This window comes from Sphaeramia orbicularis, chromosome 14 (genome assembly GCF_902148855.1).
Source record: "Sphaeramia orbicularis chromosome 14, fSphaOr1.1, whole genome shotgun sequence".
Taxonomy (NCBI): Eukaryota; Metazoa; Chordata; class Actinopteri; order Kurtiformes; family Apogonidae; genus Sphaeramia; species Sphaeramia orbicularis.
In genome coordinates this window covers 3,300,529-3,423,456 of record NC_043970.1, presented here as the reverse complement: position 1 = coordinate 3,423,456, position 122,928 = coordinate 3,300,529, and the positions used below count along the sequence as shown (strand labels likewise).

At 39.7% G+C, this 122,928-nt stretch overlaps 1 protein-coding gene across 1 annotated transcript; it reads right to left on the bottom strand.

Moving 5' to 3' along the window:
• Positions 1–2,961: 2,961 nt before the first annotated feature.
• Positions 2,962–121,482, bottom strand: capn5b (calpain 5b). Its single transcript, XM_030154597.1, has 14 exons — positions 121,333–121,482; positions 84,647–84,820; positions 51,194–51,325; positions 38,003–38,211; positions 35,301–35,493; positions 27,864–28,057; positions 22,522–22,599; positions 21,942–22,137; positions 21,740–21,862; positions 21,466–21,662; positions 16,018–16,139; positions 15,842–15,892; positions 15,403–15,539; positions 2,962–9,856 (listed from the first exon to the last, which is right to left on the bottom strand). The coding sequence occupies exons 2-14, from the start codon at positions 84,809–84,811 to the stop codon at positions 9,674–9,676; spliced, it is 1,980 nt and encodes a 659-aa protein (XP_030010457.1). The 5' UTR covers positions 84,812–84,820; positions 121,333–121,482; the 3' UTR covers positions 2,962–9,673.
• Between the last annotated feature and the right edge of the window lie 1,446 nt (positions 121,483–122,928).

Sequence of the window (122,928 nt, the reverse complement as noted above, 5' to 3'; positions counted from 1 at the left end):
CACATGTCTGGAACAAACTTCCAGAAAACCTCAGATCAGCTGAAACACTCAGTTTACTTAAATCCAGGTTAAAGACCCACCTGTTCTCAGCTGCATTTGAATAAAGTTTGTATTCATCAGTTCAGATCTGCACTGTTCCTTTTAAGCTAAAAGTTTTTATCTGTTTTATCTGCTTGTCTGTTTTATCTGTTGATGTGAGAATGTGAGAGCGAATGAATAATGGATCAATAATGTAAAGCGCTTTGGGTGTCTAGAAAAGCACTATATAAAATCCAATCCATTACTATTATTATTATTAATATTATTATTATTATTATCTGATTTGTTTGTTTGTTTTTCTCATGCCTATACTTTTCTATTGCTTCTGCTGTAATGCTTTTAATGTTTTATGTAAAGCACTTTGAATTGTCTTGTACATGAAATGTGCTATAGAACTAAACCTGCCTTATATTTTGCTGAAAATGTCATGTTTTCTTCAATTTACTCTCTGTTTTGATATAATAACTTAAAGGGGTCATATTTATCTAAACCCACTTTTATTAGTCTTTGGTTCATTTATTTGTGTATTTAGACGCTAATAGTTTAAAAAGTTTGAATTTGAACCCTCCAGCTGCTGCAAAACTATCTTTATAATAATAATACATTAGATTTATACAGCGCTTTTCTATGACCGCATACTCAAAGTGCGCACAGTGGATCCATTATTCATTCACTCTCACATCCTCCCTCTGGTGGTGGTAAACTACATCTGTAGCCACAGTTGCCCTGGGTGTCATGTCGGCTTTTGGACTTTGTCTGGATTTGTCTGTCTTTTCTGTTTTGTTTGTCATTTCCTGTTTTATTTTGTTAAGTTTCCATGTGTCTTGTCTGTTGTCTTTACTTCCTCTCCCTGATCGTGTTCACCTTTTCCCTGATTACCTGACTCCTCCCTGATTATCTCCACCTGTGTCCAATTGTCTTCCCGCCCTCCTGTGTATTTAAACCCTCAGTCTTCCCCTGTTTAGTTGCCAGTTTGTGTTCTACAACTTGTTGTGCTCACTTACCAGCGGTTTTTGATCCTGTTCGTTTGTCTGCCGTGTTTGACCCGTTTTCGTCCTTCGACCACTGATTCAGCCTGTTCCTATCCTGCCTGCTCGTCATCGACCTGGTTCGTGTACCCGACTCTGTCTCTGCCTTCTCCCTTTAATACCTCAGCCTCCACCAATTACCTTTGCTTTGACCTTCGCCTGGATTACTACCGTGAGTCTACCTGTCCCCCATGTACCGTTGTTCGTTTGATTGCTTCTCCGTGTATGACCTGGCTTGTTTTTTTGACCACCCTCTGTTTGTCCCTAGTGGGGATTCCGTTGGGGTTTTCCCGGCTCGGCCAAGCCGGTCGTCAGCCATATTCACCTGCAGCCCAGACGTTTACCCCCGGATCCGGTGGCTTCACAGAAGTTACATTATCTCTGTGTTGTATATTTTCACCTGTGAAAGTGTTTAATAAAAACACTCAACCTTACTGGTTTTTTGTGGTCTTGCTTTTGGGTTCAGCCTTTGTACTTAGCCTTTCACACTGGGGCAGACTGACGGAAGCGTGGCTGCCAATCTGCACCTACGGCCCCTCCGACCACCACCAAACATTCACATGCATTCATACACCAGTGTGAGTAGCAGCACTGTAGGCAAGGGGGGTGAAGTGTCTTGCCCAAGGACACAACAGCCCAAGGACAGAGCGGGATTCAAACCGCCAACCCTTCAGTTATTGGATGACCCGCTCTACCAACTGAGCCGTGGCTGCCCCTTTATCTCTATATTCATCTGGGCAAAAATCCAGTGGATTTCTACAACCTGTTTGAATTCCTTCTTAATTTGTTACGTTTTATAACTAGTTACGTCACGACATTTGCACATATAAGGTCCAGACTTCTGATGAACACTTCTTCGAGCACAGAAAAATGAGATGGAGCAGCACAGCCAACAGCCTGGAGGAGGCGGGGCCTGAAGTGGCTCTTGTGCATTTAAAGGGCCAGCGCTCCAAACCACCTTTCTGGTGTCATTACTCAGAAATAGGGTTGAAGATGGACCTGTGGAGTTGAAGGAATGAAGAATTCAGACCCAAGCAGAGCATTTACAGTTTATGGAGACCACAGGGAGATGTTGGAAAATTAAGAATTCCATTTAAAAAAACAAAATATGACCCCTTTAAAAAACACCAGTCAGAGACTTTTTTCACCATGGCAACCCAAAAGTTGATTGTGGGATACCAAGCGATGAAGCACTAATAAGACTGAAGTGAACCCTCCAGGTGCTGTAAAGCTATCTTTATATTCATTTGGGCAAAAATGGAGTGGATTTTCTACAACCCGTTTTAATTCCTTCTTAATTTTTTACGTTTTGTAACTAGTTATGTCATGACATTTGCACATATAAGGTCAAGACTTCCAATGACCATTTCTCCAAGTACGACATAATTGTCAGCAGCAGCGGTTGTAGTCCATACTGAAAATATGTCCAAACTTGGAGCCGAACTGAACCTAAAATTTTCAGTTGTTGGTTGAACAGGACAGAGCAGCGCAGCCAACAGCCTGGAGGGGGCGGGGCCTGAAGTGGCTCATGTGCATTTAAAGGGCTAGCGCTCTAAACCACCCTTCTGGTGTCATTACTCAGAAATAGGGTTGAAGATGGACCTGTGGAGTTGAAGGAATGAAGAATTCAGACCCAAGCAGAGCATTTACAGTTTATGGAGACCACAGGGAAATGTTGGAAAATTAAGAATTCCATTTAAAAAAACAAAATACGACCCCTTTAAAAAACACTCACCAGTCAGAAACTTTTTTCACCATGGCAACCCAAAAGTTGATTGTGGGATACCAAGCGATTGAAGCACTAATAAGGCTGAAGTTTATGAACGCAAAATTGGTGCCAACCTCTAAATTGGGAGCTTCAAGGTATTTTCTGCACAATGACCACAAAAACTCATGAAGTTTTCCGGTTTTATTTCAAAGTCATGCCACAAGTTGACATTAAATACAAAAGAAAAAATAATAATTTCAGATTGTAGCTATAAAATAACCACAGTGTAACCGAGAAACCAAATTCAATGAACACGCATAGATAAAAAGAAGGAAAAGCTCACGCTGAAAAGAACACAAAGACAAGCACACAATACAGAACATACAGCACAACTCTCCGATACCTAGCTATCAGTAAACATACCAGGTTGGAACGCAGGATCAAGTAGATATATAAAATTAAGAAGGTTATAAAATACTGATAAAAGATACTTGTTATAAAGACCATAGCATCTTCTAGAAGTGTCACCATGCAGTATGTATCCCAGTCTTCAGATAATAAACATCAGCAGAAAAGTACAAGAATCACAAGCTCATTCCTTGAGTGGACAAGACTCCATCTTTGAGAAAAATGTCAATGATGAGAACGCAGACAGTATCTGGTGACCTGGTACAAATGAGTTTCAATGACATACAGTCTCCATACTGTAATGCTGTCGTTAAGAGAACATAATACCTGGTGCGCTACTTCTGGACATGACAAATGATTTGTCATTAAGCCACATGCAGCAGTATGTAAGTTGGTAAGGCTAAAAAATCTGCAGGCAAGCCAACCTCAACTGCAACCATGTCACTGTTTTAATAAATACTGAAAGATACCGCCACTGCACAGACTTTCACGCAATTGATTTGGAAACTAAAAGAAATGCCAAAAAAAGAAACACCTTAAACACTCTAAACCCATTTCCAGTTGGTCTGAAACTGAATGGGTTCCTCCATCTTGCTGACCACTAGAGGTAGTGAGCAAGAATGTACCTTACTTCAAATAAATACACACAATTTACTCTATAACATCCATCAAAACATGGATCCCATAATAACTAAGAAGTCAAAGTGCTGCTACTTTTATATACATACTGTATACTGCAGGTTACTGAATACAAAACATTACAAAAGTGGATATAGTTTCAGTGCATGCAAGTGTGCAACATAAGCCTTGTACTTCACACAGTATGTTTATCAAAGTAGCAACAGTGCACTGTTTGCAACACTTCAAGAACCAAGACTATAGAAACTGAACTGTAATGGTACGAGCAGAGTCAAAGCAGTTTTGCTACATGCACTGGCATTTTTGGATTCATACAAAAAGTCACCACTGGTACGTCAGCTTTACTGAAATGTTTGAGTTCTTTAAAATCTGCTTTGGCTTCTCCATGCGGAAACTCTGTACAGAACATAGAACTATTACAGAAAACCAAACCAGGTCCTTACAGTCTAACTGACCATGTTTAGTCTACAAGCTGGAGGGTGTGTGTTGGTACATGTAAGTCCGTATGTGCTTGTGTTAACAGTGAAAGCCGTACAGTAACACTTACGTGAAGGAATCGCAATATGCAATGATTACAACAGGTAACAAAGAGCAATGGAATGAGATTATGACGCAAATCAAATTATGGCGGACGAACACAACAGAAGACAAGTAATAAAAACAAAAAAAAAAAGCATTTGAACTATCTCACTTGTCCAGTACATAGCACACATCTATACAGAATATTCTGAACACTCAGACATCTCTCTTTTTGGCACAGTTGTGGCACATAAGCATGAAGATGAACACCTTGATCCGTTGTCATTTAATGAGTTTCAATAAGATTCCGGTAACGCGGTACGTCTCTAACCCAAATACTCCAACATATTAATCTCCAGTTCAGTCCAGTCGGATTTAGGAGGCCTTTGGAGTGACAGTTCATCATTTGGAAGGACCTTGAATTGTAACAGGAACATGTACATTCATGAATGCTACTTCACGCTGATTGCTTCAGGTATTCGATATGCAGTGTTACTGAACTGTATTTGCTTAAATTTGCATCAGCAAAACTGACTGAAAAGCTGCATGAGCTGAAACGATGGGAAAAGAAAAACTCCAACTCTTGAAAATACATACTTTCCAAACTCATGGGATCTGGTCACTCTGACTTCCAATGACTTCTTTCTGAAATGGAGGTTTTAATACATTCTGAAGTTTTAGCACATATAAAACCCCCCTTATAACCCCACTTATCTGCACTTGTAGATATCCTGTAGTCTTACAATTGCAGTACACGAGGAAAGTGCATTTAAAATTATATTTAATTAAAAGGGTCATTCTTCGGCTTTAATGATGAGTGAAAAATGACTTTACTGATAACCTATTACTATGTAAAATAAACAAATAAGTCTCTATGCATGTAGAAATCAGATGTTAACATTGCAAGTGTGTGTACTGTTATGCATTGCGCTTAGTCAAAAAAAAATGCTTCTGGCTAACTAAGCTTACTAGCTAATACATGACTAGCTATGTTTAAATTCATTTCAGTTAAATACACAGTCTACTGTTGTCTATTTTGTAAAGGCACTGTTTAAACGGTTCATAACACCTACATTTAAATAAAAATATGCTAACTTCATGCATGTTATGTATTTGGTTACTAAATAATATCTGTTATATTTTTCTCTGTATGAAAAGAAAATAAAGCTAAGAATTTACAGAAATGTACAATGACACTAGGTGGTTTGTTTCCATTAATACATTAGTGTTTGCATTCTGTCATTGCGATCACATTGAACTAGCATTCATCAATGTACCATATAGCACTTTTGGGTCACATATGTTTGACCTAAACCTCAGTCCATGTCGGAAATGCCCTGTCTGACCTGATTGCCTCCAACTGCATCTCCATGTGTGATATCTTGAAAGATCTTTGAATCTTTAACATGTAGGTTACACAGGACAGTCCTGTGCAATTTTGACGAGAATATCCAAAATGCCAGCCTGACACAGATTAGCTCGGGGGTAGGGAATGAATGGATACATGTTTAGTTTCATCTTTCTAGCGTCACCCCTTGGTTTGTGTGCTTTCAATTTGCCAAAATCCATGTAGCACCCTATGGCTTTGGCACCGAAATCCCTCACCACTGACCCTTCGTTAAACTCTCAGTTAGCTTGGACTGGCTAATTTAGAACATATTCACAGTATTTACCTAGGGAGGAATTGAAGTGGCAGAGTTACACCGATATGTACAGTTTCACCTGGAAGCTGCCCTGTACAATAGCTGGCCATGCAAAGGCTCCACCGGAGCACTTAGGATTTTAGTGCCTTGCATAAGGACACTTCAGCGGTGCTTAGTGAGGAATGAAGAAGGGCTTCTCTCCAGGCACATACTCGCATGGCTAACCTTACAAGTGCTTGGCACTACAGTTTTTAACACTGGCTGCCAAGTTAACGAGACATTTTTCAACTTGAGTTGTGTCTAAACTGCCATTTTTCTGTCCATTTGTCAAACAACATAAAAGAGCACAGAGAAGATAAATAGCACCTAAATAGTCAACAACTGCTGCTAACTATGTTTGCCAATGCTACAGGCATTATGAATGCATCACTTTACAAGACATAACTGTTTCAAACTGTTGATATGATCAGACTGACATGAAGTGCATTAGTGTAGACATGCTGATTGCTTCAACTAGCATTTCCAAGACTGAGATAGAAAGAATAAGGATATATAGTAACAATTTAACAGTACAATACAAGGCCATGAACATATCGGAAAAGAACTCATGCAAGACACATTTATAAAGATGCTGTACACAAAAGTATGTGATCAATTAAATACCATGAATGACAGTTCAAGTAATGGAAAAAGGCGCTGAAAAATTAGGATGAGTAAATTTGACTTAACAGTTTGACTGAGAGATTAGTTTACCATTTGTCTTACATTCAAAGGAAATGTCTTGATGATACATTTGTACCTCTTATTAAACACAGGACAGAACAAGACTTAAAACATAGAAAAAAAAACCCACAAAGTTGGAACAGAAAGTCTCTGCAATAATATTGCACTTTTCCAATGAGAAAAAAAAGAGATTTTCTGTCACAAAATGCACAGGTGCTAGAGGGTCAGATTCATTACAGAGATTTCACTGTACCGTTGATGGTTCAATGTGCAAAAGCAACTAGAAATCCATCCCTTTGCAAGTGCAGTTGGATCCATGTTATTACCTTGCTGTGGAGGAAAAGTCAGGACCAAGGTGATGACAGGATATTTGGCAGGGCTTTTCTCATCCATCAGGGTCTTCCTCTAAAGGTGTGAGCTTCCTCTGTTGTTTAGCTCACACCTTCACTCATAAATCTTTTCTTTCAGGTATAATATGGATAAATAGATATATGTACATTCACTCAACCACTCCCAGATAACCCCATTCAAAGCAGCGCTGAAACTAGCCCACACACACAATCACACACACACCCACACACACACACACAGACACACACAGACACACTAATAACTTCTTTGTGCCAACAGCAGAAGCAAAGCTCCTGCCTCTCTGGGTCACGTGGCATGAGTCTTTGGCCCAGGCCAAGAAACTCAGGTCAGAGGAAGCGTTAGGCAGTGGTGTTGCCATTAAGAGATGATGTGGCACAGGGGGTGGTGGTTTGTAGCTAGGCTTGGGCCAGGCCAGGCCAGGCCGGTCCGAAAGGGACTAAAGAGGGGAGGGCCTGGCTCATCTTTGGTCCCATAAAGCACTTGATTATGTCAGGGTGAATCTTTGCACTCCATTGTACTGGTAAAGGTGTATACATGAGGGGTCAAAAGGGGAAAGCACTATCAAAAACACCGGCTGCTAAGCTACGACTGAAGAAGTGTGCAGCACAGGCAAACAGTTTGTCCTTTTGAAGCCATGCAGTTTAGGGATCGTCCATAGCAACCGGCAGAAAGCATCTTAGGGAGTTTTGTATGGTACAAGTGACGATGGAAAACAGGAGGCAAGACTTCACACGGGCGTGCTCACAGAACAACACAGAAAAGCTCTGAGGGGAAAGAATAGCTGCTGTTGGCTTTGGAAAAGTCCACAGTAAAAAGTGACAGACAGTGCTGCATGCTCTCTGAAGCACTGTTAGTGTTGAGGTGTCTGGGTGGGGTGGATCCATGGGGTGGGGGGGTGTTCCACAGATATAAAAGAGTAGCGAATATGTCTGTATATAGAGATAGAAACTATGACAATGTTTAGCATGGTGTCTGTGGGTTTGGAGGAACTGAAACAGAGGCTAACATTTAAGTTTTAACATAACCCCGCCTGCCTCCTCAAGGTGGAGACAGACTCAGCCTTAAGGCAATGCATAGCCCTTGGAGACGTTGGCACATGCATGGAGAGTGCAGAAATGTCTGCATATAAATTGTATATCCATGTCTGTGTGTGTAATACATGTACATATTATAATAGGAGATTAGGCTATCCAAAAGATTTATAGATTATGGTTATAGAGTATAAATTAAGTGGTGGCATCCGCTGCTATGCAACTTACTGTATGACAAATGTCGAACTGAAAATAAAATTCATTTTTCCTCAAAAAATAACTTTTTCAACTGACTTCTTTATCTGGGTTGTTTGTCATGTCCTCAAGTGGAATGAAACATCGTAACACTAACCTCCCTCTCTTTTGTGTAATTTAGGATAAAATAGATTGGCTTACAAATTAGCAAGTGAGAAGACACTACCCGAAAGGGAACCGTGGCGTGACAAAGTTAGTTTGTCTGGCTAGCTTCTACTTCAAATTCACAACACATTAGCCCTCACATGGAACAACAAAGAGAATCACAGAAAACTAAGTAAGTTTAAGTATAAGTCTCCCTCTCTTCTCAGCAAATGTGAGGAAAATCTTAATTGCTAATAACTCAGGGGATAGAAAAACATTAACAATGGAAAGGAACTCAAAGTTAGCAAGATACTTAAGCTAGTCTGACAAAGTAATTCTGCCTTGCTAGCTTACCCTTAGTGGAACTCAAATTAACACAATTGCCTTTACATGGACCAAACAAAGCAAGACACCTAGCATTTGGTAACCTCCTTCTCTTTTGCGTAATGTGGGATGAACAGAGTGGCTGACCACCTGGCAGTTGAAAACACATTACCCAAAAGCAAACTATTTAAGCTAGCCTGACAAAGTGTCTTGCCAGCTTCCATAATTCTTGGAAAACTCAAATACATTAGCGCTTGCGTGGACCGACGATGGAGATACTTAACACTAATGAGCTTCCCTCTCACTGTAATTTGCAATTTTAGATGAACATAGAACAGCTAACGACTCAGGTGGAAAAAAAACAGACAAAAAAAACCCCAGAAGGAACTTGAAATTAGCAAGTTATTAACAAGCTAGCCTGACAAAGTGGTCTCTCTCAAATCTTTTGACTAATATGAGGTGTAACTTTAACACACAATCTTAACTGAGGTATTTTCTGGTTTAAGTTTCAGTCAAAAAAAAAACAAACATCTGAATTCAAATTTCAGTTCGACTTTGAGAACAAATTTCTGAACACACTAGTACTCAATTTTATCAACAATGTGTTCAAAACTTGTGCAGATACTCTAAAGGAATGTCAGCATCCATTCAGGTATCTGTGTTTTTCCAGACCTCCAGATCAGAGGTCAGGAAAAACACTTGCTAAGTCTATTTTGTATGCTGACAGAAAAGAAGATGGGGAAACGACGAAAGACACAGAGAGTGCAAGCAGCAGAAAATACACTCTTGCGATGGTTGGAGGACAATTTTAGCAAGGACTGCTCAGCTGACTGACGACATGAGCGGCACGACACAAGCGAATGCCACCTTGAGCGCTGATTGTTAACTGTATCTATCGCATCAGATGTTGGTGAGTGTTGTAGAGGTGATGAGGCGCACAGTGAGCGTGCCCGGGAGGTCGTTGTCTTGGCGACTCCCCTTGTCGCGCAGGTGAAGCGTGTGCTGCTCCTGTCGCTCGTTGGGGTCGCTGAACAAAATCACTTGACCCAGGAAGGAGTCCACAATCATGTTCTTGTTGTAGATCTGTTGGCCGCTCACAGGAAGAAGATGCGAGACGGAAAAGAAGTGGGGGAAAAAAAAAAGGGGGGGGCGGGGGGGGGGGGCAGACAAAGAAAAAAGGCAATAAGCAGTCACAGAAGAGCAAGTACAGGAATGGAAAACTGACAGTAGAAGAGTGCAAATAGAAACAAGTGCTGACGTACAGGAATTTATCTGGCACTTACTGACACAAGTGAAAAAGTAGGTGGAGCTTACGAATACCCCCACCCGGTCATGTGGCACTTTGCCCCTCCTGCTCACTGATACTCTGCTTACCCAGGCATTCATTTTGAGGTTTTTTACCTCAGCCGAGGAGGTTACGTTTTTGCCAGCGTTGGTTTGTCTGCCTGTTTGTCTGTCTCAAGGTTCTAATAGTTTTGGATTTTTACCTCCGCCAAGGAGGTTATGTTTTTGCCAGGGTTTGTTTGTTTGTCTGTTTGTTTGTTTGTTTGTCTGTCCGTTAGTGTGCAACATAACTCAAAAAGTTATGGACAGATTTGGATGAAATTTTCAGGGTTTGTTGGAAATGGGATAAGGAAGAAATGATTAAATTTTGGTGGTGATCGGGGGTGGGGGGGCCCACGGGGGGGGCCACTGATCAGCCTTGGCGGAGGTCTGCGCTCTCCGAGTGCTTCTAGTTCATTATAGTTTAGTTTTATTTAGTTTTGACTTTTTTTTCCTCTAATTCAGTTAGTTTTAATTAGTTTTTAGAGCAAGTTTGCTAGTTTTTATTAGTTTTTGTTATTTTCCAAATGCTTAGTTTTAGTTTAGTTTTAGTTTCGTTATATCTTTTATCCTCTCAGCCGTCAAATTCAAATAAATCCCAGACAGGACTCTGCTGCTTTCTCCCAACTTTAGTCTCCATGTTTCCAGGTAGAGTGGGGACCAGAAGATGACTGGAAACCACAAGTGATGGACCGTTACATATCATATGGTGCCAGCAGCTAAAATTGCTTGAGGGAAATTAATCTATTTTATATCAATCCGACAAAGACAAAGACGAAAACGAAGGGAATTTTATCCAGAATTTTTATACGTTTTGTTTAGTTTTATAAACACACAATACAGTTTCAGTTAGTTATCGTTTTTTTTCTTTTAATTATAGTTTTTATTTATTTCAGTTAACGAAAATGTTTTTACAATTCTAGTTTTCATCATCTTGTTAGTTTTTTGTTAACGATAATAAGGCTGAGAACAGTCTATGGAGGCTCAGACAGACTTTATATGACTAGGGAGAGAAGTCTGGTAAATTACTGGCCTTGCAAATTAAAAGACTAGATTCAGAAAGAGCCATAAATACTATAGAAAATAAAAATGGAAATTTAACTACAAGCCCAAAAGAAATTAGTCAGGTATTTGTTACTTTTTTATAAAACTATTTATCACTCTGAACACTCAGGAAATGTAGTGGATCAAAATATTTTCTTAGACAAACTGGAGATCCCTTGTATCCCGGAGGGCATCAAACTAGAACTAGATCGGAAACTGAGCTCAGAAGACATCACATGTGCTATTTCTAGTATGAGGAGTGGTCAAGCAGCAGGACCAGATTCTATTTCAATTGATGTTTATACAATTTTCAAAGAAACACTGATAAAACCCCTGGCAGACATATACATAGAATCCTTTGAAGAGGGATACCTACCTGCCTTCATGTGCCGCCCTTATCACACTCACACCAAAACCTGGAAAACCTCTACCAGAGTATAGCACTTACAGGCCAATCTCACTGTTGAATTCAGATGCAAAGATTATTGCTAAGGCCTTAACTATAAAATTAGAGAAATCTACCTGTATGTGTGTATGTGTATCTGTATGGGTATCTGTATGAGTGTATGTGTATCTGTATATCTGTATGGGTATCTGTATGTGTATCTATATCTGTATGTGTTTCTGTATGGGTGTATGTGTATTTGTATGGGTATAGGCATCTATAACTATATGGTTGTCTGTAAGTGATATCTGTATGGGTATGAGTATTGTTATCTATATCTGTAGTGTTATCTATACAGATGTATCGGTGTTGATATGGGTATATGGTTATCTGTTAGGGCAGGGATGTTAAACTCATTTTAGTTCAGGGGCCACATCCAGCCTAATATGATATAAAGTGGACCAGACCAGTAACACAATATAAATAATAGGATAAGAGCTTTTAGTGAAAAAAGCAAATTCCGTAATGAAAATGTTTGCATCTACGAATTGTACTTGAACATAACATGAACAAATATGAACAACCTGAAAATTCTTTAGTAAAATAAGTGCAATGTTAACAATATTACGCCTTAGTTTATCATTTATACATGTGAATCGCAACTTAGAGATTACAGTGGATCTACAAATACACCAAACATTAAATAACAGGACAAATATTATTAAAATTCCACATACCTCTCTTAAGACATTTCAGATATTCACAATGTTTTTAAAAAGCTAGACTGTAAATGTAAACATTTTTGTGTAATTTTACTTTTTTTACACTAAAACAAAGAGATAAATTTACAGTTCTCATTATTTATAGGTTATTATGATAGTATTTTATTGGTCTGATCCACTTTAGACTAAAACGACCTAAAATGATTTTAACATCCTTGACTGTTCACATCTTCAGTGTAAATTTTGCATTTTACAAATTCATCCCAGGGGCCGGATTGAACCCTTTGGTGGGCTGAATTTGGCCCCCGGGCCGCACGTTTGACACCTGTGTGTTAGGGTGTTGGTATCTGTGAGGTCATGTGTACAGTACAGGCCAAAAGTTTGGACACACCTTCTCATTCTTCGCATTTTCTTTATTTTCATGACTATTTACATTGTAGATTCTCACTGAAGGCATCAAAACTATGAATGAACACATGTGGAATTATGTACTTAACAAAAAAGTGTGAAATAACTGAAAACATCTCTTATATTCTAGTTTCTTCAAAGTAGCCACCCTTAGCTCTGATGACTGCCTTGCACACCCTTGGCATTCTCTTGATGAGCTTCCAGAGGTAGTCACCTGAAATGGTTTCCACTTCATAGCTGTGCCTTGTCAGGGTTACTTAGTGGAATTTCTTGCCTTATTGATGGGGTTGGGACCATCAGTTGTGTTGTGCAGAAGTCAGGTTGATGCACAGCTGACAGCCCTATTGGACAACTGTTAGAATACATATTATGGCGAGAACCAATCAGCTAAGTAAAGACAAACGAGTGGCCATCATTACTTTAAGAAATGAAGGTCAGTCAGTCTAGAAAATTTCAAAAACTTTGAATGTGTCCCCAAGTGCAGTCGCAAAAACCATCAAGCGCTCCAACGAAACTGGCTCACATGAGGACCGCCCCAGGAAAGGAAGACCAAGAGTCACCTCTGATGCTGAAGATAAGTTCATCTGAGTCACCAGCCTCAGAAATCGCAAATTAACAGCAGCTCAGATTAGAGACCAGATGAATACCACACAGAGCTCTAGCAGCAGACACATCTCTACAACAACTGTTAAGAGGAGACTGTGTGAATCAGGCCTTCATGGTCAAATAGCTGCTAGGAAACCACTGCTCAGGAGAGGCAACAAACAGAAGAGATTTATTTGGGCCAAGAAACCCAAGGAATGGACATTAGACCAGTGGAAATCTGTGCTTTGGTCTGATGAGTCCAAATTTCAGATCTTTGGATCCAACCGCCGTGTCTTTGTGCGACGCAGAAAAGGTGAATGGATGCTACATGCCTGGTTCCCACCGTGAAGCATGGAGGGGGAGGTGTGATGGTGTGGGGGTGCTTTGCTGGTGACGCTGTTGGGGATTTATTCAAGATTGAAGGCAACCTGAATCAGCATGGCTACCACAGCATCCTGAAGTGACATGCCATTCCATCCGGTTTGCGTTTAGTTGGACCATCATTTATGTTTCAACAGGACAATGACCCCAAACACACCTCCAGGCTGTGTGAGGGATATTTGACCAAGAAGGAGAGTGATGGAGTGCTGCGCCAGATGACCTGGCCTCCACAGTCACCGGACCTGAACCCAATCGAGATGGTTTGGGGTGAGCTGGACCGCAGAGTGAAGGCAAAAGGACCAACAAGTGCTAAGCATCTGTGGGAACTTCTTCAAGACTGTTAGGAAACCATTTCAGGTGACTACCTCTGGAAGCTCATCAAGAGAATGGCAAGAGTGTGCAAAGCAGTCATCAGAGCTAAGGGTGGCTACTTTGAAGAAACTAGAATATAAGAGATGTTTTCAGTTATTTCACACTTTTTTGTTAAGTACATAATTCCACATGTGTTCATTCATAGTTTTGATGCCTTCAGTGAGAATCTACAATGAAAATAGTCATGAAAATAAAGAAAATGCAAAGAATGAGAAGGTGTGTCCAAACTTTTGGCCTGTACTGCATCTGTATCAGCATAGGTATGGCTATCAAATTATTCTGAACAATAATGAGCCCTACTGCTGCATTCACTTGCCCTGGCCCATGTTCACACTTTCAACCACAAGGTCTGTGGTTGAAAAAGACCAAATCTAAAACAGATGTGAAAATCTGGTGCCTTGTTTTAATTTTTCAAATTGATTTTAATTTAATATACAAAATTTAAAAACTAGACAAGGGTTAAACAAGAGGAGAGCATACATGAAACAGAAACCAGTGTGGCTCAAAGTGATCAGAATTACATGGGTCAGTGAACACAGCGCACACACATTCAGTCTCCTTTCACCGTAAAACTAATAATGGACAATCTCACAGGTCTGATTGAATGAATCCAACATTATATTACCACCAAGAGCTCCCTAACAAATACACTGGCTGCTATACTGCCCAATTGATGAGCCTGTAATCTGTTGGTTATGGATGTAGGTTTCCTTGGTAACCCCACTCTGATGAGATTTGGACACATATTCCCAGAGAAACAGGATGTAAAGGGCAGATGACAAATATGGTCAAGAGGGGATTTAGACACTAATAAAAGAAGGAATTGGTTTCATAAGCAGTACCATTGACGGGTGAGCATTACGTGATGGGGTAGAATAAAAACAAACCTTATACATGGAAGTGCTGGGATGCACAATTAAGATGAAGTTGTTGCAAAACAGACTCTATGTTATTTCAGTCATCTTAAATCTTTGTGTCGGTTGGTTGTAAAATAAACAAGTGGTTCCAGGTACAACAAACCCCGCCCCTCGCACTTATTGTAGCTTATTTTGGAATTGATCCAGATGATGTCATATGCGTGTGCTGATGTCAGCATTTCAATTGTCTCTATATATGTGCCAAGTTTGAAGTAAATTGAAACAAAATTGATGTTTTAATAGACATGTGAAATTTTACCCATTACAAGTAAAACATTAAAAAAATTCAAGTTAAAAATTTGAACTTTGACCTACTTTTCCCAAAATGTAATGAGACCTATTCTGGGTCCCTGGGAATCTATAAACCTTGTGCTACTAAAGTGGTGAAGAAACAAAGAAACAAACCGAACCAAAACAATACCCCTTGCCTCCCCTTTGGGGGGCGGGGTAATAAAAGTACTGATATGTCTTTGGGAGTGTAGTATGGCTCACCTCGATGTGGATCCCATCCTTGGGTTTCTTGCGGTAGAAGAGGCCTTTGATATCAAAGTTTGGGCACCGCGTGTCCTTTTGAACTGGTGAACGAACCCTCTCTCCTTCACAGGTGATGATCACATAAGGATCAACCGCTGGGAGAAAAGAAGCCCATAAGTCACTGCAAATGAATGCAGCACAATAACAAACACTATTTCTGATGTCTGATTTGCTAATGAATCCGATCTCCTCTACTGCATACTGTGCCCACTGTATAAGACCTAGAGTCGTTGAAGAATGGCTAAAGTGTTAAGTGTGTGACCTGCAAATGCACTAATTCCACTGTGAATACAAACACGCTCAAGCACACACACTGCAGCCACATAGTGCTGCATTGTGCAGGCTAATGCTCAGTAAGTCAGTATGCACTTAGTTTCAGCAGATGGTGCTGTAGTACCTGGTGCTCTGCTCAGAAGTCTTTTCCTACTGGCATTGAGGCAGTGCAGCTCTGTAGGTGAGTTTACAGTGCTTTACAGGGCAGAACATGAGAATCAACATGCAAATACAACACATGTGAACACAGATGTCTGAAATGCTGTCTGCTGTTCTTCCTGTCTGTGTCTGTGCCATTACCTCCATTGGAGTCCTGTCCCTGCAGTCCCTCTGCATTCAGTACGTGGACCTGAGTGACCAGCTGAGGGTAGCCACACATCCCTGTCCAACATGTCTGAGGAGGCTCGTCCAGAGTCAGCTCTCTGAAACAGGCAGGGCACACATTCTAAAAAGAACAGTTCCACCATAGGGTGAAGCTGAAACGGTTCATTAGTACGTTGATCTTAAGTAACATGTCATCCTAGTGCTCTGTTTGAAAGCATAGTATGTCAGTGTCATCTAGACCAGCGATTCTCAACTGGTGGGTCACGACCCAAAAGTGGGTCTCAAACCTGTGTTCAGTGGGTCATGGGCCTTTGGGCAAAAAATAATGTTAATAAACCAATCCTGTGCTTTATTTTTAATGGAGCTGAGCCCTGTCCATTCACACTCCCCAACAGTAGGGGGCGGTAATGCACTGTAATGATAATTAACACCAGACATTTACAGCATAAAAAAAGAACCAAAAGTTTCTATTCAAATCATGGAGAAACTCAGGTCTGACAACGACTCCGTCAGATCTGGGTTTACCTCCATTAGACAAAAATCTCGGTGGGTTTAATTCTTCGATAAGTGACTGAATGAACTTTTAATTTTTAACTGAGTTCACTTTTGAGTTTTGGTTCAAATGGACCTAATTTAGTGTTAAAGGGAATATTTCCATATTTATCATCGCCACCTGCTGGTCAGTTTAGTTTATCATCAAATTTGTTTTCTGTGTTTTCTTACTGTTATATTCTGTATTATCTCAGGTTCAAAACACACCATCTTTATATTAAATACATTTGAAAAGTTTAACTGTTTATCATTTAGGGGTGATGGTGGGTCCTGAAGCTGGACCAGTTGAGAACCGCTGGTCTAGACTGTACTTCATAGACAAATAAAGACAGCAGCCACTCACAGCAAGTAGGTTTAGTGCTGTATTTATGGAGCATTTATGCATTTCTAACATTCCAACTTCATACTATGTGACAGGTGTCATGTCACAAATGCACTAATGTGTTTTGTAGCATGCTAAAACTGGTAACAGGCCTCTTAGTCTAATGACAGAGAGGCCTACAGGGGATAATCTGGTCTCTATGTCAAAAGGCAACAGCAAGAAAAAGAAGGGAATAAGGGTAAAACTGAAACTGAAGCAAAGCAAGGAAAAGAAATCTGAAAAAGCAGTGACAAGAACCGAGAATGATAAAGAAACAGAGAAATGAGGACATCACTATAGCTTTGACTGTAAGTTTTACTTGTCTTTTACATTCATTTTTCAAGTTGTAATTAAAGTTTCACTGTGTGAAACGTGTACATACTCTGACTGAGGTTTGAGCTCAGGACTTGTCATTGGTTAACATCAGTCATTTCCATCCACCAGCTAATGACGTAAGATGTATGACTTAACCACCAAGGATTCTGTTACACAAATGTTTCATTGCATTAACAGACCTGTTATCAGGCAACATTAGCTACTGTTCCTCTGCTCATGTGCCAGCTAACCTGTTAATTACTTACACTTTACACAAATTTATTATTACTGTAATCAAAGTAAAAGTATATGTGTTAATATTTGGCAGTAGCTGAAATTACTTGACAGCGTTAGTGTTGGTGTTTTCAGTAGATCGTTGCTAAATCAGTGGTAAATTTCATCCCTTACTCTTTCATATTCCAGATTAAGGAAACAGATTTGCAACAGGTCCAGAATGTTTCATAATACACAATGAATTTAGCTGACTTTAAAAGCCGTATAAAGTTCATTTTAACACTAAAAGACAGTGGGAATTCTAGGCATAGGTGAGTGTTTTTTTAACAGCCAGACCATCAAAAAGATATAATTATACAAGCAATGTTGGATTTCTTGGGTCTCTCACCAATACCAATATGAATTTATCCAGTAATATCCTGAAACAATGGTTTGCTGAATATCTCAGCATAGAAAGAGGATTGTCTTATTAAAAGAGAGACCGCTTCCACAGCTTCAATTAAATAAAATGAATACTAGATTAACCCATATGGACCCAAACCGTCTACTGATCTAAAATGTTTAATACGTGTTGATCCAATAATCCCATCAATAGATGTAAATAATTGGTGTAAAATGCAGTTTGCCATTTTTTCGTGGTCATGGTCATTAAATATAGTAAAATATCTGATTTTCTCTGGAAAAAAAAAAAGTGAAATATAGAGGATAATATTAAAATAAATGGTGATAAATCACTTAAGAAAGGCTGAAATAGAAAAATACATTTGGGTACTGCCACAAAGGTAGCACTGGGTCTTCATGGGTTAAGACTTTAATTCTAGTTTTAAGAAATATAGCCCAATCAAATGCAAGGCTGTATATCATTTGATTTGATGATTTGTAATGTGATTTGCATTTTTATTGTTTTTACTTCCATCCATCCATCCATTCTCTTCCGCTTATCCGGGGCCGGGTCGCGGGGGTAACAGTCTAAGCAGGGATGCCCAGACTTCCCTCTCCCCAGACACCTCCTCCAGCTCTTCCGGGGGGATCCCGAGGCGTTCCCAGGCCAGCCGAGAGACATAGTCTCTCCAACGTGTCCTGGGTCTTCCCCGAGGTCTCCTCCCGGTGGGACATGCCCGGAACACCTCCCCAGGGAGGCGTCCAGGAGGCATCCGAAACAGATGCCCGAGCCACCTCAGCTGGCCCCTCTCGACGCGGAGGAGCAGCGGCTCTACTCCGAGCTCCTCCCTGGTGACTGAGCTCCTCACCCTATCCCTAAGGGTGCGCCCAGCCACCCGACGGAGGAAACTCATTTCGACCGCTTGTATCCGGGATCTTGTCCTTTCGGTCATGACCCAAAGCTCATGACCATAGGTGAGGGTAGGAACGTAGATTGACCGGTAAATCGAGAGCTTCGCCTCTCGGCTCAGCTCCTTCTTTACCACAACCGACCGGTACAGCGACTGCATCACTGCAGACGCTGCACCAATCCGTCTGTCAATCTCACGCTCCATCCTTCCCTCACTCGTGAACAAGACCCCGAGATACTTAAACTCCTCCACTTGGGGCAAAGACTCCCCACCGACCCGGAGAGGGCAAACCACCTTTTTCCGGTCGAGAACCATGGCCTCGGATTTGGAGGTGCTGATCCTCATCCCGCTCGCTTCACACTCGGCTGCAAACCGCCCCAGTGCACGCTGAAGGTCCAGGTTCGATGAGGCCAACAGGACAACATCATCTGCAAAAAGCAGAGATGAAATCCTGTGGTCCCCAAACCGGACCCCCTCCGGCCCTTGGCTGCGCCTAGAAATTCTGTCCATAAAAATTATGAACAGAACCGGTGACAAAGGGCAGCCCTGCCGGAGTCCAACATGCACCTGGAACAGGTCTGACTTACTGCCGGCAATGCGAACCAGGCTCCTGCTTCGGTCATACAAGGACCGGACTGCCCTTAGCAAAGGGCCCCGGACCCCATACTCCCGAAGCACCCCCCACAAGATACCACGAGGGACACGGTCGAACGCCTTCTCCAGATCCACAAAACACATGTGGACTGGTTGGGCGAACTCCCATGAACCCTCGAGCACCCGATGGAGAGTATAGAGCTGGTCCAGCGTTCCACGACCAGGACGAAAACCGCATTGTTCCTCCTGGATCCGAGGTTCGACTATCGGTCGGATCCTCCTCTCCAGTACCCTGGAATAGACTTTCCCCGGGAGGCTGAGGAGTGTGATCCCCCTATAGTTGGAGCACATCCTCCGGTCCCCTTTCTTAAAAAGGGGAACCACCACCCCGGTCTGCCAATCCAGAGGTACTGTCCCCGACCGCCACGCAATGTTACAGAGACGTGTCAACCAAGACAGTCCCTGCACATCCAGAGACTTAAGGTACTCAGGGCGAATCTCATCCACCCCCGGTGCCCTGCCACCGAGGAGCTTGCCAACCACCTCGGTGACTTCAGCTTGGGTGATGGACGAGTCCACCTCTGAGACCTCAGCCTCTACTTCTTCTATGGAAGACGTGGCAGTGGGATTGAGGAGATCCTCGAAGTATTCCTTCCACCGCCCGACAACATCCCCAGTCGAGGTCAGCAGCTCCCCACTTCCACTGTAAACAGTGTTGGTGGCGCACTGCTTTCCCCTCCTGAGGCGCCGGATGGTTTGCCAGAATTTCCTCGAGGCCGACCGATAGTCCTCCTCCATGGCCTCCCCAAACTCCACCCAGACCCGAGTTTTTGCCTCCACAACCGCCTGGGCTGCAGCACGCTTGGCCTTCCGGTACCCATCAGCTGCCTCGGGAGTCCCACGGGCCAACAAGGCCCGATAAGACTCCTTCTTCAGCTTGACGGCATCCCTTACTTCCGGGGTCCACCACCGGGTTCGGGGATTGCCGCCACGACAGGCACCGGAGACCTTGCGACCACAGCTCCGAGCAGCCGCTTCGACAATGGAGGTGGAGAACATGGTCCACTCGGACTCAATGTCCCCAACCTCCCCCGGGATCTGGGAGAAGCTCTCCCGGAGGTGGGAGTTGAAGACCACACTGACATCGGGTTCCGCCAGACGTTCCCAACAGACCCTCACAACACGTTTGGGCCTGCCGAGTCGGTCCGGTTTCCTCCTTCGCCAGCGGATCCAACTCACCACCAGGTGGTGATCGGTTGACAGCTCTGCCCCTCTCTTCACCCGAGTGTCCAAAACACGCGGCCGGAGGTCTGATGATACGACAATGAAGTCGATCATCGACCTCCGGCCTAGGGTGTCCTGGTGCCAAGTGCACTTATGGACATCCCTGTGTTGGAACATGGTGTTTGTTATGGACAAACTGTGACTAGCACAGAAGTCCAGTAACAGAACACCACTCGGGTTCAGATCAGGGAGGCCGTTCCTCCCCATCACCCCCCTCCAGGTCTCACTGTCGTTGCCCACGTGGGCATTGAAGTCGCCCAGGAGAACAATGGAGTCCCCAGTCGGAGCACCATCCAGCACCCCTCCCAGAGACTCCAAGAAGGCCGGGTACTCTGCACTGCTGTTCGGCCCGTAGGCCGAAACAACAGTGAGGCACCTGTCCCCAACCCGAAGGCGTAGGGACGCGACCCTCTCGTTCACCGGGGTGAACTCCAACACATGGCGGCTGAGCTGAGGGGCTATGAGTAAGCCCACACCAGCCCGCCGCCTCTCACCGCGGGCAACGCCAGAGAAGTGGAGAGTCCAGCCCCTTTCAGCCCCTTTTTGTTTTTACTTTAGTTCATTAATTCAGTTATGCTTTATTTTTAATTCTTTTTTCTTTGTTTTTCTCTGTGTATTGTTCATTTCCAGGGAGGTATTCACATAAGCCTTTTTTGGCTTCTATCCTCTCCTGCACAATGATGTTACTTGTTTGAATGTTGTTGTTGTTTTTTTTCATTTTCTCTTGATGTTTCATGATGTGCAAAATAAATAAATAAATAAATGTGCTGAGGGAGCAGACCCAGGACTTACTTGCAGTCTGAAGGCACATCAGTGAAGACCCGGAGCAGAAAGTCACCCTGCTGCCCGGGGTCAAAGGTTGTGGGAATGATGACGTAACGGCCCTCCTTCAGTTCCTTCCTGAGGAAGACGCAGCGTGAGTTGATGTAGATGGAGCCCGCTACTTTCTGCTGGGCCGAGTGCATACGGTACTTCCGGTTCAGCTCCACCTGCAGCAGGAGAACATGTCAGTGTGGGAACGTGTCTCTGGATGCTCTTCTGTTTTCTTTGTGGATGTGGGCTTTACCCGGTGAATATCGAAGCCTATGGCCAGGTTTTCCCCTTTGCCCTCTTTGGGTGTGGCTCTTTTTTCTTTCTGCTGTAAACAGATCAGCACCTCATCCTCCACCTTCTTCACATCAAACACATACTGCAAGAAGACACACCGTGACATCAGTGTCTGGTTGAAACCACACATCTTTCTCTCACACACCTGGACCTGGACTCACCTGGGGGTTCTGCAGGAAGGTGGCCTTGTGATTGATGCAGCCTCCGGACCTGTTTCGGAGGGGGTCCTGGCGGTGGATCCAGGAGCCCCTCATCACCTCCTCCTCCCAGGTTTTGTGAATGCTCAGGTAGGAGGTGTTGATGAGGCGGCACAGGATCAGGTCTGTGAAGTACTGGCAGAAGTCGTCGAAGGTCATCCTGCAGCAGGGCAGGGAAAGTAGAGGAGAGGAGAGAGTGGATACCGACTAGAAAGGACAGCTTGAAAACAGAAGAGCTTCACCAGGTGGAAATAAACAGAGGAGACGAGACCAGGAGCAAGGACAAGGTTACACATTACAGGCAGACCAGGATTCATGGCTCTGACACAGCATTAGACTGGAGTTTCACCCATAACTGTCCATTTTTCCATCACTTTGACAAATCACAAACATTTTTGCTCATAATTTGGCCAGAAATTCGCATTAGCAACCATTTAGGTTTTCCCAGGGTGGTACTGACAAGAATGACAGTTTTTTTTATCATATTAGCATAAAATACATCAGATAAATGGAAGGGGAGTTTGAATGGACGAAAGAGTCTCACCAGAACTCGCCGTCATCCTGCACAGTGACGCCCAGCTTTTCTCTCTCACTCTTGCTTACTTTGTTCCACTCCTCTGAACTGCAGGGAATACAGAGAGCGAAGGACAACATGTAAATCCAATCTCATGGAAGGAATCAGTTCCTGGTTGTACAGTGTGCTATACTCACAGAATTTATAAAAACACTTCATGTGTATTATACTGCTATGTGAACCCATAACTGTCTAAGAAGTTTTCCTTAGACATCAATTAGAATTTGAGAGAATGTAAAATGTACTAATGAGACCTTCATGGGGTGAGGCAGTGGCGTAATGGTTACGCCTCACAGCAAGAAGGTTCTGGGTTCTGGGCTCAGTCGGACCGGAGCCTTTCTGTGTTGAGTTTACCCGTTGAATCCTTTGCCATATAAGAGAGGTCACCAACCTTTTCTCTTCTGTGAGCTACTTTTACATAATGAAGTTGCCGGAGGGCTACTCTAATTTCACAACATTTATTTACATACCTAATATTCATACATCTGTGTATTTTGTATAATACATTTGTAACATTGTGCTCTTCATTTATTATTTTATTTATTTATATTTCTTTTTTTTTAACATTTACAACACTTAAAAAGTGTTAATATTAAACTGTTATTTTACTTTTATTAAGAAAATCAAAGGTAGAAAAAAACAGATGCAAGCATTTGCATGCTGTATTCCTAAATATTAAAAAATATATATGAAATGGAACAATCCTGCACATTTTTATAGAATTATTAAAAACAAATACTACACACCTGTATGTGCATTTTTAATTCTTTGAAATTGTGAAAAGGAACATTGTCACTCACACAATAAAACTTCACCAACATGTGCTTATGTATTTCTGAATGATTTGACCTTTTCTAAATTCACATATGCTGTCAAAACATACCAGTTAAAAACAGAACAACTTTGTGCACATAAATCCACCATCCTCCTGTCACTTCTACAGAGTCATCACACTGGAGTCAAACGCAGAGGCACCTGTTCAGGTCTGACTGCAGCTGTATGAGCACGTGCACACACAGTGTACATATGTTTGTGCTTGTCCAGGATGTGAACCACTTTACTGATGCCTCTGTTGAAGCGCTGGTCTTGGTCAGTTTAGTGAACATGGACTGTTGTTTTTGGACTTTAGTTTTCAGCTCTTGTTCCTTCTCTGTACGGAGGCTGATTCCCACTGGAGAATCTCCAGAATAGTTGCTGTGAACTTTGGTGAAATTCCGCGCCATGTTGCATCTTTTACCGACTGCCAGGCTCCGCCCACAGATCAGACACACACACTTGTCTTTCATATTAGTCAAACAGAAGTCCGTGTCTCATTGTTCATGAAAATAACTCCCTGACTACACTCGGCCCACATCTTTGCGGGGCTAAACCCACTACCTGCCTGGCATCTGGCTCACCCTGCTCCTCCTGGGCCCCGCCCCTCTCCAATGACAGACAGAAAACCAGCGCTGAAGTTTGATTGACAGCTAGCTGACTGATTCATCTCGGAAGAGGGCACTCGTAGGACAGGACACTTGTAATTTTGATTGGGTGGAAATTTAGACCTGTTCAACCAAATGACGAATCAACGTTGTGTTCTTAAATTATTGAGCCTTGGCGAGCTACCGGTAGATCGTGAGCAACATGTTGGAGACATCTGGACTAGTTCCATTTTTAGAACAGGCGTGTGGGCGACTCACATGGTCCTTGTGGGTGACCTGGCGCCTGCGGGCACCAGGTTGATGACCTCTGCTGTACAAGTTTCCTCTAGGTTCTCTGGTTTCCTCTGACATTAACAGGTACATATGGGTTCATTCTCCTGAAGATCTGGAGCTGGTCCCACAATGCCTTCAATGGCAGCTCACACCTCCTAATGTGTGTGCTAATGCTAATGCTAGTACATATGTCTGTATTGGGATGGGTAAAATGCAAACACCGAATGTCCCTACAGGGACAATAAAGCTAGTTAACTTTTTAACCATTTTTTTCTGACAGTGTTCATAAATTATTGCAAATTCTCTCCAATGACTATCTAAAAAACATTAGGTAGGGTGTTTTTAAATCTGTTTGCATACAGGGTTGATGATGTCTGTCCCTACATAAAGATTTGTTGTATCCAAGCCATTTTGGGCATCACCTTAGCCAAATAAAGAAAATCTACATTTTTAATGTTTTCATCAGCTCCAGATTTTGTTAGGTTCCACTGACAAGACTGCAAAATGACTGCTACACAGTTCTCAATCAAATTTACTGTTTTACTGGGTCAGTGAGCTGGTGCTTAGCATTAATAAGGCTCTGACCAGTTCCTCTCCCTTTGTCCAAATATGGTACCTGCTCTAAAAGTGATGTCGTGGTTCCTCTTTCCACTAATTACATGCAGTTTATGCATCCTGATCCAGTATGAACCCACCAGACCCCTCAGGTCATCTGGATCTGGTCTGTTGTCAGTTCCCAGAGTCAGAACCAGACACGGAGAAGCTGCGTTCAGCTTCTATGCTCCACATGTCTGGAACAAACTTCCAGAAAACCTCAGATCAGCTGAAACACTCAGTTTATTTAAATCCAGGTTAAAGATCCACCTGTTCTCAGCTGCATTTGAATAGAGTTTTTATTCACCAGTTCAGATCTGCACTGTTCCTTTTAGGCTAAAAGTTTTTATCTGTTTAATCTGCTTGTCTGTTTTATCTATTTATCTGATTTTTTTTGTTTGTTTTTCTCATCCCTATACTTTTTATTGCTTCCATGCTGTAATGCATTTAATGTTTTATGTAAAGCACTTTGAATTGTCTTGTACATGAATGTGCTATATAAATAAACCTGCCTTGCCTCGCCTTATGCATGTGCCTAAATCTCCCACAAACCTACTGTAAAGGCTGGAATCCAGACAGCACATTTACTCTACTATACCGGTGTCATCCAAACTTTAATAACAACTGAACTTTTGATTACCATGTTTGCAGACAAACTGTGTTCAGACACAGATATAAGGCATCTGTTTACCTCTCACAGGAGCTTTTATGTTTAAGAGAGAAATGTGTTAATGTGAATCCTACGGAAACATCAAGGTCCTGTCTGTGTTCGGTGCTTAGTGGAAACAAAGGAAGTCACTGATGCATTAGCTGTGTTTTTATGTCTCTGTTTATGAGTCTCTGATAAACGTCTACATCTCACCAGTCTGTCAGCCTCCATTTACAGTAACAGGTTTTTGTTTTTTTTCAAAACCAGCTATAAATTATTCACAGTCAGAGGATGATTGAGAAAGTGTAGAGACATTGCGCGTCACTTTAATAATGTCTCATCAATAATTCAAACAGCATTATGATGGTTTTTACCACTTCTGTTTGTTTCAGAGTGATCGCTTCAAAGAGGGAGTGGCGTTATGGCAGCCATACATACTCGATGAGAAGACCAAAGCCTAAGTGGAAAGGAACCCTGTGCTGGGCTTTGTCCCACTGATTGAATGGACTCTGGAGTGAAGCACTCATTTTGATTCGTTCAGACGTCTGAAGTGAAGGCTCTGCCTGTTTGGGACACTCAAGGGAATAATGATAGCTGAACTTCAGCACATCAACTCATATTGTTCCCTTCAGAATAAACATGGCAGCAGCACTGGATTCACTCATTCATGTTCACTCAGGGGTCCATTAGCTCGATTGCGTCTCCATTTTTCACTGTCTAAATGACATTTCCCATTAAATGCCTTTCTAGTCTGTGTTGTGTACCTTATATACGAATCGCTCTTTGTTAAATGGATGCTGTTTTCTCATTCATCATATGCAGTCTGACACCACTAGGCCAGATTTTGATAAACCATGAAACCCAGCACAATGTGGAATTTCAGAAAATAAATTAGATACATCACTTTAACTGATACAGGTGTATACAACTACTTTGCATGGTGTTTTGGAAATGTTCCCTACCTGACTCACTCAAATGTCTGTGATACTGGAACAGATGGACAAAAATAAATGCTATGTGTAGGCCATGCCAGGGTTTCCATTGCTGGGATTTGTCTGATAAATGGGATTTCAAAAAGACAGAAACTAAAAAGTTTCTGGTAATGGAACCAGCACACTTTGGCCTTGAACTGACAAATGCTTCAATAGCACCTCTCATTAGCCATGGTTTAAACCAGCAACTGGAATATGGACTCCACGAATCTTAGAACCCCTTAGAACAGGTGTGAAACATACAGTCCACATGCCAAAACTGGCCCTCCAAAGGGTTCAATCTGGCCCACAAGATGTATTTGCTAAATCTAAAACTTACAGAGAAGACATAGAAAGCCAAGGGTGTCACTAAGTCGTATTGATCATAAACTTTAATGCCATATTTTTCAGTTCAAGATCACATTATTTGTAAAAGGACAGTTTGTAAATGTAAACATTTTCATACTGTTGACTTTTTTAGCACTAAAATGAAGAGAAAAAATTGGAGTTGTCATTCTTTATAAGTTATTATGCTATAATTTTACTGGTCTACGCCACTTGAGATCAAATTGGGCAAATCAAATTGGGTAGGTTGCAGTGGCTTAACCTCCTCAGACCCAGCTATAGGTTTTCTGTCCACATTTATGGACAAGAGTTTCACAACTTTATACAAAAAAAAGAAAACTGTCCACCACAAAGGACATTCCATACATTTTTTAAAACTGCATCTGAAAAAACTGTTGCATCATGATGTTTCCAAAAGAGACACTTATTTAATAAAAAAACAACAAAAAAAGCTTGTACTTTGCTGACATTTCCTGGGTGTCAGGAGGATAAAGCAGCCACTGAATGCCACTGACCTGGAGAGCAGAGGAGACTGTTCTCTGAAGTGATGAATCATACCTCTCTGTCTGGCAATTTGATAGACAAGTCTAAGTTTGGCTTGGGTTCCAAAAACGGTACTTGCCTGACTGCAATGTATCACCTGTAAAGTTTGGTGAAGGGGGATTAGGGTGTGGGGTTATTTTTCAGGGATTGGCTCGGCCCCTTAGTTCCAGTGAATGGAACTCTGAATGCTTCAGTATACCAAGACATTTTGGACAATTTTATGCTCTCAGCTTTGTAGGAACAGTTTGGGGATGGCCTCTACCTGTTCAACCTGACTGACACCAGTGCACAAAACAACACCCATAAAGACCTGGATGAGTGAGTTTAGTATAGAGGAACTTGACTGGTCCAGAGTGGAGATGGTAAACCAGACCTTCTCATCCAATATCAGTACTTGAAATCACAAATGTGCTTCTGATGGAATGGTCAAAAATTATGCAAACAATTCAGAATAACTTCAAGTGGGACTTGTATATAATAATATATAAATGCATTACAAGGTTATTTTGTGCTGACCTGTCGCTCCAAGGGCCACTCCACTCCTTCTCTCCCCAGGGGTTCCGCATGCGGATCATGTGCAGCTTCTCGGACTTAAAGAAAGCCAGTAGCCCGTGACCAAGCCGCACCTTCCGAACATCTGTCACAGCGTAGGCATGGCCTTTGACTAAACCGCAGTCCAGCCGGGCCTCCATGTCCTCGATTGTGGTAGCCTAGGAAACACCACAAACCGTGAGAGAAGCTTTGAAAAACTGGGACATATTATAGAGGAGTTTCATCCTACAATGATAGTCCACTTTTTGTTTTCATTGTTTTAGTCTTCATTTCCATCAGTTGTAATAAAGCTACATTACAGAATAAAAACCTTAAGAAAAATACAGTTTACGCCATTGTACTATATGTTACAAATTATTAGTGTTATGTGAGATCACATAACATGGGGTCTCCTCCCAGTTGGACATGGCTGAACGCCTCACCTGGGAGCCAGCCATCTAGGAGGCATCCTGACCAGATGCCTGGACCACCTCAGCTGGCTTCTCTAGATGTGGAGAGGCAGTGGCTCTACTCTGAGCGTAGGAACATAGACTGACCGGTAAATTGAGAGCTTCACCTTTTAGCTCTGTTCCTTTACCACAACAGACCGGTACAGCGTCCACATTACTACTGACACTGCCCCAATCTGCCTGTTGATCTCTTGTTCCATCCTTCCCTCACTCATGAACAAGACCCCGAGATACCTAAACTCCTCCACTTGGGGCAGCAACTCTTCTCCAACCCAGAGAGGGCACTCCACCCTTTTGTCCATCTAGGAGCCTGTAGAGGGTCTAAAGCTGGTCCAGTGTTCTACATCCAGGTTGAGAACAGCATTGTTCCTCCAGAATTCGGGTTCAACTATCTGTTGGACTCTCCTCTCCAACACTTTGGCATAGGCCTTCCCAGAGAGGCTGAGGAATGTGATCCCTCTATAATTGGAACACACCCTCTTGAAAAGGGAAACCACCACCCCCAAATGCCAATCCAGAGGTACTTTCCCTGTCCTCCATGCAATGTTGAAGAGGTGTATCAACCAAGACAGCCCCACAGCATCCAAAGCTTTAAGGATCCCAGGACAGATTTCATCCACCCCCGGCCTGGCTACCAAGGACTTGTCCAACTACCTTGGAGACCTCAGCCTGGGTGGTGGGTGAGCCCACCCCTGAGCCCCAGGGCTCTGCTTCTGCCACAGAATGCTTGACGGCAGGGTTTAGGACAGGGGGGCCAAATGCGGCCTGCGAGAGGATATCTTGTGGCCCCCTACTTGACATCAAAGTTTAGTGTTAGTGCAGCCCACACAAAGTTCTACCTTTCAGCCATGCTTTTATTTTATTTATTTTTATCGTTTATGTGGTACCATAGACAGCTCCCGACGGCATTTTTTTTCAACAGTTGTCAAGCTAGCCAACCGCGAAGTACTTGGGGAAGTATGAACATTAGTCACTTAGTTGAAATATATTCTGGAGTGACACGAAGTGGACAGAAAACATATGCCTTCACCCAGTTCCAGTTATGTCTTTCTCAAAATGTGCCGTGAAGAGAAAGGTTGACAACAAGCACAGGCAATTTCAGGAAAAGTGGGCAACGGAATATTTTTTTGTCGAGCACAGGGATACCCCTACATGTCTCATATGCACAGAGAAAGTTGCAATTTATAAGGAATACAACGTCTGACGTCATTACTCAACTAGACATGCTGAGGAGTATACAAAATACCAGGGAGATGAGAGAAAGAACTGGATCGCCAATCTTAAAAAATGTCTATTGAGGCAACAAGATTTATTCATGAAAACAAACAAAGAGAACAAAGCAGCAGTCAAAGCAGCTGCGTGGTGATTGAGGTGATTGCTAGGGCCGGAAAGCCATTCAAAGAAGGCGAGTTCATCAAAAAGTGCATGTTAGTAGCTGCGAGTAAAGTAAAGAAATCCTTTTTAGTGGAATAGTTAATGCGGCCCAGCCTGACCCAGACTCTACCTCCAGCGGCCCCCAGGTAAGTTGAGTTTGAGACCCCTGGTTTAGGAGATCCTCAAAGTAGTCCTTCCACTGCCTGACGATATCCCCAGTTGAGGTCAGCAGGACTCCACTGTAAACAGTGTTCGTGGAGCCCCACTTCCTCCTCCCAAGTCGCCTTGCTGTGGGTCTTCTCTGACAAGTCTTTACACACACTGGTCCAGGTCTTGCAGGAACTGGTGGGGATCAATATTCCTTCTCAAAGCTCCTTTTTGGACAAACCAGCATTTTAGAATTCCATTAAGGAGTACATCTACTTGTCTTGTCTTTCTGTTCAGCTGCTCGTGTGTTATATTAATCAGGCTTTTAGTTGTAGGAAAACTATACTGCAGTGTAATGTGCCACATAAGACTCAAGTGCACTCAACACGTAATTATCGGAGACTAATGACTCTCTTCTTTCCCACTTATCATTGAAAGTTTCACATTCACAAATGGCTCACTGTTGAAATTGGAAAATATCACATAACGTTTATCTGCTTTATCAAATATATGAAAATCTCATCTGTGTGGACTTTGGGGAATCACAAAAAAATATGGCTGGGTTGCAAAATGGAGTGGTTGACTTGTCCATTAGTGTTTTTAATTATGGTAAGGGTACACTTGTAATTTATTTGAAGCTACTGATACAGATAAGATAAAAATAGATGAAACAATTAAAGTTACAGACATGATAAATTATTAGCCTATTTGTTAGAGAGGTGATTTACATTACTTGTTTATATAGAATATTTTGTAGACAGGGAAATAGAGGGACAGCTCTCTCCACTATGTGCCAACTTCAACAAAGAACATGAAATGAAACAAAAAAGACTTAGAAAGACTGAAATGTAAAGTTTGACTGTATATGATAAATGGACATGCTAGGACTTTCCAAACAGTTTTTCACACATTAGCTCATCGGCCAATAGAACATGAGCTAATGTGAAGGCGTTGTGTCTGGCTTTGTCTTCGTTAACAATTTCTTCTCTGATGAAACTACTGGTTAGATTCATTTCAAATTTTATGTGTAGCTTCCTTGAGACAATTTACTTTATTTTATTTTACCTTTATTTAACCAGGAAGTCCTATTGAGATTAGGAATCTCTTTTGCAAGGGAGACCTGGCCAAGGTAGCCGCCATACAAAGTCCAAACAACATAAAACACATATATGATACACAATTAACAATGAAATACAATAACAATTATTCAACCATAATGGCATCAAGAAAAACAGTGACATTCCTCCTTCACTGTATTCTCCATGATACTTTTAAAATCATTAATAGAAATGAATGTATGTAGTTTTACAGTTTTTTGAAGATTATTCCATGACCAGGGTGCATGGTAGGAAAATGCTGTTTTTCCAAAGTCTGTCAGAACTCGGGGAACAGTCAAAAGCAACCACTTGGAGGAACATAAAAGGAAACTACTAGAGCTAACAGAAAGAAGATCACTGAGGTATTTTGGGAGTTATGTCACAATGTCACAGTTTTGAGACATTTAGATTTTTGATGAATTTTCAAAAAATTAAAAATGTGCCTTTCCTTCTTGGTCCATATTTTGATGGTTTATAACATATAAATGGGTACAGATATCAATATAATTCCTATTGATCACTGATAGGAAGTCAAACATGGACTTTGATTGAATTAGTTGAGTTCTCCTCCAGTGAAAGTACCACCCACTTCTATCAGGAGATTGATCTCCTACATCAAGACCACAAGACTCTAACACAGAGACACAACCTGACAACCTCACACATTCAACTAGGTATTGATTCTTGATAGAACATGACACAGACATACAGGGACATTGGTGCTATTTTATTTATTTTTTTGCTATGGAATGAAGTTTGATGATTAATGGATGAACTTAAACTACTGTAATCTTCAGAAATATTTTTATCTGTGATATGACTTAAATCGTTCTGCTTCAACCTAAACACATACTGTAAAATAATGTTCCCATTCAACTATATAAACAACCGGATGAAGAGAAATGTCACATTTAATGACTATTTCACATACTTTCCCAAAGTTCGAGATTTGATGTTCTCTGTGTGTTCTACAGCTTCAACTCCTACTGGTACTAGTCATTATCAGCCATTTATTTCCTTTGTGCGAAATCTACAGTAAGCAGTTTTTGTTTACAAAGCTTACAACAAAACAGAAACAGAAATGTAATTTAATTTTTGTGTTTAATACCAATACATGGCTTTTCTTTGTTAGGTGAACTGAATGTGTAATGTAAAAGGAAACACTTTCACACGTTAGGAGAAAACTGTATTTGTGTACAGTTCATAGGTGCATTTTGATCCAGCTGCTTTCATTTACATTGTACTCTCCTTTGTAGATATACTACATCTGGATGAAACCTGAGTGCATGATGCCAGCAGAAAACAACTCCGGTCTCTATTATCACAATAACAAGGATGATCTTGGTGTCAAATTCAATACATCTGGTATAAGATAGGATCTGTAGTAGCCTGTCAAATCGCAGCTCTTGGATGCAACACAAAAATCCTCTCATTGCCTCAACAACATTTTTTATTTATTTATGTGACTTTCATTTTAAGTCCTTTGAGATCCGATCCCTTTTATGAGAGAGACCTGACCAAGAGGCATGACATCACATGAACACAACCATTATTTTATTAACAAGCATGAGCAGTTAAACATTGAGTTTGAAGACTTCGTCTTTTGCCCATCAGCACTAAGGAGATGTAGAAAAGCAGCCCAGCTAATGGCTTTAACAGTCCAGGAACCTTATATCAACAGAAAATAATAAATGCTGGTTCAAACAGTCATCCATCCATCCAGTGACACAGGTATTAAGAACAAGCTGTGCCAGTAATAACAACTACAGGGTCAGTGGCAAATGTAGTTTTCTACTGTTTTGTTCTGTTGTCTCAAATCTCATTCTTGCTGTTGAATAATGGACCCTTCAAAGTAAAAACTCATGCTTATATAAAATGTAAACTACATCTGATCTGGAACCACAATGAATTGGTTCCAGCAGGAGCTCAGCAAATGGATTAGTATGAGTCAGGAGACCAGAGGTCAAACCCCTTCACCACAGTAAAAGTTTAACAAGCAAGCACATTGGTGAATTAATAAAGAGCAGAAAATAAAGAGACTGGACAAATACAAGGTCAGTCTGAAGTGTTAATACTGACGTATAATGGAGGCTTACATCAAAAAAGATAAATATTCATTTACAACATTCATTCATTCATTATCTGAACCCGCTTTATCCTCACTAGGGTCACGGGGGTCGCTTGGCGCCTATCCCAGCTACTTACGGGCGAAGGCGGGGTTCACCCTGGACATGTCGCCTATTCATCGCAGGGCTGAACATATAGAGACAAACAATCATTCTCACATTCACACCTATGGGCAATTTAGATTAACCAGTTAACCTATCAGTGGATGTCTTTGGATGGTGGGAGGATGTCGGAGTACCCGGAGAGAACCCACGCAGACACGGGGAGAACATGCAAACTCCACACAGAAAGGTCCCATCGACTGGTGTTGGAATCGAACCCAGGACCTTCTTGCTGTGAGGCACGAGTGCAAACCACTGCACCACCGTGTCGCCCTAATTTACAACAGTTCAGAAATTTTCATTCTTTTATCAAACACCACAGTCTGTTTTGGACACTCAGGTGAAGAGAGGTGCAGAGCTGTCAGCTGATCACCATCTGGTGGGGAGTTGGATCCGATGGTAGGGCCGACGCCTGGCAGACCCAAACGTACAGTGAGGGTGTGCTGGGAATGCCTGGAAGAACCCTTCATCCAGGAGATCTTCAACTTCCACCTCCAACACAGCTTTCAGCACATCCTGAGGGAGGCTGGGACATGGAGTCTGAATGGGCCATGTTCAGCACCTCCATTCCATGAACCCTGTTTACAGTAGTGACACAGTTCTGCTGACCTCAGCTGGGGACATCGTCAGACAGTGGAAGGACCACTTCAAGGATCTGCTAAACTCTGCCTTCACACCTTCTGTAGTAGAAGCAGAGCCCTGTGACAGGGACAGGCCTGCCCATCACCCGAGCTGAGGTCTCCAACACTGGACCAGCTCTTTACCCTCTACAGTTGTCAGTTTATATAAATATATATATATATATATATATATATATATACACATATATATATATACACACACACACACACAATAGAAACTATTTTTTTTATGTCTGACTGATCCCTTTTTAATCATGAAAAAACTAGGGGTGGGCAAGTTAACGCATTATTACCGCGTTAACACATTCATTAAATAACGCCGACAATTTTTTTATCTCACGTTAACGCCGTTTTATTATTGTTCTGCCTTTCAAGCAAGTCTGAGTTGATTTATACAGACGGACTCTTATTTTGAAACTCATGCTTTTATTTTGCCGGTCCACACACCGGTGCTGTGTGTATGTGCAGCTGAGAGGAGAAAACCGGCAAACTTTACAAGTAATGCTGATGTTTAAGCTAATTTGTTTATGCAAGCAGTCGCAGATGGGTTACTAATTCTTTATGCAGGCTCATGCTAAGTTTATGTAAATTCATTGGTTGTGTTTAGGTCTAATATGCCAGCCTTTGAACTAACCATTACTTATTTACGATGTGAATGTTGTATTAGCAGTCATTTTATCTAAATGCTAACTTGAATGGGAAAATCCATAGACACGCTAACGATTAGCATTTACAGGTTAGTTAAAGATTTAATACGTCTTTTTATTCAGCAACAAAGGTTCACATCAGAGATATTTGATACTATTCATTCTGACAACAACTGAACATAAAATACTCACAGGCAAACGTTTTTGGGGCCATACAAACAGAGTGAAAGAAACGTGTTCTTATGTCCGAACTGACTACGGTAACACCAAAAGGACAAAACATACGTTAGTGCAGCTTATTCTGACCACTTCAGGGCCCCTTTTGCTTGCTTTAAACAACTGAACATCACATATTATTGGGCTTATTAGTATTAGTACTTATTAGTGGGCTTAAGACTCCTGTCAGTCACTCACAACTGTAAATACACTGGTGGGGACATAAACGTGTAAAAGTAGTGGTCTTTTACATGGACATTTTCATTTTAAATGTCTTCAGATGGTGGGGGTGAGAAGGACACAGTTGTTTGGAAGCACTGACGTGCAATTATTTTTATCACCGGAGTACTTCCAGTCTGGAATATCACTGAAAGGCAATACATGCTGTTGATGTGTCCCCCCCAACAACTATGCGATTAATCGGGATTAATCGCAGAAAGCCATGTGATTAATCGCGATTAAAAATTTTAATCGCTGCCCACCACTAGAAAAAACACTTTGAATTTCAAATTTTGATTCTTACATTTTAAAACCCTTGTTAACTTATAACCTCTTCTTTTTTTTTTTTTTTTGTAACCAATAGTCATATCAGAAAACCTTACCCTGATAGAACAGCTGATGAGGCCGTCTCTGTTGTGGACCTTCAGAACTCTTTCAAACAGTTGGTTCCGTGCTGCCTCGTCCGTTGCCATCTGACCCTCCAGCAGGTCCACAGGCTCCGAAACCCCACCTGTGAAGTCCACCAGGGCATCTGCTGTGTTACCCCCATCCAAAGCCTCGTAGCAGCCATACACCCTGCAGGAGGATGAAAAAAGTCCAGACTGGTTTCACTGGTGTAATGGAGAGTGGTTAAATAACTGGGCATTTAATATCTCACTTCAGTTGGAATTTCCAAGGGGTGTTATGCAAATAGATGGTCCTACAAGCAATTGGCAACAACAAAACCAGACAGCTGGACCATTTGTAAATTAAATATATCAAATCTGCCAATGTATGTACACTGAACAAAAATATAAATATGTAAATATTAGAAACCAAACAATTTTTATTTTAGTCTTGCCTTAATATTCAAGCAACAGAAACATGATTAACACTGAGGCTGTTTACATGATCATAAAAGTCCGATAACTGGGAGTAATCAGATAATTGTAATAATCAGATCTGATGCATTTACATGCACTTAGGAAAAACAGATAATTAAAGACCCTGGTTAAGACCCTTCAGTCCATTATCAGATTTCTTTTGGAGTTTGTACGTACATAGTGATGGTAGAATCAAACCTCCTGTTATTGTCTTCTGCTCACATTTGACTATGTCACTTCCATTTTCTATGATTTTCACAGTTTTACACATGCATAGATGTAAAAAAAATAAATACATCAGATTAACCTGTATACATGCAGGAAGACAGAGTATTGGGGAGTAATCCAGGTGTGTTAATCTGATTTATTATAATCAGATTACTGCTGTTATCTGATAAAACAGATCAGATTATACTGTTTACATGATCACTTAAATAATTTGATAACTCCAGAAATCAGTTACTGATTGGAGTATTAGTGTGCATGTAAACAGGCTCAATTTGAGTTCACAGGACTCAGTACCGAGTGTGTCCACCATTGGCATTTTGTAAAGCAGTTCATCTCCAGAGCACAGAATTCACAAGATCGTCAATAGTGTCCTGTGGAATGTTGTCCCATTCATGCGCAGCTTGGAGTTGGTGCATGTTTTCTGGAACCGGAACATGTCTGACCTGCTGATCCAGAATATCCCAAAGGTATTCACGACTTGTGACATATATGGTATTGTGACTTGGAACAAAGGTGCATATTTTGAGGTGGCCTTTCATTGACCCTGGTCCAAGAAGTGCCTGTGTTTTGGTCACTCTGACTGACCAACTCAGTCCTTTGCTCTGTGCAGCTCAGGGGTGAGAAAAGGTCAATGAGAACTGGGCAAAATGAAGTACCACCATAACTGAGCAAAAATAAACCATACTGTACACCGATAAACATTATTTTTGGGCATATTTCATTATAGGTCACTAACTCATAAAGACCTAGTGCTAATTTGTGCCAGTTCCAAAATATTTTTTTTTCACTACATTTAACTTTTCTTAGGTGATTTATCACCATTTATTATGACATTATCCTCTATATTTTGCATTTTTTTGTGAACATCAGGTATTTTCCTATAATTAATTTTCTGTTCGTGTGGATGTTCATAAAAGCTCAGATTAAAGTTGAGGGTTATTATATCAAAAACAGAGAAAACTGAAGAAAAAAGTGACTTTATTTCAGCAAATATTTCATTAACTGAACATAAACCCAGTGTGTCCATCCCAAGGTTATTATCGTTAACGAAAACTAACGAAATGATGAAAACTAGAATAGAAAAAACACTTTTGTTAACTGAAATAAATAAAAACTATAATTAAAAGAAAAAATGATAACTAACTGAAACCGTATTGTGTGTTTACAAAACTAACTAAAACATCTAAAAAAATTATGGATAAAATTCCCTTCGTTTTTGTCTTTCTCAGTGTCGGACTGATTCGAAATTTATTTATTTTGCTCTAGCAATTTTAGCTAGCGGCACCATACGGTACTTCACGGTCCATCACTTGTCCTATAGAGTCGTTTCTGGTCCCCACTCTACCTGGAAACACGCAGACTAAAGTTGGAAGAAATCAGCAGAGTCCTGTCTGGGATTTATTTGAATACGACAGAGAAGAAAAGATATGAAAAAAACTAAAACTAAACTAAAACTAAGCATTTAGAAGAAAATGAAAACTAATAAAAACTAGTAAACCTGCTCTAAAAAGTAATCAAAACTAACTGAATTAGAGGAAAAAAAAGTCTAAACTAAATAAAACTAAACTATAATGAAAAATCCAAAACTATTATAACCTTGGTCCATCCACTGTCATTGATCCGACTCCATGGGTTTTACTGGCGAATCAATGTTGTAGAAGATGACAGTGTTTCCATGGTAACTATGGAGCCTCTGAACATCAAAATGGGTCATATCTGATGACCATGAAAAGATGAATAAATGTATTTTCACCAGTTATTAACATGTACTGATAGGATTAGTGGATCAACAGGTACAGTTTAGATCAGTAGATACTTTTGGGTCTTTATGGGTTAACTTAGCATGTTTGGTTTGTGCGTTTACATTTTTGTTCAGTGTGCATTTGTTATAAACTTTCTTTATATAAAGGTTAAAAAGTCAGCTTGACAGAAGATAAAAGAACTGTAATTCAATACAAGTTTGTGTTTGTAGAATGCCTGTGGTAGATACTGACTTGGCGTAGGCCTTCTCCACCAGGGCGCTCCAGAACTCGTTGCTGTCATTGGAGTGGCAGTAGACCAGCTGGTTGTCCACTGTCGGTAGCCTGTCATCAATCACCACATCCACCCACTCACCAAAACGCCAAAATCGGAAGTGGAAAATTCCAGCGTATGAGTCTGGCTTCTCCGGGTCCCACTCCTGCTCCTTCCAGTCTGGAATGACCTGGGAGGAAGAGGAGCCAAACAAACCGCCATCAGTGCATGGAGCGTAAATAACATCACAGTGGACTACCTGGGACAGACAAGCCCCTATGTCTGCTGATGCATTTAGGATTAGAGGACACATTTATCACCTGGACTCCCTCCCTCCCTCCCTCCCTCCCTCCCTCATAAATCCAGGTGTAATAGGACATGGGTGAGAGGTAATAACCGTTTGACTGCACTGTGCGTTTCAGCTGCCTGAATCTGCTCCACTCCTACAACCTCCATAACCCTGCCTCCATTTTGTGAGTTGTCGTTATATTAGAGGAGTAGAATTACAACACATTCACAGGTCGCATAAAAACACAACAAACAGCCACTGAAAACCACCTTATGAGATTAGAACAATTACAAACACAAAATGACACAGCAGTGTGCAAAAAAGCAGACGTCTAGTAGATTTAATGGCATTAATCAGGATAAATAGAAAGCACACTCATACTAACTTTATTCCTTTTTTAATTTAAGAAGCTTGGACTTCTTCTAACTTCGTCAACTCAAAATATGTCTTTAGGGGTATATTACCATGATGGAACAGAAAAATCATTGTTATCTCATAAGAACATCAGCATGATAGCTATGCTTAATTGGATACTGATAATCCAAGGTAACCCACAACAGCACTTTCCAATCACTGTGGTACTTCAGCCAGCAAACAGTGGACTTGTAAGACAGGTTTAGAGTAAAAGGTGAAAGTGTCCAGTGTTACAGGAAACAAAAAACAAAAAAACAGCACAAGTCAAAGGACAAAACAAAGTTTATAACTGTGCATTAAAACATTCATAAAACAAATGACAAGAAATGCAACTTACAAATAAATCAATGGGGATCAACAAAAAGAGGAAGGGAAAAAAAATGGAATGAGGATCCACAGATAACATGAAGTAATGAAGGAAGGAATTCAACAAGTATGACCTGACCATGAACTAAGGGCAGGGGTGTGGGAAATGTGGGGAAACAGGTGAGTATGGGCAGAAACAGGAGCAAAAGATCTAAACTGCAGGAGAGAGTGGAAAACTACTGATGAGAGACGTGACAACACACAGAGAAAACAAAGACACACACACACACAAAAAATACAGGGGGCGACATCCTGGGACTTCTGTTTATTCACATTTTCAATTCATACATTAAACATCTAAGTGCTTAAGGGACAGATCTTCATAACATGCTGAGAAAATGGCTGGACTATAAACAAAGCAATGCATAATTACTACTGTTGGCGATTTAAATATTTTGTGTTCAACCAGTGAACCCTAGTTTCAGTGTTGTATTGTCTGCTGATAAAACAAATAAAAATAAAGTGTTAAAAAAAACATCTAAGTCAGTGTTTTTCAACCTTGGGGTTGGGACCCCACATGGGGTTGCCTGGAATTCAAATGGGGTCGCCTGAAATTTCTAGTAATTGATAAAAATAAAAAACATACTAATAAAAAATATATGGTGAGTTAAGAGAGACAAACATAATACATAAAAGACATGACAAACTCTGAAGCTGAAAATGAAGCACTGTGGTTCTGTTTATCTGTCAAATGTTCATTGTGGTCAGTTTCAGATGCTGCAGCTCTTTCATAATTCATAGTTTCAGTTCTAGTTTGTTCAGTATTAATTATCAGCCTTGTAAATCACAGCTGGACTGACTGTACATATCCTGACCAAGGAAAAGAAAATTCTCACTTTGTGCTGTAATCTACACCTGGATTTACTGCCTCTGTCCATAATAATATACATTACATAGCCTAAATGTTTTCTAAAATTAACATTTATTTGCAACATAGTAGAGTAAACTATTACATGATCAGAAACAAATAAATTTTAGCTAAAAAAAGTCTCCGTTTTGGATGTCTGGGGTCGCCAGAAATTTGTGACGTTAAAATGGGGTCACGAGCCAAAAAAGTTTGGGAACCACTGATCTAAGTGGAAATGTTGAAAATTCCATAAAATCTAGAAATATCACCAAAATATATTTTGTTTGTTATAGGTGTGGAATATGGTGTATTGAGAACAAGTGAATGACATTAAGGTTAAAATTATATTAACAAATAAATAGTGACTGAATCTAGGAGCAAAGAAGAGACTGCAACGTTTACTGAATAAATACAAGAAACACACACAGGCAACGTATTACATGGACATCACAACCAAACACCACTATGTGTGAAGAACTGCTGGCAGAGAAAAAAGTTGCTTTAACAAGAGTCTAAAGGTTTTTAATTGAGTTGCAAAAAACAATATAGAAATGAGAAGCATTAACTGTCTACTACAGATGTCAAAGCTAAGGCTTCCTTCTGGAAGCTCTAGTTTTAAATCAGCTCCAAAATGAACCGCTCATGGTGGAAAGTTGTGGCAAACATTGGCTCTGTAGATGTGATGTATGTCAATATAAGTCTTTGAAACTTATGAAATGCTTATAAACTTATGTATAAGCATTTATTTTTTATAATTTAAACTATTCTTCCCTATACCTCAGAAACACATGGGAAATGACTAGAAAAACTGAAGCAGCAAAGCTGGCAAAAAAAGATGATCAGTGACAAAAGTTTTGGCCATATGTGTATGTTACTGTATGAAACACTACCTCTAACTGGCAAAGTGTGTAGATCATGTTTAAACTGATCTAATGTTGAAAACATGCATTACTTTCATTTTTCATAATGATAATGATGAATCAAACGTTAAAGCAGAGGAGCTTGATAACATACCACATATACACGTAGCCATGTATCTGGAAAAACAGATACTTGGGTGTGCATTTTTTTTTCCTTTCATCCACATGAAAACTCCGGTTTAGATCACTGAAAATGATTATGTCGGAAAACTCTGGCCAAAGTGGAGATTTTGGAAAATTCTGTTTTCATGCTTGCATTTGTACAGAGGGAAACTGAGTCATGGGGTCCCAAACACCACATTATGTGACAAAAAATGTATCAACATCATGTGTGAGACCATTGTTTATCCTAACCCTTACTCCATGACAGCACTCTGCAGGTGGATTTATGTAGGTTTGTGTCGGTGTCGGTGAAAACATCTTTGAAAATGACCTGGTGTGTACGATGTTATTGTTGGAAACAGAGGTGGGGAAATATCTGTGTCTGTAAATACCTGGCCACCTATGTGCATACATAGTCTTAGTTATCATGGCCTTTTCACTTAATTGAAACTGAATGTGCACCTCTTACTCATTTCCATGAACCACCTCCTAACATTCACATTGAAGTGGGTAGAAATGTGCATATGTTTTCATTTTGCAAATTTTCTGAAACAGTGGAATAAACTTGGATGGAAATCTGACTATGGAGGCCTATACTATATTCTGTGATTTCAATGTTCAAGCCTCTGATGAAATCCATGCTTGGATTCTGTCTAAAATTATGTGTTTCTATGCCACAGCATGATGTGTAACAAGCGTTCTCGGCAGTATGCCATGTTGTTTGCTCTTTAAAATTGATGAAGTGTTGCTAAGCGTTGCCATTCCATGATCCCGCTGTGATTCATGGTTGTAAAAGAGCACCCAACCTCGAGGTAACCAGCAGAAGGGGACATTTATAGTGGCAGACCTGAACCCGTGTGAACATGACAGGCATAAAAAACCTGCAAATAATGCAGTGAGTGGCACCCCATGTGAATTAGCTGACAGCACTGCAGCAGGTGTCCTTGGAGGTGTCAGGGTGCACTGACTGAACAGCAGTTTGTGTCAAAGCACTCTGCAGGAGGTGACACTGCTGATGGAGAGAGTCTGGCCTCTCCAGAGGCCCGGCTACGCTAAGCAGCAACAGCCTCTCGAAACAGAGGAGGGAGGGGGGAAGGCAAAAAAACAAAGCACTGCACCACAGAAACCTCAGAGTCATTTTGTAATCCTCAGGGAAGCAATCACTCTTGCACTCTCTCTACCTCTTGCTTGCTCTCCCTGACTGCATTGTGGAAAGCAAGAGGGCAAGGGCTCTATCTATCATAGTTTTCATCTAGGCCCAGGGAAATTACACAGCAGGCGAACTCTGGTAAGTGACCTGACGACTGGCCGGAAACACGAATGAAAGGCACCGTAGGTTCCCTTCTGTCTGTTAACATGTGCAACTTGGGAAATAAAAGGGTTTTCCTTGCTGTCTATTTTTCTCAAATGAAGTGTCTCTTACTGTAAAAGAAAAGGGACCAACACTACTACCAAAAAACAGCCTTGGTGTTGGATTTTGCTGTATCAGTGATGATTTGTATACCAGTTAAGATTGCATTTTAGGCAAGTAAACAAGAGGATGCTCCCTTTCAAATGAAATTTAATTCATGCATGTTGCATTTCAACATATTGTGTTAAAAGCTTAACCTTAACCTTGATCAAAAGTTTCAGATTTTTCAATTAAAGTTTGGGTTTCCTGCAAAAGGTGGATGTTAAAATGTAAAAACATGAGTTAAACAAGTCTGAAATGTGACAAACAGAACGAATGCATCTCCCTTAGGGGAAACCCTTAGCTGTATTGTGAATGTCATCAGACCTGGTTGCCAAGTGCTTCTGTTCAAGGCACTTTGGGTTTAGACCCACCCTCCACTATTGTTGCTACACAGACATGCACAGATGCATACAGCGCCAGCGTGCTGGACAGAGCAACAGCTTAGAGTTCCTGATAAGGAACAAACACAAGAGAGACAAAGTGAAGACACTCGGTTTAGACAAAGCAACTGTCTAATCCAGCCTTCCACTTAGTATTGACTTCTCTTCCTGCTGAGGTATACCACCAAGCATGCCGACTGAGATGGAGCTGCCCTTCCGCCCAGACACCCAGCTGACTGAGGTGATGCGTCTGCGAGTTCAGTCCCTGCAGCAGCGTGGACAGAAGAGGCAGGACGGTGAGCGCCTTCTGAGGCCCAACGAGGCCGTCTACCGACTGGACTTCTCCAAGCAGTCGCTCCAGTTCTCACACTGGACGGTGCGATTGGCCCAGACAGGACACCTCACCATCACTGCAACCTCACAGCTCTGGACGCCCGACCTCACTAACCTGATGACCCGTCAGCTGCTGGAACCTGCAGGGGTTTTCTGGAGGGCACAGGGCGATTCTTGTGACACACCTGTCCAGTGTTCTGAAGCAGATGCTCACGAATTCGGAGAGAGAATCGCAGAGCTGGCTAAGGTAAGGAAGGTGATGTACTTCCTGTTTGCCTTTGCAGAAGGCTGTAGTCCTGAGACTATTGACTGCTCCATCACGTTTACAGTGGACAACTAAGATTTATGCCCTGTGCAGAAAACAGCTCATCTTTTTCATTGTGTGCTTGTTATGTACTGATGTGCTTTTGGGCCATGTAGAAAAGTTAAATGTAAAGTCAAGGTTAGACCAAAGAGTCAGAACAGGACAAAAAACATTTCATTGTAATGGAGCAACAAGTTGCAGAGGTGTGAACTGGCTCGTCTCAGCTCTCACATGCTGCCTATGTTTGCTCCACTGTCTTCTGTGAGTTTGCATAGACTATGTCTAGTCAGTTCCAAGGTAAAAGACTCCTGTATTTGATAAATAGAACCTTAATGATAAGCTACTCTTTATCCTGATGGTCAAGTTGTTTGCTGTCCTTCAGTTCACTGTCTTCCTCACTTTTTCATACAAAATAGGAAAGCTTGACATACAAACAATCAACAGGTCTGCCATTGTTGTTGTAGTGTGACATTCATTCCACAAAAGACTTATGCCTTTATTCACGCTGCCAACGCTCCGAAAAGTATCATCTCATCTCTGTGTTTTTCAGAACCTCGCAAAACCAAGTACATTCAAGTTTCAAGTTGTCTCAATGTGACTCATTGTTCTGAGTTTGGCTTAAGTGAAACCTGTATTTTTTTGTAACAAACACCTTCCTAGACAGTGTCATCAATTCTTGCAGAAGAACCCTGACGTCCTCTAATGGCTGAAGAAAGAATAAAGGACAAAAGAGTTGACATTTGATGACTGCTGTTACTGAATCTGTGTGTCACAAAAGCTGTTGTGTCCTATGTGTTGATGATTTTGCACGATAAATATAGCTATATCTAAATAAACTCAATCAACCAAAAAGGTCTGCGTGTGCATCTTCTTATCCAGTGTCTGAACACACATCTTCCTCTGGGTGTTGAGCCTCCCTCTGGGCTGACGAACAGCAGGCCCTGATGGGATCATCTGAGACGAGTCCCACATGAAATAATGGATGGAGACACTGTGTTTATGAATGTGTGTAAGTCTGTGTGTTTCCAGCGGAGTTGGGGTTGTTGGGTGGAGGAGCCTTCTTCTGTATCTTCTTCTATATCCATCTCCATCTTGCATGGTGACCATGACAAATAAGAAAGGTGAGGCATGGACTGGTCTTTTTGCAGACTGACTATCAGCACTTTCCACTGTCACACGGGAACAAACACTGAACTGAATATTGTGACTGAAGAGTGAGGATGGCCGTCAGATGGAGCGGAATAGTAAATAAAGTAAGAGTAAGATGTGGAGTGTTTTTAGCTTGTTGTTTTTTGTTTTTTGTTTTTTTTGTGTAACACACAATTCACAGCCTAAACCATCAAACCATTAGAGGCTTCTCTCTTTCCTCTAAAAGAAAGTTAGAAATTGATTTCATTGAAAGTCTTGAGAATGTGCACAGATGCCACGCATAGACATCAGTATTCTTTGACCTCACTCATGAAGAATGGGCCGTTTTCCTCACTACTGCCCATTACCCCGTGACGAAACTACAAATGAACAAGCCATGTTTTTGGAAGTTATAAGCAAAGCAACAACACCAGCCTTGAAGACTTTCTGTGTCAAAGTGTGCTAATGCATAAGCATACATTGTGTTGGAATTGTAAAGATCTATCAAAAGAAGATACCTGTGGAAATAATTCAGTAACATTTTTAAGTGTTTTATAAGCAACAGCTGTACTAAGACACCAAATAGCAGTGTTTTAAAGTAGCTGCTTCAGGTTTCACTGGAGAACAGTGAGTGTGACTATCAGACACCATGTATAGCTTGTTGTGATATGACACAAAGTAAAGTTAAAAAATAGGACCAATGGCCCTGTAGCTTACCGGCCAAATTCAAAGCTTTGGGAAATGTATCCAGATGCCATTTATTCTCACCCAGTTCTGTGTATTTATTATATTACAGAAATAGCCCATGTTTTGGTCATATTCCAATCAAATCTGTAAAAAATTCAAATTCCAACTTGATATCATTGATACTTACTGATTTATTGGAACAATCCACTTCCTATCTGTTATAATGGGGAAATTTTTCAAAGTCTTACCAAATCCAGAATCAGATCTGGATTGAAATAATTGCAGTGTCTCATGCTGACATCATCATACAGAAGCTGTATACCAAGTTTGAAGTCAATCAGAACTGTAGTGTGGGAGAAAAAGACGACTAAAATTTTTTCCCCATAAGAGCCCATGTTAAATTTTCCGTAAGTTCCAGATCAGAAGAAGATCCTGATCAGCATGTGGACATTATGTTTTGGTCATCTCCCCATCAGGTCTGTACTGTAGAAATTTCAACTTGATATCATTTATATTTACTGAGTTATTGCATCCATCCACTTCCTATCGCTTCTAACAGGGACATTTTTCAAAGTCGCACCAAATCCAGAATCAGATCCGGATCTAAATAATTTCACTAAATTTTGTTGACATCATCATAAAGAAGCTGTATACCAAGTTTGACGTCAATCGGAATTGTAGTTTCGGAGAAGACGACGATTGAAATTTTTGTAACAGATGACGCCGATGGACGCTGCATGACGACGGCCGGTAAGCTAAAAAAAGATGATACAATACATCTTTAACTCTTAACTATTCTAATTCCATCCTATTTGTATTAACCCTATAAACTATGTTCTAAGTCTTACTACTGGCATAAACACCTCTACATTCTACTAGTGATGTGTCGTGCTCATAAGCGTCGGCTCTAAGAGCTGATGCTTTGTAGTGACTCAGAAGAGTCCTCAGTTTTTTCCCCCTTTTGCTGCTCGGCTCTCTCACTGTCAGTGGGTTAGCACTGCTCACCGCAAAACTTTGTTTTGATTGGGCAGCATGGCAGCCATGTGGCCAATCACATGTGAGGATATGGATCATACCATGATATGAAAGCAGAGGGGGACACACGCTCCACTGTGGTGCTGACTAAGTGAGGCCGCAGACAGCGGTGAGAAGGAGAGTCCAAGTGACATACATTAAAAAAGCAGTATCTGGCTGCAGTTTATAGACATGGGAAATAACAGACATCAGAATGGTCTGATTTGGTTTTTAGGTCTGTTCCTATTCTGGTTCCATTCTGTGGATTTGTTTGCAGTGTTTTGTTAAGTTGTTTGTGTGCAATTAAAAGTTTCATTAAAATATTAAGCAAAAGTAAGAATGCTTTAGTGACAGAATAAATGCATAAAATTAGGCAATTATAAGGCTGAATACAAAAGGGTTTAATAACACTTAAACCATTCATAATTGCCAAGTTAGATAAAAATTAGATTACAAATGATGCTAAATTAAGAGCCGTATAGGAGCCGAAAGAGCCGGCTCTCTGAGAAGAGTCAAACTTCCCATCACTACATTCTACATGTCAACTCACTGGAGGATGTTGAATAATTTTGGTTTTATTATTATTTAAATGTGACCTGATTTATTTATGTACTTTGAACTTTTTCCTTCATAATTATTATGTTTAAAATCATTTTTATTCTACTGTACTCACCACGTTGCGAAGCACTTCGTAACTTTGCTTTTATTTGCAATGTATTTGAACAATTTTGCGCTAATAAGAAAGAATGTATGTGTGCTAATGAGTGACAAATCATTACAAGTGAAACCATCACGTAAACCTTTGAATCCTGAACTTTTTGCTGTCTTAACAAGCCTTTAACAGTAACTTCCTCTCTCAAACAGGCATATCACATGCTTTATGTTTATTTTAGAAGATGGAAACTGCAGAAGACCTTGAATAAAAAGCTGAATCTGGGTTAGTGTTACATCACTTCAAACATTATAGGTTATATAATAAGATCAACACTGTATTTCTACTATTAAGAGACAAAAGACAGAACAATCATAACAGCACTAACCCTACCCTTTGTGGTCTGCATGAGATAGTTTAAGGAGTGACCGAGCGACCTCCGTTCCATTTATTTCCTCTGCTCTCCATGTGGCCTTCACTTCACATATGACCAAGGGCCGAGGTGCAGACACTCACATAGGCTTTTCTGTGTGCATGGCTCACCTTTACCTGATGGACACACACCTGTCTGTTTATGCGTCACTGCTACATTTGGATTTTTTGGTCTTAATTCGGTCAATGCTGCAGGGTTTTAAGATGCAGTACAATCTAGTGGCCACTAGATGCTGGCTGCTCAAGGGACTGTGGCAGTTCACACCCTCTTATCTATTTTTCTCCTGAGAGACGAGGGTGTTATAAGTTAATAACACTGCTTCTAATGTGTGTCTTGGTGGAAATTTGGGAAATACTCTGTCATTATGCTGTTAGGATTTAAAGGGAGCTTTGGGAGTGGATTTGGTTAATTAACAACAGCCCCACTTTATCGAATTTGGCTGTGAAATGGTTGCATCACTTTAACTTGAGAACCTTGTCTTTTGCTAGACAATGATAATGATAGAAAACCCAATCCAAAACCCATCACAATATGCGACTGCGATGGCAGACGTAGTCTACAGAGACTACAGCCAAGTACAACCATTCACACAATAAATGATCCATTTACATAAACCCTTTTAAACACCATTTTAAGACACTGAGTTCCTTGCAGATAGAATTACACGGCCGCCCTCTACGTTTGTGTGCCAGTGATGACACAGTTTGAGAAGAGTGCATGTAAACAGAGGGAAAGCCCATTTGTACATATTCTCCAAGAGCAGATCGTCACAAAGCGGCGTCTCGCTAAAACTAGGCTGAGGCATCTTGTTTCAAATCCCATTAAACCTTGGTAATCACTTTGTTTCCTCTGTCAAGACAGATGCCAGGGAACACTTCAGAATAATCCTCACACCTTCCCAAACAGTGGATGAGCAGAAGAGCTCTGAGCACAGTTCCACGCACTGACCATCTGGATACAACAATCCTTAGGAGAGAACGCTGACTGATTGTTGATAAGGGGGGAGGGGCTGAGGGGCTTCTGTTGGGTTATTAGTGGATTATTTTTGTCATATTTAACAGGTTTGAAAATCCATTGGTGGTATGGACTTTGTCATCATTGGTTTTGGTACAGATTATGTGGCAGTCACACCAATATAGAAGACAGAGGAAGAAAAAGAAGAGAACAAGTTGATCAAAAATGTATTATGTTCTTCTGGATCCACTTTAATTTTTAACGTAAACAGTAATATTGAGCTCAGTGCTGAGAGCTGAGTGTTCAGAACTTTTTTTGCCCTTGGTTTCCAAACTGTGCATGACCTTCCCTCTGACTACTGGGGCTTTTCAGGCTTGATAGGTTCTACAGACACAACTCTGGATATTAAAAGTATATTATATTAGTAATAATGAATTAAAACAGGCCTGGTTTGGTAGTGGTATGGTTAAGGGCGCTGGTTGGGACAAGCACCTTCCCAGGTTGAATCCTGAACAGTAAAGTTTCTGAACTGGGTGAGAACTGAGTGTTGCTGAGTTTAATTCCCCTCTTTCCTTTTCACTCTGTGTTGGATAAAATGGAAATGGTCCACATCAAAAGACTAGCAGAGTGCTAATTGTTTAAGCATATTTGTGCGTTTCATGTAAAAATCCATGGAGGCCACCCTTCCACTCTGACAAAGCCCCTTTTTTTCAGCTGCACTACCACTGCACTTGTTACACCTAATTTTCCACCTCTCTCAAAGGTAAAAAGGGAACTTTTTTGATATTTAGAGATTTTCACTTCCTATCAGAGCAAATTGAATGAGTGCATAAAAACATGGGAACAGGTGAAAAAGTAAGCTGAGCGTACTAATGTCCAAACCCCTCCTGCTCACTGATACGCTGCTTAGTCTGGGATTCATTTTCAATTCTATATTAAAGGAAATGTGTGACAAATTTGAACAGAATTAAATTGGTTGGACAAAAATCTAGGACGGATGGAAAGACAGACGGAATTAGTTATTTAATTTAGTTGTTCTGCAGACACACATAAAGTCATTTTCTTTTGATGACCAGACTAACCTCTGGTTCACGTTCTTGTCAATCATCCACAAGTCAAGGAACTTCACAGGTACACTGTTTCATCAAAACAAAATATTCTAAGCTGAACAACATGAGCAAATATGTAAATCTCTATGGACAAATTTCAACTATTTGCTTCCTGAACTGAAGAAAAAGCTGGATTTAAAAATACTCTGTCTTTACTAAAACTATATGCCATCAATGACAAACGCATTCACTATGGATATATTACAAGCAGTGAATGGGTTGCTCTTAGAATTTTTTTTGAGTAAGAATGGTCTCCTGAGGAATTATCTTGATTTTGCAAGGAAGGCATTTTTCACAATTTTTAAAGAGCAAAATTGCAATTAATTGAATTAACTCAATATATTGCTCAGTCCTAGTCATAGTTTGGCTGCAAATCTTAAGTTCTGAACCCCTCTGAAACCACACCTACCCTTCCTTTGTTCCCTCCTTCCTTCCTTCCCTCCCTCCTTTTGTTCCCTCCTTCCTTCCTTCCTTCCTTCCTTCCTTCCCTCCCTTTGTTCCTTCCCTCCCTCCAGCCATTCTCTGCCTGTTGAAGCCCCTGCTGTTCAACCATGTGAAGTGAAGAGATGGAAATAACACATTGACTCCTGCCAGCAGCCTGGACTTCGATCCAGCCTTAGTGCTTCCAGTTGGTCCTGGGAGACTCTACTTCAGAATCAACCAATCGTGCCATCTCAAAGAGTCTGCAGAGACTGGGAGGCGTTGTGGTGCCATAATGAGTTCTCTGGTGTTTACTGCTTATCATAATGGTTCCTAATGGACTCTTAAACACTGAAGATGGAATAATTACTATTTAGAACACTGAGACTATGCTTTCAAAACACATTGTGCAATAGAGCTGTGCAGGAGGATGCAGTCCTTCACCACTTATCTCTCCAACTCCAAACTGTGTCTTCATTTCAAAAGCCTTTCTCTCATAGACTTATTTTTTTTGTGGAGTGGCTGGCACCTCTGGACACATTCATTTTATGAACTGTTCAGACGGATGAACTCAGATAACAGCAGCAGAAGCACAACAAATGGGGCCGATATCTGATTAAATCAGAGGCGTCAATAAACTCTTCAAGGATAATGGTTCACATTTTAGGAAACGTGTTCAGAAAATGTTGTCTGTCTAATGTCTGTGGTGAGCACAGCCTAGACCTGGATTACAGATTGAGTTAATTTAATTAATAAAGTTTTGAAAAACATTTTGAACAACGTGACAAAGACATAAAGGGAAAAACTGAATAAATAGCTTCCTCTGGAGACTTTTCTTCCTCAACAAAAATTCAAAGTATAGCATGTTAGCTTTTCAAAATATTCACTAGGAATGTGTTTTTCCAGTCATATTCTAACACTGTTATTGTTTTATGTTTTCAAAACCCTTGCAAGTTCTGAGGTTTTTTTTTAATATTCATGTTTGCTGTTACAGACCCATTAGATATTGGGAAAGTCATTTAGTTTGGATGTTTTCGACACTGATTTTATTTGAATTGGGCTTAGGTAGTTCTGAGAATCCCTGGATGCCGCCACTCAAGTGGTATGGAAAACTGTGACATTTTCAGTACATCCTTCAATAAATAAAAACATTTCAATGTAAAATTTGGCAATGTTACCCAGATCTGGCATTGCTTAACGTAAAGCTGACAAAAGGAACAGGTGACAAAATGACAAATGAAACCTAATACTCCAAAGGCTTGGACGTTGAATTCATACACCAAGACAAATATTAAGAAAATAATAAATATAAATAAATAAAGACATTAGTGTACAACATACAACACAACAAACACACAAAGACTCACTTTTTGCCACAGAGACTCTCTGGAGGCCAGACTAGAGCATGCTGCTACAAACCAGCAGTTTCCCAGCTGTCCCTGATGTAGATCATGTGCACTGATGCCATCGACAAACAGGTGGGGGTCCTCACACAGCTCCTAGAAGTCAAACACACACACAGATCAGCTGACTAAATCTAAGAGTCTGAAATAAAAAGCGTTTAAAGGCTGCTTAAAAAACCTGTTAAAACTGGTATTTGCATATCGTTAGCCTCAGAGCATAATTACCTAACTCAAACACAAATGGACAAAAGTATGTGGAGGAGGTGTTTCTTTTCTAACAGGGGTCTGGGATACAAAACAATAACGACTCATGTCAGAATATAGTTTTATATTATGGGACAAATATCATTGCATTGGTTAGTTTGGTTTAAATTGTTATCTCTGTTTCCAAAATGCCTCAGAAATGGTTTTGACTTCATTTCTCTCAACATTGATTTTTTTTTTTTATTTCTTCATGACTATGATTTGAAACGTTCAACCTCTAAATTTATGAAATACTGTTCATGCTTTGACGGTAAATAATAATTTTCTACCACATCTAATCACCTACTTTCTTTACATCTCACTGAGAAAGAAAAATCTCCCATTAAACTTTAAGGAAATATTGATGTTTCTAAACTATATGGACATAAATATTGGGACACATCATGTCTACAGGTGTAAGATGTCCTGTTCATGAGGATCTGACATAGAAACATCAGTATTAATAATCAATATGATATTTATCCCAATACAAAACTATATTCTGACATTAGTCATTGTTTTGTATCCCAGACCCCTGTTAGAAAAGAAACACCTGAATTCAACATGTCCACATACTTTTGTCCATCTGTGTATGAGTTAGACAGTTATGCTATGAGGTTAACGACATACATGACATGTTCAACCATGTAGCTCTGCACAGAAATGACACATTGCCTGCTTTGTGAAACTGTATTAAAAAGAATGAGGTGATGTTAAAGGCCAAAGTGAATATTGTTTACAGATACCATACTATGTCAGTGTGAGATTGTAAACCTTTATTTTAGAATAAAACCCAGTTTATCTTTTTTTTTTTTTGTTTAAAAGCACTCAGCACAGTCATTTCACAGCAAGAAGTTCCTAGGGGTTGAACCTTTGGAGTTTGCATGTTCTCTTTTTCGTCATCATAGGTTAAGTCATCTTTATGAAATGATCTCGGTGTGTTCCCTGTGTGTCAGACGTGATGAACTATTGACATGTCCAGGGTGTACCCTCCTTAACGCAACGTCATCTGGGACAGGCTAAATTAAGATGGAAAGTTATTCAATTGGCAAAAATGAAAATGCGTTCTCAAAATCTACTGGCACATGGCTGCATACAAGTCTGAATTTTGCATGGTCGAAAAGGAGTAGGAAGAAGTGTAAACTTATTTAATCCAACCCCTCAGTGCTTTTACACCTTTATCACTAACTTAATACAAGAATCAAACAATACTATTTTCCTAATTTTGGCATCGAACCACAACAAATAAATAATGCAGTAACTGAATTATACACAACAAGATGCTCATGGCAGTACAGTCATACAAACAGACTCAACAATTCAATTTTCTTCAATAATTACAGCAGATTTATCAGTACATCATCCATAAACAAACAGCCCTCATTGTCATTATTAAATACTGCACCTCTCAAGAATCATTTCTTTATATCTTTTTTAAACTGAAATATGTTTGATATTTGTTTGTTCCACTATTTTACACCACAGATGGTGATACAGAAACTTTTTAAGGTAGTGCACACTTTATGAATCTGTAAATTTAACTTTCCCCTTAAATCAGAGCCTCCCTCTCTTTCATAAAACATTTCTTGAATATTGCCCGGCAGTAAGTTATTCTTTGCTTTATACATTATTTGAATAGTTTCGAATTCCACAAGGTCAGTGAGTTTTAAAGTTTTAGATTGTAAAAATAGTGGATTTGTGTGTTCATAAAAACCCACATTGTGAACAATTCTTATTGCTCTTTTTTGCAGTAGAAAAATTCTTTGTAATGAACTTGTATTTGTATTTCCCCATACCTCCAAACAGTAACTTAAATAGGGTATTTAAAAAAAAAAAAATCCTAAATAATATGAGATGAGAGTACGAGAATGACAGCCATTAGCAGAAACAACCCACTTTATGACACACTTATTATATATTATTATTATGATAAGGAAATACACATGGTATAATAATCTTCACTGTTCAAACTATGATGCTGAGAGCCACCAGAGAGGAATTTAAATGACAGCCAACATAGATGATGAGTGTGTTTTGGACCTTTTCCCTATAACAGTCAACAAGTATCTTATAGATTGTGAAGTCTTAAATAATTAATGATCCAGTGAGTTAATGTGTGGAGCCACTGTAAGGTTGAAATCACTTGTCCTGGTGTAAAACAGAGGAAATACTCAAGAGATCAGCACAAAGTTTAGTACACACATTCATATTCACAGCAGGCAGAGCTGTAAAAACGGGCAGAAGGTGCGAGATGCAGAGGAGAATGAATGGGTTAGCCAAACACATTCATGGATCAGAAGGACACCATCTGTTCTCACACACCCACATATCACGTTCATGATCTTCCACCAAAGTGTGGGAGGGCTGTGTGTGTTTGTGAAATCACGTTTCCTGTGGCTCCTGCGTCGATGTCCATTTACTGCCACAATGTGGACACACAAATCCATCAGCAGACAACGTGGTGCTGCTCTTCTTCCTCAGCACATGCAATGGACTCACACACACACACACACACACACACACACACACAGATAAACAAAGCCATCGTGTGGCTCCTGTGGTTCCTGTGATAATGTGTGGGATGATTGGTACAGTCTGTAAGGGGACACTAGTCATTTACTGAGAGAAATGTTGTCCCTGTCTCATTTGTCTGCCCACTGAGGCTACACTGCAACATACGCTCCATCCGTCATTAACAGCAGTGGGTCCTACAACACGAAAAGACACTGGATAGTTCCACTGTGGGAGCAAACAGAAGGGTATAGGGGACGAAATTTGGATTTTTTCAAAGGCTGTCTGTGAACCTGAATATACAAACAACAATATACATTAGAAATATGTGGGATTTCAAGACAAGAAGAGAAAAAGGAAAACCACAAAACTGTAAAAACAAAGTGACAAAACAAGACAAGATAAGATAAGATATTTGGTATTTTTATAAATATTTATATAAATTTAGAATTAGAATTAAAATTAAACTCAATACTACTTACATATATACATTGTGGTTGCACATGCATATGGTGTGAAGGGGGGGGGGGGGGGGGGGGGTAATGGGAACTGTTGTATAGTCTGATGGCTGTGGGGAGGAATGACCTGTGGCATCACTCCTTCTTGCACTGGGGATGTAACAGTCTGGTGCTGAAGGAGCTACACAGATGAGGATGGATGTTAGTTTGGCCAACATCCTTCTGTCCACCACCTCCTCAGTGGAGTCCAGTGGGCAGGTCAGGGTTAGCATTAGCAAGTTAGCATTAGCGGGCAGCCTATGAGAGAGCACATGATACCAAATAGTACTGCAGAGGCCACCACAGTGTCATAGAAAAGAGCCCCACCCACTCCGAGGAACCTCATTCCCCTCAGCAGGTGGAGGTGATTCTGGCTCTGCCCACTCTGAAGGACCTTGGGAGGGGGTGGAGGTGTATGTGTCTGTAACAGGTGGGAGGGGGTGGAGGTTTATACGTCTGTAACAGGTGGGAGGGGGCGGAGGTGTATGTGTCTGTAACAGGTGGGAGGGGGTGGAGGTGTACGTGTCTGTAACAGGTGGGAGGGGGTGGAGGTGTATGTGTCTGTAACAGGTGGGAGGGGGTGGAGGTTTATACGTCTGTAACAGGTGGGAGGGGGCGGAGGTGTATGTGTCTGTAACAGGTGGGAGGGGGTGGAGGTGTACGTGTCTGTAACAGGTGGGAGGGGGTGGAGGTGTATGCATTTGTAACAGGTGGGGGGGATGGAGGGGTATGCGTCTGTAACAGGTGGGAGGGGGTGGAGGTGTATGCATTTGTAACAGGTGGGAGGGGGTGGAGGTGTACGCGTCTGTAACAGGTGGGGGGTGGGGGGTGGAGGTGTATGTGCCTTCAGCATTTCCATACAGTAGGTGCAGTGTTTAATTGTGCTGTGTCAGTTCCATACTGTGTAAAGTTAGGGAGAGTGGAACAGAAGGAGGCAGGGTTAAAGGCTACGTTTACATGTAGTTTTGGAAAACTGATATTTCCCTCTCTCTGTTTTAAAAACCAAAAACCTTGTGCAGTTTAAACCAAGGATGCACACTTTGTGACTGGTGTGGACCTGGCTGTAAATATCCCCAGATGCACTTTGTTCTACTGTCGAATACAACGGTGGCTTCAGTGAAAACGGACCTCAGAAATGTTTTATTCAGTCGATGATGTGATACGATGTTGGAACATACGCCAGAGGCTGAATAGTGAGAAAATACATCTATATTATCATGATATGATATTCAACGAAATTTGTTACAGTTTTGAAAAATATACAAAATGTATAAAAAATATAAATGAAATGTAAATACTAGTGCAAATGTATTGAAATCAAATCCAGTAACATTATGGTGGATTGAAGGAAATACGTTAGGAAGTCGATGGCAGAAACACAGCAGGAACGTTTACAAGTACGCAGCCGTTCCACTAACACACAGACTGGCGTTCTTACGAAGTCCGCTCTCTCGGACCGTTCTTACCAAGACCGTACTCGCTGAACTTGACATTGAGAAACAGCCATGGTTTATATCTCCATCTGCTCTCCTGGTGCTTGACACCAGCTCTGCAGCCCCGCCGTTTCCTCCGTGTCTCCGCAGGAATCTCCAGTTTCTCTGCGCACAGTAGTCCAGTGTCTGAGAGCTAACAGCTGATCCCAGGTGTAAACAACGGAGTGGCTGAATGGGTGTTCCAAGGCAGACTCAAAGAGTCCACAAAGCAGGAGTAAAAGTAGCATTTTATTGACTTTTTCAGTATCTAGACATTTACTCTAGTTTTAAGAAATGTAGCTACGCAGAATCTGATCTTTTCTTTTTTTAAGATTATGTTTACAAATGTTTGGCTTTATTCTGCCTGTACATTTAAGTTAGCTGAACTTTTATTAGTGTTCATTTGTAATGGTTTAATGCCCTCTTGTGGTAAAATATAAATCGTGTTTTTGAGTTTTTGCACAGAGTGTTCAGTGCATGTGCATGACGGGAATGTAATGAAGAGGCGTGTTTGTGCAGAACTTAGTACTTTTGTCTCAACATGTGTCGCCTGGGATGTCATTCGTCTTTTTACATGTTCTAAAAGTGATGCCAGAAGTCAATAAACAAGATAAAAGGACCATCTTGTCATCATTGGAGCCTACATCACACGTGTTAGCTAGCTGTCTAGCATACGAAAAGAAGAGACTCATTGCGAGGGCAGAAAAGGCTCTGTGGTGATCTGTTGCAATGTAGAACTTTTGAAAAATGGAGACTTTAAAAAATTGAAAGAAAGAAAGAAAGAAAGAAAGAAAGAAAGAAAGAAAGAAAGAAAGAAAGAAAGAAAGAAAGAAAGAAAGAAAGAAAGGAAAACGGATGGGAAACCATAAAGTCCTCAGACAGAATAACGTCATGTACCAGAGCCGATCTTTATAAAATGATGTGTTCTCTTATGCAGTGACACAAGTTCCCCTCCAGCTCCAGATGTCCTGTGTCAGACTTCACTGTGGGACTACATCACAACTACCTTCAAACACATGGTATAGATGAGATGCATTCTTTTACATAAAGCACTGCCAGAGGGGCATTTATGTCTGAACAAAGCGGACAAATTTGATGTTGTTGTGGAACTGGGTACCACAGGGAGAGACAAACTGAGGATGATGCTCAGGAGACCATCAGAGAAAACAATGAGGAGCTGTGTTTACATCAGAGAGATGAGAACAGAAGTGCAGCTGTATACGCCAGGCACAACACTTCAAACCTACTTTGACATCAAGAAGCTTAACTCAAGGCCTGCTCAGTAGCTTCACCCCTGAACAGATGTATGCATTTCATTCTAACATCAGGAAATTTGGATAGTGGTCTACACCACTGACTTTGGTGCAGAAGGTTGGGGTTTGAATCCCATCAGGAGTGAAACGTGGATCCTATACCTCAGAATGAGCGGTACAATTAATGATAGAGTCATACCGGCTCAGACGCCACTCAGGATGAGAAGGTGATGTCCAATCGGCTGCTGGAACAGGACATTCATGGAGCAGGACAGAGAACATGGTTCCACCAACAGTGGAACCAATGTTTGGTCTGTCTTTTCTGTAGGACATGGGGTACTGGTTTGGTCTGTCTTTCCTGTAGGACATGGGGTACTGGTTTGGTCTGTCTTTTCTGTACGACATGGGGTACTGGTTTGGTCTGTCTTTCCTGTAGGACATGGGGTACTGGTTTGGTCTGTCTTTTCTGTACGACATGGGGTACTGGTTTGGTCTGTCTTTTCTGTAGGACATGGGGTACTGGTTTGGTCTGTCTTTTCTGTAGGACATGGGGTACTGGTTTGGTCTGTCTTTCCTGTAGGACATGGGGTACTGGTTTGGTCTGTCTTTTCTGTAGGACATGGGGTACTGGTTTGGTCTGTCTTTTCTGTAGGACATGGGGTACTGGTTTGGTCTGTCTTTCCTGTAGGACATGGGGTACTGGTTTGGTCTGTCTTTTCTGTAGGACATGGGGTACTGGTTTGGTCTGTCTTTCCTGTAGGACATGGGGTACTGGTTTGGTCTGTCTTTTCTGTACGACATGGGGTACTGGTTTGGTCTGTCTTTTCTGTAGGACATGGGGTACTGGTTTGGTCTGTCTTTCCTGTAGGACATGGGGTACTGGTTTGGTCTGTCTTTCCTGTAGGACATGGGGTACTGGTTTGGTCTGTCTTTTCTGTACGACATGGGGTACTGGTTTGGTCTGTCTTTTCTGTAGGACATGGGGTACTGGTTTGGTCTGTCTTTTCTGTAGGACATGGGGTACTGGTTTGGTCTGTCTTTCCTGTAGGACATGGGGTACTGGTTTGGTCTGTCTTTTCTGTAGGACATGGGGTACTGGTTTGGTCTGTCTTTTCTGTAGGTCATGGGGTACTGGTTTGGTCTGTCTTTTCTGTAGGACATGGGGTACTGGTTTGGTCTGTCTTTTCTGTAGGACATGGGGTACTGGTTTGGTCTGTCTTTTCTGTAGGACATGGGGTACTGGTTTGGTCTGTCTTTCCTGTAGGACATGGGGTACTGGTTTGGTCTGTCTTTCCTGTAGGACATGGGGTACTGGTTTGGTCTGTCTTTCCTGTAGGACATGGGGTACTGGTTTGGTCTGTCTTTTCTGTAGGACATGGGGTACTGGTTTGGTCTGTCTTTTCTGTAGGACATGGGGTACTGGTTTGGTCTGTCTTTTGCAGATATTTTTGTCTGTAAATGAGCTGCATTTTTCATCATCTTGCCAGATTTTTTTCTGAGGTTCACAGTTAGTTTACCTTCTGTGGATATGCGAGCTGTTAGCATTGCACGTCACATATTACATCACTACCCATGTCACGTTACAATGCAATATTTTTTAAACTTTATGCAGAAAAATGCAGGGATTATGAAATCACAAGAGCCCCGCATATTTCGTGTATTTTGTCTGGGAATATGCTATTATTGCGGTGAATATGCACCTTTTTAAAAAAAATGCGGACTCCCACATAGGGATGTAACGATTACCGGTATAACGATAAACCGCGGTAAAATTGCAAACGGTTAGTATTACCGTTTAAATTCTAATTATCATGATAACCGTGTTTGATTACCGCACATTTAGGGGAAAAAACCCTTTGTAAAGCTATGCTTTTATTTCAAGTATTTGAGTATAGTTTTAATTTATTACAACTTCAATTTTCTATACCTAATATTTGGAACCAATATTCACTTTTAAAGTCTTTGAAAAGGTTCGTTAAGCATCTTTGTGTTATTTATGCAATAAAGTATATACATTTTTCAAATCAAATTTTATATATTTTTGTGTGTTTTCTGGCCTTTTATGTTGTTATCGTAGGTTAAAGTGAAAAAAATAATAGACAGATGAAATAGATGAAGTTGTGCTGAAAAAAAAAAGATCCCAAACATGGGTATAGATACATTTGTTTATATAGTATATAAAGGCAAAATCAAAAGGACTGAAAAACGGCCTAAACAGGCTCAGACCCCTAAGGGTTAATATTTGAATGTTTCTGGCAATAGAAGGTACATTGTGCCAATTATTTTATTATTTTTTATTATTATTTTTTTTTTAAATACAACTTTGTTAATTATTTGTTTGTTTATTAGTACTTTTTGAACATTTTGAGCACAATTTCAATAATACCACGATAATAATGATAACCGTGATAATTTAGGTCACAATAACCGTGATATGAAATTTTCATATCGTTACATCCCTGCTCCCACATAATGGGCAATGTTTGCTTGATTATGCATTGAATTTCACGATCACGTAATCCTGTTTTTCTGGAGCGACTGTCTTATCAATTATCTTATCTAAAATCAACCACACTACTTTCTCTCCGCCATCTCAGTGACTGGCCCATGTCAGATTCTTTATATAAAGTTGACACCACCTTAATATAAAATATGGACGAGCTCCATTTTTACAAGAGCACAGGTGTCAAACAAGTGCAAAAATTAACCTGAACAGTCCAGGTTGTCCAAATCATTTTGGTTCAGGTTCCACATACAGACCAATGTGATCTCCAGTAAAAATAACCACACAATAACCCATAAATAATGACGACAACAAATTTTCTTTGTGAAAAATTAAGTGGAAAAACATTTAAGTGAAAAAAATAACATTACACGGTGAAAATACTTACATTTACAAAACTATTCTGTCACAATAAAATGCAAATAAATACATAAATAAAAACAAAGATGAACAACCTGAAATATGCAATTTTAACATTATTCTGCCCGTTACTAAATATTTTGTGCATTTATGGAGCTACTGTGATCTGTAGTTGTGTTAATAATAAGAGATGTAATATTGTAGAAATTGTTCAAATTTTAGTTCCAAACTCCAAAATTTTAACAATATTCTGCCTGTTACCAAATGTTTATGGAACACTGTATATGGAACACTGCATGTAATGCACATGTACAGGATGGGGAAGCAAAATTTACAATATAAGACAGTGTATGACCAATTAGTTTATTCAAAGTCATGAGAATTTATTTGCCACAAAAAAACTGACATAATAGAAAATGTTTTTATTCTATGTGTCCTCCTTCTTTCTCCATAACTGCCTTCACACGCTTCCTGAAGCTTGTGCAAGTGTTCCTCAAATATTCAGGTGACAACTTCTCCCATTCTTCTTTAATAGTATCTTCCAGACTTTCTGGTAATAGTTTTGCTCATAGTCATTCTCTTCTTTCCATTATAAACAGTCTTTATGGACACTCCAACTATTTTTGAAATCTCCTTTGGTGTGACGAGTGCATTCAGCAAATCACACACTCTTTGACGTTTGCTTTCCTGATTACTCATATGGGCAAAAGTTTCTGAAAAGGTATGGATAATAGTGTTAGGTATGATTATGACATCAATATATGTTTGGTTTCAAAACAATTGACGTAGTGCCTGCTGAGAAAAAACAACTAAATGTTCATTGTAAATTTTGCTTCCCCACCCTGTATAAATATTAGGTCGAGGCCTAATATTGTTAAAATTGCACTAATTTTTCAAATGAAATTTCAGTTTTTTCAGCTTATTCACATCTTTGTTGTTAAATGTAAATATTTTCATAATTTAATTGGGGTTTTTTTGTACTAAAACAAAAAGAAAAACTTGGATTTGTCATTATTTATAGGTTATTAAGTCATTATTTTACCGGTCTGACCCGCTTGAGATCAAATTGGGCTAAATATGGCCCCTGAACCAAAATGAGTTTGACAGCCCTGTACTAGAGGTTCCGGAGCGGTGCAGGCTGTGTTCAGGCTGTGTGCAGTCGGCCTGTGTTCTGCTCTCTGCTTTGTGGGAGTGGCGAGTCGATGGCCACCTCAGCCATTACTCAACAGACAGCAGAAATCAGCGCTTCACTTAACAGCTCTTTGTCTTTACACACTCGCAGCACCCAACTGGGGTTTGAAAAGTAAAAAAGACGCAAACACAGAGAGCCAAGCATGTGTAACATACAAACAGTTATTATCTGGGAAAGCAGAGGTCAGGGTCAGTGTGGTGGAGGTCTGTCCCTGACCGTGGCCCGCAAATGTTTTACAGTCAGGTGACAGTCAGGGCCAAGGTTCAGCACATCACTATGTCAATCCATCTGGAGAAGGCGTGATTAGGTTCAGTGCAAAAAAAAAAAAAAAAAAAGAAAAGGTGCAGCAATGACTGATCCATTTATATTTCTCTATTTTGAAAGAAAATTAATCAGCAAGTCATTAAGCGACAAAATAACCAGACTAGGAATGCCTTGTCTATGGTACATGCAGCAGATTCAAAGGGGGTTGTTCTAAATTACCCCTCAAACACCCAAAAGCAGTTTAAAAACAAGTAATCTAATCATTACATGGAAATAATTCAGATAAAATGCAGCTTTATAGCAGCATCAGATGTGTTTTTCAGATGCATACACACACACACACACACACACACACACACCATTATCTTCTGCAACATCGGTTCAACAATAAAACCCATGTAGTTTGACAAACGGCAGTGGTTATATATGCTTGTTCTCATGTAGAATTAATGATATATTTTGTTGAAAATGTCATGCTTTTGCCACTTTTCTCTATTTTGATAGAATAACCTTTGAATTTACTGAGCTTCTCTGAACATCTACATGGTTGGTAAAGTAAATATAGGAAAAACCCTGATTTTCACAGCAAAAATCTGAAGGATAATATGACAGCAGCCATGGCCCAGTTCTAATGACAACACAATCATCTACAATAACATCGTCATGTCAGAACTGAAGACAATTAAAGGAAGACAAAATACTGCAGAAAAAGGAAAAACAAAATTAGAAAAACAGCTAGATGAAGAGGTAAAACATGAAGAGTGTTGGCTTAACACCTCTTTAACACTAGGGGTATAACGGTACAGAAAACCGACAGCTGTCCGATGTGGTGAATCAGGAAAAAAATCTGATGAGCTAAATTAACAGCAGTCCCAACGACGGTGACGGCCATCTGATGTGGTGAATCAGGGGGAAAAAAAAATCAGCGACGTTAATGTCAAAACAACAGGTGGCGCCAATACGATTATTTAGGCCAGGGGTGTCAAACTCATTTTAGTTCAGGGGCCACATTCACCCTGATATGATCTCAAGTGGGCCGGACCAGTAAAATAATATCAGTGAAAAAAGTAAAAATACATTATGATAATGTTTTTATCTACATCGTTTCCTTAAAAATTTGAATGACGTGAACAACTTGAAATATCTTAAGAAAAACAAGTGCAGTTTAACAATATTCTGCATCAGTTTATCAGTTTATCATTTACACATGTGCATTACAACTTACATTATAATTACAAGTATACAAAACATTTAGTAACAGGTATAATATTGATACAATTGCATTTACTTTTCTCAAGACATTTCACGTTGTTCATATTTCTTCAGGTTATTCACATTTTTTGTAAAAAGGATAGTTTGTTAATGTAAACACTTTCAGGTAATTTTACTTTTTTACAATAAAACAAAGATAAAAATCTGCAGTTGTCATTATTTATAGGTTATTATGACAGTTTTTTTTTCTGGTCTGACCCAGTTGAGATCTAACTGGTTTATATGTGTATGTATGGAACCTGAAATAAAATGAGTTTTACACTATTGATTGTTAATAACTTCAGTGTAATTTTTGCATTTCACAAATTCATCCTATGGGCCAGATTGGACCCTTTGGCGGGCCGGATTGGGACTCCGGGCCACATGTTGGACACCTGTGATTTAGGCTATTACGTGGGGAAATACACAAAACTTTAAACAGACAAACCCAAAAAACAGTGCGAGAAAACACTGAATATGAAGCGTAAGGAGAAAGGTGGCTGGGAAAAATCAAAAGAGAAGAAGGCCAAATTATTCCAGGCGGAGGCATCCAAACACAAAAAGCTTAGTGAGGTGTTTAACAAGACTGTGGAGGATGGCCAGGAGGAGGCGGAGTCAGAGCATCCTCCGACAGTGAAGGGATAGACGAGCACAGAGGAGGAGTGAGAGGCACTGGTGGAGTAATAGGTTAGGGTACCTTATCTTTGACAGTGTTGTGCAATACTTTTGATTTATTCATTTGCTGATCATTATTCATTGTTTTATTTTGAAAGCCTTCATAATCCTATTTTAAGACTGTTCTAGTGCTTTGTAAATAAATAAACACAAATAATTGTTGATTGTGAAATGTTATTCTCTGTGAATATTTTGTCTAGTCCTGTGGTAGAGTATCTTGACACACTGGCAGGTGGTTATTTAAATGTGTAATCGTGTATGGGTTGTGGGCCTAAATTTTGGAAAAAGTCCAGGGCCTTTTTTTTTTTTATTCCCAGTCTGTCCCTGCATAGTGTGTACGTTCCGCTTCAAGGTTCATGTGGAAACCTAACCTCCTCAGACCCAGCTATGGGTTTTCTGTCCACATTTGTGTACAAGAGTTTCACAACCTTATACAAAAAAAAAAGAAAAGAAAACTGTCCACCACAAAGGACATTCCATAAAAATTGTGAAAAACTGCATCTGAAAAAACTGCTGCATCATGATGTTTCCAATATAAGCACTTATTTAATAAAAACAAAAAAAAGCTTGTACTTTGCTGACATTTCTTGGGTCTTAGGAGGTTAAGGTGAGCGTTTGTGTTCTTCACATAGGCTGCATGTAGTCGTTCGGTACACCTCCGTATTGTGTTCAAGGCCCTAAACTGAACTGGTTCGATACAAAGGAGTGCACCGTTACACCCCTATTTAACACACAAACACCAAATGCAGCTTCTATAACTGTGACATGGGTATTGATAAAATTATCTATAACATATTGGAAGAGGAGACGATTTCCTGTCTGTCCTCTACTGATGCAAAGCAGAGTGGATAAATGACTGACTCTACTCATAATGAAAGTCTCCCCACTCTTCATTTGCATGTGGGGAAGCATAATGCAGACCCTATGAACACAACTACATGGTGTACGATGAAACCAGAGAGCACAGACACACACACACACACACACAACCAAGGTCAGTAATTTGCTGACTCTGCAGAGCTGATTGCTGCAAAAGCAAACTTTTAATCAGAGGCAGAGGCCACTGCAGTGCCCCCCCACCCCCCCCCCCCACCCCAGAGGGGTAGCAGCCCCCTGTATTGTGTCACTCTCTGTCGGTGCCTGAGTTTAGTTCTCTACTCACATTTTATTCCCCCTCTGTCCGCAACAGCATTGATTGGTGGAGTGTGAATAGAGGCGGAGGCTCATTGTGGCGGCCCGCTGTGCAGGGATTGGCCCAGGTAGACAAGTAATAGAGTATCGATCCCTGCCTAGCCCTGCAGACACTGAAGTAATGTGAATATTGTGGCTGAACGCAGCCTAATCATTTACCCAGGTACTAAGAACCTTTCAACCAGCTTCACAGTCTGGCCTGACAGAATCCATCAGTCTGTGAGAGGAACCATAAGCCATAGAGCACAAACACACAGCACAGTCCACAAACCAACCACAAAACACATCCATCTAAATCTGCATGCTAGCTAGGAGCTACAAGTAGAAATATGAAGTCCATGTTTTTCCAGGAGTCATTCTGGTTTCAGTCTCAAAAGTGTTTGTGCTCCTTTTGTAATGTATTGCTCTGTTATTAAGATTCAGGGTTAAAAGAAGCTTTTGGTTTAAAGATGTGTTTGACAGCTCGAACACCGAATGAGTTGGATTCTGCGCTTATATTCACTGACAAACTGACAGCTGCTGTGGTTGAAGAGTTATGCACACTACACAGAGGACTTTGCTTTGCAGATGTTTCAAACTGATCATTGTTTTTAGCAGGGATGGGTATTGTTATGATGTCATCAACATTTGATCAGCACCGTTTATCAATGTGGAGCTTTAACAGTATTCCTACCGGTTCTTTTCACAGGTTAGTGTTACAGTGGAAATTGTGAGCATAATTATTTGGTTTATTTTCTCATTTGTAGCTTAGGCCTATATAATGAATTAATTCATTAATATTCTTGATTAGGAAAGTGCAAAACATTGTTTTGAACTAATCACCATCATAGATTCAGAATATTTAATCATTGCAGTCTGAAACAAACATATATAAATATTTAGTGCAGAAGATAGTTTATCCTTTATGTATAAAACTGCATGCAGGACTGTCAGTCAGCCAGATCTGTCAATGTCCAGCTCTGAATCTAGGACTGTCAGATCAGATGATTATCATTCTGATCATTTTACAATAAATGTATGATCTGACCTAAAGTAAAATGACCAGCAGGTCACTGGTCACTTCTAATCATAACTTGTGTTCATATTTGGGCTCCACCCTGCTAGCATACATAACATAAACAACACTAGAAATGCAATCCGTCCATAACTTTTTGAGTTACCTTGCACATGGACAGACAGGCAGACAAACAAACCAACGCTGGCAAAAACATAACCTTAAGGTAATAAGTGAGGTAATAAGTGAACTATGACCTAAACTGTTCATAATGGACAATCGCTAGGTTTGGTGACAAATCATTCATGTTTCTACCAGAATCTGTCAGACTTGTTGCTCTTTGTCCGCTAGTGAAGTGTCCACTTTCTTGTATTCTTGAGCTCAGAGAACTGAATCGAGCCTCAGAGACCCGAACCCAGGTCTCTCATCTGGTTCAACAATCACTAAAATGCACTAACAAAACTCTTTTGAAGAAACAGAGTTGGTGACACAAATTATCCAAACAACTTTTCTATTTTTCTTTATCCAGTACTGTTAACATCTGAGCTTACTGATATGATACTCTGGTCTTTAATAATTTGGCCCAAGGCCCTATGTACTACTACATCACAAATGAACATATATCAAGTTAGCAGGAGCATTGGGCTGGTCAACGAAATAACAACGATCAAACTTATCACTATAATACACTGGCACAGCAGCTGACTTGCTTGTTGATGTATGTAAAGAATAATTTTAAACTAAAATTAACCATCGGATTTGTTCCATTTATATTCAGTCCACAAAACAGCCTTCACATTTCACATTCATTGCGATAACTGTCATTAACAACGCTTCCACAGACACTGGATCATGGTTGTTAACATTAATCTTGTTGGACTTTTGAGTTAAGTCTGTTATAGTGGCTCTTTAGAACCTGTCACTGTTAAAAAGTGTTTGGTTAAAGATTAAAAAAACCTGTTGTTAATGCTTTTAGCAGCAAGTAAAAAGACTATCACTAGAAAATGGTTAAAGCCTGAAGCACCCACAACGGAAGAATGGATCGACGTCGTACAGGACATTTACATTCTGGAGAAGTTGACATTTTGTTTTAAGGGTCAAAAGGAATTTTTTTTTTCACTATTTGGTCAAAATGGACAAACTATGTTAAATTTGTAATGGATGTGAATTGAATACATCGGTGATATGAATACATTTATATGATATACATTTGTGTTTAGGTTAATGTAAACATACACACCTTAATGTGTTTTATCGTGTTGATAAAGTAGTGGAGTAAGCCCTCTCCTCCTGCCCACTTTTCTTTCTTTCTTTATTTTATTTGTTCTATATTTGACTAAAAATCTTGGACTAGCATCTTCTTTCCATTTGACGTTTGGAAATTGAATTGTACCCGTGAGGGAAGTTTTGTATAAATTGCTTTTCCAAATAAACATTCATTTTCTGAACCCACTTTATCCTCACTAGGGTCATGGGGGTCACTTGGAGCCTATCCCAGCTACATAGGGGCGAAGGCGGGGTACACCCTGGACAAGTCGGCAGTTCATCACAGGGCTGAACATATAGAGACAAACAGTCACTGTCACATTCACACCTATGGGCAATTTAGATTAACCAGTTAACCTATTAGTGCATGTCTTTGGATGGTGGGAGGAAGCCGGAGTACCCGGAGAGAACCCACGCAGACATGGGGAGAACAAACTCCACACAGAAAGGTCCCACCCCCTGTCGACTGGTGTTGGAATCGAACCCAGGACCTTCTTGCTGTGAGGCACGAGTGCTAACCACTGCACCACCGTGTCGCCCCAAATAAACAAAGAATTATTATTATTTTATTTTTTTTTAATTCAAATAAACAAAGAATTTAAAAAAAAAAGGGCTTGGCTGGCCCACTTTAACCTGCAGGAGTTTGTGTCATATATTTACCTGCCACTGTTCAGTCACAGTGTCAGACATAAGATGAATGCCATTCACCTGCAGATGCCCGACTGTTTGGATGTAACAGACATTAAAGAAACTGTTGCTGTTGTCCTATTGTTCTGTTCATTTTCAGTTTATCAGGTTATGTGTAACATCATGAGTGGGTGTAATGTAGCTTTGGACTTCAGATGAGACATAGTAGTAACAACAGGGTGTCAATGGAGAGATAGGAGTGATGCTCTGCTAATAAACGAAAAGTTCCTCTGTTTTCTGCAGGTTTCTTTTTTACTTTCATCATCATATGATAACCATATGATATAACCATATGATCTTTTGTCTTTTGCATAGTTTTCATCTTTGTTTTGGTCTGCATTTTTGTTTTCATCTTGTTACATTTTTCATTTCTTGTGTTCTTTCTATCGTTTTTGCCTTGTTGTGTCTTTTACATTGTTTTCATCTTGTTGCACCGTCCCAGGTTTCTTCTGGACTATAGCCAGTCTGTTGCTTCCAGGTGACATCAGAGTGTGAACTGCATTCAGGCTACATAATGTATATTGTTATGGATGGAGGCAGAAAATCCAGGTGTAGATTACTGCACAAAGGGAGAATTGGATTTTCCTTGGTCAGGATATGTACAGTCAGTCCAGCTTATATTTACAAGGCTGACAATTTATACTGAGCAAACAAGAACTCAAACTATGAATTATGAAAGAGCTGCAGCATCTGAAACATTTGACACATAAACAGAACCACAGTGCTTCAGTTTCAGCTTCACAGTTTGTCATGTCTTTTATGTATTGGGATTGTCTCTGTCAACTCACCATATATTTTTATTAGTAAGTTTTTATTTTTATTTCTATCAATTACTAGAAATTTCAGGCGAACCCATTTGAATTCCAGGTGACCCCACGGTTGAAAAACACTGGCTTAGCACTAAGTAATTATTATCTTTACCCCGCATGGCTCACCAACAGGTGACAGGCAAAATAAGCAACTGGCTAAGCATAGCATTTAGCAGCTCAAGAGATGGAATATGGGCTAGTAGTTGTTGAAATAAAGCTAAAAGGAGAGATAAAGGCAATTTATTGAGAGTCTAACTACAAGTGAATGCTTTGTGTCTGCTGGATGTGCTACACACTGACCACACAACTACATAAAGCACTCATTTGTCAAACCTATTAATGACCTAATAGGAACAGACATATTCAAGTCACCAAACCAGTTGAGGAGGTCTGGGGTAAAGAGAGGAGAAAGGTGGGAAACCTCTGAGGTCACATGGAACAGACAGAGAGGAAGCACATTTTCTGAGGCTGCTCTTTCTGCTTGCATGCTCTGCCACTGGGACTTCATTGCAGTCATTAATATCGCCTCAATGCATCTAAGCAAGGATAAGCAGAGCACAACATGGGCTCTGAGGGGGTTTCAGCTCCTGAACCTTCACCCTGCCCCTGACAGCATAACCTCCTGCATCCCTGCATGTCCGCTGACAGCAACTGGGCCCACAGATCAACGGACATGTCAAAACGCCTTACCAACACAGTAATTCATCAACTATGACGGTGCACACATCTGTTTGTACAAGCTTCTCCTAATCCATGTTATTGTGTCTTTGTCTTCTGTCAAATAAAAACAGTACCGACAGACTATTTTCAACTTTCTTATTTATTTGAGGTTTCAATGCATTTAAGAATTTTTGTTTTTTGGTCTTTATTTAACCCTTTAACCCAGGGGTCTCAAAAATGTGTCCCACCAAAGCTTCCAATCCAGCCCATGGGATGAATTTGCAAAGTGCAAAAATTCCACAGTCAAGGCTGTGGAACTCATTTTACTTCAGGTTCCACATACAGACCAATATGATCTACAGTCAAATAATAGCATAATAACCTACAAAGAAATAATGACTCCATATTTTCTTCTCAGTTTGATGTTTAAAAAAAACTTACATTATGCCTATAAATAATGACAACTTCCAATTTTTGTCTTTGTTTTAGTGCAAACAATAACATTAAATTATGAAAATATTTACATTTACAAACTATCCTGTAACAAAAAAATGTGAATAACCTGAACAAATCTGAACAACCTGAAATGTCTAAAGAAAATTAAGCACAATTTTAACAATTTTCTGCCTGTTACTAAGCGTTTAGTGTCTTTGTAGATCTGATCCATAATGCGCATGTAGAAATGATAAGTTGAGGCAGAATATTGTTAAAATTGCACTAATTTTTCTTAAGAAATTTTTTTTTTTTTCAGGTTATTCATATCTTTTTTGTTTGGATAGTTTATAAAAGTAAGTATTGTCATAATTTAATGTTTTTTTTGCACTAAAACCAAGACAAAAAATTTGGAGTTGTCACTATTTATAGGTTATTATGCTATTATTTTACTGGTGCGGCCCACTGGAGATCAAATTGGGCTGAATGTGGCCCCTGAAAGAAAATGAGTCTGAGACCCCTGCTTTAACCCCTATGATTTAAGCTTATTAAAAAAAAAATCTAAATGAATTTCTGACCCTATATACTAGTTAAGGTAACAAACCTCTCACTTTGCCTTTTATCCTGCATATACTGGCATATACTTCCTTAATTGGTCTAAATCAGAGATTCTCAATTCGGGGGGGGGGGGTGTCAGTGACATTGTGTGAGTGTGCAGGTGTGTTAGCAACTACTGTTGTACATCACAACAGTATAAATCACCACTCCAGTTGAACCGAGAACAACTACCAAGAAGTGACAGTGAATAGTTCTTCATCTGTATATGTCAGCCCTGTTTTAAACTGGTGACACATTCAGGATGGACCCCGCAATCACCCAATGGCACCTGAGGCTCCAACACCCCCACCACCTTCACAGCAGTTAAACGGTTTGGAAGATGAATGAAGGGATGAAGAAAATCTTGGTTTACTGTGAGTGACTTTTGCTCACATTACCGATCACACTGGTTTAGGGATGCACCAATCCGATACCAGTATCGGGCATCGGCTCCGATACAGTGTGTGTACTCGTAGTCGTACTCATAAAAGTAACTCAGTACAACTACACCAATACCACTTACAGCCGTGTGACATTCACAGTTCAGTGCAGCAGGTACGAGGAGGAGGAATAATGTGTGGGGAGAGTGAAGAGTGTGGAGATATTTCAAAATAAATGACGGTGATAAAAGTAATGCTGACTCTAAGTAACGTTACAGACACAGACAGATATGGACGCAGCGTTCTGTCCGTCCTCTGCCTACATATCATCTGTTTTCCAGGTGCTGGCGGATGCGTACCCAGATGGAGAAAACCAGTGGAACCGTGGAGGTAGAGGATCTGTTCAAAGAGCCACTGTGAGAGTTAGAGAAAAACTACTGACACATTTAGGACAACTACCAGGGCTGAGCTGGGGGTATGGAGCAGTGCAGACCGCCACCAGCGGAAGTGAAAACAAAACTTATGGCTCATTTAATATTTTCTCTTCCTGCTGAAGCTAAGCTTTTAAACCTTACCAGTGAAAACGCTGCAATATTAGTATGACATCAGTGTTGCCTCTGTCGTCTCCATGTTTGTTATTACTGACTTTCTTCTTCTTCTCAAAAATACTTTCCTCTTCTTCGTGGTATTTGTCCAGTATGGTTAATTCAGAGCGGCGCCCCCTGGTGGATTAATTGAGAAACGCTCATTCCAACACATTAAATGTCAGTAGCAGCACTTTGCTCCAGTCAGACTAATGATAACGACAATAAAACACATTTACAAAAGGAACTAAGAACTAGAATGGGATTATTAAGTACTCATCGGTACTCGGTATTGACAAGTTCTCAAATGTAAGTACTCATACTCGGTCTGGAAAAAATTGGTATCCCTACACTGGTTACTGCTGGACCTCACTGAAAGCAAATCCGGAGTTAACAAAAGCTAACCTGAAGATGCTTGTGAGTGAAACATCTGATCGAAGCCAATTCATTTCCAGGTTCTGGAAGGAGACAAGTGCATGTTAATAGTTAAAGATTTGTAAATGTTGGGATTGTTTGTGAGCTATGGAAGTGAACTCAAGTGAAATACTACCCTTTAAATATTGCATATATCTGTCTTTTCACTGCTGGAGACACCAGCAATCAATGATTAGTCTCTAAGGGAGCGCAGGCCCGTAGAGATGATTTACCAGTTTGTGTGTTTTAATCGCCTCTCCAGCTTCAGGACATATTCGACTGCTGACAGGCTTTTAGAAAAGAAAACATTCACCAGTGTTCTGAGGCTGTGAAGGGCACCGAAATGTATGTCTGCAGTTTGTATATTTATGGAAAACTGTCTAAGATTAGGAGATGATGAGGACAACTGCATCTCCATTTTATATGCATTATGAATTTGCTCATTTAATTAACTGGGTGGAAATCTGGAACAAAACAACTGAAAAAGTAGGCAGAGCCCCGCCCAGTTGCACAACACTTTGCCCCTCCTGCTCACTGGTACCCCACCTACCAAGGGATTCATTCTGAGTCTTAACTTTCAATCTTTTCAAAAATTTGTAAAAAAAAAAAAATCTGAAAAATTGAGAGACAGGCACATATAAAGAACATGTGTGTGAAATTTGCAAAGAGGTGAATAGAAAGTCAAAAATATCAGATGAATGGACGGAATTTTTGGTATATCTATATACGCCCCTTAGGTGCAAGTGGGGGGCTAAGATAAAAAAAAAAAAAAAAAAAAATGGACCTAATATGATGTGTCTCAGTTTTAAGAAAATATTGATGTTTATAAACTATATAAACTATAGCAGCTAAACTATATGTCCTGTTCATGGTGATTTGACAAATAAACATCAATATTTCCTTAAAGTTTAATGGGAGATTTTTCTTCCTCAGTGAGATGAGAAGAAAGTAGATGGTTAGATGTGGTAAAAAAAAAAACATTATTTACAGTCAAAGCATGAGAAATATTTTAGAAGTTTAGAGTTAGAACATTTAACATCATAGTCATGGATAAAAAATAAATACATAAATGTTGAGAGAAATGAAGTCAAAACCATCTTTGGAAGAATTCTGGAAATAAACATAACAATTTAAACCAAACTATCCAATGCAATGATATTTATCCCATAATATAAAACTATATTCTGACATTAGTCATAATTGTTTTGTATCCCAGACCCCTGTTAGAAAAGAAACACCTGAATTCAGTGTGTCCACATACTTTTGTCCATATCTGGATGTAGATGTTTTTCTAAGTGATTGAATCAGGTTCTGCTTTTAGATGCAGGAACATCGTTGTATACTTTTAGTACCTTATACATTATTGATGGTGTTGTATATGTATGTTCTGTGAATCATGTATGGTTTAGGAACTGACTTTTATTGTGTTTTACGTATATTTTTAGTGTGGATGTATGGCTGTGATTTCTATTTCGTGTAACTTCTGCTGCAGCTGTCTTGGCCAGGACACTCTTGAAAAATAGATTTTAATCTCAATGAGCTTTTTTCCTGGTTGAATAAAGGTTACAAAATTGTGTACATTAGAAAAGTCATGTGATGTAGGCTGGCCGTTTAGCGGTTGGACGCAAGTGAACTGAGGAAGGAGAAGAGGTGGAGGCAGGAGATGGCGTAGTCCGCAATTTTTTATATTTTCAATATTCCTCATTTCCAGACAAAGTGCATGTGCTAAAAGTGCAAATGCCAGAAAAGTGCAAGTGCAGACGGAGGTTGGAGCAGCAGTGTCTTCTCCAGAAGCAGAACCACAACTGATGGAAATAGGTGCCTTTTATAGTGTTCAGCCAGCTGGATAAAACCACTACAACTCAACAGGGGATTTACAAATCTACATAAATTGTTGAAACGAATCTAAAACCTCCATGAACCAAAACCCACAACTAAAACCTATATAAAACCCAAGCTATGTACCTAAAACTCTAAACCCAAACACCAAAGATAAATAGAAACCCATAAACCACTAAAATACAACTCCTGGCTCCCCTACACATTCCCCTGCCTTGGTCCAGGCCGGAACCTTCTTAAGGGCTGTCGTTCCTGTAGGGTCTCTTTTCACTGACGGACCTGGACACAAGGACAAGGTAAGTACAAATACTAAAACACCGTTCACTAAACACTTTAAAATCCACTACCACACCGACACTAAACAAAGTTAAACTTAAATACTGCACATTTCTATTGCACCACATCTGTTTGGGATCTAATTTGCGTCTCCTTTTCTTCCAGGGCCAAGCAGTCATCAATTAAAATGCTAGAGCCACTGGATGTAAAAACTGAAAAGGAAAGACAATAAAATCATCAATAAACTACTTTTAAAACCAATCATGTGCAATTATTTTTGTATGTGCAAATATGTTTGTTTAAAGTGCCATGCTATCAAAAGCTACATGTGCAAGTTAAAGTGCTCAAGTGAAAAAAGGTGCCTGTATTTAGACTTATCAGTAAGAAACAGCTGTTTGTTACAAGGCGTTTACACTTTGTTGTGGTGGGAAACAAAGAAACCACTTCTGCAAATACAGTAGATCCAGTGAAAACTCACACATTGACTCCATTATGCCTCTTACCATATTACAACTCTATTACTACATATGTTTGTACCACATGTGCCTCGTGTATGTGAATGGTCATGTGATATGCATTTTCGGCATGTTATGATTAGGGCAGCAACTAATGACTATTTCAATAGTCGACTAGTCATCAACTACTGCAACAACTAGTCAGATTATTAAAACAGTGGCTCTTATTTATATTCATCGCCGCAGTAAAATACTGTAAGGTCCCACCGGACGTCAGAAGGATAGACAAGGGTTTATTCACACTGGTGCGTTATCGGAAGAACAGTTTTTGTCACTGTCAGCTGTAACCACGGTGACATGACAGACGGAAAAATGAATGGGAAACTTAACTGCTGACACCGTGTCACTCATCCACTGTCTCTCTTTTCCTGCTCTCACCTGTCTCACACACACCGGCCCACTAGCTCCGCCCCAATATGCCGACTCACTGGCTCCGCCCCCATACTGTTCTCATCCACTCACCTGTCCGTCATAGCCCCATACACGCTCAGTGTATTACAGACAGTCAGTAACTGTCAAACTTGAATTTATTATTATTATTATTATTATTGTTATTATTATTATTTTCACTGAAAGAGAAGGAGGCTACAATCGGTGGGTGGCCATGGCTCAGATGGTAGAGCAGGTCATCCAATAACCGAAGGGTTGGTGGTTTGAATCCCGCTCTATCCTAGTCAGTCCGTTATGTCCTTGGGCAAGACACTTCACCCTCCTTGCCTCCAGTGCTACTCACACTGGTGTATGAATGTTTAGTGGTGGTCGGAGGGGTCGTAGGCATGAATTGTCAGCCACGCTTCTGTCAGTCTGCCCCAGGGCAACTGTGGCTTCAGATGTAGTTTACCACCACCAGAGGGAGAATGTGAGAGCGAATGAATAATGGATCAATAATGTAAAGCGCTTTGGGTGTCTAGAAAAGCGCTTTATAAAATCCAATCCATTATTATTATTATTATTATTATTATTATTATTATTATTATTATTATCTAAGGGGAGACATAAATAAAATTTAAAAAAAACAAAGTAAGAACAACAATGAAAAGTATGTGCATAACAAGCTGCAGGGTGGCTTTGTGGAACAATGTAGAGCAAGAGATAAAGGAAAGTACAAACATAAATATATTTAACAAGAGGTATAAAAAATAGTTTCTAAATAGGTATATGGAAGATGAGAGATAAAAATAGTATTGTCCCAAATACCATTTTTAACCTCTTTGAATTGAGGGATAGTAATTGTAATATCAGAGATCTTTATATTTGTGAATGGACTGAAGTGAGGACAAATGTGAAGTCTGGATGGACTGGGGTTGAGGCAGGTGTGAAATTATGGAATGGACCTGATGATGAATTTAAGTTATTCACTCCTTTGACAAAGTTTAAAAAAAATGCCTTAAGTTTCAAATCATTTAAGAAAATTGAGTTGAGATTTGGGATGTAACAATATGAAAATTTCATATCACGGTTATTGTGACCAAAGTTATCATGGTTATCATTATTATCACGGTATAGTTTAAATGTGGTGAAAATATTCAAAAGTATTTATACACACCCTGAAATAATTTGAAAAAAAAAACAAACAAACAAATAAAATAATAGGCACAATGTACTTTCTGTTGCAGAAACATTCAAATATTAACATGTAAACATCAAACATATAAATGTGCATTAAAGATGTGTATTTATGTATATTTTTGCACATCTTTTGTCTACTTTAGTATGTTTTTAGTGTATTTTTGCATATTTTTTGTATACTTTAGTGTATTTTTGCTTACTTTAAGTATACTTTACTATGTTTTTAGTGTATTTTGCTTTTTTTTTTTTTTAAATATATTTTAGTGTATTTTTTTGCATATTTTTAGTATACTTTAGTATGTTTTTGGTGAATTTTTGCATATTTTTGTATATTTTATCATATTTTTAATGTACTTGAGTATATTTTTAGTGTACTTTTGCATATTTTTGTATACTTCAGTGTATTTTTAGTGTAATGGTGTGAGAAACATTTATTTTTGTCATTATTTCTAGTTTATTCTCTTCTTTCTTTGACTGATTCTGATCCACTTTAGCCCATACTGGTCTAAATGTGGAACCTGAACGAACATGAGTCTAAAACAGTGAATGCCACGCCAAACATACAAACGTGCATTAAAGATGGCACTTTATAGCCATTGTTCAACCATTTTCCATTTCAAGTTTGTGTTGAAAGTGCGGTAATCAAACACAATTATCATGATAATTAGAATTTAAACGGTAATACTAACCGTCGGGAATTTTACTGCGGTTTATCATTATACTGGTAATCGTTACATTCATAGTTGAGATGGCAGATATGTTTTTGTTGTTATTGATTTTTTTTGATGGTGTGAATGCTTGATGCTGTACACATTTAATTTAATGTAAGCAGCATTAAACATTGTTTAGCATGGGATTGCATGCTGCTGGATACACACAATGACATCACTAACAACCTGTCAACGACTAAATTAGTTGTCTACGTCTATGGCAGGGGTGTCAAAGATGGGGCCCACGGGATGAATTTGCAAAATGCAAAAATTACACTTAAGATATTAACAGTCAAGAGTGTCAAACTCCTTTTAGTTTAGGGGCCACATACAGACCAATTGTGATCTCAAGTAAATAACACAATAACCTATAAATAATTTTCTTCTTGGTTTAATGTGAAAAATGTAATATTACATTATGCCTATAAATAATAACAAATCCAAATTTTTCTCTTTGTTTTAGTGGAAAAAAATAACATTCATTTATGAAAATATTTACATTAACAAACTATCCTTCATCAATAAAATTTGACTAACCTGAACAAAGATGAACTACCTGAAATGTCTAAAGAAAATTAAGTGCAATTTAAACAATCTTCTGCCTGTTCCTAAATGTTTTGTGCCTTTGTAGATCTGATCCATAATGCACATGTAAAAATGGTAAGTTGAGAAATTTCTGTTTTTTCAGGTTATTCACATTTACTTTTTTGTTTGGAAAGTTTGTAAATATTTTCATAATTAAACGTTTTTTGTTTGTTTGCACTGAAACAAAGAAATTTGAAGTTGTCATTATTTAAAGGCTATTATGTTATTATTTTATTGGTCCGGCTAAATGTAGCCCCTAAAACAAAATTAGTTTGACACCCCTGATCTATGATCTATGGTCCCAAAAGTCAGAAGTTGTGGTGTTGGAATTCTGTTCTACGATACTTTCTATGACCAAGCTTCAGGTTTGACTCGTCAGTCACAGCCCTCCTCTTCTTTTATGGTTGACTACATTTAATAAGAGAATCAGTGCAACCAACTGTTCATCTTGATGTGGCCAACAGCTGTGGATGAAAACGTGCAATCATTCTCAGTTTCCTTCTGCTATTGTCTAAAAATATCATCAAAATTTGCGCCACAGTTCAATGGAAATCTGATTTATGACATGACACTGTTGCTGCATCGATGGGACCAGTACTCGAATGTAAAGTCTATTATATTGAATTCAGGACTGGAATAAGGAAAAATGCTGAGTTGGCATTAGGGGCAAGTCATGAATTCAGATACAGATGATTTTTACTCAAATAAAGTGAAATATAAAACTTAAGCAATCCTGAAAAAATAAAAACCTGTACTGAAATAAAATATACACCTGAATCTTGTAGCTGAAGAAAATAGAAAACTGAAAATGTATAGTCATAATGCAGTTGATAGAAATACTCCAATGCAAGTAAGATTTTTTTTTTTTTTTTTTTTTATATCATCTTTGGCCAGTAGTCTCACTGAATTTTGATTGTGCACAACATTCCATCTTCTCAAGCTGCTGTCATGCCGGCAGCCAGACGTTAGTCTGGTTTTGTCTGTCTTTTATGTTTGTTTGTCACTTCCTGTTTTATTTTGTTAAGTTTCCCCTCATGTGTCTTGTCTGTCGTCTTTACTTCCTGTTCCCTGATCGTTCTTACCTTTCACCTGATTACCTGTCTCCGCCCTGATTTGTTCCACCTGTGTCTAGTTGTCTTCCCTCCCTTTTGTGTATTTAAACCCTGTCTCTTCCCCCTGTCAGACGCCAGTTTGTTACTCTTGCAGTACTTACCAGCGTTCTGATCTTGTCTGTCTGTTTTTGGATTCCTGTTTTTTGACCCGTTTTGCTTACCCGGTTTTGTCTACTGCCTGCTCCCTGTCGGTTTTTCTGCCTCATCTGATTCCCCGGTTCTGATCGCCTTGCCTGACTTTTGGTACGTGAGTTTTTGTCTTACCCTTATGTCCTGTCGCCTGAGTAATAGCTTGCCTGTGTATGACCTGTTTCCGTCCCTGACCTCCCTTTGCTTTTCCCCAGTCGGGAAAAAGACCCCGTTAACCACACGGGGAGACGGGTTGTCGTTCTCGGTCCGGAGGACTGATTCGAAGAGGAAATGACCACCTATTATCCTCAAGATTTTGTCAATAATATTTTTCCGACACCTGTGTGTGATTAATAAATTCTTTGAACTTAACATCTTGACTCTGAGTTCTGCTTTTGGATTCTGTGCCTGTACTAGCGCCATTACAGCTGCTCTGATTCTGAGTAGACTGATGTTTAACTTTAATGTTTAACTGCACCCAAAATAAGATTACTAACTTTGTATGTACACTGTGATTCCCATGAACTGAAGAGAACAGTGAAGCACTGGTGAACGTCAAGTATTTTTTTTTTTTTTAAGATGGCTCAGGCTCATTCTGTATTTGTTATATTGTTGTTGTTTTTTTATTGTTGTTTGAGTATTAATGTGAAAATGGCAACCCAAACAAAAAAAAAAATAAATAAATGAAAAATACAGACAGTGAAGTAATAAATCCTGTCCTGCCCAAAATAAAAAAGGATGCTCCTCTTGCTTTTTCTCCTTTTGACTTCATCCAGTTCTCAGTCTGCATGACTGACATCAGCACAGACCAAAACATATAATCTGTGTGACCCAGTTTCCATGGCAATGCACGCTGGCTGTCACTGCAGCAGCGCACAGGCAGAAGGAGGTTAGTTCATCCAGAACCACAGCGGGCTGTGCTGTGTGAGGGGGATAACAGCAGCGGGGGGGGGGGCAGCTCTCCAAATCCACACGCCACGCATCTTATACCGTCCAACACTGACACTATACACATACTTTAAGCACTTATACAATGTCGGACTGGTCATGATGCCTTTTAGTTTTACAGCTCTGATGGTTTGTTAGTAGTAGACAGTGAATACTTCATGTTTCAAAGGGGACGGATGTTATTTGCATTTCAGCAGTATATGAGTATATAAGTTACTTATACCACTAATAGTAAGTTGTCACATGGAAAAAGTCCCACAAAAACGCCTAGTTCAACTCAACTATAGTATTCATCTCAGCTTTGCAGTGCACTTACTGATAATGTCATGGCTTCAACCTACATTTAAATAAAACACAATCTGATAAACTGAACAGAAAAGATGATACAACAGAATGTAGGGCAACAGAATGTGACAAAATTAACTCAACAGTGTTTCCTTAACTTGTTGATATATAACTGGGATGTCTCCAGTACCCACTAGGATCCAGACTGCACAGATGGACAGCCACTTGCATCTGCAGTTGAACATTATCCCAACATGTCTTTAGTCCAACGTTGGGCCTTTACAGCAGCTGTAACACTTGAAAGACATTTCTGCAGGTCAAAGTGAACAAACGCAACAATTTTGCTGCTGACAGACTCTGAAGAATCACTACAAACATGCTGAATTAACCCTACTAGCCTTGCCACAGTACTGCTAATGGCCCATGATGCAGAGCAGTGAGGCCTAGACACCATGAGTTGGGGAAAGAGTACCGACCTGTAGATAACTCTCTGATCTTAGTAGGTTGCGTGTGACAGGATGCACCACTTCTTTTTTAACTTAAAATTATTATTCATCACTGTTCTAGACTTACAAAAGCAAATGTTCAAGTTTAAGGCTGAAATCGTAGGCACAGAACAACTACGGTCGTGTAAAAAATTATTAGACCACCCCTTGTTTTCTTCAATTTCTTATTTATTTTAACGCCTGGTAAAACTAAAGGTACATTTGTTTGGACAAATATAATGATAACAACAAAAATAGCTCATACTAGTTTAATTTCAGAGCTGATATCTATCCATTTTCCATGGTTTTCTTGATATTAACCAAAATCACTTCAGTTCTTACATCAATATCTATGGCATTGTACTGACAAAAACAGTGCTGTTTGGCATTCTCTGTTTTCTTTTCTGTCTGTTTTAGTCACATGACACACAGAAGTTAGTACTGGATTGCATAACCATTGTTTTTGATGACTTTTGATGGTCTAATAATTTTTTCCAGGACTGTATTAGAATAGCTAAGCCTTCATGTCCAACCCTTACATAAATCGGTTAAAAAAAACTTAACACAACCATTCAATGACCACTGACATAATAAATTATAACAGATCGTTCATCATCATTCATCAAATTCTCATCCTGGAGAAAACACTGGGCCTCAGTAAATGTCATAAAGTCACTGTTAAAGGTCTGGATAAGCCAGTACTAGCTGTTAGCTTTGTACACTTGGTACAGTCATTTCCAGGCACAGTCTTTACTCGGCCAGGTGGCTCAGGTATATCAGCAGCTACCACAGGATATTTGGAAACTAATTTTAACATGTTTACCTGCCAAGGATGTTGTACAGTACAGCTTGTTACTGCCCAATTGGAGCAGACTTAATCTGATAAAAACCCAAAAATAAGACACCTTGCATTTCTTTCCACTAGCCTTTGTGCATCTTGAACTTCTCTAACTTGATGAGGAGGCCTGCCCCATACATGTACCAGGTGAGTTTACATCTGGGGATTACAATCAACTGATTTTAATGAGTTCTGTAGGCTCAGCCACTGAGAAGAGCCGTCTGTGAAGAGTGCTGCATGTATTTACCGTACTTTCTGGACTATAAGCCGCTACTTTTTTCTCATGCTTTGAACCCTGCAGCTTAAACAACAATGCGGCTCGAGTATAGATCTTTACAGCTAACGGCCTCCAGGGGGTGCTCTAGAGGGAAGCGCAAAAGCGAGACAGACAGGTGGAAGAGGTGATGAAGAGGAGTTTTAAGATTAACTTTTAACAATCATTTTGCACAAACCCTTATCATGGAAAACACATCAAGAAATGCATATGATGCAGCTTTTAAGTTAAAAGCAATCAATGTGTCTGTGCAAGAAGGAAACAGAGCTGCAGCACAGAAGGGACAATGAGAGCGACAACGAAAGAGAGACATAGAAGGTGTGTGACGGAGCTGAGGCTGTTCAACTCCGACACTGAAGAAGACGACTGCAGTGGTTTCAATGAGCAGAAGGAAGATGAAGATAGAGATCAATGACTTTTCTGGGTTTTTGAACCAGCCTGTTCCTGCCGTTTTACTGCCGTGTTAGAGGCACTGTTTGGAAAAAAGCAGTTAAGGTATGGAAATAAATATTTAAATAATCTTTCTGTTTACCATCTTTCTGTTTAAATATCTCATGTTACAACGTGGACAGCTGTGGCTTATAGTCAGGTGGGGCCTATATATGTACAAATATTTTTTTCTTTTAAAATTTGGTGGGTGCGGCTTATACTCAGGTGCAGCTTATAGTCAGGTGTGCTCTATAGCCCAGGAAGTACAGTATATTATAAAAGCCAAGTGGCCTCCGTGTGCATCCGTGTATGTGTGTCTGCTTTATAACTGATAAACTGGACAGATCTAACGTTTGCCTTTTGGAGTACTAATGTATTTTGGGTGAAGGATCAGACAGGCGAAAACTGCTTATTGATACGACCAGTACTTTTGGAGTTATTAGTTGTTTTTAAAATTACAATGGGCTTACGCTTACAGGCGGCCCGCGGAAGTGTCCATTCATAGCCACGGGAGGGGGGGGTGCTGGATCTGGATCAACAGAACCATCGGGACACAACGGCAGAACTGGGTCCGGCTGTGATCACAGACTAACAAGGTTGGTCTGGTTCTTACTGTGGCCCGGTTCCACTCCACCAGCCCCCAGTCAGACCTGGCCCGTTAACATCCCCATTCAGACCACCCACCCCCCCTCGCTGTAACACGGTGACAGACCCTTCTGCACAGACTCCGATCAGATGGACCGGACTTCAGCAGATCCGGACACAGAACAGCAGTGCGTCACATTAAACCGTCATGTTCAGTTCTTATTTTGGATTTCAATACAAAACAAAATGAGGCCCATTATATTTTTCCTAACTAAGGATATAAACAATTAATCGACTAATGATTAACTGTCGATAAGAATTTGCTCGATTAAATTATTAATTGTTGGTTAATTGCCCTTGTCCACCTGTCCACACCTGTCCAAACGCTGCCGGTTTGTCCGCACTGCAACGCCACGGCTGGGATAGCCGGTCATCGAACCAGATCATGGCGTTGACGAGTTAGAATGTCTTCATGGACATGGTGGAGCCAAACACAGACCAGCCCGTCTGTTTGTCAGAGAGGTGCATCCCCACATAAACACATGCACAAATGTGGGGTCAGTATCGGAGTGTTTTCCCTGGAGGTTGGTCTAGTCCACGGTCAGTGAGACAGAAGTTGAAAACATCCTCCAGGCTCCTGATTCAGGCCTCAGGTATGTACTGCTTTTGTGAAGCTTCAGGAGGTGGAGAAAAGATAAATGAGAGAAAAGTTCCACTTTCACTTCTGCGGGTTCACGGACTGCACCGCCCTGTTCCCCTATAGTATTAGAAGTAGGACGGAAAGTAACACGCATGCACGCAGTTACCAACCAACACGCATGAATCCCCCAGCCATACTGCGAGTGTGTGGCTGAGTAACCCCCCCAATGACAAAACGCACGCGTGTGCACCCACCCACCAGCGAAACGCATGTGCGTGCACCCCACCATTACACACCGCCACATCAACAGATGAATTCCACAGGAAACACTGACTGTCATTAAGGAATATGACATGCTTTTATCATGCAGTGTATAAACAATATTTAGCTTTTATTCTCATAGATGGTATTGAAAGAGAAATTCAGGTTCTCAGGAAAATTGCCACTTATCAATTAATCATTAATCAATTGATAAGGTCAACCAACTAATGATTAATGAATTAATCGATAATTTGCATCCCTGCATGCAGCAGTCAGCTCTGTACGGATTTAGTGTGAATCCCCGGACACACACACACGCACACACACATGCACACACACACACACACACACACACACACACAAACACACACACACACACACACACACACACAGAGGCCACTTGGCTTTTAAAATATAGATATTGGCATAAATATTATTGCAGTGGTTAGTTTGGACATAAATATTGGGACATATGTCTACAGCTGTAAGATGTCCTGTTCATGAGGATTTTACATAGAAACATTAATATTAATAATAATCAATATGATATTTATCCCAATATAAAACGATGTAATGACGGTAGTCATTATTGTTTTGTATCCCGGACCCCTGTTAGAAAAGAAACACCTGAATTCAATGTGTCCACATACTTTTGTCCGTTTATGTATGAGTAAGGTGATTATGCTATGAGGTTAACGATATGCAGTTGTTTAGTTCAGTATTGAACTAACCCACAGACACACACTATGAATTAAGGATGTAAACAACTGATTGACAATCAATTAATTGTCGATAAGAATTTGCTCGATTAAATTATTAATTGTCGGTCATCGAACAGGATCATGGCGTTGACGAGTTAGAATGGCTTTAGGGACATGGTGGAGTGAAACACAGACCGGCCCGTCTGTTTGTGGGAGCGGTGCACCCCCGCCTAAATACACGCACAAATGCAGGGTCAGTATTGGATCGAAGTGTTTTCTCTGGAGGTTGGTGGAGTCCACAGTCATCCAGACTATCTGGTCAGTGAGACAGAAGTGTAAATCATCCCCCAGGCCTCCTGCTGTCCCGCATTATGTCCTGCGGTCACCCTGGTGGCCACGCGAAAATAGCATGGGGGGGTCATCTCCGCTGAAATCTCGCTTCATCATGTCAGTGATGCAAACTCAGAAATGCCTATTTCTTCTAAACTGCCCCTCTTCAGATCCACCTATTTTATTGAATTTCTCTGCAGAATTTCTTTAGTCCTACTCCATAAATGTCATTGTCTAAACTGTATCCAATGGTTCAATAAATCAGTCATTGAGGAATATGACATGCTTTTATCATGAAGTATAAAAACAATATTTAGCTTTTAATCTTACAGACCCTATCAAAAGAGAAATCCAGGTTCTTAGGAAAATCGCTGCATATCAATTAACTGTTAATCAATCGATAAGGTCAACCAACTAATGATTAATGGATTAATTGATAATTTGCATCCCTACTATGAATATGTTTAGATCTCCAGTGCTCATGGCCTTTAAGCACTGACCACCAGTAAGAAATCATCTTTTTTGTTAAAATGGAAAATTACAATCAGAAAAAAGTGTTGTTTAGGAACTGGTACCAAAGGTAACGGTACTGATTCTTAAGGTTTTTGAATGATACCCAGCCTTAGCTTTATACACCTTTATAACATCTTTTTCTGCTTCCACCAACTTACCCGCGGCCTCTTCCAGACCACACGTCCAATCCTGTTGCCCTGATAGAAGAGCGAGTCATCAGTGGCGGGGAAGCGGAGGTCCTCAAACAGCAGGCCACTCTGTAAGCTCTGCCTCTTCAGGGTGGAGTACTGCTGCCCCTCGAAGGCCTTCACTGAGGTGAACATACTGCAGCCCTGTGGGACAAGGAACACCAGTCAGAGCAAAGTCAGCATCATGCCATCAGGGTGTACGCCGATCCTGCTATCCTAACATTTGTCTTTGATGACTCAAACACAGAATTTAGACAGACAGAGAGACTTTATTGATCCCAAACCGGGAAATTGTAGTGTAGCAGCAGCAGCGTGACAGCCAGCAAAAATAAAATATAAGATCACCATAGAATACAAGAGCAAACACACTATACATAATAAATCAGAAGTAGAAAAAAATAAAAATGGTAGAAAAACAATTAGGTGCAACAATAAACTGTAATGTGCAAAGTAAAATGGAATTGTTCAGTAATATGGACAGTAAAGTGCATAGTGGAAACATGTGTCTAACCGGGTTTGAACATCAGGCAGAGGTGAGTTCATTGTAATGTGAACTGGAATGTGGCAGGAATCATTTCCTGCATGTGTGTGTTCAACAGCAGAGCTGTAATGGTCTTTTGGAGTAGGTGCTCTGCTGCCTATCCAGCGTATGGTGGAGTGGGTGTTCGTCATTGTCCATGATGGACATCAGTTTCTTGAGCATCCTCCTCTCCACCACGGTCTCAAAATGGTCCAGCCTCAGACTGATTACAGAGCCAGCATTCTGGATGATTTCATCAAGCTGGCTCTGGAGCTGCTACCCCAACAAACAGCCACAAAGTAGATGGAACCGGCCACAACAGACTGGTAGAACATCTCCAACATGTTGTTGCATACATTGAAGGATCTCAGTTTCCACAGAAAATAGAGTCTGCTCATCCCGTTTTTGTACACAACCTCAGTGTTGGATTTCCAGTCCAGTCTATTGCTGATCACCACCCCATGTACTTATACTCCTCCACCTCCTCCCCCCCGATCCACAGTGGCTGTGAAGGCGTCCTCCTCTTCCTGAAGTCAACCATCTCCCTAGTCTTGTCGACATTCATCCTCAGGTGGTTCCATTCAGTCCACTCCACAAAGTTTCCTACCAGTTTCCTGTCCTCTCCCTCTCTTATACACCCCACAACTGCTGAGTCATCAGAAAACTTCTGCAGATGACATGACTCAGAGTTGTGTTGGAAGTCTGTGGTGTATAAGGTGAAGAGCAAAGGGAAAAGTACAGTCCCCTGTGGAGCTCCTGTACCACTGACCACCACATCACACACCGTGCCATCTTTTTAACATGTCACATTTTCACTTTTGCATGCTCGCACACACAATGGACTGACAGCTGAATGCTGCCAAATTTAATACTTTAACAGCAAAAGCTCTCAGTGGAAATGCAAACAGTTGATGTGTTCTGCTGCCTTGAGTACAGCCTGCATTTACCAGGTCAAAATGATTTATCTATCAATTCAGTGATATCCTCTGGGGTCTAATTAACACCGCTGTGCACTGAAGGAGCCATGGACACACTGATCAGGCCAGTACTAGCTGAATATATACAAGACTAGCAAGTCAATGCAGAAACTAGGAAACTAAGATAAAAATGAGTGACTGATAAATACTGTATCATTAGATTGGCTCAAAAAACTCCATTTCATCACCAGCTGCTAAAAGCATTCATATTTATTACGTTACCAATGATATTATGTTGCAGTGAAAATTCTATCCATCCTTTAGTGTAGATATGACACAACTGGTAATACCTTTACCTTACAACTTTACAATATTATCTATCCATTATCATCAGATTCCCTGCAACACCAAGTCTGCTCTCAGGTCGACATGAGAGTGAGAAGTAGTGCATCTGTGCAGGTTGGTGTCATGATAGATACAAAGAAATAATGCATCCATGGTTGATGCTAGATTAGATCAACCAGAGCCACGCTCTACTGTAGTTGTTTCTCGGGCTCGTTATGAAAGGTTGACTATTCCAGGGGCCAGGTCCTTATCCTGCCTTCATGCGCTGTGGGAGAGCAACGAGGGATTCATGGCCAATGATGAATAATGCTTTTTATTAACGTTCTGCTGCTGTTATCTGATGATTTTGCACATCAATAGTATACACAATTTGCAAAACAATGTACCAAAAACAAACAAACAAAAAAATTAACATGTTCAAAACTCTTTTACCCCAGTAGCAGGTCACCATAAACTGTGCGTAGGAATGCACCGATCTGGTACTTGTATTCGTACTCGTAAAAGTAATCCTATACACTGCACCGATACCACTTACAGCTGCGTGACATTCACAGCTCAGTGCAGCCGGTACGAGGAGGAGGAATAATGAGTGGGGAGTGTGAATAGTGTGGAGAGTTTTTAAAATAAATGACCGTGATTAAAGTAACGCTGACTGCAAGTAACGTTAAAGACACAGACAGATATGGACAGAGCCTTCTGTCCGTCCTCTGTGTACATTCCATCTGTTTTCCAGGTGCTGGTGGATGCGTACCCAGACGGAGAATACCAGCAGGAACTGTGGAGGTAGAGGATCTGTTCAAAGAGCAACTGTGTGAGTTAGAGAAAAACTACAGACACATTTAGGACAACTACCCAGGGCTGGGCCGGTTTCCATCCTACTGATAATACTATGGAGGTAAGGAGCAGTGTGGACCGCCGCCAGCGAACGTGAAAACGAAACTTATCACTCATTTTTCTTTTCTCTACCTGCTGAAACTAAGCTTTTAAACCTTACCAGCAAAAACACTGCAATATTAGTATCACAGTAGTGTTACCTCTGTCCTCTCCAGGTCTGTTATTACTGACTTTCTTCTTCTTCTTCTCAAAAAATTTTACTCTTCTTTGTGGTATTTGTCCAGTATGGTTAATTCAGAGTGGCGCCCTCTGGTGGATAAATTGAGAAACGCTCAATCCAACACATTAAATGTCAGTAGCAGCACTTTGTTCCAGTCAGACTAATGACAACGACAATAAAGCACATTTACAAAAGGAACTAACAACTGGAATGGGATTATTAAGTACTGGGTATCGGTACTCGATATCAGCAAGTACTCAAATGTAAGCACTCGTACTCGTATTCAGTCTGGAAAAAAGTGGTATCGGTGCATCCCTAGTTGTGTGTCAGCCATTTTTCATTTCATTATGACAGCAAAAACACTTGAACACAATTCAAGTGCTCATAATTTCAAATTCACAAGTGGAAAGGATCATCTTCCAGATTGCATGTGAAGGTGTCATTCATTCCAAAATTATGTCTATGTGGACTGTCTTTAAGTTGTACTACCACTGACAGCCCACAGATGCTGCTTCCAAAAGCTCCAGCTTCCTTAGGGCGAAGACACACCAACCCGACTGCCGATCGTCGTCGAGAAGGTAGCCAAACAGATCAGCCTACCTTCTCCCTGACACAGTCAAAAAGTGCGGAGAACACACCAAATCGACAACCGACTTGAGCGTATATTCTGCACTTGTGCCTGTGTAAAACCGGAAAATGACGGAACATCTCTCTTGACCAAAACACAGAGCTCACTCTCGTCAGTCATTGTTGTCAGCAGAGAGTGTTGAAAAGTCCAGAAGGGTTGTTGTTGTTGTACTCGTTGAACGGATGGCTAATAATAAGAAAATACCGGTGTTGTCAGCTCTAGGGCTTCTTCTTGTGAAAGAATAAAGATGTCACAGGTGAAAACTAAGGAGAAATCACACTATACCAACAATGCTAACCATGTTCACTTCATGGAATGAATGAAGTCCATACAAAACACTGACTGTCACTCATTCAGATACGATATGAGCAGTGAATGGTCTATTATAGAAGACAGTAATAGTGTGAAGTACCTTAGCATAGCTGGATTCACATGGAAACTTCTCGTTCACTTATTCACTAGTCAAGGGCTATCCCTCCACCAATCAGATTGGTCCGACTGAACGACGGGCAGTGGCCGATTACACATGTTGAAACAGCCGAAAAGACTGGTGATGGCATTAACAATGGCCGATCGCTCAGAACACACCAAGCAGACTCATGTCACCGACCTCACCAGACTGCCCAAAATGTCTAAAGAGAAGTGGAATTTTACCAATATTCTGCTTGTTACTAAATGTTTTGTGCCTTTGTAGATCCACTGTGATCTGTAAGTTGTACTGCACATATGTAAATGATGAACTGAGATATTTAAAATTCCCTTATATACATTTCCATTCATGTTACACACATTTTATGTGGTAGTTTATAGATGTAAATGTCCTCATAATGTCATTCTCTTTTTTCACATAGCAAAAAATGGGAGAAATCATTCCTAGGTTATTATTTTAATGGTCTGGCCCTCTTGAGATCAAATTGGGCTGAATTGTGGCCCCTGAACTAAAATGAGATTGACAGCCCTGGTTTACAGTTAGTTTGGTTTTATTGGTATTAGTTGAATGGTATGATGAGGCATTTATGCTTTTATATCGGCCCAATCTGACCGTTGTGAGAATCGTACAGTGTGACCCTGGCATTAGACCCTACCTCTATACATGTACATTCTAGAACAGGGGTGTCAAACTCATTTTAGTTCAGGGGCCACATTCAGCTAAATTTGATCTGCAGTGGGCCGAACCAGTAAAATAATAATATCATATATAAATAAGGTCAACTCCAAAGTTTTCTCTATTTTTTACAGCGAAAGAAGTAAAAAAGCATTATGAAAAGGTTTACATCTGCAAATTATCCTTTCAAAAGATGTGAATAACATGAACAAACTAAAAAAATAAGTGTAATTTTAAAAAATATTCTGCCTCAGTTTATCATTTCCACATGTACATTATAACTTACAGATCACAGTGGATCTACAAACACAACATGTTTAATAACAGGCAGAATATTGTTAAAATTGTTTTTCTCTTTCAGGTTTCATGTTCATATTTGTTCAGGTTATTCACATTTTTTGCGATATTATACTTTTAGCGTGAATACATGAAAATATTTACATTCACAAAGAGAAAAATTTGGAGTTGTCATTATTTATATGTAATTATAATAGTATTTGACTGGTCCTGCCCACTTGAGATTGAATTGTTCTGAATGTGGAACCTAAACTAAAAGGATTGTGAATATCTTGGTGTAATTTTTGCATTTCACAAATTCGTCCTAAGGGCCGGACAGGACCCTTTGGCAGGCCGGATTTGGCCCCCGGGCCACATGTTTGACACCTGTGTTCTAGAATTTACACGTGTCAGTGTAGTCAAAATAAAGCAGCTTGTCTAATTAACCTTGAGGACAGTGGTTCTATATTGATCTCTATGCAGATGGGGAATTGATGAGCTTTAATCTCTAACACCATTTACAATCCACTGAGGTCAATATTGCTGTCATTGTTGAATGAAGGCAGGCAGTGACCTTCACTGTTCTCCATTAGTATCTCCACACCTCATCTAATACATTCTCATCCAGTGCAGATGATATCATCTATAAAACACACTTCTATACATCTGCACTACCAAGTGTATGACTGCTGCAGCTATACTCTTATAGAGGTTCCTACTTAGTTTAGGAGAAAAAGGTTGTCTGTCTGTTTTCAGGTTCCTGAGGCATTTAAACCTAAAAGCAGGCAGCAAATGAAAAGGAAAACTAATATAAAGTGTCTTCATAAGGCCAGAGCAGCTCTTCCTCTTGGTATATATTATACAGTCTGCAAACTCTACCTTAAAGAATGGAACATCATTCAAGACCAGCGGCGGCTCGTCAATAGAGGGTGCTAGAGCGCCGCCCCACCCGTCTCACATAAAGACGACGATAGGAATCACCCAAAATAATTTTACAAAAACATTCATATTTAAATAAACGAGCTACACATGATACAGGCAGTGAGTACTATGCACTGAAAAAAATGATTTTTTGGTGTAGTAATATTTATTAGTTAACTGTCACAATTTTTATTTTCTAATTGTAAGTATCAGTGAGAACTGGAATTATTCAAGTAAAACTAAATATGTCATTCATGTAATGAATAAACTATGTGGAAAGAGTAAGTTGTATTATGTATTTTCACATAGTATTCAAAGGTTATAGTCATTACACATGAACCTAGAAATACCAAGTAAGTTTTAATAGTGTTGCGTGTTTTGCCTTGCACTTCGTTGTCCCCGAAAACACAAGTCGCAGTGGCAGTCAGGGTTAATGGCTGCATATGTAACAGAGATAAAATATAATAACCCTAACTAGGGATGTAAATAATTAATCGACAATCGATTAATTGTCGATAAGAATTTACTCGATTAAATTATTAATTGTTGGTTAATTGCCCTTGTCCACCCGTCCACACCTGTCTGAAGGCTGCCAGTTTGTCCACGCTGCAACGCCACGGCTGGGATCAGCGGTCATCAAACCGGATCAGTTACAGGCCAGATCTCTGATAACAGCTGGAGTCAACACAAACAAATAAAGGCCAGGGAACAATAAGGCTGAAAACTCTTCATAAACTGTTATTGTCTGATTTCAGTCACAGATAGTGAATTTGTGTTAATTCCCAGTCTCAAAATGAATGGCTTCTACCTTTGAAACACTAGAGGGTTTTTGAAACAGTTAATGAAGTGTTGAGTTTGAATTAATTGACTGAAATGCAGTAATTTTATCAGTGCAAACAAGAACAGATCAAAACAAGGCTTATTATCATAGGGAATTACACATCAGGTCTTACAAGTCATACCTCTAATACAAGCCCGCTTCAAATACAGGACTTCTGACCCTCTGCAGTCTAAGTATTTAATGAAATACACTAACTATTCAGGTAATCACCAGTGCAGATTCTGATATAGCTACTGGGATTTTCTCATGTTGTTTGTCACTAACTGCAAACGGTTCAGTGAAGTTGAGTTAAAATGCTACTAAACACTAAAACATATTTTTTTTCCCGATTGTGAGAAGTCACTGTGGTGAAACACAAACGCCATACCAAATGTGGCTCGATACACCACTTTCTGATCACTCTACGTACTTCTTGAATTTTATATTGAATCTCTGTGTTTACATCCACATTTCCCTCAGACTGAGTCTGACAAACCGTATTCACTTTCTGACAGGTTGAAATGAGGCCGTTATGTCGCTCTATTTGGAACCACAGGATTCCCATGGGGACAGTGAATTCTGACTCATAAGACAACCTTGATTGGCTCATTTGTCAGTTTGAATGTGAAATAACCTATTAGAGAGCCTTGGCAAACCAAAAAAAAAAGACCAATTCTATAGCAAATTCGCAAAACAATACAGAGTTATTCAAAAAGAAAGAACCGATTTCATGACGCATTGCTTCAGTTCTCAAGCATCGTCATGGAATGAGTCAGTGACCATTTGAAAGAGGAGTTTTCTAAGTTTATGTTCCACCGCTACCCACTAACCTCAATGACCTTAAACATTGACTAACAACAGCGATCAACTCAGTGGATAGTGATATGCTGATACGCGTCTGGCAGGAATCCTCTTATCGTATTGATCTTGCCTGTGCTGCGGGTGGTGGCCACACTGAACACTTGTAAGACAGGAAATAAAAGTTGATAGTAAGGCGAATACTTGTAACTTGGCTGGAGTTTTCTATTGCTTTTCCTTATTAAAATATTGCACAATGAAATCGGTTCTTTATTTTCTAATAACTCTGTACAGCATGGGTGTCAAACTCATTTTAGTTCAGGGGCCACATTCAGCTAAATTTGATCTGCAGTGGGCCGAACCAGTAAAATAATAACATAATAACCTATAAATAATGTCAACTCCAAAATTTTCTCTATGTTTTAGAGCAAAAAAAGTCCAATTAAACAATGAAAATGTTTACATCTATAAACTGTCCTTTCAAACAATGTGAATAACATGAACAAACTGAAAAAATAAGCCTAATTTTAACAATATTCTGCCTCAGTTTATCAGTTCCACATGTTCATTATAACTTACAGATCACTACAAATACTCAAAACATTTAATATCAGGCAGAATATTGTTAAAATTGTACTTACTTTTCTTAAGACATTTTAGGTTGTTCATATTTGTTCAGGTTATTCACGTTTTTTGTGAAATTATCCTTCGTTTTAGTGTAAATACATAAAAAATATTTACATTTACAAAGAGAAAAATTTGGAGTTGTCATTATTTATATGTTATTATGATAGTATTTTACTGGTCTGACCCACTTGAGATTGAATTGGTCTGATGTGGAACCTGAACTAAAAGGATTGTTAATATTTTAGTGTAATTTTTGCATTTCACAACTTCACCCCAAGGGCCGGACTGGACCCTCTGGTGGACCGGATTTGGCCACATGTTTGACACCTGTGCTGTACAGGATATAGAATCTGTCTTCTTTGCCAAGGCTCTGTGATCAGCTTAAAAGGCTTCAAAGCCTCAGATTCCTGGGGTACAAGAGTGTATGACACTATGGAAAGCAGTAAAAAGATCAGGATACCAGTTGTTTTCAGGGCCTTTTTTAGGTGGTACAGCTGGACAAAACCCTAAATAACCAGCTGTGATAGTTCTGCAGTTTTCTTGTGATTCTCTGTGCTGGAGATGAACCTGAACAACTTCTGTCACACAAATCCACACCTCCCACTCAGATGTCCCTGCAGTATGTGGAGTTAAACTTCAAATTAACTATCATTTCACCTCCAAATTTACTTATCATGGACACACAGTTTAGCACACATGAGGTAGCATAAGACTGGGGCAAGACATTTCAACAACACTTCAACAATTCAACCAGTGGTCCCCACATGACCACCTCAGAAAATTCTGAAAAAATTCACACTTGTTCACCTACCAGATAAACGAAAACATCCAAAATTTTAAAGTTATATCTGTAATAGTTTAGGAGATACAGTCCTTTGAAAATTTGTTGTTTTTTTTTAATTTTGCAAATTTGCTTTTGGGCCAACTTTGAGGAGCTATAGCTCCTTAGGTATTCAAGCTACACTGCTGAAACTTACTGTCTGGGGTGAAATCCCCCTGAAAAGACCATATTTTGCATCAGAATAATTGTAGGTGCCATCATGTTTGGTCCATGAGGCCTTGAAATCAGGCCAAAAGGCTAATTCTTCAAAATGTCCTCTTTCTTCAGGCTTGTACTTTGCCAGAATGGATGAATGTAGAGACCTCTTTTTTTTTTTGCATGGATTCTTATGGTCCAGATGCAACAATATACTGCAAAAAGACTACATTTCAATGAAAGGTGCTGCTGTGAGGTAATGAATAAAATGGGTCAATTTCAGTTTTTCACAAAAATACTCCTTATTTGAGCACCCAAATTACCATGTGGCCAGTTAATGAAAATTTTGAAATTTTTACCATGTCTTCATATATGTTTCCAGATGTTATGCACAAAATTTTAGCTTTAGGATAGAACTGGTTCTATTTTTAATATTTTTTTTTACTGTATGACTATATTTTCATCAAATTGTATACAAATGTAGGTGTAAACGGCATTTTTAACAGTATAATGGCATTGATTATTGCACAAGTTATGATAATATTGGAGATATTTGAACTAGGGTGTGGAACTGCATGATGGTTCAAACAGAATAATTATAGATTTCCCAGAACTGGCTCAGGTTGATGCCTGGAGTAGAGACTTCTCGGAAACCGGATGGAGCTGGTCAGTTGACCCAATTTCACCAGGGTCAATGACAGAAATGTAGCTATGTAAGCACAGTGCAAGCCTGAAGAGAGAGGACATTTTGAAGAATTAGCCTTTTGGCCTGATTTCAAGGCCTCATGGACCAAACATGAAGGCACCTACAATTATTTTGATGCAAAATATGGTCTTTTCAGGGAGATTTCACCCCAGACAGTAAGTTTCAGCAGTGTGGCTTTAATACCTAAGGAGATATAGCTCCTCAAAGTTGGCCGAAAAGCAAATTTGCAAAATAAAATAAAAAAAACCCCAAAAAAACATTAATTTTCAAAGGGCTGTATCTCCTAAACTATTACAGATATGACATTAAAATTTTGGATGTGTTCATTTATCTGGTAAATGAACAAGTGTGAATTTTTTTCAGAATTTTCTGAGGGGGTCATGCGGGGCACTTTCTGAAATCTGGTTGATTTGGGATGGAATGACCCACTAAACATCAGCCACTGCCACTGGTGAATGCCATCTGACTTACTGCAAAAGGTGAATTTCAGCTGGTAGTGTTCTGGTGTATGTATGTAAATATTTTAGTAGGGATCTACCAAAACATGCACCAAAACACTAACAGCTGAAATTCACCACTAAAATTTAAATATTTTAGTAGGGAGCTCACCAGTGTGTTCTGCTGAATCCCCAGTTGAATTTGTGAGGTTCTGTTCTATGTTAAGAGTCATGTGGTCTTGATGCAGGAGATCAATCTCCCACTAGAAGTGGGTGGTACTTTCCCTGCAAGAGAACTCAACTAATTAAGTCCATATATGACTTCTATCAGTGCTCAATATTAACTATATTGATATCTCTAACCATTTACATGTTCTAAACCATCAGTAAAGGCAAATGTTTAATAGTAGCAGCACTGTACCCGTGGTGCCATTGTATGATAGCATGATAAGTAGAACTTGTCTGCCACCACCATCCATTCGTAAACTACCATTTAATCATGCATTGTGCAGGTAATAATCTGAGCCAACATGTGAGGCATGAAGGGAAGAGTATGGCCTGTCAAGCATGATTTAATTGATATAGCGGTAGAGAACTGCAGCCTTCACATTGTAGCACTGTCTGCTAGCAGTAGAAATTTCATGAACGGCAGCATAACCACTTCCGAAAATGGAGTATGACAGCAGGGATGAAGAATTCAAAGTAGAGAGAGGCGAAAATCTCCCAGCATACCTCACAACATTTGAATACGGACAAAAAATTGTGCCTAGTAGATAGTCAGATAATGTTTCCATTCATTTGGTGAGTTTGGCGGTGATCGGGCATGTGAAGGCTGAGGAAAATCCGTACAAACGCCCTCCTGCGCTGGAACATTGATCGATCGGACACAGAACGTGCATTATATAGTAGGATTTCAAACAAATCTTAAAAATTTTTAAAAATCTAAATTTCTCAAAACTGTCAACAAACATTGTAAACATTGTCCCAAGCAAGGTACAAAAAAAATCCCACCAGTAATTTAGTCAGAGAAGATGTATGAAGAAATTGCTAACAAAGACAAAGACGAAGACGACAACCATGAAGACGACCCCGAATACAGCACCTTCACGATATCTCATGGCCAAACGGTCAGTGAGCGATAAAAAGGAAGAAGACTCCGAACAGAATTGGATATCAGTCCTCACTGAGAATTTCAGGTGAGGATAAAAAATGTTTCTGTCCAGTGTTGGAAATTCTATTAAGCTAGATAGCCATGTTTAGTGTTGGTGATGCAGGAAGAGCGTCATGTACTGCATCAAACATGTTGTGGAGGCGACCAAGAGTTTAAGCTCCCAGTGCTGGGTTTTTATCGACTGAATGGAATCCAGTTTAGGTCTGACGCCTGTTTAACTGTTTCTCTTAGACATGTATTACAAAGTAATGCGCAACAGCTGAAAATGAACAAATGAAAACAGTCATTGGTTTAAACATCCCAAAACTAATGCAAGTGTATAATGTTCTTTAAAGTCCCATCACTATCTGGCAATGCAGTCAAATCATGTGATTTTTAATTGGGCAGAGCTGACCTGTCTTACCCTCCAACAGTACTCGGTGGCATCAAATTCCACTGAAAATGGAGTGAGGAAAAAATGGATGGGTTCCAAATCAAAGGACATCGAGAGGTACATGAAATTGGACTACCAATGCTTTCAAACATCATTAACCTGAAGCCAATACAAACTACTTCTTATTCAGGGGAAAAAGCAGATCCTCTTCCTTTACTGGACAAAGTACTGTAGGGCACTATAATAAAACACTCAAAGGTTAAAAATGCACTAATTTACATGGTTATATATTAATCAAGCCTCATGTAAAAATATGTGAATACATTAGACTTCACTATAACTTCTCTAGACTAGATGCTCTTTAACATCAAATAACAAATAACCACGTCTCCCACACACCTTTTGATATTTAATTAAAATACAACATGGAGCTTCACTTCAGAGGAATTAGAAAAGCTAGCTGACTCCTGAGTGAGTGATAAAGTAAATTCCCAGGGGAATGAGGAGGTCGCAGTTGGAAGCTAAAACAGACAGATGGCCTGGTGTCCTGGCTCGTGACAGTGATGGGAAAACCATGCTGTCATCTGACCTCTATGGACGGCCAACAGCATTACCTGCAGAGAAAAAACCCTGATGAGCCACTGTTCTTAATGCCTGTACAACTGTTTTTCTGTTTGTAATTTACTGTGTTTGTTTGTGCCATATTTATTCTTGTATCACTAGTTATCTCTGTGTTAACAAAGAGTGAGTAGTAATCTGCAGATCCAACAGTCGGTGGGTGCACATTTAGTTTAAAGCAGACCTGCAGCACTTTGCATTATTCCAAACAGTCCAGTAAAATACTTTCATATTTTACCAGAATACAATTAGGCTAAGGTTGATTATTTATCAGAAACTGACCCCCAGTCATTTGGAAACGTATTAGCTCCAGTGTCTCAAGCACTCCCATGTGAAAAGCCCCACTCTGTTCTGATTGGCCAGTGTCCAGGAAGCCTGCTTACAAGCTGCACACATTGCCTGTGAGCTCTCCCCCATTCTTCAAGCAGCTCCAGAGGCTATGCAAACAACACAACACAGAGCGAAGTGGAAAATGTGCATTTGTTATGGCTACATCACATAAGCACACAGGCTCGTATGATGGGAGATAAGCCTACGCTGTTCAATGCGGCGATGGCAATATGTGTAATAAATTAAAAAAAATTAAACTATCACCACTAAATTAACACCAGTCAATCTGTGTGTAGGTGATAACTAGGGGTGTGTATTGGCAAGAATCTGGCCATATGATACAAATCACGATACTGGGATCACGCTACGATATATCACGATACTATTAAAAAGGCAATTTTTTGTTTCTTTTTTTGACTGATTACTTCCTAGGAGAATTGATTTACACCAGAAATATACACAAATACTAAACACATTTTTATTTGATCACAAGACCTAATGCTATATCACAAAATTTAATTGTGTTAAAACTTAAATTATGTTTTACAGACATTACAGATTAAGATCCTGTTCAAATGTTCATATTCTATTAGTTCGTAGCTAACAACATAACTTTATTTTTGTGCAATCCCAACAAAAGAACTAACATTACTTTATAAAACAGTGTTAAATGATAATAAATAAAATATAAACAATAAAGAAAAATAAAAAACAAAAATGAACCTTCACCATATCTGCATTTGAATAAATACCGAAAAATATCGATACGGTACTTTTTAATATTGATACAGTATTGTGAAATGAAATATCGCGATATATTGTAGAACCGATATTTTCTAAAACCCCAAGTGATAACATCGTCATATAGGCAGTCTTAATATATTTATATCGGGATAGTGATAAAAATACGATTCATTGGTCAGCACAAATGTATGCATTGTATAAAACCAAGTAAACAAATTACGTAAGTGAAAAGTGTTCATAGACTGCATGAATGACTTTGTACATATGTTCACCTGTATGTGTGAACACTTTAGTGGCATCTGGTGGTGAAGCTGCAGATTGCCCTCCGTTATGGCGGCCGCTAAAAACACAAAAGCTCTTTGTTGGAATGAGTCTTTGTCCTCTTTGGGCCTAATAGTGAAGTTACTGACTGCTTCCCCTGCTGGATAGTCCCTCTGTAAATATAAACGACTCACTCTAATGTAACAAAAATACTATAGAGGGTATGCACATACGTCACTTCCCCCCTGGGCCACGCCCCTCTAAGTCAGACTGAGTGGCAAAAACCAACCTGCTCAACATGACGGAGTATAGCAGTAAACACAGCGAGACCGGGAAAATGTGAAATATGAAATGAAATGAAGGACAACTGGACTGGACATGGATCTGTACGAGCTACCAAAGAACAAGTGGTCCATGAACACTGACATGTGGACACAAATGGAGGATCCTGACATCCAGGGTGGAGGGGATCAGCGCTATTTGGACCTGAAACAAATATACATGGTTTCATCATCACTGACAACCAGGGTCCAAAACTAGGGCCCAGAACCAGCTGATCCAAAGTGCATTTCCAGTAGACCGTGGACTGACCCCAGTGAATATATGCAGGATCTACTGGGACTGAGCAGATTTACTGAGTCTAGTTCAGATCCAGTACTTTATACAACACATATACTACTGCTGTGGACCAGCAGAGGATGACTTTATTCTGGTAAATTATGATATTTTTCCACCTGTTTTTAAATTATGACATTATTCTTGTGATATGATGGCTTTGTCAGAATATGATGACTTTAATCTCATAAACGAATGACATTTTTGTTAAATTATGAGTTTTTTTTATAACTACGACTTTATTCTCATAACATTGTGATTCTTTTTGTATTCGACTTTATTCTCATAAAATTACAGGATTTACATCGATATTTTATGACTTTATACTCGTCGTGACAAGTGTTTTTATTTTCTTATGTGGTCCTAACACTCTGTCGTAGCTTTATTCTCCAGTTCCCCTGTATTTGAAAAACTAGGTTAGTCTCAGTTTCAGTTACTTTACTAATCATGTAGGAGCACAAGGTTCAGAATCACAAAATGAAGACAAAAACCATGAAAGATCTGATCATGAAACCAAGAGCTGCACTAAGAAGGAACGTTAGCCAAAACAATATGTAATTTAAACTAGGGCTGTGCAATTAATCGAAATTCGATTACGATTTCGATTATTACACGCAACGATTACAAAAATTATGTAATCGAGAAAAAACGATTATTAATTTTGAGTTGTTTTAATTCACGCGCACGCAAGCTCCCATGAGCTGCTCTGCCCCGCCCCCCTCTAAGCTACTGCTGCCAGCTAGCCGGCAGGTCCACCCCAAGAGGAAAGTTGGACCTAGCGGTCTGGAAAAACGGCAGGAGAATCACAGCAGAAGTGCTTGGTAAACAAAAAAGGCAAGTCAGATTCAATTGTATAGAATCACTTTGGGTTTGATGAAGAAGACGAAGAGCAAAAACACATCACGTGCAAAAAGTGTTTCGTAGTTGTGTCCGCACCGACCGCTAACACAACAAACCATATTAACCATCTAAAGTTTAACCACCGCCACCGTTATCATAATCTTATGAAAAACTAAAACGCATAAAAACAACTCCGTTTACAACTTCGCCCGCAATGCAATCTTCAGTCTCCAAATCTCTTTACGCTGCAACTCCCGTATTAACCTAACCTGACCTAACCCGTATAACCCTGACGTACATATTCCAGATGGCTGATGTATACAGAAGGCCTGAACTGAAACCTCACAGCACGCCACTGAATTTACTATGTTTCATACCACATTGAACATACTTGAATTTATAATTTGCACTTTACGTGAGGTTTTTTTTTTATTGCTACAGTTCTATGGCAAGTCTATAGCAGTTTAATTACAGTGCACTATTTATTTACAATAGGAAACATACTTGAATTTACAGTACACTTATTTGCATTCAAAGATTTTTTTGTTTCGTACAAAAGTGAACATACTTTGTTTTAGTGGTTAAAAGCTTTATTTATGTTTAAAGAGTATATTTTACATTGTTTTGCAAGAAAAAAATAAACAACTTTAAGGTTAACAAATAATCGTTTTTAATAATCGTGATTTCAATTATTGCTAAAATAATCGTGATTATTTTTTTTCCTATAATCGAGCAGCCCTAATTTAAACTATGATTTGACCCAAAAATACAGCATAAATTAATGTTAGCTGACACCAAACAGGATCCACAGATCAAGGTTTGGTTTCCTGGATTTGTGGATCCATCTACTTCTCTTTTCTTTGTCTTTCGGTGTCTGTAAAACGATAGCTCCCACTGCTTTTCAAACCTGTTCATACAATCAATCGCACAACAGCTCTTCCCCATTTTTTATTAAATATTGTTCTTAAGTTTAGACAGTATTGAAGCCAACGCTGTCACTCATCTCCCTCTTTCTGCCACTCAGTGGGCGGAACCGCGGTGACTTCTGCTAGTGGTGACATCACGTGCAGACCCTCTATTGTTATTTTGCATGTGATTATTCACCATCTGTATCATAAAAGCCAAGTGGCCTCTGTGTGTGTGTGTGTGTGTGTGTGTGTGTGTGTGTGTGTGTTCGGGGATTCACACAAAACCAGAAAGAGATGACTGCTGCTGTTTGGTATATTTATGTTGTTTTTGGTCAAGGAACAGACTAGCGAAAATGGCAAGTTGATAGGGCCAATATTTTGGGAGATCTTAGTAAATTTGGAATACAATAGCTTTACAATCATGTTGCTATGACCAGAACGCTTTGGCGGTGACTGCTGGACAAATGCGGTACAGCATGGACGAATACACAACAGCATAAAAACTACCACATCTAGAACCAGTGGATCCCACAGGTCAACGCGCTAGTTGATAACTTAATTATGAATATTATTTTCCATTTCTACAATTAGATCAGTTTAAAGCCACCAAATTCTTTAAACACAATTATGGAAATGTACAAAGAAATGAATGACAATGCTCACTGAAGTACAATGAAATACTTCAAGTTAAATGCTTCGACATAAATGGTTCCCTGGGAATAATACTACACTCAGGTGTCGGTAAACTAAAGATCCACAGTGAACGTCTTTTTTTACATTTACATTTTTTTTACATTTTTACATTTTTAACAGCAAGAAGCATTAATTGACCAATATTACCACAACCTTGAAAAATTGGACTCTAGAAACTGACTGTCCAACTTAACATCTACAGTATGTCAAAGTAATAAGGACTAGATAAATAAAGAAATCAGTAAATAAATCTCTCTCACTGAACGTCGCCAATTTGAAGTTGAATATCAAACTATTTTCAATCTAGGTGATTCTCGGTGCTTTTTTACCATTTAAAGGCCAGGAATGCTATTTGAGAAGCCTCATCCTAGCCATCAGCCAATATCAAAGCCAAATTAAAGGCTCCATGCGGTACCAAAAGATCTGTTTGGCAGATTAATCCATTATAATCAAATCAAAATCAAATTTTATTTATATGGTGCCAAACCATAACAAAAGGTATTTCATGATGCTTGACTTTTAGAGCTGGTCAAGACTAGAGTCTAAATAAGCCAATAATCATCATACATATCTACACTTAGAAACATGGTAGATGAAGACGCTGCAATATTTCCCTATTGGGATTAATCAAAGATAAAAGAGCAAGTAAAAAAATATAAAAAATATTCAAGTAAATGACCTTTGTGTTAGTTTTAGGGATGTAACGATATGAAAATTTCATATCACGGTTATTGTGACCAAAATTATCATGGTTATCATTATCATTATGCTGTTGAAATTGGGCTCAAAATGTTCAAAAAGTACTTATACACACACTGAAATAATTTAACAAAGTTGTATTTAAAATAATAATAATAATAATAATAATAATACAATAAAATAATAGGCACAATGTACCTTCTGTTGCAGAAACATTCAAATATTAACCTTCAGGGGTCTGAGCCTATTTTGTCCGTTTATCAGTCCTTTTGATTTTGCCTTTATATACTATATAAACAAATGTTTACTATACCCATGTTTGGTATCTGTTTTTTCAGCACAACTTCATCTATATCATCTGCCTATTATTTTTTTCGCTTTAACCTACTATATCAACAAAAAAGGCCAGAAAACAAAACAAAACAAAAAACAATTTTTTTTTATAAACATATATATATATATATATATATATATATAAAATCCTATCTGAAAAATGTATATACTTTATTCCATAAATAACACACAGATGCTTAACGAACCTTTTCAAAGACCTTAAAAGTGAATATTGGTTCCAAATATTAGGTATAGAAAATCTAATTTGTAATGAATAAAAACTATACTCAAATATTTGACATAAAAGCAGATCTTTACATAGGGTTTTTTCCCCTAAAAGTGCAGTAATCAAACACGGCTATCATGATAATTAGAATTTAAACGGTAATACTAACTGTCTGCAATTTTACCACAGTTCATTGTTATACCGGTAATCATTACATCCCTAATTAGTTTCATTCAGATATATTTTTAATATCTAAATGGATTAAAGCTGCAGTACTTTATAGTTTTTTGATGCTATTGGACAAAATGTCTCAGGGTATTGTAAGTCAAGTGGTCTGAGAGGACATGGCTACGTTCAGACAGCAGGTCTTAATGCACAATTTTTTGGTGAAATCCAATTTTTTTGCGTACTCGTTCATATTACACATTAAATGCAAATTCTATCAGTTTTGAATATGAACTGAATGCGACCCTGAAGTGACCTGCATGCGCAAAGGAGGTCCTGACGTAATATGTGACCACGCAGACACACACTGTGTTTACGGAAGTAAATATGTTCTTCCTCCTGCTCCTCCTGGGATGCAGAATTGGGACGTTTGTCGCATTTCAATGATGTAAAGGTCAGATAAATGCGACCTGGCCATTCACACTGAAGTCACATTGCTAAATATCAGATACGTCTCAGATTTAGGACCACATATGAAAATGGCCAGGGTCGGATTTGAAAAAATGGGATTTGTGCTGTTCAAACTGTCTTTAACAGATCGGATACAGGTCACATATGGGTGAAAAAATGGGATTTGGGCCACATTTGCCTGCAGTCTAAACATAGTCTTAGACTAGTGGTTCTCACCTTTTTTGTCTCATGACTAGGGATGGGAATCGTTAAGAATTTAACCATTCCATTATTGATATTGCTTATCGATCCGATTCCTTATCGATTCTCATTGGGTGAGGGAATAAAAGAGTACAAACGGTTGTGTTTGCATTAACTGTCTTTTATATTTCCATCTCTGCACAGAAAATATACCATATACAGTATGTACAAATAATAACAGATGACGCCGGGCCGGTTGGGGGGGGGGGGGGGGGGGGGGGGGGGGGGTTGACAGTGAAACTAAAGATGCTTTACTAATTCCTCTATTGCCGCATTTCTGCTACGTGGAACCGGTTCAACTTGGCTCGGTTTGTCTCCCGTTGTTGTGCACCTCATTTCCTTTCCCTTCTTACCTTTGGAAACTTCTATTTGAGGAGTTACATTTGTTGCCCACACCGGAACCAGAACCGGCCCAGCATTCACTCTGCCGCTACATTCACAAGCGCCGCTGAGTATCAAATATGTGACATTCCTGTAAATTAATCACAAGCTGTGGACAAATGTTTGAGGATACTGGAGGGATTCCACCCTTTAGAAGACATGGAAGCTTTGACAGTGGTCCAATAAGTGGACCTGGTGTAACCTTTTTAGAACGTTCCTGCCTCAACGCCATGTTGGCTACGTTCTGACCAAAACAATGCAGAGTACGTGTGATGTCATCATGCATGCGCAACGAAGGTGGAATCGATAAGCAGAACCGTTAAGCAGGCAGGCAAACGATTCCAAGGAATCGAGCTACTGGGAACCGGTTCTCAAAAAAGAACCGGTTCTCAATTCCCATCCCTACTCATGACCCCATTTTAACATCACAAATTTCTGGCGAACCCAGACATTCAAAACTGAGACATTTTTGTTGGCTAAAATTAATTTGTTTTTGATTATGTAATAGTTTGCTATACTGTGTTGCAAATAAACGTTAATTTTAGAGGACATTTAGTCTATATAATGTATATTATTATGGACGGAGGCAGTAAAGCCAGGTGTAGATTACTGCACAAAGAGAGAATTTGATTTTCCTTGGTCAGGATATGTACAGTCAGTCCAGCTTGGATTTACAAGACTGACAATTAATACTGAACAAACAAGAACTCAAACTGTGAATTACGAAAGAGCTGCAGCATCTGAAACTGACCACAATGAACATTTGACACATAAACAGAACCACAGTGCTGCAGTTTCAGACTTAGTTTGTCATGTCTTTTATGTATTGTGATTGTCTCTGTCAACTCACCATACATTTTTTATTAGTACATTTTTTTATTTTTATCAATTACTTGAAATTTCAGGTGACCCCATGTGAATTCCAGGCGACCCCACACGGGGTCCCAAACCTAAGGTTGAAAAACACTGCCTTAGACCCACCTTTGTGGACTCAGGCAGTTGGACATCTACCCCTTGAGGCAGACACGGGTGTTTGGAGAAAGGTAGGTAGGGCAGCTCCAAAGACTAATCACTGATCAGATCTAATTAGTTGTGACCCTACTGCTACACCATGAATCCACACAGAAGTCTAGAAAAATGGCTTCACTTATGGTATGTAATGCTATGAGGGTCTTCTGTCGTTACAGAGTACCGCAGAAGGAAAGGGTGAGTTTTCATCCAGTTCTGGCATTTATTCCCTGATTCTGCCTCCTGCAGCTTCAACGCTAATAACTGGAATAAGGTGATTATGTAATAATGGCAGCAATCCTATTGATGAACTCATTACCGGAACACAGGTCAGTCCTCAACCAGTAGAAAATGATGTGGAAATAGTTATGGACTTATGACGTTTCTCTTAAGTTTCATCAGGTGATTACCTGGTGATAGACCCAACATCAGTTACTCCAATTCCTTTATCAATCTCTAGTCTTTGACAAATAACACTGTGTGCCTGCAGCTCCCAGAAAGCCCAACATCCAGTTTCATCCCACCTGTGTGAATCTGTATAGTGTGTAATATGCCTTTCCTCCTTAATATTTCCTGTGCACCCCCAAAAGCATTGAATATAAGGTTTTTATACCATTATGCCATGTAAGAACTGTTTCTTCATCTGAGCACAAATGGGCAAAAAGTATTTAATATTTCTTCATCAGTATGTCAGCTGTAGAGGCAAAAAGCAAGTTTTTAAAGGTCCACCCAGGACTAGAAGAACCATGCTGAAATACGAGAAACGATGAGCTGTAGAGAGGAGGAGGACTTAGTGCTGGGGAATAATTGACGGTTAAATTCATGACAGACAGATGATATGGTCTCCCCAAACGAGGAGTCATGACTCAGAAAATGACAGCTTTTGCACCATGGAGAGGTGAAAAGCCATCCATCCACGATCAGTACTGTAAGGAGAGAAGCAGGAGGGAAAACCAGAGGGTCTTCCAATGGAGGGGGGGGGGGGGGTAGACACACTAATACAGTGTGTAATGTAGTGTTTGTGAAGATATGTAGTAAGCTGCACTGCCACTCCAGTGTGATCCAGCATGACAAATAACTCCCATTGTTCCTTGCTCTCTCCTCATTTCTGCCATTCTCTCGCTTGTTTACTGAACGCCTTGTCATTTTGCGAGGGGACTTGGTTTTCGCAGACAGAGACTAATCACACACTCAGACCTCTCTGTGATCTTCACTTGTCTTTCCAGAATAATTACATATAAGCTGCGGTCCAGATTGTTTAATTTTGCTATGCTTGCCTTTCGGAGCAGGACCAACTGCTGGTCAGCAGATGTCAATGCTCATATTCTTCCACTGGTGTTGAACACAGCCGTGTGGACCGGCAAGAGTGGCACAGCACAGAGCAACAGTGGACTGATACTGCTACAAAGACAGACTCTTCATATGGCTGACAAATTTGTTGCATGTACTTGCCTACAGAAGAATGTACGACTGCAGAAAAAAATGAAGAGACCACTCTGATGCTGTGAGGGAAGAGGGATACTGCACCGTACTGACATGCAGACCAAAACAATATTGAAATTAGAATTAACTGTCATAAAATAATTGTGATAAACTATGTTATTGTCTACTCTGTCAACCTTAAGCCACAATTATATTGTGGCTTATTTCTGTTTTCTTTTTGTTAAAAAATGATCATGGCAGATGTAACTTAGACATACACAGCACGTTACTGAAATATTTGACCAAGGTGCTTCTTCTTAGCCTCCTGAGACCTAGCAAAGCATTTTTGTCCTCTGTAGTGGACAAGAGTTTCACAGCTTTACTTTAACCCTTTCATGCATAGTGGTCACTACAGTGGACAGCTGTTCAACAGTGTTCTCTTGTATGTTCATGGATTTTGTGGTCAGCCAACAGAGTGCATTATGCATCATCACATACACTGTAATTCATACCAATACTGTAACTTTGCTGTTCTAAATAAAGCTGATCTGCTCTCATGTTTGAGTGTAAAAAAAATGCTAATTGTTATTAGATTGTAATTAACAGGGTTTTGTTTTTTTTTTTTGTTTTTTTTTAAACAAAAAGTTGTTTTTTTGCATATTATCCCCATGAAGTGAGTAATAACTAGTATTATTGTGTTAAAATGTGAGAAAACCTCAGATTAGCAGCATTAAAAAGGTTTTTATTTCATAGCTTTCACACAGTATGTCAGTAAATAAATCTTTCTTTGCATCTAAAATGAAACGCATGGTGTCCAGCTGAGTGGACATTTTTGTAACTTCATGAAAAATAGGTTCATTAAAAAAATTCAATCACATTGTTTGTTTGTTTTTCATGCCTAAAGAGGAATAAAGACACTCAGGAAAAAAAAAAAATCTTGATTAAGTCTCTAATAACTCATGCATGAAAGGGTTAAAATAAAAAATTACATAATGTCCACTGAAAAGGACATTATATTAAAAAAATAAATAAATTTTCATCTGAAAAAACTGTTGCATCATGCTGTTTCCAATTAAGGCATTTATTTAATGTAAAATGGCGAAAATGTTTACTTACTGGGTGTCACGACGTTAATTGAACTGATAGCAGAATAGAGAAAATAAGAAGCAATGAGACGTTGGCATTAAAAGAACACTAGTCATTCAATGGTAAACACAGTGTGTAAGTAACACTAAAATGTCCATGAGTTAAAAAAAAAATTATACTTTTTTCAAATAATGACAAAATGCCATTTACGTGTTTATGTCCCAACTGGTCATGTCTCATGTCAGCTGTGCATCCCCTTGAGTTGGGGTCTGCTTCAGGTTTCTACCTGTTAAAGGTAGTTTTTGCTTTCACTGTCACCAAGCGTTTACTCCTGGAGGATTCTGTAGGTGTCTGTGAATTGGTTGAAAAGTCTGGTTTAGAGCAGCTCTAAATGGAAAGAGTCATGAGACAACTTTTGTTATGATGTAACGTTATATGAATAAAATTTAATTGACTGATTGTGACAAACCTGAGCAGAAATAGTAAGAAGTATGTAGTGAATGACACATCTGAAAACCAGATAAAGACATGTATATGACATTGGGCATAGTCCTCAGTGTGCTATTTGATCAACTTAATGATATACTGGACCCTACAATGTATTAGATATCTTCTTTTGTCTAATTAAAATTTATATTTTGTGTGACAACTGCATTACGTGCTCTGCTGGAGTTTGAGTCAGAGTTCACTACTCATACACATTAAATATTAAATATATAAAGTGGGTGTACAGCTATTTTTACACAAATGAATAATAATGAGCGAGTTAACATGAGGTGGCAACTGACAGCGGCATATAATATGAAAAATCTCATTTGCGTCAAAGAGATTTCTTTGAAAAAGTATAATGCAAATTTCTTTACACAACAGCCAACCAATGTCAGATAATTGTATCCATGTAACTGCCAGGTTTATCACCTCCTGTTGTGTAAGAGCGAAGCCAAAATCTAGTTGTCAGACAGGCTGCTATGTAGCTAAGTTGATGCATTTTGGAGCTGAGGTTTGTGATGCGGTGACACATGGGACCTGATTGGTCAGACCATCAGACCCATTTTTTTAAAGCATCATATAATGCATTTAAAACATGTTCATCAGTAAAAATACAAAACTTGTGAACAAATGAACTCATCTGTTGGGAAAGAAGAATATTAGACTGAGTTTTTACTGTGGGTCCACTGACCCACATGGAGGGGCAGGGTTTACGACCTTTCCTGCAGCCAACCTTAAGTGGAATATCAGGACATTTTGGCTTCACATGAGAGGAGCTTCCATTCAGTCCAGCTTTTAACAAGGTTTGACTACATCTCTGGAACTATGGTATTTTACAGTGTACATCATTTGCTTCTGTTACCATTAATGTTAAAAGGCCAGGTTTACTTAGTGATTTTCTCAGGGTCTGTCAGCACTGAAAGAGCTATTAGTCCACTTTAACCTGCAGTTTGTGTTTAACTGACACTGTAAAGTCATAACGCCACACTTAGAAAGAGTTCAGATGACCTCATTCTAATTATTAATTACATTGCTCTTTACAGTAGGGGTGTAACCGAACCGTACTGAATGGGGTAAACATGACAACAGAGGGTATAACGGAGGCACAGAAGCCGGGTCGGACGTTCAAAGCATGTTAAGTTTCACTTTCAGTTTTCTGTAGTTACCACCCCCCCACCCCCCTCCCCTTCACTGATCGTCACTGTACTGAAAACATATTGAAAATGTATCGAACCAAAGACCCCTGTCCCAAAAACATACCAAACCAAAATTTTCTGTACTGTTACACCCCTACTATACAGTCTATGGTCCGCACAAGAACCACACTGAAAATCTCCACAATGTGATCAAAGGTGTGATGGATCGTCACAAACCATCATAAAAAGCTGAGCTACCAGGAGCAAACCTGAAGGAGTAATGGAGAGTATAAAACCAGAATGTGTGTAAAGTCTCTAGAAAAAAAACATATTTTTCATTTTATTCAAAGCCTATAAATGCCCATTTCAACCTTTGGTCACTTTTTCCAGAGTCGTTTTGTCACTGCAGAGTCAGAGCCACCGCCAGCGGAATCAGTTGTGATTGTTGTGGTACCAATTTGGCCATAGATGTCAGTCCACTTGTCATGCATTATTCTTTCAATTGTAAAATCTGTCGATACTCATGAATCCTACTATTTACTACTCGTCTTCTACAGATCTTGTTTCCTATTGCCATCATATCCTGCTCTGGGTCTACCCAATCAGCATTGACTACAGCTTTAAGGTCCTCCCAGGAGTTTTCAGGGCTATTTGGAATACCTGCCTGAACTTGGTTAATATCCCATAAATGTTCCTGTAATTTGACCCGCGGGGGCAGTTCCTGCAGTGAAGACACACACCAATGGCCCCAGCCCTGTAAAGTTATCCCCACGTTCCTGTGGTGGAAACGCGCCTAATAATAACCAGAGTAAAGTCACTTTCTGCTGTTCAGCTGAGCGTCAGGACACAACAAATATTACATCCAAGTTACATTCATATTCTGACAAAAGACTGTGTTTTTGCACTGAAGGAGCCTTGAGGCCTACTTGTGTGTCATGTACTGTTAAGCACAACATGCCACGGCTCATTGAAATCTGTTGCTTCTTCCAGCTTAGATTCTCCATTTTTTATTTCAATATCACAAACTAAGCATAAAGTAAGTGTAACTGCTGTCAAGAGACAGTTAAACAGTGCTTTCAGGAACTGACACAGATTCACTGTGTGTGTGTGTGTGTGTGTGTGTGTGTGTGTGTGTGTGTGTGTAGTGCAGTGTCTGCGTTAGTACTGTATATGTAGATGCCTCTAGTGCAGTACCATGGACAGTGCATACAAATGCAGTGTTGGTATCATGAAAAGCCTGTATGGGAAGTACCATGGACAGAGTCTGGGGTCCCTGTTGCAGTACCATGGACAGTGTCTGAGGTCCCTGTTGCAGTACCATGGACAGCACCTGAGGTCCCTGTTGCAGTACCATGGACAGTGTCTGAGGTCACTAGTGCAGTACCATGGACAGCACCTGAGGTCCCTGTTGCAGTACCATGGACAGTGTTTGAGGTCACTGTTGCAGTACAATGGACAGTGTCTGAGGTCCCTGTTGCAGTACCATGGACAGTGTCTGAGGTCCCTGTTGCAGTACCATGGACAGTGTTTGAGGTCCCTGTTGCAGTACCATGGACAGTGTCTGAGGTCACCGCTGCAGTACCATGGACAGCATTATTGTCTGTGTGTTAGAGCTGCAGTAAATGTATTCAGACTCAAAGCAGGTTTTCCTGCAAATGAAGTGCAACACTCAAGCCATTTTAGAACAATTCTAAAGGAAAATTCTAATTTTTGCCTGCTAACATTAACACAGCTGCCTGTATATGTATTGTTTTCAGCAATCTCCATATAATGTATGGTGGCAACTACCTCTCATCTTTTTTCATGATTAGTCATCTGCTATATTTAAATCATTTTTTTCATTTTTTGCCATTAATCATTTGGATCATTTACCAGTATATAATAACCATAGCTTTTAGCACCACTTACTTTGAGCACTCTGAAGTGCTGTCTTGAAGTGAGTATTTTACAGATTTTGATCCCACTATGTTGGCTTTTGTATCCACAAGTGACCACATTTCGACAAAAGTGGTGGAACTTCAGCAGCCCAAGGGGATGTCACCAATTGGTTTCGGAACTGCTGCTTTCAAGCCAGTAGATTATCTGGACAAAAGGAGTGGAGCTGAAGTTGCTTGAAAAGTCAGAGCTGTCTCCGAGTGGTCGGAGGTGAAGTAATGATAAACACTAGCTTACATCTGGTAAACTTAAAAAATAGAGCATTACTGTCTTGTTCGTGGAAACTAACAACCAACTAAACCCAACCAACTAAAACTAAACCTAACTAAATATAATCATTGAGACAAGAGTGACTCCTGATGGAAAAAAAAAAAAACCTATTGACTTTGTATTTTTAAAAACAAGTCAAAAGTAAATATATGGGAAAAACGCCCCTTGCCATCAACTTTTTAAACTTTTATTCAGTACTTTTAAAGAAGAACTTTATGACTTAACATTTCCAATCATAAAAAAAAAGTATCGACAAACAAATTTTTAAAAATCATCAATCCCCATCCCTTCTCCCTGAAAAGAAATTAACTATCTCTGACTTCAATAGAAAATAGGAAACTGCTGAATTTGCAGTTACAATTCAGGGGAACCCATTTTTTAACTATTGTTTTCTTTCAACGTCAGTAAATATCATCTAAGTACTGACCAATTACTTGGTCTGTCACTAATACAAAGTGATATCAAGATACTACTTCAGATAAAAATTCAATGTATGCACTGCAGATCTAACTCTGCTTTTAATCTCCATATATTTTGTTATAATTAACTTCAATGGGTAGGACTAATATTGATCAAAATGGCACTTGTAATATATAACTGCAAAAGGCTGCTTACAATGACTTAATGACATTTAATAGGAATAAACACGCTACTTTTAATATTCTAGTCACATTTGTTATTGACACCAATACTGTCTTAGCTGATTTCTTGTTATCACACATAACTTTTACAAACTGTAAAGAGCACCATTTTTCAAAAGTCAGTTTCCATAACCAATGAAGGGGCGGCCAAGGCCCTCTCTTTGGTCTGCTGCCTGATCCACAATGCACCGGACCCTTCTGCTTCCCCCTGTGGGTGGTGGGCCCATAGGGCAACAAGCCCATGTCTCTGGTTCGGGCTGGACCTGGCCGGACCCCATGGACAAAGGCCCGGCTACCAGGCACTTGCCTGTGGGCCCCAATCCAGGCCTGGCTCCAGGGCGGAGCCCTGGTAACTCTCCGGCCCGGGTACACAATCTCTTGTTTTTTTATCGGCGTCAGGGTCTTCTGAACCGTTATTCGTCTGGCCTTTCGCCTAGGACCAATCTGCCATGGGAGACCCTACCACAGACAAAATGCCTCCAACAACATAGCTCCTATGGTCATTAGGGCTCTCAAACTCCTCCACCATGGTAAGTTGACGGTTCAAGGAAGACTCGATTTACTGGTCGATCTACGTTCTGCCCCTCACCTATGGTCATGAGCTCTGGGTAATGATCGAAAGAATGAGGTCACAAGTACAAGCGGCCGAAATGATTTTTCCTTCGCAGGGTGGCTGGGCTCAGCCTTTGAGATAGGGTGAGGAGCTCGGACATCTGGGAGGAGACCTCGGAGCCAACCCAGGGCACGCTCTCGACTGGCCTGGGAACGCCTCGGGATTCCCCCAGAGGAGCTGGTGGAAGTGGCTGGAGAGAGGCTGTCTGGGCTCCTCTGCTGAGGCTGCTGCCTTATCTGGACTCAGATAGGCAGAAGACGACCATACAGTACAGTACCATTGTATCATGTCTACAGAATTTCTTCATTTCTGATGTTTGGACTGGTAACACCAGGCTACATACAAGCCAGCCTTAGAGTAGAAGTACAGAGAGTGGTACCATTCAATTTTAATTTGCCATATGATCTACTTTTCTGAGGGATCAAGATACAGATTGTGTCAAAAAAACAACTTTCAAATCATTTCTGCTCAGCTAACATTCATTTTAAAAGTGTTGTTTATAAGTGTAATTAGAGTATTTCATAGACAGTGTTACAGTTGGGAAAGGCCTTCATGGGTTTGTAGCTTTACTGGTTTTACTTGGCATTAAAGTGTATACTTTGTGTAATGACTGGTTTTGTCACTCTACATTATCCAAGTAAATCAGACTCACTGTATGTTAGAGTTTCAGAACCCAGACCCACACCTCATGGACTTAATGAGGGTCATCATCTTCATCATCATCATCATCATCATCATTTCTTTAAGAGTGACATAACAGATTACACAAACTCTACATGTCAATGTGGAGTGAAAATGAACAGTTTGTGTAAAACGAAATTCATGATTTTTGGTAAATATAAAACAAGCAATGAGGTAAAGGTACAAATAGAGGGTGTAGATATAGAAAGGGTGAATCAAAACAAGTTTCTTGGAGTGATAATTGATGATAAAATTTGCTGGAAACCTCACATTAAACAAGTGCAAAACAAACTATCCAGAAGCATCTCAGTCCTGGCCAGAGCAAAGAGGATCTTAAATCAAAAATCACTTCAGACTTTGTAGAATTCATTGATCTTACCCTATTTAAGTTACTGTTTGGAGGTATGGGGAAATACATATGCAAGTTCATTACAAAGACTTTTTCTACAGCAAAAAAGAGCAATAAGAATCGTATACAATGTTGGTTTTCATGAATACACAAATCCACTATTTTTACAATCTAAAACTTTAAACTCACTGACCTTGTGGAATTCAAAACTATTCAATTAATGTATGAAGCAACAAATAACTTACTGCTGGGCAATATTCAAGAAATGTTTTGTGAAAGAGAGGGAGGCTATTATTTAAGGGGAAAGTTAAATGTAAAGATTCATAAAGCACGAACTATGTTAAAAAGTTTCTGTATCACCATCTGTGGAGGAAAATTATGGAACAAATTGTGTGTGGAGATAAAACAAATATTAAACATAATTCAGATTAAAAAAAGATATAAAGAAATTATTCTTGAGAGGTACGGTATTTAATAATGACAATGAGGGCTGTTTGTTTATGGATGATGTACTGATAAATATGCTGTAATTATTGAAGAAAATGGTTGTATTGTTGAGTCTGTTTGTATGACTGTACTGCCATAATCATATTGTGTGTAATTCAGTTACTGCATTATGTATTTGTTGTGGTTCGATGCCAAAATTATGAAAATAGTATTGTTTGATTCTTGTATCAAGTCAGTGATAAAGGTGTAAAAGCACTGAGGCGTTGGATTAAATAAGTTTATACTTCTTCCTACTCCTTTTCGACCATGGAATATTCAGACTTGTATGTACTGAAGATAGATTCTGTCCATTTAAATGTTTTATTTTGTTTATTTTGTTTTGTTTTATTTTTTTTTCTTTGCATGTTCGAAATAAATAAATCAAATCAAACACTTTAATGTGCACAGACACTAAAGTATTGCTATAACCTGAGTGAATTAAAGTCACCCAGAAATCTGTGCAAGTGACATTCATGCGACAAATCCAAAGGTTAGTGCAACCCTCTGTCAAATACTGTAATTACAATGATAATTGCACCATTTTAAACAAACATTAAATGAATAGGAAAGTTTTGACAGCATTGTTATTTCATTTTTAACTGTGCAATTTCTATGAGCCCCCTGAAAGGTAAATTATCATCACTTGTGATCTAAGGTCATGAGATCTTCCAGGCCTATGAATGATTATCATATGCACGGCCGCAAAATCTTAATATATAAAAACATCAACCTGCCCCCCCATTACTCAAAAACTTGTAATTAATTACCAGTAATTACAGAATACTACTTTTGCTTGAAATGCCCATTCTTACACATTAGTTTTAGAAAAAGGACTTCTGACCTTCCTCTTGACTCTATTTCCAGGCTGCAGACAAGCTACCCTCTCATGCAAAATTTGGGCCGTTCATAGGACAGATGGGGGATAAATACATGATCAATATCTATACTAGGGATGTAACAATATGAAAATTTCATATCACGGTTATTGTGGCCAGAATTATCATGATTATCATTATTATTGCGGTATTGTTGAAATTATGCTAAAAATGTTCAAAAAGTACTGATACACACACTGAAATAATTTAACCAAGGTGTATTTTTGAAAAAAAAAAAAAAAAAACTTTAATTAAAAAAAAATACTTTCTGTTGCAGAAATATTCAAATGTTAACCCTTAGGGGTCTGAGCCTATTTTGGCCATTTTTCATTACTTTTGATTTTGCCTGTATATAGTATATAAACAAATGTTTACTATACCCATGTTTGGTATCTGTTTTTTCAGCCCAACTTCATCTATCTCATCTGCCTCTTATTTTTTCACTTTAACCTTCTATAAAAGCATAAAAGGACAAAACAAGACACAAAAAGATAAAATCCGATTTGAAAAATGTATATAATTTATTGCATAAATAACACAAAGATGCTTAATGAACCTTTTCAAAGAATTTTAAAAGTGAATATTGGTTCCAAATCTTAGGTATTGAAAATTAAAATTGTAATAAATTAAAACTATACTGAAATATTTGACATAAAAGCAGATCTTTACATAGGCGTTTTCTCCAGAAAAGTGCGTTAATCAAACAAGGTTATCATGATAATAAGAATTTAAACTGTAATACTATTCATCTGCAATTTTACTGCGGTTTATCATTATACCGATAATTGTTACATCCCTAATCTATAACTAGGGAGACTTTAACAGATTTGACTCCCAGACTTGTCCATAGTGTCATGAAACAGCATAATTTGATCTGTATTTGTTTTTTATTTGGACAGAGAAGGAAGAGCTGCAGAGGGAAGTGGTGCATTTCCCAATTCAGGAGGGTTTTTTTCTCTCCTTATTTCTGTCTCCTTCAGCTTTAAAGGCACTTGTCAACTTTCTCTCTAGCCACTGCACATCATATCCAACTCCTGTCTATCCAGACAGGAGCTGCTGTGACCAGTGGATAATGGTGTGCCTGTCTACACTGATGTCATTTTCTCCACACCCTTATTAGCATTACACAGAGGGCCTGTCGCTTTAACTGTTTCAGTGTGGGCAGGATGCGATCGTGCTGTTGCTACCAACTCCGGTCTGCGGCAGTGATCTCTGATGGGCATGCACTAAGTCAGCACTAAGCCCCGTTTGCCTAAATACATTGTCTTTACATTCATTAACTGTGGATTCTCAAACATTACAGACAGACTCAGACGTGGGGATGCGTTGGCTACATTAACAATCCCTTCAGGAATACACAAGCCCAGTGGACCCGGAGGAAGTCACTAACACTTGTTACAGAGATTTGTGGACATGGAGAATATGGTTAAACCCTCTCATGTTTCGACTGGGTCCCAAAACAAAGTGTCACCTCATTAATGTGCACAGCAGGCATCAGATTGTGGCAGTGGTTTGATCCGATATGAGGGGAGCGCGTTGTTTTGGTGTGTTAGTGCTGGAGTAACTGATTGAGTGTGCCACTGCTAAATGAATGATTCCACACAGCGAATGTGAACGGGGAGCAGTAATGCACCAGTATACCAGTGAGACAGAGGGAGGGGGGAAGGGGGGGGTGCACCAGACATCCCTCATCCTGCATCAGGGGGGGAGGAGGAGGAGGAGGGCTATCCCAGCATCGTGATCTCCTCTCTGCAGTATCTCCTCCCACTGCCAGATACACTGGGTTTGGCCAGCACTGCTACTCAAAGTCACTTAGGGCTCCACTCCTGTTCACAAACATCATCTAATACACACTTCAGAACCTTCTCTGAACAAAACTGGACCGAATAGGGATGTATCAGGGCCAGAGTGCAGGTAAAAAATGAAAACAAATGGTCCATAATTCAAGGACTCCATCTGCAGTACATTAATCAGCATTTTAACCATTTGGCACCTTTTGGAGTCATTTTAACGTACTTGCAGACAAAGAAACAACTATGGAGGTTCACAGAATCTGGGCAAAACAGTTACACATTAATTTAGAACACTTTTTTGCTTTTTAATAATGTCTGAATCAAGGGCAGTGCTTCCTTTCTTGTTCAACAAAAATTCCAAATACATTTTGCTTTACTGCATGATATTACCACCCATGCAAGGGCTGCTTTGTCATTATTGTTAGGGACCGAGCCGAAAGGTAAGGCCCTCTCACACAGTGAGAGGCCTTGCCTGCAAGCAAGGCCCTACTGTTATTATTTGTTCGTTTTTTCTTTTTCCGACGTCACTTTAAACTGGAATTTGACCCCCTAAACGTGCTCAAAAACTCACCAAATTTGGCACACATGTCAGGCCTGGCGAAAAATTTGATAAAATGTAAAAATTTACCCCATAGGTGCTCTCTAGCGCCACCTATGTGAAAAAAAACCTTAACGGACCTAGTGGCCAGTAGGAATGTCATAGAGACATGGAACCAGTGCCAAAATGTTTGATGGATGAAGCACTACAAATGATCTACTGACACTTATGACCTAACTCCAACAGGAAGTTCGCAATATGCCTTTCAAAATAAAATTTTTAAAACTAACTCCGATGACACCGTTTGTCGTATTGACTTCTAAATAGCACCAAAAGATAGAGTGAACCCTCCCCAAAAACGTGATCTCGTACTTTTTCCATAACTGTCTTAGTTTATTTTTTAGAGGCCTGCAAAGTTGCGATGTTTGGAACTCATTTTTCACTTTGGAGTTTTTCCCCACATGTGACATATCTACCCGTTCACAGGACTCACCACAATGCTCACATGCAAAAAACTTTTGAGATAGGATGTACAGTTATTGATTTATAATAATTTGTTTATTTTCATACTTTTTCCACTTCAGACTGCCATTTGACCCCCTTAACATGCTCCAAAACTCACCAAATTTGCCATGTATGTCATGGCTGGTGAGCACTTTCATTCAATATCAAAATTAACCCCTTGGGTGCCCAAATGGACTCTGTAGTGCCACCTATGTACTAAAAAACACACAAAATCTGCCCTAGCGGCCAGTAGGAATGTCACAGAAACATGAAACAAATGCCAAAATGTTGGTCTGATTGAGCCGACAAATCATACACTGACACTCATGAGCTAACTCCAACAGGAAGTTGGCAATCTGCCTTTGAAAGTTACTCTATGTTTCTGCAATTACTGCTTATTCATTTCAGACTTTTGAATGAAAAGTTCACCTCATTAAATTCCCACAAGTCTGCAGAATGCAAAAATGAAAGAATTTTTCAGATACGACCTATGGTTACGGAATAATGGCGATTTTTTGAAGAGTATGTTTACTTTCACTTTTCACAATGACAAAATTCCTATATAAGGCTTACCAGTATACACCTGTATAAGTCTGATAGTAGACCAGTGGTTAAAGCACTGGTCTATTGTGCAGGAGGCATGAGTTCAAAACCCAGGCTAGTCAGTGGCTTTTTTTTTTTTTTTCCTTTCCCCCTCACATTTCAAAACAGGTTTTGCTGCATTCTATTTTGGATATTGGACATTTTGCACACATTATAAAGTACACTGAGTACATTTTTTCAAAATAAAACCCGTATTAAAAATAACACATAATGTCTATTATATAACTTCTTTTCATTTTTATGACCAAACGCTCAACTGTTTGTACAATGTTTCTTCATTCAAAAGTACTCTTTCTCACAGACACACATGCTCACACAATAGGGTTTTTCCAAAATAATAGCCTTAAATGTGATAAATCATCACTTTTATGCTCCATTATTCATACAATTTCAATTCATTTTTCAAATTCATTCTTTCTCTCACATACAAAACAAATGCACATACACACAGTAGGGTTTCCAAAATAAAAGTCTCATTTTAAAGGTGATGGTGGTTTCAGCAGAGGGTCGCTGGTGTTCTGTACAGATGTAAGGAGGACAGACACTAAAGGGTGGGAACTGGTATGGGGACGGAGAGGTGTGAGTGGAGCTGAGGTGTCAACGGTCACGCGAGGCGGATTGCGGGGTAGGCGGATCATGAGGGAGGCGGATCGCACGGGAGGAGTATCGCGTGGGAGGCGGATGGCCCGGTGAGAGGTCCCGCTCATTGTTGCTTGCAGCTTTAATTGTTTATTGATACTGCTCATATGTGGAGTATAGATTCAATTTGGGAAAAAAAATACCTCTTTTCATCTTGACATGATGTGTAGAGAGAGAAAAAAATTACTTAAACCATGAATCATCCTAAACACTTGAAAAATAAGATAGCATTTTTTGGCCTTACATTTAAATTGCATTTCATGTCATGGTTTTCTGTTTCTACTGAACTTCATCCCATTTTGTTTTTCTGCAAATTAGCCAGTAATGAAAATTACTGTTAATTGTACATTCTTAAATGTCAGGATTTGCTCATTTTTTATCATGTAAACACTCAATTAATTCTGAGTGTGTTTTTGGCGTGACTTTTGTCAGTCAACATGGACTCAGATTTCTGCCATTAGTTAAAGTTTTTAAAACTAAATATGGACAAAATAGAAATACAGGAATAAGCTGCCTTGGTGTTAATGCAGTGGATAAATATATAATTCTTGCTTTTAGCCCCTTCAAACATTTTTCTTCTTCACCTACACAGACATGACATACTGTGGATAGAAATTTTGCAATCTTTTTGTATCAGATCAGAATCCCTGCATTGCATTGTGATGGTAACATACCATGAGTTATAACTACAAATCTCTTCTGAAACCCGGGTAAGACCACTGAGCATCTCCTGACTCCACTTTTGGAAGCATTATACTTGGCAAAACGCACGCTCCGAGGCTTCCCCACAGGTATTTAACTGTTAATGAGCACTCAGCTGATGCTCTGCAGCACAACACTTTTTAAATGACTACTAATTCATCAGTTTGTTCATGCAATAATCATTTCGGACATTTTAATTCAGAAATGACAAAATTTAAGATGATTTAACAAATGTCAGTCAAACATCTGGAGGCTTGGGCTATTGTTTAGTGAATAAAGCTCTCTGGACACATCACCACATCACTGTGGGCTGAAAGAGATGATAAAAGTAGTTTTTTTTTGTTGTTGTTGTTTTAATATTCTACCTTTTATAGAGGAAAAGATTGTGTACAGATTAGGTAGATTCATGGATAATGAATGTAATCCCTAATGACAGCAGCATGCATGATTCTGTTACTGCTCTGAGCTTCTTCATCCTCACACACAGATAAACAGACCAAGTCCAGCTTTAACCCTTTCATGCATGGTGGTCACTACAGTGGACAGTTATTTTACAGCTGTTCTATTGTATATTCATGGGTTTTGTTGTTTTAGTTCCATATTTGCCAACACAGTGGATGCTTATGCATCATCCCATACACTGACATTCAGACCATTACTGAAACTTTGCTGTTTTTGATCAACCTGATCTGCAGAAACATGTTTGAGTGTAAATCAGTGGTCATTTGTCAGACAAAATCAGGTGTTTTTGCATATTATCTCCAAGAAGTGAGTAATAACTAGCATTAGAATATGTTAAAATGAGAGAAAACATCAGATTAGCAGCATTAAAAATGTTATTATTTCATTGTTTTCATATCACTTTCTGATATTGGGTTTTAAACATGTTTCTTTACTGCAAAAATTAAATGCATGGACATTTTTGTAACTCCATAAAAAAAAAAAAAAAAAAAAAAAAAAAAAAAAAAACTTGATCGCATTGTTTTCTCATGCCTAAGGAGGAATAAAAACACTCAAGAAAAAAAATCTTGACTAAGGTTCTCATAATTCATGCATGAAAGGGTTAAAGGCAGCTCACACCAAAACTTACCAAGAGAAATGACTCAGTACTGTTTGGCCAGAGCACATCTGCTCTTGGTTGGCAATACTTGATCAATGAACAGTATTAGTGCCAGCTCCTGTGTGTTGTGCTCAGATATGGCTTCCACACACATCCACAGTAACTATGGCTTGAACGCGCTGATCAGTGCAAACATCAGGAACACATTTGCAGGTTTTGGATTCTTGGTGCTTTCTGTCCTAAACACAGCCACACCTTGCCAAACCCTCCGCCCAACTATCACTCAGCTAAACAGGACACAAGGAGCTAATAAACAGCGGACAGATCACGGCTCATATCTGCCGCTGTTTTTGCGCCAAGTCTCCAGCCCATCTGATGCTGTTCTCTGCGGTGCTTTGGCACACATCCCCTCCTCTACCCCCACCTTAACCTGCCCGCTATCGGCTCCTCAGCCCGGACACAGAGGCCGTGCAAACACGAGCCTCCGGTCAGTCCTCGGACAGGGGCTCTCCTGGGGGTTCACAGCCGCTTCGTGCCGCCGCCACCGCCGCCTCTCCATCTCCGGCACCCCGCTACAGCACCTGCCTGCCCGGGGAGGAGGCAGTCCGAACCGGTTTACGGCGTTCACTGTTACCTAAACTGAGGCCTCTCCCGTAGCAACGTGCTCTCTCTCGGGTCCTCCTCCGGGGGTCCAGCCGGTCCAGCTTTCGCTCTCCAGGGGGCTGCTGGGAATCCTCACTACGTCCTCCTCCTGGTCCGCTGGCGGAGCTCCGCTCTGTCTCACCCCAGCGACGTCAAGTGACGTACGGCAGCCCGCCAAAACACCGGAAGTGGAGCACCGGAGGCTTCAAAATAATGCTGCCTTCAGTTTTTGGGGTTTTTTTTTGTCTTTTTTTTAGTTGTAGTAGTAGGAGGAGGAGTTTATTTCGAGCACATATAATCGTCAGATAACAAATAATCATACAACATGATAAAAAAAAAAATCAATCAATCAATCAATACAGTTTTTCTGCGCTTGAAAAGGAGTGGAAAGAAGTATAGAGGGTATGCATGTGACGTCATCGTTAGCGGAAGTCACCGCGGTTACGCCCACTGAGTGACAGAAAGGGAGACGAGTAGCAGCTTTGGCTTGAACAGCGGGAATGCATTACGTCACTTCCCCCCTGGGCCACGCCCCTCTCAGTCAGACTGAGTGGCAACAACAAACAGGCTCAACATGGCGGAATATAGCAGTAACTACAGCGAGACCGGAAAAAATGTGGAATATAACATGAAATTAACCCTTTCATGCATAGTGGTCACTACAGTGGACAGTTATTCTACAGCTGTTCTCTTGTATTTTCATGGGTTTTGTTGTTTTAGTTCCATATCAGCCAACACAGTGGACACTTATGCACCATTTCATAAACTGCAATTCATACCATCACTGTAACTTTGCTGTTCTTGATTGGTTCTTGAGTGGAAATCAATTGTTAATTGTTATTTTTTGCATATTATCCCCATGAAGTGGGTATTAACTTGTGTTAGAATATGTTAAAATGTGAGAAAATATCAGATTAGCAGCATTAAACATGTTTTTGTTTCATTGTTTTCATATCATTTTCTGATATTGGGTTTTAAATACTTGTTTCTTTGCTTCAAAAATATAATGCATAGTGTAGCTGAGTGGACATTTTTGTAAATCCATGGAAAAAAACAACTCAATTGTATTGTTTTTTCATGCCCAAGGAGGAATAAAAACACTCAAAAAAAAAAAAAAAAAAAAACTTAACTAAGGTTCTCATAATTCATGCATGAAAGGGTTAAAGACAAATGGACTGGACATGGATCCATACAAGCTACCAAACAACAAGTGGTCTACGAACACTGATCTATGGCCGGAAATCACGTATCCTGACATTTATATGAACCTGAGTTCAACGCCGGGAAAATCCACAATGCAAAGTCTGAAAGCATACAAAAGACAAAGAGTTGTTGACATCCTCGTCATTGTTAATTAGAGGATTCCAGCTGGTGAGTGCTTTCAATTCAACATACTATTGTTTTTGAGGTTTTGTGTCAGTGCAGACGAATTTTCTTGGGGGTGATTGCCAAGGTAAAGGCCCAGCAGTAGTGCTCACAGTTCACTACTGATTTACTGGAGTTGAACCCTTAGTATTGACCCAAGTGAGTGGATGATCTACTGGTACTGTGGAGATCTAAGGAGAGTTCACATCAAATACTG

Coding starts and splice junctions, on each gene's coding strand:
- capn5b (XM_030154597.1), bottom strand. CDS start 84,811: ATGTTCACCTCAGTGAAGGCCTTCGAGGGGCAGCAGTACTCCACCCTG. Junction 28,058..35,300: donor TCATCAGCTGTTCTATCAGG/GTAAGGTTTTCT, acceptor GGTGTTTCCTAG/GCTACCACAATCGAGGACAT. Junction 15,540..15,841: donor ACTTCTGAGCAGAGCACCAG/GTACTACAGCAC, acceptor CTTTTCTCCCAG/CGGTTGATCCTTATGTGATC.